The sequence below is a fragment of the Pelodiscus sinensis genome, chromosome 13 (assembly GCF_049634645.1).
Source record: "Pelodiscus sinensis isolate JC-2024 chromosome 13, ASM4963464v1, whole genome shotgun sequence".
NCBI classification, from domain to species: Eukaryota; Metazoa; Chordata; order Testudines; family Trionychidae; genus Pelodiscus; species Pelodiscus sinensis.
In genome coordinates, this window is record NC_134723.1 from 22,433,770 (window position 1) to 22,549,894 (window position 116,125).

The 116,125-nt window shown below is 44.4% G+C and overlaps 3 protein-coding genes and 1 long non-coding RNA gene across 10 annotated transcripts; 3 read left to right on the plus strand and 1 right to left on the minus strand.

Moving 5' to 3' along the window:
* Positions 1-2,653: 2,653 nt before the first annotated feature.
* On the minus strand, positions 2,654-40,469 carry HEPH (hephaestin). Its single transcript, XM_006136134.4, has 21 exons — positions 40,396-40,469; positions 36,525-36,730; positions 32,362-32,606; positions 31,360-31,572; positions 30,583-30,762; positions 29,888-30,142; positions 28,563-28,731; positions 26,364-26,503; positions 24,279-24,410; positions 23,479-23,690; positions 21,260-21,410; positions 18,931-19,143; positions 17,798-18,011; positions 16,570-16,709; positions 15,681-15,812; positions 14,136-14,242; positions 12,747-12,972; positions 11,864-12,003; positions 11,339-11,501; positions 8,906-8,938; positions 2,654-4,750 (listed from the first exon to the last, which is right to left on the minus strand). The coding sequence occupies exons 2-21, from the start codon at positions 36,689-36,691 to the stop codon at positions 4,512-4,514; spliced, it is 3,471 nt and encodes a 1,156-aa protein (XP_006136196.2). The 5' UTR covers positions 36,692-36,730; positions 40,396-40,469; the 3' UTR covers positions 2,654-4,511.
* LOC102460308 (uncharacterized) lies at positions 8,364-28,585 on the plus strand. 4 transcript variants are annotated; one of them, XR_012906883.1, is made up of 4 exons: positions 8,364-8,536; positions 14,144-14,225; positions 23,378-23,507; positions 28,321-28,585. It is a non-coding gene; the product is annotated as an uncharacterized LOC102460308 (long non-coding RNA). The 4 variants fall into 4 exon arrangements; XR_012906885.1 differs by having other exon boundaries at positions 23,430-23,507; XR_332908.3 differs by lacking the exon at positions 8,364-8,536 and adding an exon at positions 8,648-8,744.
* A 7,623-nt stretch (positions 40,470-48,092) lies between the features above and the next one.
* On the plus strand, positions 48,093-75,914 carry LOC102460788 (heat shock factor protein 3-like). Its single transcript, XM_075940823.1, has 13 exons — positions 48,093-48,308; positions 50,406-50,514; positions 56,091-56,218; positions 59,073-59,197; positions 60,106-60,181; positions 65,193-65,254; positions 66,025-66,106; positions 66,538-66,665; positions 67,354-67,602; positions 70,577-70,682; positions 72,007-72,072; positions 73,270-73,336; positions 75,125-75,914. Exons 1-13 carry the CDS (start codon positions 48,189-48,191, stop codon positions 75,454-75,456), a joined length of 1,650 nt encoding a protein of 549 aa, XP_075796938.1. The 5' UTR covers positions 48,093-48,188; the 3' UTR covers positions 75,457-75,914.
* A 13,917-nt stretch (positions 75,915-89,831) lies between these two features.
* LOC102461035 (V-set and immunoglobulin domain-containing protein 4-like) lies at positions 89,832-106,765 on the plus strand. Of its 4 annotated transcripts, XM_006136136.4 has the most exons (6): positions 89,832-89,990; positions 93,724-94,080; positions 94,967-95,248; positions 96,247-96,360; positions 102,705-102,726; positions 103,905-106,765. In XM_006136136.4, exons 1-6 carry the CDS (start codon positions 89,936-89,938, stop codon positions 104,116-104,118), a joined length of 1,044 nt encoding a protein of 347 aa, XP_006136198.2. In that variant the 5' UTR covers positions 89,832-89,935; the 3' UTR covers positions 104,119-106,765. The 4 variants fall into 4 exon arrangements, with proteins under 4 accessions (XP_006136198.2, XP_014435631.2, XP_075796939.1 ...); XM_014580145.3 differs by lacking the exon at positions 102,705-102,726 and having other exon boundaries at positions 103,905-104,119; XM_075940824.1 differs by lacking the exons at positions 102,705-102,726; positions 103,905-106,765 and adding an exon at positions 98,931-99,658.
* The last annotated feature ends 9,360 nt before the right edge of the window (positions 106,766-116,125 follow it).

Genomic DNA, 116,125 nt, shown 5'->3' on the forward strand with positions numbered 1-116,125 from the left:
AAATATCTGTACTTAGTTTTGTAAGTTTTGTAAGTTTCTCATTGCAGTAAATCAACTCACAGGGTTCCTCTGAAGGATGAACATTGTTATCCAGGCACACAAAATTGCTTTGAGTGCCAACACACACTCCATGCTCAATGCTTGCTGCCATATAGAGTTAATGAGATGACTGCTGAATTCATATAGCTATTTCTGTTTTTCAAAGTGCTGGGCGAGCATTAAGGGTTAGGCTGAGTCTGACCCACGTGAGTGTGCAGAGAAGTGAGGGAAGATAAAGAGTTGTTCCCCCTCCCCCCGCCCATATCTCCCTGTGCACTATGTACCATTGTAGTCTCTTTAGACAATGCATCCCATAACATGTGTACGTGTGATGGGAATACAAAGGTACCTACCTGCCTAAATCCTTAATGTATGTAGAGTGCTTTAACATCATCAGAGATAAAATCACCATCAAAGCAGAGTTCGGGTATGTCTATACTGCATTCCTCTTCAAGAGAGGAATGCAAATGTAACCGAGAGAAATTGCAAATGAAGCACGGATTTGAATTTCCCGTGCTTCATTTGCATAATCGCGTCTAGCTGCTATTTCAAAATACCCTATTTCAAAAAAAAAAAAAAACATCGTGTAGACACGGTTATTTCAAGAAAAAAACCCTTCTTTCAAAATAACCCTTACTCCTTATAAAATGAGGTTTAAGAGTTATTTCAAAATAAGGGTTGTTTTTTCAAAATAACCGCATCTACAGAGCGTTTTTAATCTCGAAATAGGGTATTTCAGAAAAGTGGCCGGACACAATTATGCAAATGAAGACCAGGAAATTCAAATCCACTCTCCATTTGCAATTTTACTTGGCTGCATTTGCATTCCTTTCTCAAAAGAGGAATGTAGTGTAGCCATACCCTAGAGAACAGCAGGGATTTCACATGTGCTAACCCATTTTATTGATAATTATTGCTCTGAATAAAACAGAACTTGATCGAAAGAACCTGGCATTCGATCTGTTTCACTGTTTCTGCCTCTTGACACTGGCTCATCAGAAAGGATTCCCTTCCCAACCCCCTGCCATTTAAACATGTGCAGTCAATGGGGTCCCCTCTGGAAGCAATTTCACTGCCAGGTTATGGAAGTGACAATAGGAGCCACTTGAGGTCTGAGCGATCAGGGCACTGGTAATGGAAGAGAGGTTAGTAGCTTAAATGCACAGCCAGATAGTACAGGTTGAACCCCCCAAATCTGGAACTCTCTGGTCCAGCAACATCTGTGGTGTGGCAGGGCCACGGATGCTGCTAGATCAAAGACCCCGGAGGAGGCAGGAGCAATGCAGGGACTGGGGAGCTCTGGCTGGGCCAAGCAGCATCTGGGGAGCCCCTGCCCTGGCCGGGGAACCCTGGCGTCAGCAGGGACAGACAGCAGCCGGGGAGCTCCTGCCCCAGCCAGGGAACCCCCAGCATTAACATAGCCAGGTGACCAGGGAGTCCTGGCCCCAACTAGGGAACCTCTGACTGCAGGAGTCCTGGCAACCCCCCAGTGGCACAGGGTTGGGATGAGTGGGGCGGGTGGAGACAGGTGGCTGGAAGCCCCAGCAGCAGCAGGGTCAGCCGTGGAGTGAGGTGGGCGATCTGGCTGGGGAATTCCCAGCATCAGCAGAGCCCGCGGCACTAAGTGACCCCAACCAAGAACCCTGGGAAACACCCTGCAGTAGTGGGGCCAGCAGTGGCAAAGCAGTCCCCGTTGGGAACCCCGGGAGATCCTGGGACAGTGGGCAGGCAGCAGGGGCGGGAGCCATGCTGGGCCAGTGTTAGGGGGACCAGTGACAGGGCAGGGAGCTCCAAGGAAGGGAGCCCAGGAGCAGGGCAGCCAGCAGGGGACCACTGGCTTCTGCTGGTCGGGCACACTCCCTGGTCCAGGACAGCTCAGGTCCCGAGGGTGCTGGACCAGGGAGGTCAACCTGTACACAATTGCAGTTTGTGACCACTGTCTCTAAGCAGAGAGGCTGAAAGTGCTGTGAGACTCACCCGAACAGCAGCCCCTCTGGTCAGACCTGAGGCACACAGGTGGATGGCCACGTGGGGGAAATTTGCTGGGCTAGTGCCCATGTTTTATTTCTCCTGTGTCAGAACAGAGGATGCGAATCTCCCAGGCTGTCAACCTAACGCTTTATTACCCACCCTTCAACACACAGAAACCACACAGTTGTGCTAACAGCAGTATGTCCAGTAGAAAATAACTCTCTGTGCGTATTCAGTGACCTAGATGGCCCTTTTCATCTCTTAATACCTTTGCCTCCATGTAGTTGATAAGTGAGATGTACTGGAGGTAAAGTAAAGTAAGCGCCGCCCACTTTACTTGCAATTGCCACTCTCTGCTATGGGAGTTTCCTTAATCTTAAGACCCACAAGCAGTTTCAAACCTCATTATCCATAAGGAGGGTGAAGGATAAACTTGCAAACTCTGGTGGCACTTTAGCATGTGAAAACCTGTCTCTCTCTTCATGGTGTTCATGCTTCATTTGTGCTTCAATCCAATTGTATGGCACAGGATGAGATCTAGGATCCATGTCTTTGTCTGACAACCCAACTGGGCTCAAACATAAACCTCACCTCAGGGATGCTCCTTCAGTGTCCCCAAGATCTTTCCCAAGGCTGGCTCACAGCAATAACTCTAACAGTCAAAAACGCAGGGGTAACTTACATAAAATGTATTTTGATATGGAGATTGAAAAGCGAGAGACCTGAAAATAAATCACAAAACTTTGTAGCGGATCAGCTCCAGACTCTATTAGGAGTTACACAAACAGTTAAATACTGCACCTTTATTTACATGGACAGATTAACAGAGTTTTAATGCATGGAACTGTCAAAGCATTCTGCAGCAGGATGCAGCCCCTGACTTGCCTGGATCCATCCCCCCAAGCTCAGGGGACTCCAACATTGGGGAGCCCGTGCTGGCACTCCAGCCCCCCACCACCACTGTCCCCCCACAGGGCTGAACACACATCTACTACGCTGGGCCCCCCTAGGCTCTGATATGGGAGGAGAATGTGGGGGAGTGTCTTTCTCCTTCTCAGATGGGGGCCACATCAGTGAGGATTTTTGTTTTGTTTGGTGTTTTTTTTAACTTATCACTTGTGTGTGTCCCCGACTGATTTTTCTGAGGGTCAGTGGCCCCCGACCCAAAAAGGGTTCCCCACCTCTGTTCTAGATGGATCCCCTTAGACATTGTGACACAGTCACTGTTGTATTCCTCCAGCTACAGATTGAACCTCTCTGGTCCAGGGCTCTCTGGTCCAGCAACATCCATGGTCCAGCAGAACCATGGATGTTGCAGGACCAGAGAGCCCCAGCTGCTGAGGTTGCCAATGACTGGAAGTGGAGCTGGTCTGGCAATTGGAAGCACACAAAGCCAGTGGCTTGAGGGCCACAGAGCACTGGTGGCAGACCAGAACCTGTGGGCAGGAAGCCTGGCCAGCAGCTGGTGATGGCGGAGCCCTGGCAGCTGGAGGTGGTAAAGCCCCAGCGGCTGGAGGCAATGGAGCCCCGGTGGCCAAAGCAGGGCCAACTGCCAGGGTATGAAGCCCCATCAGCCAAAGAAGGGCAAGCAACCACAGCACTGCCAGCCAGACCCTGGGCAATGAAGCCCCAGTAAGCAGGCCAGGGGCAGCCCACCAGCTGGAGCCAGAAGCCAGGAGGGAAGCCTCAGAGAGCCTGGAGGCCTGACCTCTCCTGGTCCAGCAAACTCCTTTGTTGGGACTTCTCAGGTCTGGAGGTGCTGGATGAGGGAGGTCCAACATGTCCTCATAAAAAGCACAGAAATCAGATCTAAGTCAAGTGCTTTCTCCTGTGTATTCTCATCTTTATCCACAATAAAAGTAATATAATATATGGAGATATACCTATCTCATAGAGCTGGAAGGGACCTTGAGAGGGCATCGAATCCAGTCCCCTGCCCTCACAGCAGGACCAAGTACCATCCCTAATAGATTTTCTCCAGATCCCTAAATGCCCCCACCAAAGATTGAACTCACAATCCTGGGTTTAGCGGGCCAATGCTCAAACCACTGAAATATCCCAACAATCTCCAATGATTATTTTTTTCCTTAGATTACTTGGGTTCAGTGTAGAGTCATGGCTCATAGTTATTTGGAGAGACAATGTCCAACCCAACTTTGGCAGCTGAACAAAGATAGAACTCAGCTGGAGAGCTCTCGTCTCCTCCTTCTCTCCGTCATTAGAAAGAGATGACCCAGCCAAATGAAGTTGCTTCAGTGGAGAGAACTTGCTGTGAGAAAACTCTTCTCTTCCTTTGAGAAAAGAAAGACCCTTCGAGATCCTTTTCACTCCCGCTGCTTCTCTTCAGCTAGCTGAAAGGGTCCTGAGGAATCTTGTGGGAGGAATTTTTATTGACAAAGCACTGAGATGTCTGTTGGGGGAAGTGAGCTCCAGGGCCCCTTGCTTATCTTTATGAAGTGGGTTGTGCTCCGTGCTTGTCGGTAAAAGGCCTGATATAGTTCCTAAATGACTTGATTTTTTTTAGACATGAGTTTGAATCCATCATCCAGTATGGACCTCCTGTTGCGTCTTAACTTCCTTTGCCTCTCGAGGTGGATGATCTTACCCAGCAGGAAGCTGGCAACGATGAACAGCACAATCCCTGTAACAGCCAGGATGATGACTGTGGTCTCCACTTGCTCCTGAGCCATCTTTGCGCCAAACACAATGACCGTATGGGACTCATCCTCAGGAGAGGTCTCTGAGAGCACAAAAGGAGAAGGTGACTGCTGAGGAGTGGAAATGAGGTGATTTAAGGAATCATGAAGAGAGGGGAATGGAGGAGAAGGAGAGATTTATATGTACATGGGAAGGGCCTATCAATTGTTGCTCAATACCATGGGTCCCACACCCTTCAAGTTGTAAGGAATTTGCAGAGTAAACAACAATTTGCCCTTCTGTAACCTGATCCATTCAAGGGTCTCAATGTACTTCACAAACATTCACTCATTAAAACTCACTCACTCCTATCAGTAAGTATCACATATCTCTCCTACAAATAAGGAAATTGAGGCACAGAAAGGCAAAGTGACTTGCCCGAATCACATAAGTCAGAATCAGAGATGAGAGGGATGCCTTGATCACTGTGCAATAAGCTTTAGAAAACACTTCACAGCTATGGCTGCTGCCAGCTCATGAGTCCCATCTCTAATTCTGATATCACTGCGGTACACAAAGCTCCTCCTGCATCTTTTTTGCTGCTGTACCAAGTCATTGGTCCCTGGGAGCGAAATGACCATGGTAAGCCATTACAAATCTTACACTTCCTAATATTGCTGTTGCAGATTTTGTTTTGCAAGGACGTGGAAAGTTTTTGAGAAGGAAGACTTGCTTGGCTATTTGTGTGAAGAACAACTTGTAAGTGAGGGCTTTTGGTGAACAGGTAGCTGCTTGAGACTGGTATAAACTTCACTGCTTACTCCTAAAATTCCTGACAGATTTTTTATTTCTCTTCCTCTTAGTGCTTATTTTGAGAAAGGAAAATATTCTTTGTAAATTGATAGTTCTGACATGATGGCAGAGACTAGAAGGAGGAGTTGGAGATATTGGGCCAGATCCACAGCTGGCCTAAATTACTTCTGCTGATCTGGCTCATAAGGGTGTAGTCATTCAAAGGCAGTACAAAAAGGGAGATGGAGAACAGCCAAGAGTCAATTTTCAATGTGCCATTCTAAAAGATGCTCATCCACAAGATGATTCTGAACCTTTAAATATTTCTTTTCCCCTACTAGCTCTCTTGACTCACTTCTGCAATCATTGACTCAAGCAATTAATTTCCCTGAGATAATGTTAAAAATGGATGGATGTTTAAGCTCCTCTTTGGAAGGAATGGACAAAAATATACATACTGTACACATCTAATGGAGAAATAAAGCTAGTGTTTGATGCTAACAGTGTCCCTTAGTTAGAGGGCTCTGATGGCCAGTTATTCAATGATGATAACACCTTACACCATAAGAAGAGTGAGACTTTTTTACAAATGTGTCTGCGACAGCAGATGAGTTCAGATGACTGGGCAAGGGCATTTATCCTTATCTCAGTTTCTCATTTTATTTTATCCTGGTCCAAAGCTTGAAATCCCTATGCAATATTGTGGGAGATTCTTCTATTCTTTGCTCAGTGGGTTGGCCTCAGAGGCAAATTTATCTAGTGTGCAACCTTGCTGAAGGCAGTTCTATGCTACATATGACTTTGGTGAGGCCAAACAAGGTCAAAAGAAGGTGAGGAGAGATGGTTGATCTCTATAAATACATCAGAGGAATAAATACCAGGGACAGGGATCAGTGTGGACATAAGAATAAATGGATAGAAACCAGCCATCAACATGTTTAGGCTTGAAATTAGATGGTTTCTCTCTGACCATCAGAAGAGTGAACATTTTTCCATGGGGAATAGTGGGAGCAAAAAATCTAACTGGCTGCAAGCCTGAGGTTGATAAATTCGTGTTTATGGAGGTGATGGTTTGATGGGAGTGCTGAATGGTGTGCATGCTGGTTAGGAATTGCTAGCAGCAAATATCCACAACAGCTGGTGATGGGACACTAAAGGGGACGGCGCTGAGTTACTATGGGGATGGCTATTAAGTTACCACAGAGTCTACCCAGTAGATAAAGTAAGAAGTTCTAAATGTACCAGAAGCAGGAAAAACACCCTTTTAAGAAACAAAGAAATCTCTCAAGCTTTCTTAATACATTAGCATTGAGAAGCAAAAAGGATACAAATCCTTTTTTGCAGGTCACCTTTACCTGCTAGATTGTGTCTTAACTAAGCACAGACATTCTGAGGATAGAGAGAATATGGAGGAAGGACAATTCTACTGATGAAGACTATGAAGCAGGCAGACTGCAGCTCCCCTTCCCCCACCCACACACACCATTCACATTGCTAATGGTCGTACTCCACACTTACACAGCTCCCCCATACTTAGGGCCCTACTAAATTCACAGTCATGGAAAACGTGTCACGGATGGTGAAATTTGATCTTTTGTGTGTTTTTACCCTCTTCCAAACTGATGTCATAGAAGAGACCAGTGTTTATAAAATTGGGGGTCCTGACCAAAAAGGGAGTTTCTGGGGAGTCACAAGGTTTTTTAGTGGGTCGTATTGCCACCCTTACTTTTGTGTTGCTTTCAGAGCTGCACGGTGGCTGTTGGCAAGATGCCCAGCTCTGAAGGCGACATCCCACTAGCAGCAGGACAGAAATAAGTGTGTATGACAAATACCATACCATGCCGTGCTTACTGCTGCCTTCAGAGCTGGGCAGCAGGTGAGGGGTGGCTGCTGACTGAGGGTCCAGCTCTGCAGGCGGCAGCGCAGAAGAAAGGGTAGCAACACCATACATGCTATTCTTACTTCTGTGCTGCTACTGGCTATGAGCAGAGCTGGACTCTTGCTCTGCAGCCACTGCCCTCCATTGCCCAGATCTGAAGGGCAGCACTACTGCCTTTAGCAAAGTAGAACATAGGGTAGCAGTACCACAGCCCTCCCTTCAATAAGCTTGCAAGTCCCCCACTCCCCCTTTTCGGGGTCAGGACTCCTACACAATGACATTTCAGATTTAAATAACTGAAATCATGACATTTATTATTTTTTAAAATCATATGACCATGAAATTGACCAAAATGGACTGTGAATTTGGTAGGGTCCTCCCCGTATTTATACTTGGGGAACAAAGAGACTGGGATGTGGCTACGCCGAGCCCAGAGGGACATAGAAGGGGTGTGAGAAGAAGTTTCTTGTCCTCCTCATCCCCTGACTAAGCTAGCCACAACCTGATCCAAATCTTCTGTCTGTAGGGTAAGTTCAACCGGCATACAGGCAGTCCCCGGGTTACGTACAAGATAGGGACTGTAGGTTTGTTCTTAAGTTGAATTTGTATGTAAGTCGGAACTGGTACATATTGTAGGGGAAACTCTAGCCAAACATTTTTTTTAGTTTTGGATAGCATAGGGAAAGGTTAACTCCCCTCTAATGTTTGTTTTGCTGTCTGTTCCCCTGTTCAGAAGATTTCACATCTATTTCTGTCCCTGTGACAAACTCAGGACTAAAGGAGTAACTCATCAAATACCAAACAGCTCTGCACCATGCTTTGAGCTAATAGCTTTATTTCCACACACCACCCAGGGTTCTAGGAGGAGGGTCCTTTTTTTGCTAACACAATGAGGCCAGCACTTTGTTTGTTTTGGTGGAGTCTTTGTTTGCCCAGGGAGCCCAGCATGTATAGGGGGAGGAGGGGCGGAGAGGCTGCTTTTGTCTGCTGTTCGGCAGCCTGTTGCTCAGGGGAGGGGGCAGCCTGTTGCTGGCAGGGGGGGAGGGGGGAGGCGTGCAGGATGCGAGGCCGCGGGGGGGGGGGGGGCAGCGGGCGTGGGGAGGCACTTTTCCTCTGCCCGGCAGCTCTGCGGGATCCCTGTCCCTGTGGCCAGCTGCTGCAGGCAGAGGCCAGTTGGAGCCGGCCGAAGAGGAGGAGGAGGTGGATTCTAGGACCCAGGTGAGCGAGCCCCGGGGACGCTGCTGGGCTCCGGGAGCCCGGCATGTATAGAGGGGAGGAGGGGCAGAGAGGCTGCTTTTGTCTGTTCGGCAGCCTGTTGCTCAGGGGAGGGGGCAGCGGGTGTGGGGAGGCACTTTTCCTCTGCCCGGCAGCTCTGCGGGACCCCAGTCGGAGCCGGCCCGAGGAGGAGGAGGATCCTAGGACCCAGGTGAGTGAGCCCCGGGAATGCTGCTGCGCATGTGCGGGAGTTGCCTCACCCCGTTCCTATCTAGGAATCCGACGTAAGTCGGATCCACGTAAGTCGGGGACTGCCTGTATTCCCAACACACAATGTATGAGTTTTTTTCAGCAGTGTAATGCAAATCATACCTCCTTTTGGCTCTAAGCTCATGGGCACTGGCTCTGAAAGAGAATGAAAATTTAATGATAAATTGTTATGCTCCACATGAGAAAAGCAATCCATGCAGAGTTTATAGCTAAACTATCTATCCTAGGTACAATTTTCAATAGCATCTAGGGACTACCATGAATTAGCGTATATAACCCGCTCTCATGTATAACCTGTGGCTTTTCCTGATTGTGTAAAAAAAGTCTTAGATAACTCACTGACGAGTATAACCCGCAGGTTCTATATGCTAATTCATGGTGATTGCACATACCAGCTGCCAGCAGGGGGAATGGAGAATACAGTGCAGGCTTGTGAGTAAAAATAAACGTGTATACCCCGCGGACATGTATATCCCGCGGGGGGGGGAGTTGTAAAAACATGTATAACCTGCAGGTTATATCAGCTAATTTACGTTAAATCCCAATGACTTTCAACGAGAGTTAAATTCTTAAATCAGTTAAGTGCTTTTGAAGAAGTAACTCTCTTTATATACTCTGTTATATAACCCTGTAGAATGCCAGGCACGCTAATAAGTTAGCCCTACAGCACAAAGGCTAGTAGAAGAGAGTGGAAACCAGCATCTACCCAGCTTCACCCCACTTGGACAATTAGAGCAAGAACTTAGCTAACAAGAACAAATATTAATTGTAAGAATGTAAGGATCGTCATACTGGGTCAGACCAATGGTCCATCTAACCCATTATCCTGTCTTCTAACAGTGGCCAATGAAAAGTATTTTTCAGCACTTGCTAGACATCCATCCATCCATCTGAGCATTCTTGCACTCTGAAGTCTCATTTAATTTCAGGCATTAGAGCCAGCCAAATAGAGCTCATGAGACTACTATGGGATACACTGTCCTTCCTGTGGAAGGGAAGGGCATGACAAGATTTCAGCAAGAAAATGGCAAATGAAATGTAATGTTGATAAATGTAAAGTAATGCACTTTGGAAAAAATAATCCCAACTATACATACAATATAATGGGGGCTAATTAAGCTACAACTAATCAAGAGAGCGATTTTGGAGTCATTGTGGATAGTTCTCTGAAAACATCCACTCAATGTGCGCAGTGGCACTCAAAAAAGCAAACAGAATGTTAGGAATCATTAAAATGGGATAGAGAATAAGACAGAAAATATCTTAATGCCTCTATATAAAACCATGGTACGCCCACATCCTGAATACTGTGTACAGATGTGGTCACTTCATCTCAAAAAAGATATATTGGCATTGGAAAGGGTTCAGAAAAGGTCAACAAAAATGATTAGGGGTTTGGAATGGGTCCCACATGAAGAAAGATTTTAAAGACTTTGCCTTTTCAGTTTAGAAAAGAGGAGACTAAGAGGGGAATATGATAGAGATCTATAAAATCATGAATGGTGTGGGAAAAGTGAATAAGGAAAAGTTATTTACATATTTCCACAATATAAGAACTAGGGGTCACCAAATGAAATTAATAGGCAGCAAGTTTAAAACAAACAAAAGTAAGTTTTTCTTCACTCAGCGCACAGTCAACCTGTGGAACTCCTTGCCAGAGGAGTGGTGAAGGCTAGGACTTTAAGAGGGTTAAAAAAAGAGCTAGATAGATTCATGGAGGTTAGGTCTATTAATGGCTATTAGCCAGGATGGGTAGGAATGGTGTCTCTAGCCTCTGTTTCTCCAAAGGTGGGTGAGAGGGGAGGGATCAACAGAGGATTATCTGTTGTGTCCCCTCCTTTTGGGGCATCTGGTATTGGCCACTGTTGGCAGACAGGATAATGGGCTGGATGGACCTTTGGTCTGACCCCGTATGGCCGTTCTTATATTCTTAAGATGCCCTTACGCACTGTTCATCACAAAATAGTTTCTCATATTTTGTGATCAGATCAGAACATTTTCAATGTCTAGAGCCCTGCATGGATACAAAAATGTGAATCCGCATCCGATCCACTTCCGCCAGGCTCAACTCATCATCCGATCTGCAATCAGTGATCCGGATTTTACTTGCATCTGTACAACAAACCATCTGGTGGGGAGGGGGAAGAGAACACTGATGAGCGAGAAGGGGGCAGGGTCATGGCGGGAAGAGACAGGCAGCACAAAAGCAGGGACTGGGAGTAAGGGGCAGCAGGGACCCGGAGCCAGGGCTCCATAGGTCAGTGCTCACCAGGTGGAGGGGGGCAAGGTTGCACAAGGTTGGCACTCAACCTCCTCCTGCAGGGGGATTTAGGACAGAGCTTGTTGTGTCCTTTCTGAGCAGAGGCCTGCCCTGGTGGGAGGTGTTAACAAGGAGCATTTTATTTCTTTAGTTAGTTAATTACTGTGTGTAGAGCACTTTGAAGCATGATAAGTACTAAGTGTTATCATTATCTGGATGTACACGTAAGTTATTTACGAAGATAGGTGCATAGAAATGGCTGCTGCTCTCCCTACCTGGTTTGGGTAAGACTCTGTAGAGTGCTTCCATGCCACCGTGAATATGATCTGACACGTGGCAATGAAGCAACCACGTCCCAGGGTTCCCAACTAGCATCTCCACCATTTCGAAGGTCCCGGGGAAAAGATCCATAACGTCTGCCCTGTAACTCTTGCCATTCTGTCAAAAAGGGAGAGGAGATGTTAGCATGCAATGGTTCATGTATCTTTAGAGTAGCAGTGGGGGGCCTTTTTTAGCTTGGAGGCCACTCACCCACAGGAAATTCAGTTGGGGGCCACACAAAAGTGAGCGGCCCCCGACTGAGAAGAAAGACACTTTCCACATTCCCCTAACACAACAAAGTCTAGGATGGCCTGAACTGAACATCCAACTGCCTGAAGTTAGTGGAGGAGCCAAACAAATATCATTGACTCATAGAATCATAGACTCCGAGGGCTGGAATAGACCTCTGGAGGTCATGTAACGATATCCAGCCCCAACCTTCTCTTGCAGCTGGGTTCTGCAATCAGCAGGAGTCTCACCTTGTATGTGAAGGTCTCGGCATGAAAATGAACAGTATGAACATCAAACTCCTGGCCCATTCCAAGCAGGTACCAGTTCACCCACTCTCCTTGGAGCATAGTCAGCCCAGGCAAGTTTGCATAGATCTTCCCATTGATGGCTGTGGAATAGAGAACATGTTGAGAAAGCAGACGTGCCTGTTCTGCCGGTGATAAGCCCCTCACACCATGTCAGCACCAAAACAGTTTCCTTCAAGGCAAGTTCAATATTTCAAAGCTCAATCAGGCTTGCAAGTGGCTACTTGGTGGGATTTCATTGCACAATTAGCACAACAACGAGAGCTGCACCCTATCTACAAGCGAAATAAAGATCCAAAACTATGAAAGAGCAAAAAAATAAAGCAAGGTAGTACACAAAGAAATCTCTACTGAGGGCAATAGGAAATGGTAAATGCTGGAGAGACACAGGGTATGAAGCCAGGAACCTCTGTAGCTGAACTTTTCTGTTCTGTCTCTTTTGCTTGGACAATAGTAATGACTAGTTGTCAGCTAGCTACAACTGTGACCGGGGCCTTATAAATGCCAGAGTAATAACAGCAACACAGGGCCGGATGTCTGTGGTGCTGAGCAGCACTAACGCTAAAGGAAGCACCTCCCAGGAATCAGGCCTTTGTATACTACGCCTCTGTCAGCCAAAGCTCAGTGTGCCTTACTCAATCAGCAATCTAAATCATGCCTAAAAATCTAAAAGCAAATGGCTCCTGGCTGGATTTCTAATTCTGATCGTGAGGCCAAAAGATGCACATTAAGGACTGACTCTCCTTGTCTCTGCACCTTTGTCGATTAAGACCCTGCAAATGGCAAGGACAGCGCCAGTCAAATATGTGAAGTGAAGGCCGCGCACCATGCATTTTGTTGCTTTCCACAAATTCTTCATCCTGCAGGTTGATTTTGCTCTGATTCCCTTGTGCGTACGTTTTCACATTTTCCTCCAGGTACCAGGACAGATTTTCATCAAAAACCAGGAAGAGGAGAGCAAACTCCCTGTTGATGCCCTTCCTCCTTCCATCAGAACCCAGTGCCCCTTTACGGCAGACCTTTAGGGGGCCAATCAGGCCACTGTACATATCCTAATAGGAAAGAGAAGAAAGTCTGAGATGTTCAGAAATGGGGACTCGCCTCCCCTCCCTCCTGCACGCAGCTCCACTACCATTCAGCACCTTGGTTTGCTGCTCCCTGCAGTACTCTCCATAAAGTACATTGCGAGCCAATGAATAATCAGCATTGTCTGTGAAATACAGCCTGTTGGAACTAGCTAACAGAAACTCCAAGTGCAGGGCCAGATGTTAGTAGTTAATTACTGTCGTGCATTGGGTGCAACCTGAAGCTGCACTCTCCTGCTGACAGTAAAAGGGGATGTTAAGCCAGCCCTTAAGAAATACATGCATCTGTTCCATAGCTGTTCTGCCACATAGTACAGAGCAGCCTTATCTCCTCCCTGCCCTATTATTTGTCTTGGGAGGACCGAGCACGCTAGTAAAAAGTGAAACTGCAGCTGACCTCTGCACAGATAATGAAAGGTATTTGAAGAGGGCTTCCTGAACTCCCAAACAAAGGCCAGGATAGGTGCTTTAAGGTTTGCAAATCAACAGACACAATATTAGTGAAATAATACAATATTTTCCATTTAATTGACTGCACAAATACTGAGGTTTGGGAATAAAACACAAATGGTTTCTGTGGCTAAATGAGATACTTTATAGGCAGGATTCTCAGTTAATGTTATCTGAAGTTTAGGGGGCGTTGCTTTTTCTTTGTTAAATAAATCCATATGCCATAACAAGGTATAAATGTCCAAAGCTTCCTGAATTATCGAGGTTGCCCAATTCTGAATGAATTCTGCCTTTCCAAATTAAGCTCTGAGCTGTCTGTCTAGGCAAAGCCATAACTGGGGGTGGGAGGAATGTGATAACACTATATAAATATCTGAAGGGTGTTAATGCCTAGGAGAGGGAGGAATGATTTTATGAGGAACAAGATAAGAAAGTGAAAATTTAGGCTTAATGTCAAAGATAAAATTCTCACTAGTAAGATCTATTCACCTGTTGAATTGTCTCCCAAAAGGAAATGGTAGAAGTTCCAGCACATGGACTATTACGTTCTAAACTGGATCAAATTCTAAATATATCTTACAGGGAACACTGTAAATTATTTCCTGGCAGACTGTCTAGACAAGCTCTGGAGCTTTTCCATTTCTAACTTGTTTTAGTCTAAGATACCAACCAAGTTTTACCTTCACAGGGTCCACCATGGAGTAGTAAACCCAAGAAACACAGGCAGAATCATTTGGTGCTGGACCAGATCTTTCAGGAACATCCCAGCGGTAAGTTACAATGTCACCTGAGAGACAAAGAAAAGTGATGGTAGTAATATTCATTGTTGTTTGTGCTGTAGAAGCAATGAGCAGTGGGGCAGGACTCCTTGGTGGTGTACACTCACAGAGCAAAAAGATGGTACTGGTACTACCTGACCAAAGAGTGACATTATAGGAGTCTCACTGGACATAGCAGCCTTTTTTCCTGATTGTGAACAACAGAATAGAGACTCTTTCATCCTTTTACGAAAGTGTGATGGGGAGTGGGAAAGAATCTGCCCTCCAACTTGTGGGAAAACACCTCCCTCTACCTGCTGGCAGAGCTGGTCACCTCGTTGGCAGTCTCTGTGAGGCCAAGCGCTGACTAGGAGATGGACACTAAACGTCCCTGAGATCGAATGCTGAGAGATGCAGAACCAGCACTCTAGTCACTGTTAGCACCAATCAAGTTCTCCAACAAAGACCTGATTGGTTAGGGCTGTGCCTAATGATTATTAGGCCACACGGGGGCTAGGAAAGGAATGCACTAATTAGCCCATTAACAGACAAGTAGTTTAAAAAGAGCTCAGGAAGGCTGTAATTGAGTTGAAAGAGCAGGAGAGAATGAGAAGGCCAAGTGAGATCGACAAAGGTCAATTGTGGAGTAGAGCTGCCTCACTTTTTTCAGAGAAGAGATTAGAGGGTTGAGATACAGATCAGAGGTTGGAGACCCTACTATGTGCTGATTGAGGGATTAAAACACTGTCAACTATCTGGTGACTTTTTCACGTAAGGAGGTCTCAGTGTGGTCAGTGTTTGTGGACAAGGGGGGAGGGGCGTAGCATTCTGCTCACTTGCAACTGGGGGCCTGCTTGAGATGTACCTATATGCATGTGAATAGCTGGTACAGGGTTCCCTCCATGTGCCAAATCCCTGCAATGGCAAAGAGAGATCCTGAAGACCTTCCAGTGACCTGTCCCATGCAGAGGAACAGCCCTGGCTTACCTGTTGATGGGCTAATTAGCTTTCTAGTCCTAAAGGGGCCTAATAATCAGACTCTCCCCAGACCATTCAGGCCTTACTGATGCTAATAAGTGGCCAGACTGCAGGATCAAGCTCCACGTCTGAGCAGTCTGTCCCTCTGCCTCTCATTTCTAGAGGGGAGCCCTTTAGGCTAGGAGTGCACTGGTGATGAGTAATGTTGGGGGATGGGGCAGGTTGCATTGCCTCTACCCAGGGTGTCTGTCCTCTGTGGATAAAGAGGACGTTACTCTGTAGCGCTGCCAAGCCAGCACATTCAATGAACAATAAAAACACACTGCAAACAAACCGCCAGTTTCTAGTCCGCTCCAATTGCCTATCACATTCACACAAACACACCAGAATAACTTCTACCTCCCTCGCTGAGTCTTTTTATTGGGCTGAGTTGTCTTTGCTTATGTACAAAAGTCACCCCACGCAATGAATAGGTGACCACGGACTCACCAGGCTTTGCCGCTTCCACCTGTCCATTATTCCTTTCCAGTACCCCATGGGCATGAATGGAGTAGGGTTGTGTAGCATTGTTCTTAAACACAATGTTGAGAACATCTCCAACTTCTGCCCAGATAAAAGGACCTTGAGACAGGAAGATCACACTGTGAGTGCAGCTTCTTTCAATGGCCAAAAGAGAGTCTCATTATGGATATCACTTTAATGAGGGGGTGTGTGGTGACTTCTTCGTCTCCATCTCCATCCTCCCCTTCCCCAAAGTAATGAATCACAGTTAAACCCACATTGAAAATGATCCTGAAAACTCTGATTGTGATCTCTTCAGGGCAGGGAATATGACTTGCTATGAGCACAGCAGCCAGCACAATGGGACCCGCTCCTGATAGCTGGGCACTACCATAATGTAGATGATACATCATCATCATCCACCTACAATCCCAAATGTTCTGGTGACCTGACACTGAAATGGTCAGAAACTGACTGCTCACAGGCATAGCCTGATCTTTGGATGGGCTGCCTCGTGTTGCCTGTGCTGTATTGAACTATCCTGGAGTGAGGCAGTGGAGCTGTTGCCTTCTTGGATTCTCATGAGAACCAACAGAGTGCTCCTCTGCGCCAGGGTGCCTAGGGCTTTCTTTTAATGATGCTGCACACAGGGGTTTCTTTCACACTTGGAGATTTCCATCCAGAGCTCTCAACGTGCTTTATGAAGGTAGAGTGGAGGGGGAGATGTGAGAACTGACTTGGCCATAGTCACACATCCATGCGGAGGCAGAGCTGGAGTCAAACTCAGTTCTTCCAAGTCCTAGTTCCTTGGTTCATCCTTAGGACCAAGATCCAGTCCTGTCCGAGTGAAAGATGCACCCCACAAATAATGGCTTACCCAATATCCCTAAATGCTCCTCGTCGCCGGTCCTGTTCTTGGGTATTCTGAATGTCCCATCAGTGTATTCCCTGTAAATTGCCTTCTTGTACTTGGAGCCCAGGAGTCCGTTCTCATTGCTCAGAAATTGGTTGCCATAGCTGAGAAGTGCAAATGCCATGTTACGTTATCACTGCTCTGTTTCATATTAAAGACACAGCATTTCATTCTCAGCAGAGGGTTCATTAACCAAACTGGATTCCTCTCTGAAGAATCCCCAGTTTCCTGTTATGCCAGCTGAGAGAGGTGAATGGCCCTGGAAGCTGGTAAAAGGACACAGAGCCACACACTTCCAAGCCACCCATTAGACTCTGTCTCTGGAATATAGCGATCAAAGTTACCTCACTCCATATGAAGGATGGCTGCTCACTGGCTTACGGATGGGGGTAGGGGAAAGTCAGTCTATTTGGAAGTGGACACAGGTCTGCATCCAAAAAAAAAAAAGCCACCACCTCAGCTGGCACTAGAGGGGGCAGCTAGTATTGAAAATGGGCCACAGAGACTGAGGCAACATCTAGACTGCAGGCTTCTTTCAGAAGAAGCTTTTCCAGAAGAGATCTTCCAAAAAAACTTCTTCCAAAAGAGCGTCCACACTGCCAAAGCGCATCGAAAAATCGATCCGCTTTTTCAAAAGATAGCATCCACACTGAATAGACACTATCTCGCATTTAAATTGTGATTACTATGGACGGAGTGACCACCAGGGCACCTCTGCTTTTTCCTCTTCTTCCGAAAGAACTCCCTCTTCCCCATCCACACACCTTTTTCCAAAAGAGCTCTTTTGCAAAAAGGCTTCTTCCTCGTAGAAAGAGGATTACCAGTGCAGGAAAAACCCCTCTGTTCGTTCGATTTTCTTTCGAAAGAACGCGATTGCAATGTGAATGTAATTGAAGTTTTTTCGGAAAAACGGCTGTTTTTTTTTTAAAAGAAACCCTCTGTACTGTAGACATACCCTGAATTTCCCTCTCACATATAGATTTTCAAGGAGCTACAGCATTCAGGGAGGAAAAACGCTGCCAACATTTGGATTAAAGAGGATAATTTGTCCTGAAACCCCCGATGAGGGCTGCCTGCTATACCATGGCATGGGCAGCCAGTGGCCATCCAATCAGCAGAAGGTTGGCTCGCCACTTCCCTGTTGTAATGTATTCATGGGTTTTACACAGGCTTCCCCAAGATCCATTTTTACCTTTCTTGCTCAGAGCTGCTGTGGCGTTCCAGCTCCCAGCTGCGATCTGGTGAATAGTCCCACTCCACCTCTTGTGCCATGATGTAGTGTGTCCGTACCTCCTTATATTGGGGGTCAGGAGCAGATGCCCCTTTGCCACACTTTGTAACAGAGTAATGCTCCTTCATCCCAGACTGGTAATGGTTGCTAGTCTGACAGTAGATCTCAAAAGTGCCTAAGAGAAGCACAAACAAAAAGATCAGCTCTAAACATCCAAGCAAGTCATTGCCTCACCATGTGAGATGAACTGGGAAATAGCTGCATTATTTCTTATGAATATGGTGCATACCTCTGTCTGTGTTTATAATGTGTTCCTTGCTATGGGAGTGAGCTTAAGAGTTCTTGTTAGAGGATGAAAGCAGGAAAGCAAAACAATAGCCTAGATAAGGAACATCCAAGCAACCACACACCAACCAAATTACTTACACACCAGCCAATAATTGGCTGTAAAAGAGGTACATGTGCCCACAATGTTACACAGCTGTTTTCCCAGGCATGAATCAAGACAGATCAAAAGACACTGGCCAGTTAAATGATTCATCCTGCAGAAAGGGAGGGAGAGGAAGGACTGACAGAGTGAGAAGGTCTCCAAGGATTACAACAAACTCTCAGATTCAGATCGGAGGTCTGGAATAAACAGGACCTACCCATGCTGTGACTAGAGATGCTAACCTTGGTATGACATGATACATACAGGACCTGTTTTTTTTAAAGTCATTGTCCAAAATGCAGTGTTCCCTCGGCAAATCAGTACTCTGTTTTCAAGGTCCTTCTATGTCACTGCAAACTTATTTGTCACAGGCTGCCCAAGTGTCAAAACCACTTGGGTGTCAGGTTAACACAGTTGGGAAAATGAGCGCTACAGCCTACAGTTCTACTTTGTGAGTGGTATAGCTGGGAAGTTCCACCCCAAGTAAAGCACAGGAAGCCAGTGCTGTCCTTTGAGGGATGCACTCAAGAGGAAGTGAAAGGGGTTTTAAAGTGCAGTTCACTCTGCAACTGTGACAACACTTTTAGACAAATCAGCATGAGAAAACACATACCAACATTTGAGAGAACTTCTCTGATGCCCAATCAGCTGGGCAGGCATTTACCTTCATGGTCAGGCTGCATGAGAGCGGTAGCAACAGTGTGAGGGAATAGATTGGTTGCAACTCTCCTCATCCCATTCATCTGAATGGTGTTTCCCTGGAATGCTGCTCCATGCACATCTGTTTCACTGCCCAGACCCAGAAAGTGCCAGGACACAGTGTCCCCTTTACATACTTCCAGCTTGGGCAAGTTATAGAACATAAATCCATTAATCGCTGCAACAGAAAAGAATTAATACCAACTAGTTACACACTAGCCAGGAAGTCATCTCTGTACACATACCTCCAATTCATTTCCTATGGGAATTGCATATTGCTGGGTATTCCTCATTATAGCTCACCAGCAATTCACTCCCGGTATTTACTTGAATCATGGACTGGGTGTGACAGGGTGATGCAACCCCACACTACCTTTGGCCCCCTCCGGGAGCCAGAGGGAGACGAACTGGTGCTCCACGCCACCAGGGAGACCACGGCGGCATCAGGCGCACGCCGCGCGGCCGGTGAGCGGGCAGGGGAGGCTGCGGCGGCAGCAGGAACGCGCCGCACGGTCAGCAGCTTGGCTGGAATCCCAGCTGATTCGCCGGGGGAGGCGCCGGTGAAAGTGAACGCTGACGCCAGTGAGGTTGTCAGGGGTGGAGCCCGCGGGGGCGGGGGAGGAGCAAAGGTAAAAGACGCCAGTGCAGGTGTACTGGGGAGGGGAATGGTTGAGCCCCGGGAGGAGGAGAGTGGCGCCCTTGGCATTATAAGGGTGGCTGGGGCCTTCGGATGGGGAAGGGTGGTGGGGGACCCAGAGGAGGAGGGTCCGGACTCCCAGCAAGAAACGTATGGAACACCGGGGTGAGCGGGATTGAGGAAGTAGCCCAGGGCGGGCGTAATTGGATTGCCTGCGGGCTGATGAGTTGAGGCAGGTAGGCCCATCAGCCAGGTGGGGGGAAAGCAGATATTTTCCCTGACCTTAGGGCCCTGGGCTGGGGCCTGGAGAGAGAGCGGGCCCGGGCCCCCCTCACAGCCCGCTTGGGATAACCATAGGAGCGAATCGGTTAGGAAACACACGCCTGACTAGGAGGGGCAGGTCAGGGTGGTATAGGACCATGGAGGCAGAGAGAGGGGGCTTGAGGACGTGACCAAGTCACCCCGTGACACTGGGGCACAACAGTGCCTCATGTCTCATCACCCATTCTCCAAGACATTTCTATGTAGATAATTTTCAAAAGAGGTACCTTCTGATGAAAATCAGAAATTTAATTCCCAAATCCACCTGACCTTTCTCTCCCTTCCTATGGCACCTGTCCGTGCGACCCCAGCCTCATACATAGGAATTTCTGTTGGGGGAGGTGCTTTTTTTGTAAACGTGGACCACAAGGGTGCAAATGAACCCCCTATAGTCCCCAGTGTAAGCATGCTCTAGCCAGTTGTTTGTGCAGGGCTGCTCCCTGTAGGACTGTGCTACTGGTAGCGGTTCCTGATTCCTACAATTGTAGGAAAATGCTCCTGTAAGATATTGCTACCAACAGTAGCACAACCCTACAGGTAGCAGTTACATACTGTTCTTTGTATAGAACTGCTCCCTGTAGGACTATGCAGCTGGTAGCAGTTACTTTCTGCCCTGTCTGTGCTGGGACTTTGCTTTGTGTGTTGCTCCAGCAGCCGAGCTTACCAGCTCCCGCTCCCTCCACCAGCCCTGATTTTGCCTCCAGCATCAGTTCTAACCCTGCATGCAGCTGCTTCACCCCCTGCCAGTTAATTTTCACCCCCTCCTCTGTTTAGCTCCCTTTTCCCCTTTTTAACGTCCTATAAAATGTAGCTGGCAGAAATGTACACATAGGAAGGGCAGGGGCTTCAGCAGAGCTACTGAGCATGCACAGTATCCCTAAATTCTCTCTTAGTAGCACAGTCCTTTAGGGAGCAGCTCTATACAAACCACCAGCCGGGGGAAGGCAGGAGGGTGTGCTACCCGAGCTTCCTCCTCCATGCTCCAGTCGGCCAGGAGAAGGCTGGGGCTGATTCCCTCTCTCTCTCCAGGAGCGAGGCCCAGCCCTGGACTTGTTCCTGCAGGGGGCAGATCAGCACCAGCCTTCCCCAAGCCTGCTGAACCATGGGGGAGGGAACTTGGGCAACGTGCCACTCCTGCCTTTCCCCAGCCAGCCAGAGCACACTTACTTGTGCATTCACACCCCTTCTGCATACCGGCCTGGACCCTTACATGCCACAGCAGTAATTAGCTATTCCAGAGTTTTTAGGATCAGGTTTGAGTTAAAGATGGATCCACACCTCACAGTTCTAGACCCAAACCTCATAATTCTGCATAAAAGAAAGCACAGCACCATACCATGCATCCTATTGGACGCCTTGAAGCCGTCATCCTTTTTCACAGAAGCCTTTTCCATCCTTAAATAGTATTTTATATTTATAGGTAAATACCAGCTGAGGTTCTCATCAAAAACACTGAACAGGAGGTAAAATTCCTTGTCGATCCCTTTCTACAACAATAATCACAATAATGGTCATTCATTTTTAAAACATGCAGCTCACCCATTCACTGTTAAAGCACAGGCTGCTTGCATGATGGCAAGTTCTGTCTTTTTGTTTCTTAAGCTGGTCACTTCCACCTCTGAGGGGGCCAATTTCTGATCTCAGGGGAGCCATTAGCCTCCATGGGCTCCTCGGCAAGGGGAGGAGGGGGGCAGCTCCACATTCCTGGAAGGGGCAGAGCCTCAGGTGCAAAGGGCAGGGCCAGGGCAGCCAGTCCTCCATGTCACACAGAGCGTGGCATCCTTTCCCTCAGAACTGGTGCTCTAGGGGTGATTTAAAGGGTCCAGGGCTCTGGGTGCAGCAACAGTGATGGCGGCCAGGAGTCCCAGGACACTTTGACTGGCCAGGCCCTGAGGCCTCCTTTGCCTCCCCTCCACCAGTCAGCAGACCTGTCTGATCTCTTCACTCATGCTGAATGTCACTTACTTTACAAGTAGTCCCAGAGCAGCACTGGGACCATATGTGCTGAAGAGTGCTTAAAAGGATCAGATTTTGGCCCAGAATGACAGGTCTTTCTCTCCTTCTCCCAAAATCCATAGGTTCAGGTAGGTGCTGGGCACTCTGTCGGAATCAGAACACTCCCCAGTGTGCTGGGTCTGCAGCTGGGCACCCCCCATGCCCACCTCATACGAGATCTGAATCCAGGATGATTTCCGACCATCAAGCTTTGAAAGCTTTGTTCAGTTTGAACTGACAGAAGCAATGAAACTTCCGCTACTTCCTTTGAAGAACCTGCTCCAGACACTAATATGTTTCCCTGTTGGGAGCACTTTCCTGATATTTAGTCACAATTTCCATTTACTCGGTTTCCTCCCCTTATTAATACTACTTTGGAGCTCTCTTAATTATTTGTCCCTAGGATTTATTTACACCCTCAAATACCTGTAAATCATTTATCATAACCTCTCCTCCACCTGCCTAGTTATACATAGTTTAATCTTTCCTCAAAATCAAACTCTCCTGCCCCTGTCTTATTGCTCTCTTCTGCACTCTTATCTAGTTTATCCACATCATTTTGATCCAGAAAGCAGGATTTTCAAGGAGGCTTTTAAAAGCAGCTGCTTTGCAGAATCACCAGCAGCTCCCCAATCCACATTACAATATATTCATAATCCTGCAGCTAGTTGTGTTGTCTGCTGCCCCCATATGTTCATATGAGGACCTGTTACGTCAATGCTTATTGGCGCTTCCTGTTTCCTTGCGTGCTCATTGTAATACCTTGGCAACATCTGTGCAAAAGTGATGAACATTTCTTCATTAAATTCCAAGGGGAAGTGTTAGTCAGTACTAAGATTTCACTTATCTCCCCATCACAAAAGCCTACAGAACACCATCATTTTTATGTGCTTTTTCTGTGGTAAAATCATCCCTTCATTTGAGTTCTCAATACAGGCTGAGTTTAGAATAGAACCTAGCTATATATGTATCTCAGAATGTTCCGTTTTTGAGCAAAAAATGCAGACACCTGTAGCAAAAACAGGGCTGTCTTCAATTTAGCATTAAAATTAAAATTATTTTCAGTATTTTCAGTTTTGTGGTGAATTTTTTGCACACCTTTCATTAGGAAGAAGGGGGGGGGGAGAATAGGGCAGTGTGCCCTACAAATATTGGGACAGACGTATTCCCAAGTAATCCTATAATTGTCAATATAGTGTCATACCAAGGATGAATCTGGCTCAATATTTTGACAAAATCTACTTAAATGCAAAAGGCTTCCCTTTCCCTTAAATTAAGCTTCCGGACCAGATTAGCCAAAGATTAGTCCAAGATCTCAGAAACCCAGTGTCTTAGGCATCTCCCATAAGATTCTGATGCATGATACTGGCATGGTTGAGGCAGCACCCATACGCTGCCTTGATGCTTTTATTCTAATCTGTGCACGTCCCTCCACCTGTATATTTTAATTACATTCCAGGCACCATGGTTTTATTGGGGTCTCCTTTCTCCATTTCATTCTTTACCACAAGACAACGAGCCTGAACACTGCAGTGGGAGTGCTGAGTCTGCTGTCTGTACCTGCTTGTTGGAGGCGCTCAGAGTCCCAGGTCTGCAGATCACCAGAGGGCCTACTAAGCCGGAATTGGTATCGCGCATGGGATTTACTGCAGATGAATACATCCGGGTCAGGCAAGGAGGGTCATTGGCTGTGGGTCCAACGTACTCTGGTACAGTCCAGTGGTATGTGAAGTTATGGAGAGGCTCAACTGAAGCCCCGTTCCACGACACACCTTTAAAACACAAAATGCTGATCTATATTCATGTATACAGCTCCTTCTGCAAGCTCGGCAGCACTTTGTGTCATCTGCTACAGTCATTCATTTCACTAATATCAAAGGGTAGCCACCTGGGGTAGAATGAGGCAGCCATTATATAGCTCAGAAATAGAGTCAGGTATATTTACATATAATTGGACATATATGTGTAGCCAAATTTTTTATCGGTGTCATGACAGAGGTGGACCTGAGGGCATGAAATATTGAAATATAGCCCATTAAATCCTCCGGAGAAGTTTGGTAGGTTGAATAAAGCTACCCAAAATAGTGTGACCAAGGATATAAATCTCTTTTCTTGAAAAAGCATTGCAGGATTTTTAGTCATTAAAAATGGCCTGCGCTATGATTTCATCTCTCCCCCAACGTACCCCAATGTGGTCAAATGGAAGAGCATCTCCTACTGAATCATCATCCCTACTTCTCACAGTAAGCAAGCCAAGCATCCCCCACCACCCAATGGGGTTAGCTGCAGACTGTGCAACCACACCACAGGGTTGTCACTGCCTCCGTTTAGACAGAAGGGGTGGGCTGAGAGTAACAAACCATCGTGATCCAGCGTTCCTTCCCACTCCTTTCCATAAAGCACACCATGGGGCTGCATACTGAAGGGCCAAGAGGCTTTGTTTGCAAATGTCACCCAGATAGTGTCTCCTACTTCCGCTTTTATCACTGGACCTGGAGAGACAGAGAGAACACAGGTAATGGAGTGATTTCCAAGATAACTGGACAAAGCAGGCCATCAATGGCTATCTTCTACCCAGAGATCATAGCAACAGACAGTTAATAATAATGGGCCTAGAAGAACTGCCAGCTGCCTGGTTTTGGCCATGCTAGCTTCTCAGGCAGACAGGTGGCTAGGTGGGGGAGTGGGAGAAAGAGCATGTTTAAACATAAAATAGCTTGACATTTGACTGATAATATTCAGTGAAGAGATTACTATGGGCCCTAAAGATTGTGATTACATGGGAGAGAGAAGGAAAGCTACCCCTTACTCCTTAGCTGGCGCAGTGAAAACTCCCCTTCCTGATTTCTGTCCTATTCCTACTCACAACTCCTGATCCTACTTTTAAATCAATGATCAAAGCTCCAGTGATTTTAGTGGGACAGTAGGGATCAGGCCCTTTGTCTCCTTGGACCACTCCCTAACAGCTGCTATGAAAACTATCCCCAACCAGCCAGACTAATCGATCTATTAATATGTCTACTCTAATCCACTCTACTGCTCTGTCACATTCCTGTTGTGTCTCTCACCTGAGTATTATTTAGGCATCAAATCCTCAAATTATAGGTGTCACTAAAATTATTCAAAGGAATATATGTTGTGCCCCTCCATGAATGATTCATTTGCTAGTCCCACTCCTTGTGTCTCCTCAGTATCTGACCGCAAAGAGTGCTGCCAGCTCCTCCTTAGAAGAAGTTTCCAAACAGAAAGTGAGGTTTGCATTGTGTCCTGAAGATGCAGTTAGAAGCACAAAATCGGTTAGAACAGGCCTGGACAAAATATGGCCTGTGGGCCACATGCAGCCCACCAAGCCACCAGATCTGGCCAGTGGAGACAGTGGGGAGCCCCAGGCAGTGCTCCCCTGCTTGCCCCACACACCGCTCAGAAACGTGCCTGTGGGGCGCTTTCTCTTTATGAGTCCAGAGAGGAGGGGGGGAAGATTCAGACATTGCTTCCACCCCCAGCACAATCCAATTGGCCGGTTCTGGCTAGAAACTGGCCAGTGGGAGCTGCTTGTTTCAATAACAGGCAGCCAGGAAGCACCACCCCCCTTTCCCCCCTGCTCAGTTACTCACTCAAGCACATGGCTGAGCAGGCAGAAAAGCTTTAAACTCTGCAAGCCACTAGCTCTGCAGGCAGGCAGGCTGGTTTGGCTGCTGGCTAGTAAGACTCTGGCCAAAGCCTGCCCCTGGCATCCCAGGCCCTCCCTTCTCCAACGCTCTGCCCCACACTCCTGTCCTGCTATTCTACATGCACCCATACCCCTCCATGATCTGGCACCCCAATCTCCTGCTTGAGATCAAAATCCCCTCCTAACCTACGTCACATCCCAAAACCCTTCACCCCAGTCCTTTGCCCTAGGTCACAATGGCCTTCTTCACCCCCAGGGATTATAGAATAGTCAAGTAACCAATAAGAATTCATGAGGTTAATCAACTATTCAATTAACCGATATTTAACATACCTATCCCAGACCCCACATCTCCTCCATTAATACCATGGAAGACAGTGGCCCTTGACCTCTTTCCAAAATCTTGGAGTGGTTCCCCATCAAAAATTATTGCCCACCCCTGAGTTAGAAGCTCAATCAGATGAGCTCTTTGCTGTGGTTGGGTCAGACAGAGATACGGGTACAAGATGTTCCTTGCCCCTTAGTAGCTTCCAAAGATTGCTGTGGCAGAACAATACTGGGTCCCCCCGTCACAAGCATCTCCTCCCTTCCACCACAATAAGTCTCCCATGCACACAACAACTGAAGTGTAATGTCATGCAGAAAGCACCTCTACCACAAAAATTGTTATTACTAGGAATTATGGGACAGTGCCAACCAATCAGTATTTCTTGTGCTGGTAGATTAGTCTAGATTAGAAGCTGTAAGAGTATTTATGTCACCAGATAATTCCTACCAAGTATCCCAAGATGCATCTCTTCTTCTGACTGCTGTTTTTCTACCCGGAAAGAGGCATCAGTATATTCCACATACTTGGCCTTCCAGTAGGTTCCCCCGATCCGCCCAGGGCCAGATTTGAAGAACTGCTCCGCAGAACTAAACACAGAGAACAAATTTCATGTCCTTTTATAAAATGTCAAACTCTCCTGCCTCATGAAGACAGTGACAGCAGCAGCTCTCAGCTCTGAAGCCCTTCAAATTCAGTCTGAACCTCTGATTTTGAAAACCCAGCCGTGTCACAAAGAGTAATGTCGTTAAGTAGCACTTTTCATCCAGAAGTGTGACAACGCCCTTTACAAACTCATATGCAGACTATGCAGAGATCACCTGATGCCCCCAGAAATGCAGCCAAGTCTGTGATGGAACTTGGATGCTGTTTAACAGTTAAACAACAGTTCCATACAACAGCTGAGGTGCAAGATGTACAGAATAGTGTATCAAAATGAAACTGCAGTACTGATTCAGAGGGAAGGATGCCCTCTACTGAATCAACACACTTCAATACCACTTTCCCTGGAGGTCTTAGGAAAGCACTATGAGAATTAGGATTCTTTGGATAGTGACAATCCCAATCCTAAAAGAAACAAAAAACAAATTCCTTCTCTCCTGCCCCTTTCCTCCATTCCAAAATGTGCCTCACAGGAGAAGCAGCACAGTCTAGTGGAGAGAGCATAGAGCCAGGGATTCTTGAGTCACTGTGTGATGTGTTGACAAATCACTTAACCTCTGTGAATTTCAAGTTTTCCCCTTAGATAAAATGAGCATAACATTTATCACGTCTGAGGGATGGGTGTGAGATTTCATTAGTTTCTATTTACAGTGTCCTGAAAATTTAAAAAACACCCTTTACATCAGGGTTGAGCAATAATTTTTGATGGGAGGGCCACTCCAAGATTTTGGTAAGTGGTCAAGGGCTGCACTTTTCTAGTGCAGGGTCTGAGACAGAGGTTGTGTGCAGAAGGGAGCTTGGAGTAGAGGACTGGGGACTGAGGTTCAGGAGAGGGTGTGGGGCCTGAGAGGGAGTTTGGGGGAAGGAGGAGGTTGTGACCTGGGGCAAGGGATTGGGGTGCAGGTTCCAGAGGAGGCATGAGTGCACGATTGGATTCTGACATGGGGGAGGGGTGCAGAAGGTTTAGTTGATGACTTGGGGCAAGGGATTGGGATGCAGAAGAGAGTGCAGGGTCAGGGAGGGGGTATGGGTGCAGGAAACGATTCTGGCCTTGGGAAGGGGAATAGGAGGGGATTCAGGGTCTGGGAGAAAGTTATAACCTGGAGCGGGAGGCACAGAGGGTTTGGATGGTGACCTGGCACAGGAGGCAGTGGTGACGTGGGGCAGGGAGTTGGGATGTAGGAGGGGGTGGGGTGTCAGATGCACGCTGGAGGTGCTTACCTAGGCAGTTCCTGACCAGCAGCCCAGCAGGACCCTCAGGCCATTCAAAGTAGCTTGCTGCTGAGGCCACGTGCTGCTCTGCACCATGTCCCCCTCACCCAAACCGGCCAATGGGAGTGGTGCTGATTGTACTTCAGGTAGGGGCAGCACACAAAGTCTCCCTCAGCCCCCACAAGGGGTTCGTGGCATGTAGGGACATAGGGCCCCCGCAACTGGCATTTTGAGTGGCCTGGGGCTGCAGCAAGCAGGGAGCCTCCTTGAGGATCCCAGTGGGCCACAGGCTGGATCCAAAAGCTTGGCAGGCCGGACACAGGCTGCAGGCTGCCGGATGTATTTTGCTTGCCCCTGCTTTACTTGCTAAGTATTATTTAAGCTGTTTCAATTGCTCTGCATTTGCTGCTAGATTTCATGTAGCAAGGCTAGATGGAAGCAAATGCAAATCTGTAGTGCATTTATGCCACCTTGTGCCTGCCACAAGACTTGCTTTTTAAATTGTAACTACATTCTTCTGTCAACCCCGCAGGCTTCTTGCTAAATCACGTACAGTGAGCAGAGATGGAACGGAGGCAACTGATGCATCCCTCAACCATCCAAGATGCCAGGACACCTGGAGTCTTTGTGAACGCATGTTCCATGAATCACATGTTAAATCATTCCATTGAAAAAGGCGTTCCAAATTTCCTTGAGAGTGTTTCTGTCAGCGACCTATTCCTGGCAATGGTTACAGAATTTTGAACAGTGACTTGCATGCAAAAATCTTCTTACCTGCCTGGCTCCTGCAGACTTTTCCCCGTGCTCCGGTCAAACCCTGAGGGTCCATAATTCCACTGTACTTCCTTTGCAGCTATGTAGTATCTCCGGACTCTGCCTTTCAGGGAGGACGCTGGAGTTTTCTGTGAACACTGTCTGACTTCATAGAGCGCCTTCATTCCAGCTGGCCAAGAAATATGGGAAAAGGTATCGCACACTTAACTCCTGTCTGCCAATCTGAATGGAGGATAGACAGGAGACCTATTTCCACACTGCATGACCCATTCTCTTGGCACAAATCCCTGAGCCCAAATTGTGCAGAAATTCTCAAATTGTGCATGGCTGGAAGCAAGTGTTTAGGCAATTTCTTCCCATAGAGTTTCTTTTCCAGCAAGCAGAGGTTCCTACTATAAATACAGGATACTGCATTAGGGTGGTCGGTGGACAAAAAGAGCCCTCAGCCACCCCCATGGGTTAGGGATATGAACAACTAGTCAACTAGTCGACCATCTGATAAGCAAATGCTTATCGGATAGTCGACACAGTAATCAGCTATTTGATCCCCACACTTGCTGCCTCTATCAGAAAGGGGCAGCAAGGGAGGTGGGGGTGGGAAGAGGAGGAGATGCTTCAAAGCGGCAGTGCCGCATGGAGCCTGGGGCCAGACCCTGGGCTCCACATGGCACTGCCACTTTGAAACACCGCATGCAGCCTGAGGTCAGGGGGGAGTCCCCCGCTGACCCCAGGCTCCATGTGGCGCTGCTGCTTTGAAACTCCGCGGGGAGCACGGGGCCAGCAGGGGACTGTTTGAGTCTCCCACTGGCTGTGTGCTTCCCACAACACTTCAAAGGTGGAGGTGCCCTTATCAACTAATCAAATAGTCAATGTAAATTGCATCGACTATTCGATTAGCCAATTAATCTAAATTTAACATCCCTACTATGCATACCATACAGGTACAGTCTGGAGAAACTACAATCTGAAGAGACTGCATGTCCCAGAATGCAGAGCTCCACTTTGATATCAAGTGCCTTCTGCAGCACCATTGGCTGCTCCAGTTCTCTGATATTCTTCTTCAGCGCTAAGCAAGATAGAATGTCACATCTGGCATCTGTAATCTCTGTAAGCTGCACCTGCATATTAAAGGCCAACGTGGCTGTAACTCACCAGATTTATGAAGTATAGGGGGAGCCATCAGATCAAACCTTTGCTTACACTGCAAGGGGAACCCTTTTACCATGGGGCATTGCCCACAAGGCAGTTCTGCTTCATCCCGGGAACACAGTGGGGAAGTGAATGGGGGCCACAGGGTGCAGGACAGATTCCAGGCTCTGCCTTACCTTGCAAGTGATTGTTGTTCTGACAGCTCAGAAGCCACTTCCCAGTGTTACGTGGAATCATGTCAGCTGTCACAAAAGTGGCTGGGAAGAGGCTGGCCACATCAGATCGGTGGCCTCTGATGGTGAGTGTCTGTCCATGGAAGAAGGCTGTGTGAACATCCGTCTCACTGCCCATCCCAAAGAGGTGCCATGCCACGTGATCTCCAGCACACATTGTCAGCTCAGGCAGGTTCCCATACACATAACCATTAATAGCTGTAAAAACAAGTGAATCAGAAGCAGAGATCAGGAAGCAGGTGGAGGAAGGGTTCACAGTCCATTCTGCAGGTCCCATTACAGAAACACAGGACATTCAGAAAACAGGTCTCAACACCACACCTTTCCATTCTGCTTAATCCTGGTGAGCTCACAGCGCTTCCACAAATCATTTTCTAACATGGATCTTATTCTGGAACTCAGATTAATGTCCACATGTGCACTGAAGAGAAAAGCCAAAACCCTAACCAAATGATACTTGTTTTGATTGTGTTGGTGTAGCTGCCCCTGTGATAGGACAGCTTTTAGCACATGGTCTCAGCTTCTCAAACCATCCCTACATACCTCAGATTAGACTGTACTTCAGGGTATCAGGGAAGGAGCTGCCCAGGTCTAGAATGACTAGGAAAAAACAGCAGGTGGTTAAAGGAGGCACCCACCATGCATTCTGTTACTTTCTTGGAACTCCTCATTTTCCTTATCAACAGATTCTGGATCTGTGCAGAACAATGCAATGTTCTCTTCCAGGTGCCAGCTCAGGTTCTCATCAATCACACTGAACATGAGAAAAAAATCAAGGTCCACATCATGACGTCTTTGAGATGTGCCAGTCAGAGCTCCTAGGGCAAGACAGAGGATTAGTGGCTCCCACTGCAAAGCCAAGATCTGTCAATGTATTTAATGAGATGAGTTCTGTTAATTCACCAACAGCCTGAGATTCCTGCTCTCCCTGCTATTCCAACCCAGACTCTCACTGAGTTCTACCAATGCACCTCACCCTAGACCTGCAGTACTCTCTATTAGTCCATTCCTAAATTCCAATGCATCTCACTTCTGATTTATAGCAGTCCTGGATCTGTCAATAGTATTGTCACTGTTGCTAAAATCTTGTGGAGTTTAAAGTATATTTTCTCTCTCTCTCACTCTCTCTCTCTCTTTTTCTCTCTCTCTCTCTCTTTCTCTCTCTCTCTCGAGCGCATTTCGACTGATCCCCAGAAATGAAAAGCTAATGTACTAAACTTCTTAGCCACAAAGAAATAAATACAACTTTAATAATCAGAATAAATCTAGAATACAAGAACTATCTCAGATTACATGTAAATTCCACAGGAACTAGAGAGCATCACTGCTTGCCTTACCATAACTGAGGTCACTGTAAAATCTCCAGTATCTGTGTGAAGCAGTAACTCTAAGCTGTCTTTTCCCTGAGGTTTTACCTTCTTTGCATGTCAGTAAAGGCCCAATCAACCCAGAAGCTATGTCCTTTGGTGCATCAATGTGAGAGTGGTAGACCCAGGTCAAGCAAGTTGGGTCATCAGCCATTGGGCTATGATCTTCAGGGATAGTCCAAGTATATGTATAATTTCCTCCTGGTGGAACAGCATCATCCTTCTTATGATCCTCTGAGGACTCATCGGGGTACAGGGACCCTGTAATAATTGAGCAATCACAGCATCCATTCAAGTTTGGCAGAGAGCATATTATATATAAAGCTGCACTGCATTTCTCACACTAGATAGAGAACATATGGCTACAAGTTACTTTTCCCACTTCAGTAGCACCTTTCAAATTAAGACTCACTCCATGTAAGTGACGTTATATAATCATTATTTTTCCAATGGATAAATTGAAGCACTGAAAAAGTTAATTGACTTTAGTACAGTAGTGGCCAATCCAGAAAGCTCTCCATGTTCTAATCATTGCTTCTTTATATTTTTATTAGAAAACAGAGAACTATGCTAAATTTTCAGTTCAAATATGCAGTAGCCCAGAAATAGTTATTTTCTAAATTCCCAGGGACTATTTTAAACAGTGACTTTTTGTACTAACAGGCTATCATTCCTGTGGCACCTACAAGATTCAGCATATTAAAGACATCTAAATATGTATAACACTATAATATAAATGTTCATTAGCTACTACCTTGCTGGTCCTCAGCACCTGTATTCCAGCAATGATAGGGTTACTAAGATTGTGTTCTTTAATGCATTTAATTAACGTGTTCATATTTGAAACTGTACATCCATGCTTAGGAACCCACTAACCCTGCATCAGGTAGTATTGCTAAAAGCTCAGCTAACTATACCAGTTTTCCAGGTGATATTGCTTTGAACCAACCCAAACATGTCCTTTTCTCAGCTGGTTTTGCTTTCCTACCTGTTCCTAAATTCACAGTGGGCAAACTATGAATCTGAATGCAGGCAGCAGGCACTCTTTACCTTCTGAGTCCTTCGTGTAGAAGACGCCATGAGGATGGACTGTGTATGGCCGGCTGGCAAAATTTTTTAGGTGCAGGGTAATAGTGTCACCCACTTCTCCTCGTATGATGGGCCCAAGAAATCCCAGCCAGGCAGGTTTGGGGATCTCTTTTGTATATGTGGAGTCTGAGTATTGCTTATACACAGATTTTTTGTAAGTGCTTCCCACCCTGTCCTTGCCAGGCTTGAGGAACATAGCGGCTTCTCTGTTAAATGCAAAAAAGGACAACAGTCAGATCATGAATAATATGCTATCTGTGATGGCTACATGCCCTGGGCAGTAGTGAAAAAGGGACACTTAATGTAGCTCTCTCAGCTGACACCTAGAGCCTGTGCTATGCCAGCACTCCACCCCTACTCCTAGTCCAGCATTATGCTTCTTCTTCCAGGACCCTATGGCAGCACTGGGAATGCAATCCGGCTGGACATGAACACTGGCCTATCTACTCTTGTCTGGTTTTTGAGTGTTGTAAAGTATGAGAAGATCTCACACAATGTAAGATCAGCAGACAATCTAGCTAAGACTTGATCTCTGGCTGTGGTCAGTGCTACCTGCTGCAGAGGAAGCCCTGAAACAAGCCCCAAATGTATGTAACTATGGATGCTATACAAAGGAGAAAAGGGGGATAATATATTTCTGATCTGGTGCTCATTTTATGCACTAAGGAATGAAAGTTGAGAACCCTAGTAATTGCTATCCTACCTATTGTGCCGGTTCTTTAAATTCAATTCAAGGTTTTATTCTAGTGCAGCACTGCTGACTGGAGCTACCGGCTGCAAATTGTACCCGGAAAAAAACATTTCAAGAGCTCTCTCACAAAGACTGATACAAGACTATGGCGAGTTTCAAGTCAGGAGCCAATATGAAATATTAATGGAAAAAATAGAAAGCTCAGGCTGATGTGTCCCCAGAAACATATCTAACCTTCAGAGTTTAAACCCTTTACAAGCATCCAAAGGTCAATTCAGTAGTGATTGCTTTTTTTGTAATCATTTCCTACTAGATGATAGGTGACTCTTGGCTCAAGTATGCATTAGTGTGTCATAATGGAAGGTGAAGCTATTTTTTCCCCTAGGAAGCATCAGTGCTTCAGCAATAAAAATGGGCAAACCGTAGTAAAGGAAAACTGTTCTTCATAGACTCAGTGTTGTACTGCTGAAGTCACCCCAGAACCTTGTCATTCTCTGTCCTAGAGAAGGGTGGGTCTATTAATATGCAGCACAGAGCTGCACGAGAGAACCTGGCAGTGACTTGAGTTTTATGAAATCTTATACAAAATTATGTTATGTAGTTTAATAAATAGTAACTTTTATTTAGCACTTTTCATTTCAAAGTACTTTATGAAGGCGGTCAGTTTCATTATCCCTATTTTAGAGGCACTGGAGGGAAAGAGACATGTCCTGGGTCACTCAGGCTATGTCTACACTATGGAGTTTTTCTGGGATACCTATCCCAGAAAAACTCTGTCGCATCCAGAGAACGTGTCTGCTCTTCCAAATTTTTTTTCAGAAGAACAGACGTGCTCTTTCAGAAGTCCTCTATTCCTCATTTTAAAAGGAATAAGGGATCTTCCGAAAGAGGAGGTTTTTCCAGCATTTTGCCTCATGTAGACAGGCCAAATGTCAGAAAAGCCTCTTCTAAAATAAGAATCGGAAAAAGGTATGCAAAGTTTGGTTTGCAATTTATGTACCTTTCTCCCAAAAACCCCGGCTGTGTCTAGACTGGCCAGTTTTTCCACAAAATCATCTGCTTTTGTGGAAAAACTTGCCAGCTGTCTACACTGGCTGCTTGAATTTCCACAAGAACACTGACGATCTCGTGTAAGATCGTCAGTGTTCTTGCGGAAATACTATGCTGCTCCTGTTCGGGCAAAAGCCCTCTTGTGCAAATGATTTGCGCAAGAGGACCAGTGTAGACAGCACAGTACTGTTTTACGCAAAAAAGCCCCGATGGCTAAAATGGCGATCAGGGCTTTTTTGCGCAAAAGCGCATCTAGATTGGCACGGACGCGTTTCCGCAAAAAGTGCTTTTGCGGAAAAGCGTCCATGCCAATCTAGATGCTCTTTTCCGAAAATGCTTTTAACGGAAAACTTTTCCGTTAAAAGCATTTCCGGGAAATCATGCCAGTGTAGACGTAGCCCCCCAGGAGTGTAGACATAGTCTCAGTAAAACACACAGACTCTCTCTCTCTAAACATTGAAGCTATTTCCATTTCAAAATGAATAGCCCGGAATCTCCTTCAATAGCTTTTGTGATTTTTTTTACAAAAAAAATTGTGTCAAAAATATTGACTTTTTGCCAGCATGGTGCATATGCAATCTAAATAGATATAGAAAAATTCTGTTTATTGCAAACCAGTTTCATTTTCAAACCTCAGCCATGTTTTCAACTAAAAAAACTTTTCCTTTAAAATTTTTTACTAGTTCTATTTATATCAATGTCTAATTATTTTCTCTTTGTTACTAAGCTCTTTGTCGCCTTTTGGAAATGAGTTTCACAGACTTATTCTGTTTAATCTCAGTGATTGTCTGTTTGTTCATTCATAATTATGAGTGAGGGGGAACAGAAACATTAGATTTATTCTCTCTATAATAATGTTTATTATTTTGTATGTACTTTATGTGGTGCCCTACTTATTTGTCTTCTTTATACATGAAATAGTCCCAACCTATTCTGTATCTCCATATCTGAAAATCTTTCCAGACCTCTAACCATTTCTGTTGCCTTTCTCGGAACGATTTATATTTCTGCTATATGCTTTTTTGAGATGAAGTGACCCAACCGCACAAAGGATTCATGGTAAGGGGGTAGCACGGAAAAAGCTTGCTCAAGAAGCTGATTTTATTTACCATGAAAATAGTCAACAGGAAACGCACAATTTTCATTTTCAGAGCATATTTTTGCATAAAATTTGTGAGGTTTTCATTTAAAATGTTTGGTTTCATTTTTTGCTGTAAACTAGAATTTTTTTTCTCTTATTATTGAAAATAATTTTTTCTCAGTTTTCAGGCTTTTGTATTTTCATTGAATCCAAAAAGTATTTTTGTAAAAATACATTTTTGACACACTCCAATTGCTAATCTACATAATGGCATAAAATACTCAGGCTTCAGTTAATATAAATAGATCACCAGCTAGGATCAGGAAGAAATAAAGCCCATGATACAGCATTGTGCAATGAAGTGCATTCTAAAGAGTTTGCAATTCGTCAATGAATACTGGACTAGAGAGTCAATTGGCCTGTCTCAGTGTGATGGTTTCTATGTTTCTTTGATAAGAATAGGTTAACCATTAAGCCAATAAAGATATGTTTCTGTGTCACCTGCTTGCTTAACAGGGTTACCAGGTGAGTTTAAAAAAAAATACCGGACAGAGGACGGGCCAGGAGGAGGGCGGGGCTGGCCAGGAGGAGGGGGGGTTGCCAGTAGGAAGTAGGGCTGGCGGGGGGGAAGGGGTTGAGGGCAGCGGGCTGAGGGGAAGTTGGGGGGTTGTCGGGGGCAGCGGGGCTGGCTGAGGGAGATCAGGCGGGTGAACCGGCCGGCGGGAAGCAGGGCTGGTGGTGGGGGGGGACGGGGTGCAGCGGGGCTGGCTGGGGGAGATTGGGAGGAGAAGTGGGGGAGAACAAGCTGGCCAGAAGGAGCGAGGGGGAGCAAATCGTACAGCAGGGAGCACGACTGACCCGGGCATGTGCAGATCCCAGGGCGTTGCCTGTCCCAGTCCTGCACATGATCCCGGCAAAGCACTAGTGAGTCTGGTGCGGCTCTACAGCGTGCTGGAACAGCGCTCAGGAGCACATACAGAGCTTCCCCTCCTCCCCAAGGTGTCACACGCAAGCAGAGGCTCCCAGCGCCGATTGAGCCCTGCCTTCCAGCCACTCTCCCCGCCCTAGCCAGGCTTCTCTCAGGCACCCCGCCGGAAAACCAGAACATTCCGGACATTGCACATGTCCGGTATTTTCTGAATTTTTTTACCGGACAGAGGCCCCAAAAACTGGACTGTCCAGTTGAATACTAGACACTTGGCAACCCTAGCTTAACAGCCTCAGAATACTTGCATAAAACTCCTGAGCCATTTGCTTTTTTAGACCAATACCGACTAAAATACTTAATGCTGTTAAACATACGGGTCATCTTTAATGCTTCGGCCTGTGATTATGTTCTTTCCTGTTGGAGCATAATTCCATTCCACCTCACAGATACCCAGGTAATAGACTCTGGTGGCACCTTCAGCAAAGATGGGCAACAGCAGTAAAACCAGAGACTGAGACTGCAGCAGCCCACGAGATCCCATCCCAGCTCCAAGTGAAGGCTCTTCAGGAGAAAGCAACTGCTTTATTGGAAAAGAAACAAAACAAAACAAAAAGTCTGGAATAATGGGACAACAAAGAGGCTTTGACTCTCATAACCCAGTCCTAGGCAGTGTGGTTTGAAGTACAAGATGTTCTGAGAATATGGGAAGGAATCAACATGTAAAAGCGCCTTGGGTCAGCATTTAATTATACCAGGATGAATGGGAAAATTATACAGATTCTGAACACCCAAGCTTCAGGGTATAAGGTAGTCACCAGCTTCAGGATGAGAAAAAAAATCCACACAACATGTGCCTTCCAAATATTAATATACAACAAAGTATACTGAAGGGCTACGTCTACACTGGCATGATTTTCCGGAAATGCTTTTAACGGAAAAGTTTTCCGTTAAAAGCATTTTTGGAAAAGCCCGTCTAGATTGGCAGGACGCTTTTCCGCAAAAGCACTTTTTGCGGAAAAGCGTCCGTGGCCAATCTAGACGCACTTTTCCGCAAAAAAAGCCCCGATCGCCATTTTCGCGATCGGGGCTTTTTTGCGGAAAACAAATCTCTGCTGTCTACACTGGCCCTTTTGCGCAAAAGTTTTTCGGAAAAAGACTTTTGCCCAAACGGGAGCAGCATAGTATTTCCGCAAAAGCTCTGACAATCTTACATGAGATCGTCAGTGCTTTTGCAGAAATTCATGCGGCCAGTGTAGACAGCTGGCAAGTTTTTCCATAAAAGCAGATGATTTTGCGGAAAAACTTGCCAGTCTAGACACAGCCAAGGAGTTACACCTTTCTCAACAGCATCCGACGCTGGCCACTGAAGGAGATAGGGCAATGGACTACAGACAGTTAGCCTGTCTTACTATACCAATTCTTGTAAGGTGGGAAGAGGCTTGTCATACCTAAAAACCCTGGCTGTCTCTCACAGTGATCTAGCCAACTTTCTCAAGTGGTTCATTGGATGTGATGTTCTCTTAAACTGCTTGTCCTGTAGTTTTGGATCATGTTGTGGTGCACTGTAAAACAGCTGTGGTGCTCTACCACGGGTACTGCTGTGGTAAGTCAAGTGGTCCTTTTAAATCTTTTTCCAATGTGCTTTGAAGTCCTTCTGAATAAAAAGCACTATAAGTTATCATTGCCTTTATTAGCTTCCCGCTATCTCTTGGGCTGAACTACAGACTTAATGGACAGAATCCTCAACCCCGGAAATTAATGGCAACTGGCAGAAGTGATTGTTAATCAATCCCAGATAGTCATTAAATTTACTAGACTGAGCTTTTGACTGCTGGGTACTCAACTTGGAAAATGCTCTTTATGGTATATATCCAGATGTGTGAACTGTTCCCACACACTCCTCTGCTCCAAATGACAGCAGTCTCTGAATTCATGGGAAGTTTCTACTTTACAGTTCAATTATATGCAGTTCTTACAGGCTGCGTCTAGACTGGCAAGTTTTTCTTTTGCGCAAAAACTTGACAGCTGTCTACACTGGCCACTTGATTTTGCGCAAAAGCACTGACGTTCTACTGTCCGAAATCAGTGCTTCTTGCGCAAATGCTTTCACATTCCTGTTCGGGCAAAAGCCCTTTTCTGGAAATGTTTTTGCGCAAGAGGGCCAGCGTAGACAGCTAAAAACTGTTCTGCGCAAAAAAGCCCCAATGGCGAAAATGGCGATCGGGGCTTTCTTGCGCAAAACTGTGTCTAGATTGACACGTATGCTTTTCCGCAAAAAGTGCTTTTGCGGAAAAGCATCCGTGCCAATCTAGATGTTCTTTTCCGCAAATGCTTTTAACGGAAAAACTTTTCCATTAAAAGCATTTGCGGAAAATCATGCCAGTCTAGACGTAGCCACAGTGTTTTTCATTAGTTGTTTTCAAAGCACTTTGTAAAGGCTATAAGTAACATGCCCATTTTACAGATGGAGAAACAAAGGCATAGAGAAGTGAAGTAACTTGCCCCAGATTCCTAGCATACTATAGGGCTGCCAGATGGTTTCAACAAAAATACCGGACACACTTGACATTATATCACAATCTACATTACATCTTATTTAGAAAATACCGGACATTTATATTTTCTCAATTGTTTCCCGAACAGAAAGCTCACCTACTGGACTGTCTGGTTCAAAACTGAACACCTGGCAACCCTAACTACTAGCAGAGCTAAGGCTAGAACCCAGATCACGTGCTACTGCTCCATCCACTAAGCCCCACTTAAAGTAATTACTAGCTACTTGGAAATGAAAGGACTGTGTTCACATACACTCATTCTGTTCTTTATAATAGGTTTCAAACCAATTTGCTAACTAAATTGCACATGTGCTATTCAACACACACACAAATATCATGTTGAATAAAGAGAGGCAGCAGCGACCAGCTATGAGGAATAGATGGTATACGACGCTGGATTATCCTGAAACCTCTTACCCTATTAACATTGATCACTGAGAAGGAATAATCTGTTGATTTATTAAAAAGTGGGTGGCCAGGATATAAATGAGGTGGCAGTGGCTCTCTGGGAAAGAGATTATCTGGAATATGATTCAGCAGTCCTGAAGGAGGATACCTCAGAGCAGCCAAATGGGAGGAGAAAGTTTGTGCTAATCTTTGTCACCTTTATACTGTGTTTTTTGTTCACAAAACCAGATTTCACGAAGGGGCTGAGTTTGGACTTCACATCAAATATGGATAGCAGTTTTTAAAGCAGATGGGTCAGAAGTTCTGCCCTTCTAAAAACTGTTTATGTCCCTTCTTATCGCCCTAGATCTCAATATGACGGCATTCGCCGTTTCCTGAATACTTTTACTTGAATCGATATCCACCTCAGGCCTGTATGCAGGAATTTTTGTGGGGCAGTGGGGTTTTTTTTTTGTAAATGTGGACCGCAAGGGTGTGAATGCACCCCCATGGTTCCCCAAATATGCGGGGAAATCAGCCCCTACCTTCCCTGGGCTGGTCAGAGCATGGGGAAGGGAAGCTCGGACAGTGCACTGCTCCTGCCTTCCACTGGCCAGCTGGAGCATGCTTACTTGGCCCATTGGGGGTGCTTTCACACCCGTTGCACACACCCCTGTGTATGAGCCTGCACCTAAAACTAAATTTCCAGTGAATTGTCCAGGGCTAGTGCAAAAACCTGAAATGGAATCTTAGAGATAGGGGATCTTTTAAAGACCAGGTCAAGAGCACAATAGGGGTTTGATTTAGGGGTGCTACACATTCCAGTGCTCTAGTTCTATGAAATGGTAAAGCAGATAATCTCAACTAAGATTCATAGGGCCTGATTCTGCTATCACTTATACCTATGAAGTAACTCCATTGACTTCTATGGCGTTATTCTCGATTTTACACTTGTGTAAATAAAAATCAGAATTGGGTCCATGAACTGAAGAGATGGCTGGGGTTGGGAGGAATAAAGTTTCAACTCTCTAATTTTAATCATATCTCAAATAGTTAAATATATTTAGACAGCTTCAGGGGGTAGCCGAGTTAAGCCATATATTAAACATCTTAAATGCAAATGCTCTCTGATACTACATGAAAGGCACAAAAAGGAAGACAACTATTTTTCTTTCCTTGTAGCATATGAAACTCCATATCATCACATTAAACCAGTCTTTGCCTTGATTATCATACTTGCACTCCTAAGAAAATTCTACCCAAGAAGAAAGTATTAAATTAACATAACTGCTGTTTTACTTACTCTGTTGAGCTGGGTTAGAAACAGGTAATGTTGAAAGAGTCAATCATTCATAAGACATTCTTCTTGAAATGTCTGGAGCACTGCAGAAATAATGAACCTGGAAATATCCACATATGCTGAGGGAGCAAAGTCCAGGTTATAAAGACGGGAAATTCCTGGACTTTTATTGATAGGTCTGAGCTGTGGTTTTGTTGCAGGCATATACTAGACACTGTCACAATGTGAGCAGCCTGACTGCCTATATTCAGGTCATAAATACTATAGGTAGCCCCTACACAGGGCCCTACCAAATTCACAGTCCAATCTAGTAAATTTCATGGTCATGGGATTTAAAAAATCTGAAATGTCACAGTGTTGTAGTTGTGGGGATCCTGACCAAAAATGGGGCTATGGGAGAAGGGGGTCATGGTATTGCTGTTCTTACTTCTGTGCTGGTGGTGGCAATGCTGCTTTCAGAGCAGGGCAGCCGGACAGTGGAGGCTTCTGGCCAGCCACCTAGCTCTGAAGGGAAGTTGCCATGGTATGGTAGTGCGACCCTTACTTCTGTGCTACAACTGGAGACAGTGGCCCTGAGAATGCCCTGTGCTGGGGAAGAGAAAGTCCTGTCCCTCTGCAGACCAGCTGGGACTAGCAGCTGAAGCCTGGCACATGGGAGTCCTGCCCCACCCTAAAGTTTGTGGGAGGGGCAATATAAAGCAGCCTTGGACTGACTGTGTGTTTGTGGGGGGGGGAGGGGAGTGACTACTCTTCCAACCACAGGACCCTAGGCAGTTTCCCAATTGTCTACCCATAAGGTCAGTCCCTCTCAAAGGTGATGCTGCCCATACCATGCCACACTCATTTCTGCACTGCTATACACAGGACAATGATCTGTGAATAGTCTTTTTTTCCCTGTAAACCTGGAATATGGCTGGTCCTCCCAAGACACGTGGCCAGGTCACCTGATGCTGAAACCCCTTTTGGATGCTGTACTTTTCCACTGGAAATGTGAGGAGTTTAAACTGAACACAAAGGATTCCTGCCTTTGGCAAAAGGGATATAAAGGCAAGAAACCAAACAATAGAGATAGCTGAAAGACAGCAGGACACCCCAGCTTATCACGCAAAATGACTGCTGGAAACAGCTTAGACTGAAGAAGAGGAAGAGATCATGCCCAAGTTGGGAGGCATCTCAGCTTGTGAGAAGATTATTAGAACTATTAAAAAATTGCATGTAACACATTTCTTAGTGTATTAGGCTTAGCTGGCATATTTTATTTTGCTTGGTAGCTTACTTTGATCTGTGTGCTTCCAATTGCAACCACTAATGTCCTACCATTTTTAATAAATGGCTTAATAAAATCATTTTGTTTATTAATAAAATCAGTGTAAGTAATTGTTACCTGGGGGCACAACAGTTGTGCATATCTTACATTGATAAAGGGGGCAAACAATTCATGCTCTTACTCTGGCTAAAGTTTTATAGAGAGCAAGATGGATCTATCGGGGTTCTGGTCCTACTAGGGCTGTGCACCTGTGTGCTGCGACACGTCCCTTTGAGTGAGCTTTCCCAGAGCTGAGATTATCTCAGTGTCTGTCTTACTCTCTTGGGGGCTGTGACCCAAACTCTATGTCAGTGCTGGAAGAGACTGCTGGGTCTGGGTTAGCAGCATAAGGTTGTGAAGTGCCCAAGGGGCAGGTAGGTGGGCTCAGTGGTATTTTCAGTCTGGCAAGTGACAGTCTTAAGAGGATCTCTGTGACTCAACCCGTCACAACAGCGACCCACCTACACTAGTCAGATTTCATGGCGGAGTCTAGATTTCATGGCCTGTGACATGTTTTTCATGGTCGTGAATTAGGTAGGATTCTACCCATAATTTAAAAACAATATCTGCACGTCCATGTTTGTTTCACTTTCACCTTTTAAAAAACACAGCAGCCTCTCCATGTGGATTAATTATGAAACAGGAACCCAGGTTTCCATTTATTTATTTTTTTATGGCAGGGAGAAAACAAATGGCATTTTAGTATTCTTAATTCTATAGGAGAAAATCAATGTAGATAACAAACACAAAGTAAAAACTTCTTTCACTTTCATTCAGAGGCCAGCTGGGGTACTGGGACCTTCTCCACCCTGCTGTTTGTTCTTACTTGCTGCTTTAGCCACAAGTGCCCTTGCACAGCAACTCTCTCTCCAAGGACTGGGCACCACTGCCTGCAGGAGAGCCTGTTAGGCAGCTTTGTACCTAGGCCAGAGGAGAAGTTATCAATGCAGAGTGATAGAAATGCTCTCGTCCAGAGGATAAGCAGGCTGTTCTCTCCACAAGGCTCTGAGCATAGCAACAATGGCCCAGCCAGAAATTCATCCTTCATCTCTACTGGAGCAGCAGGTATATATCCCCTGGAGTCAGCCCATAAGTGGTTTTAATATAAGGATGTTAGATTTAAAAAATATATGAATAGATGTACTTGTTAAAATGCCTTAGTGGGTCCCAGTGTGCTAAATTAATTTGCTGAAAGCAACAAGAACAATTATATTAATAACATACATAAGCGTGGGCAACTGGGACTAAGTAACCTGGTGCTTCAGATGCAAAAACACGGGGTTTTACCATTTGAGCTGACAGAACTCCCTTAGCTAATGCTGATAATAGGTCCCAGAACCTTGTTTTTTAAATTAATTTCCTAGCACAGCCTTGGCTGCAGAACATGTGGAAAATAGTAAATGTCATTAGAGAAACTACACGTGTAGAAAATTAAAGTACGGACAAGGCTGGAAGGTTTTTTTCTTGTCATTTTGTGGCTGCAGATTAGAGCACACTTGTTCTAATGCCATATAAAAACAGATCTATTAGAAAAGAGTTCCTTGTTTCACAGGTGAAGCTCAACAAGACTTATGAGCAGTAGGATAGAAGAGTATTTTTTTGCTTCATCTCTGCCTTGCAGGTAGAGTCAGCCCATACCACAAATAATGTACTGTACCTGTGACATCTGCAGTATTGCTAACCATAAATATTGAAAACAAATTGTAACTTCTTCAGAAATAATAAAACTTAGATGAAAAAAATCATGCAGAATTTTTAAATGAGTTTTCTATGCCTTTTGGGAACATCACTGTGATGGTTCTGGCTCACGTTTTATGAAAACTGGCCTATAAATATGCATAATTTGGAAATGCTTTGGACAGAATATCTAATGTAACCTATCAATTTTACAATCTGCTGGATCTGTATATCTTTTTTTGGTACATGTGTCACTCTTGTATATAAAGTTAGAAATATAGAGTATGGGATTATTTATAGTTCTAAAAGTGCTACTGAGAGCCAGCAATGGTGCTTAGAAGCTTTAAAAACTGGGTGATCAACTTAACGACTTGCAAACAGCCTTGTTTGTCCTGTAGGTCTGAAGGTATTGGACTAGTAAGATATATGACATTCCCCCCCACTCCCACTGGAACTCAGTTTTTGAGGAAGGTACTTTTCCATGGAATAGAGAACAAAAGATTCTCACCCCAGGGGAAAGACTGTTTAAACAATGGGGCTGTGTCTACATTGGCAAAATCTTGCCACCTGTCTACACTGGCCGCGAGTACTTGCGCAAGAACACTGATGTCTAATGTAGGAAATCAGTGCTTCTTGTGCAAATACTCTGATGCTCCCGCTCAGGGATAAGCCTTCTTGTGCAACTGTTCTTGTGCAAGAGGCCAGTGTAGACAGGCAACATTAATTACTTGCACAACAAAGCCCGATGGCTAAAATGGCCATCAGAGCTTTCTTGCGCAAGAGAGCGTCTACACTGGCATGGATGCTTTTGTGCAAAAGCACATCTCTTGCACAAAGGCACATGCTAATGTAGACGCTCTCTTGCGCAAATACTTTAACGCAAAAACTCTTACATTAAAAGTATTTGCGCAAAATCATGCCAGTGTAGACGTAGCCTGGGAAATTATCAGGCCTGGCACATTAGAGCCATGTTTACACTGCAGGTTTCTTGTGCAAGAAGCTTTTTGCTCTCTCAAAAGGAAACTGATTGCTATTTACAGAATAGCCACCAGGGCATCTGTGCTTTTTTCAATTACCTCTTTTTGCGCAAAAAACCCTTCTCCAGCTCCACACACACCTTTTTGTGCAAGAACCCTTGCACAAAAGGATGTTATTTCTTGCAGAAGGAGGCATACCTACACCGCAAAACCCCCTCTGTTCTTTTGTTTTACTTGAGCAAAAACATGCTTGAGGTGTGGCTCTCCAGGAAGTTTAGGCAGGCTAGCTTAGGGGTCTGTTCTTCCCTATTCACTATAAAGGGAGCCTAATCACCTAACTCATACTTTGTGCAGCACAGCATGTGCTGACATGTAGCCATCATGCTGCGCAATGTTGCGCCCAGTAACTCCCTTCATGGCTCCCACCCTCTTCCTTTGTGAAATGAAAGTTGAGCCTCCCCGCTGTACACAAGGGCAGGAGCTGAACATTCAGTAAAATCCAGGGCAGGCAAAAGATGGCCCAGAGACTGGAGCTGGCCCACTGCCCAACAGTAGCCTAATCCAGGCTCCCAGCCTGACCCACCCTTGCACGCCACTGAAAGCAGCTCACTGTGGGGGCTAAGGATGTTAAGTGTAGCGCCCTCTCCACCCGATTACCTTCTTTAATGCCAATTTGCCCACAGGTTTCAGTGGACAGGTCTGGGTTCTTCTGGATCCTGCCACCCAGCAGGGTGTATCTTCTTTATTTTTTCCTATGAATTTATTTGGCGGTGCCTCCATCTCTCTCACACCCTTTCCTGGCAGGGTCACCAGGGCAGTTTGGGAGGAAAATTCTAACCACAGGATAATCCCCACTTACTTGCCAGATAGTTGGCGACTTCAGAAAAATAACACAAACACATACAATATATTCAACACAATAATTATATTAAACAGGAAACAATTATTTATAACATAACAGGGTAAAACACTATTTTTAGGTTCACCGGTGCCCACGCTGCTAATACCTGTGACTTTCCCCAGTCACATGACTTGACATAGCAAATGTAAGATTAGTGCCCCGTTGGTACGCGTACTTTGTTGGGGCCCTTGATGACCTATGACCACAAAATTCTTCTCTGCAGTGGTTTAGCAGTGTGGCTGACTGGGTTCAGGACAGTCCAAAGGACTTACAAGCAGAAGAAAGTGGTAAATCGCTCCACAGGTTTAATATGCAGCAGGTTATAAAATCCCCAAACCCTTACTCCTTGGCTTGAGGACACAGTTCAGGGAGTAGGGGGTCCCCAAAACAAATTCCCTAAGAGATGGTGCACTCACAAACTCCATGAATGATCATTCGGTTCAGAGATGACTCTGGACTCTTCAGTCACTGCAGAAGGGCTGATCTCTGCTAGCAAGGATCCTATTCAGGCAAGAATCAGGCTGCTTCAGTCCCAGGATTTCCCCTCACCACAAAGGGGTGCAGGGCTCAAGGTGCAGATTATGCAACTGTACTAAAATCCAAACTGTAATTTCCTAGCCCAGTGCCCAGACACACACACAGCAGGCAGCAGCCCTGAACTACCAGGCAGAGCAGAGCTGCCCATGTGGTGACTGGTCTCACCTAGGGAGCTGGAGGGCTAACTCAGCCTGGCTGGGGAAGTTTCCCAGCAAACTCCATAAACTGGGAATCATCAGTGGAGAAGGAAAACACAGCTGAGAGATTTTGCTTTCAGGTCCCTAGAGGCCAGTTCTCAGGGAGGGACCCTGCATGCAGGTCTGGGGCTTACCAGCTCCCCACACAGCCAGTCCTGCCCTTGCCCTGGCTGGTTCCAGACTAACTCATAAAAAACAATGGCTTCTTCCCTATCCTGAACGCCATGGGAGGGGCATCTCACTCCCTATTTGTTGCCGGGCAAATTCTGAGTGTGCCTTGGCTCCCCCTCCCTATCAGGGACAGTGTGCCTCTCCCTGAGCTGCCAGCAGACAGAGCCCCAGGAATCTAGGTAATCTCCTTGGGGGTTACATAAGTATTGGGTAATTGACTAATCGAATAGTCAATGCATTTTTGCATCGATAGGGTGCCTCCACCTTTGAAGAGTAACAATAACCCTAGAGCTGTTGCTACACTTCAAAGGTGAAAGCGCCAAAGCCCGTAGTCAGCTGGGGACGCCCCTCTGACTGCGGGCTCCATGCAGCACTGCCACTTTGAAATGCCGCTGCAGCGTTTCAAAGCGGCAGCACTGCACAGAGCCCAGGGTCAGCAGAGAAGTCCCCAGCCAATCCCGGGCTCCATGTGGCGCTGCCACTTTGAAATGCCACTCAGAGCCGTACATTGGGCTCCCCACAGCGTTTTAAAGTGGCAGCGCTGCTTTTAGCCTGGGGCTAGCTGGCAAGTCACATGGGCGCCACACAGCATTTCAAAGCAGCAGTGCTGGATGGAGCAGCTGAACCCGAGCTCCCATGCAGCACTGCCACTTTGAAGTACCCCCTTCTTCTCTCCTCTGATAGAGGCAGCAAGGCGGGCGGACGACAAGTCGACTATCCTGTTGACCTATCCGATAAGCATTTTCTTATGGGATAGTCGACTAATCAACTAGTCCTTCACATCTCTAGCAGGTGCCACATGCATCTCTTAACACTACAAGCCCTGTGGAAAGAAGAAACTTTGTGTACTGCTCCTGCCCCCAGCAGTCTCATGCCTTTATTGGCTGGTTTCCAGCCAATGGGAGCTGCTTGTTTGCAGGCCAGGCAGTGTGTGAAGTACTCCTCCTCCCCCCAATCTCACAGCGTTCAGAGATGCACATGGCCACCACGGCTAGCTCCTCTGAGCATGTGGGAGGGCATGGAAAGCAGGAAACCTGTGCTGACCAGGAGCCACTCTGGTAAACCCCTTTCTAGCCAGAGACTACCTCTGACACTTGAGCTGCTCCCTCTGCCCACTCTTGCATCTCTACTTACTTCCTGACCCTGCACCTCTCTTCCAGATCACAATCCCCCCAATCCTCTACCCCCAGTCACAACCCAGATCCTCACACTCTTGTTTCACTGCCCAACCCCCTCCCAACCCCTGTACTTCCCCTTGCACCCTCCATGTCAGAATCCTCTCCTTCACCCAGATCCTGCACCTCAAGCCCTAATCCCTGGTCACAAGCCCCTCCCAGATCTTGCACCCCAACATACAGCCCTCTTCCACGTCAGAATCCATTCCCCCTCCTGGACCCTGCATCCTCTCCTGCACGCTAGTCTCCTGTGCGAGGTCACAACCCCCTCCTTTCCCAAACTCTCTCCCAGATCCCACACCCTTCCCGCACCCCAGAACTCGCATCCCCTCCATTAATATCATGGAAGCATATGGCCTTTTTTGACCCCTTACCAAATTCTTGCAATACCCTCCCCCATCAAAATTATTGCCCACCACTGATTAACTCCCGACCCTGAGCAATACGGCAACAGCCACCCAAGGCGCCATGGTAGGTCACGTTCCGTTTATGTGCACAGATGTTTGCTGGTGTCTCCCCCTCAGCCCTCTGTGCGCCAGCTGCTGCGGGAGGCTCACGAGCGGGGTAACAGGCTGCGCGAGCCCATTCACAGACCGAACTGCGCCCTTTAAGAGATTCCATCATTCCACTGACGTCACAGCCCCCCCCCCCCGGCTCGTTCGCCTCCGAGCCACAACAACTTCCACGCTCTTCCGGGCGCGTGCAGAAGGGGGCGGGGCCGGACCCGGCAAGGCCCAACCAATGAGGAGGCTCGCGAAGGAAGGCCCCGCCTCTCACGTAGCGTCGGAGGCCTTCGCTGGTGTTTGCGCGCGGCTGTCCGTTGGGTGTTGTGTCGTCTGCGGTCTGTGCGCGAGGATGAAGGAGGTTGGGGTGGCGGCCGGCGGGCCCGGCGCTGCCCCCGTGCCCGGCTTTCTGGCGAAGCTCTGGGCCCTGGTGGACGACTCGGGCAGCGACGACGTGATCAGCTGGGGCCGGGTAAGGGGCCCCCCCAGAGGCGAAGCGCATGCGCGGCAGTACTCGCCTTTAAACGTTCTGGGGCGGGGCGGGGGAAGAGGAGCAGGTTGTGCCCAGGCCGGTCCTACGGGGTGCATGTGCACAAGTGTGTGAGCACACAAGGGTGCCGTGTGCAGGGGTTAGCACCAGTGCACAAGAAGTCCTTGTGTATGCACGTGCGCTATTATTTATGGTTATCGTTGGGTTTTTTTTTTTCTGGCGTCTGGACCTTGACCAGGAAACTTTTATCTCATTAAAAAAACTGATTATCCAGCATGCACACGTAATTCTAGGTAGGCAGCGAACACAGCTGTATTTGGTCCGCCCCCCCCCCCCCCCGCACGTACCTCCTCTTCCCCCTGTGCCCCTTCTTTAGCCAAATCCACTGCTTTATGGTTTTTCTTGAACAGGGGCAAGCAGGGTAGTTGCCTGGGGCAGTATGTGAGACGTGTTCCCTGAAGCTAAGTGATATGTTTCAGTCTCAATTGGTGGGGCTTAGACTTCAGACTCCTCAAAGGGTACAGGCTGTCCTTACTGTAAGTCCAAGATGTGTTCAAAAAAACTTGGACTTACAGTGAAACAACTTAGAGGGGAATTATTTTCCCCATGGCTGATTTCCATTTGTACAAATTGGGGAGGTTTATTGCATGACTTAAGAGAGGGGAATGGGAGGATGCATTAGTTCCTACAAGAGTCAGTGACTTTAGTGCAGAATGGGTGTATATTGGGGCGATTTAGAGCGGAGCCATCCTGTGCTACAGTCTGGAAAGATTGAGAACCACTGTCCTATACTGTGTAAATTAGGGATGCAAAATCCCGTTTAGTTAAGATCTAAATATAGTATTTAACCTGTTAACTGATTGCGGGGGGAGGGGAGCTGCTTCATGCTCCCTCAGGTAACCATAATCTGAAAGCGCCACCTGGCAAGGGTGATACTTACTGGTAAACCAGTTAACCATTAACATAGCTAGTGTGAGTGCCTTTTGTGTTGCTAGTATTAGCACAGTGCAACAAACTGTGGAGGCCACCTAGAGACAGAATTACAAACAGTCTTAATTTAAAAGCATTTGTCACCTTGTAATTAATGCCTTAAACATTAAAATTGAAAGGGTCTAATTTAAATTTCTCTATTTGCTATTACTTCAGACACTGAAACTTGAACAATGAATGCACACTAATGGTTTTCACTTTTGATGCAGAAGTATGATGCTGCAATGTAAGAGCTTGCAGGCACAACAGGATACTTTTTGAAATCCAAAACCTTTTTTACAAATGCAAAAGCTTGCATTGATTGGGGGAGGGGGAGATTTTAAGCGAAATCTAATTTTGTGCCTCATCTGCCTGACAGTAGGGAGGTAGGACTGCCTTGTGATTCTGCCATGCTCAGGATAATATGTGCAAGTGTATATTCATAAAACTAAGGTTAATATAAGCGAGGACTTTGATCCTATGTGATATTTAAATTCCTGCTGAGATAGCACTTAATTGTGTTTGATCCTTGGGATGCAAGGAAAGGCACATGGGTGAGGAGGAGCAGTATCACTTTATGTTCAAATAGCAGGAAGATGGTGAAAGAGCAACCCTGCGCCAGCAAATCTAAACTTGGAAGTAGAACACATCTAAAACTAGTTCAACTACCATAAGATGTCTGTTTTTATAACTGGGTTATGCTTCAGAAGTCTTGGCTTTGGGCCAGATGGAAGCGCACTCTAGTGACAGTGGTCCAGCATACGCCATCAATGCTTATATTTTGTTGGAGAAACTGAGACTTGCCTTTAGAAGACTACATTACTTATCGTATGTTATTCAAGGGTTATTTTAAAATTTAGGCTCAACATTTCATAGACAATTTACAAGACCCCATTGTCAATAGAAATGCCATTCTGGGTGTCTTGGATTTAAACTTTTCCTTCTTGTACTGGGAACTCAACACCCTAAACCTCAAAAAGTCTTTCTGTCTGAACTGGTTTTACTCACTCCTTAAAGATGATGATGATGATTATTATTATTATTAGCCTGGAAGAGGTTTGAGTGTGAACAGTTTGAAAATGTTTACTTGTATTCTTTCTTTTCTTCTAGGATGGCCAGAGCTTTTGCATTCTGAATGAGCAGAGATTTGCTAAAGAGCTACTTCCCAAATACTTCAAACACAACAATATCTGTAGCTTCATACGGCAGCTCAATATGTGTAAGTAATAGCTGGTTTTGTGTGTCAGTGCTGCTAAGTTTGCTGCTAAGTAACATGGAATTTCTTTAAACAAAGAAATGTAGTTGTCTGAGGGTTGAGTAAGCTAACCTTTCTACCCCTGAAGTCATGGGTTCTATTTGAGACTGCAATAATGTGATGAACTAAAAAAAAGAATTTTGATTAAAATATCACCATCACACTATTAAACAATGAATACCAACTGACATTAAATAAGTTGATGTTTTTCTTATATTTTCAAATAATTTATTTGTTATAAAACAGTGTACAAAGTATAGAGTATTCACTTTATATTATTGCACTGAAAAAAGAAATAGCATTTTTAGTTTACTTCATACAAGTCCTGTAGTGCAATCTCTTTATAGTGAAATTGCAACTTACAAAAGTAGATTATTTTATTACATAACTGTACTCAAAAAACAAAACAGTGTAAAACTTTAGAGCCTGTAAGTCCACTCAATTCTTTGGGGAAGAATTGTATGTCTCCTGTTATGTTTTACCCAAATTCTGCCATATATTTCATGTTGTAGCAGTTTTGGATGATAGCCAGTACATATTTGTTTTAAGAACACTTTCACAGTGGATTTGACAAAATGCTGACAGGGTACCAGTGTGAAATTTTTAAAACAAGCTCCAGATTTGATCTGAAGTTGTATCAAAAATCTGCAAGGGATGAGTTGAGGAGCATCCTTTCAGAAGTCTTAATAGAGCAAAACTGATGCGGAAACTACAGAAATTGAACCACCAAAAAAGATCAGTCTGCTGGTGGCATCTGACTCAGGTGGTGAAAATGAATGTGTGTTGATCTATTCTGCTTTGGATTGTTATCGAACAGAACCTGTCATCAGCATGGACACACATCTTCTGGAATGGTGGTTGAAGCATGACCGGACACATGAATCTTTCACACATATGGCATATCAATATCTTGCAATGTCTTGAAACAGTGCCCTGTGAAAGCATGCTCTCATGTTCAGGTGACATTTTAAATGAGATGAAGACAACATTATCTCTTGCAAATTGTAGCTGAACTTGTTTGTGTGATTGACTGAAGGATAAGTAAGACTTAAGTGGACTTGAAGGCTCTAAAAGTTTTACATTGTTTTGTTTTTAAATGCAATTGTTTGTATTCTAGATTTGTAAATTCAACTTTTTTTATAAAAAGGATTATACTGCATTATGATATTGGGTGATCTGAAAGATTTTTTTGTTTTTTTTATAATGCAAATATTTATAATTAAATATAAAGCGAGCACTGTACAATTTGTACTCTGTTGCAGTTGAAATCAATATTTAAATAAATGGCACTCTATTACTGTTTTAACAGCACAATTAACTGTGATTGTTTTAATTGCTTGACTGCCCTCATGCTAATGTAAGTCCTTATATGGAACTAGTGTAGAGACCTGCAGCAAATGTAAGATCCCAGTGGTATCACAAGACCCACTGCCATAGTAGTAGAGTGAAGTTAAAAATAGTCCCACACAAGGCACTAGTCTTGATCTTGTCTCACAATGGAAGAAGTGATAGTGGTGTTCATCCCAATCCTAGTTTGTATGCATCACAACTGCTGCTTATTTTGATGCTGTTGGTCAGTTTTCCCCAACTGCCAGGCTGCGGACCAGTGCCAGGCCGTGAACCCCCACACTGGGTGTTGCACTAGGACCCAGCAGCAGTGGGCAGGGGCTCCAGAGCTGGGGCCAGGCAGGGGCTGCAGCACAGCGGGTGTCCTGCTAGGACCCAGCAACAGGAGCTGGGTCAGGCCCCGCAGTAGGAAGCAACTCACAGCTGATGCTCACAGGAACTCTGGGGCCAGGCTCCAGGGCGGATCCCTAAGCCCCGGCGGGGGCTGCTGCGGGGCGCCCAGAATCCCACTGCAGCTGGGAGGTACAATCTCCAGCAGGGCCAGTCCGCCTGCTCCCAGGGCAGTGCCCCCAGCCTGTCCAAGGCCCTGTTTTGCCCAACCCCTTTCCCAGGGTGGGCAGAGCTTGTGTCTCTTTTACCTGTCACCACCCCTGCACATGTTAGACTGGAGCTGCAGGGGGAGGGTTTGGCCCCAGGCTGCTCCCAGCCGAGCTGGCTGCGATGCCTGCCTGGGGCCCAAGGAAGCTGCCGCCAGCTCCCAGCATGTTCGGGGGGTGGGGGAGGACAGCCAGTTCTGCGGAGGGGGTTGGGAAAGGGCTGAAAGGGGTGGGGGCAGATAAGAGGCATGACAGAGAACAGGGATATGTGAGGCAGGGCAGTAGGGGATGCAGGAGGCACTGAAGGAAGGTTGGGGGGATTCAGGGGAGACTTATGGGGTGGATGGAGGGAAACTGGAGGAGGTCACACGGAGGATATAGCGAGGCTGCAGGGAGACTGGGAGCACGAGTAGCCTGTCTGGGGAAGGGGTTGTACAGAAGGAGACGGGGAGATAAAATAGCAGCTCCTCCACCCCATGGGGGAGGGCACAAGTGATAGCCCTTGGGGGCAACATTTCAGTTGCTAAATAGGGTGCCCAATATGCCCCCTGAACTGGTGGGTGTCCTCACTGCACCTTCCCTCTGTAGGTACCAGTTGCCCCTAGGAGAAAGGCTTCCCCACCCAGCAGCCAGAAGAGAATTCTTTCTGTAATTTTTTTTTAAAGGTAGTATCTGCAAACTCTGATCCATTACGACTTGTATGCGTACAGATGCTTTGTAAAATAACACATGACCTCTTAAAATAAATTACCATGATGAAGATGCAAATAGAATGTTACCAAAATTTGTGAATGGATTTGCTATTCTGCATTATAAAAAAAAGGTTGGGAACCACTGCTGTAGGTGGTCTCTGCTCAAGAAGATTCAGAGCTGAAATAGAAAGTTGTCATGATATGTATTGGCATGGGAAGTCTGCATTCTACCTATATTTGGTTCAAGGTAGTCTATTCATACCTCATTTTTGTGAGTTCTTATCTTATAAATATTTTCAAAGGAACAAAGGCCATATGTACATGCGTGCAGTTCTTTCTTGGAAGACAAAATGTTCTAGTCTGCTACGTGGTTATGTTGAATCAGCATTAGTCACATTGACAACTCGGGCTGTATTAAGGTCCTAGTTCATAAATTACTTTTTAACAGTCTCCTTGCAAATATGGTGTATTATTATTATTATTATGCAGCTTACCAACCCAATCTGAGCTGAGTTTATGCTCTAAAGACACAATACAGTGGTATGCTGCAGAACTACCAGGCAACAAGCTGTTTGTTGCAATGCTTCATGGGACAAATAGAGATGGAAACAAGATAGAAAAAGAACCTTTAGTTACACACCCAATATTTATCACTTAAAATTTTCAGTCAGAATATGGTGTGAGTGTGTGAGTGAATGAGAGAGAGACCCAAGAAAAAAAGAGCAGGTTGCCTTGGAAGTCCCAGACTTATGAAGTTCTGGATGACATTATTTGGCAGAAAATGGAAATTTGGGTCAACTGAAAATTTTCCTTAATGTTGAATTCGCTATTCTGTTTCGATTGGAAATAATAAATTCCAAAAAAATCCAAATGTTTTGTTTCATGGCTTTTGGAACATTATCATTTCTTTCCATTGAAAACTGGTTCATTTAGAAATTTCTTCAACTTTATTTAACGATTTACCCCCCCCCCCCCCCCCCAAAAAAAATCCCTCCAACAAAATTGTCATTTGACCCAAGAAGAAATTATTTTTGTCTGGGTGGGAGTTTGTTTGTGTTTTCCTTCCACCTCTGTTCACCCAGTGAGCCAAAGATCAGTTACATAGCTCTGCTTACCAGTGACCCTTCCTTCATGTACAGTATATAAAATTCTTTAGGAATCATGTAAGTGAACTGGTGGAGTCAGCTGCTGATTGTTCCTGATCACTGCAAACAAGTTCTCATTTACCTTGGATAGCCTCCCTTGTCACTAACCAGGGGAGGCTATTTCACATCCCTTTTTGTGGGGGGAAAAGAGGATTAAAAAGTGGGTTCAGCATACAGACTTGCAGAAGAAATAGATTTTCAGTGGCTTGACAGAGTGATACTGGAACTTAGTGATTCACAGTATTCCCTTATGGGTGTGGTGTGAAGTGGCTAAGGAACTCTGTTCTTGGCTGAATAGATTTGTACGTACTCGTCCACATCTGGATATTGGAGATGAGGGGATCTGTTAATCTGTGGACACTCAGGAAGAAGTTGATGACCTCTGAGGTTGATGATCATCGAAGGACTGAATAAACAGTTCTCGTGGCACGACTGGATTTAAAAATGTAAAAGCTTTCTGTCCCACAGTTGTATGGGGCTTGTTATTCCTGCTGGGCCTATTGAGTCTTTAAGTCGCAGGTGGGCAAAAGGGTCTCTGTGGGCTGGATCTGGCCCACCAAGCGGGTTGATCCAGCCTGCTGAGGCCCTGCTGCTCCCACGTTCCCAGGCCAATTAGGACCTGGGGGCAGGGGAGTGCATGAAACTTCCTCCCACCCTGCAAGGAGCTCATGCACTTTGGGGTGCTACGCACTCCTCGTAGGGTGGGAGGAAACATCACGCGCTCCCCCGCCCCAAACCCTGATTGGCTTGGGGGTGGGGAAGCATGGGAAGTCTCTTCCCGCCCTGCCAGGGGCATAGGTGCCTAGTGGGAAGGGGGGGGACGGACAAAGGGGCTCCCCAACCCCAGACCAATCATCAAGATTTTTGAAGTGGCTCCCGCCCCCGCCCAAAGTTATTGTCCACCCCTGCTTTAAGTGCAGTCTTGAAACTTGTTGTTACACAGAGAGCTGTATCCTGGTAACCAGAAGATGTTATTTACATTGTAAACTTTGACTGGGAGTAATAAGGACTCTCATTAACCTTTAAGAGTGCACTCTGCATCCTCATGATAGTATTTATGGCACTGATGGAAATGGAACACAATGCCACTAGGCTGTTTTTAAAGCAGACTTGCTATTTAATGCTTCTGTATGATGTGAGGAGAGGGGCAAGTGTGTTTGTGCATACATAAACTGAGCTATAGTCTCCCCTTCTCTTGTGGGGGGTGCTCTCATCTCCCTTCCCTATGCTATTTTACTAATATAGGGTAGTACATAGAGAGAGTTTTGGGTGTATTCAGTTCCTGTGGAAAGGTAAAAGCAAAAGATGACCAAAGGGCAAAAGCATGGCCCCATTGAAGTCAATGGCAAAACTCCATATGCTTTGATTGGATCAGGTATTTACCCAAGATAGCTTAATATGTCACATCTTTCTCTAACTTCCACAACTCTTTAGAAGTTGATGTTCAATTCTTTTCCTTCCAGTCCGGTCCCATACCTGCTTTCCAATCAACATCGACATTCATTCCCTGGGAATGAAATCTTAGTCCATGCCAGTTACACATAGTACTGCAGGTGCATTCTCTGGCTGTGAAGTTCAATACCAGTGAAGTGGCTGAGAACTATGGAAAGTTTATGTGGTCTCACTTTCAGGTTCTGCTTTCAGTAATTTTATTCTTATGTGCTACTGATATTAGCCTTATTTCATTTTGGTTTAACTGCATGTCTCAAACTTTCTTTTGGCTACTGGGAGAAATGAGCGCACTAATCTTTTCTCAACAGATGGATTCAGGAAAGTGATTGCATTGGAGAATGGTATGATAACAGCAGAGAAGAGCGCAGCCATTGAATTCCAACACCCTTTCTTTAAACAAGGGAAAGCAGACTTATTGGAAAACATCAAACGAAAGGTATAGTGCCCTGAGCATATTAATTGATAAAAGGCAGTTTATATGAAATATATTGTTGGCTCTTATTCCATTTCCAAGCTAACAAATTCTTCATGATCAAAAAAACACTATCTAATTTATGCACACGTGTTCAATGCACAAGCTGAGGATTGGTGGCCCATGTAGACAGAATTCCATATGCAGCATCTTCCAGGTTATCCTGGTGTAATGTTGTACTACAGGAGTTTCTGTGGTCACTGCTGAGGAGGTCAATTCAGGGCAAATTGCTTAGAGACAGGGCTACTTACAGCTCAAGACTGGAGGTCCTCCACTATAAGGCACACCAAACCAGTCATAAAGAGTGTTTCCATTCACCACACTGGCCAGAAAGAAGTCACACAAGGAGTTCCCTTAGATGCTCCTGTTCTTCTGGGCTGCCACCACTTATACAGATGAGACCTTATGAAAACCAGTCTCGCCAAATGAAAAGATTCTTCTTATCCCAGAGAACCAGCCATATTCGAGTCAGTTTATAACTTAAGACCTTACCCAAAAAAGCACAGTTAACCAGTTCTTTAGAACCTAAAGGCTTATTTATAAAAAGGAAGAGTGAGAGTTAAAATTATTAAAGGAATCAAATACATGCACCAATTGCAAAATTATTGGTGTAGGCTTGTGGTAGAGATGGAATAATCTGCCATCTTAAATCAAGTCTCTAGAATGCATCCACTCTTGGTATGAGTCATCGGTTGTCTCAGGCTTCAGTTCATAACAAAGATCCTCCAGAGATGAGAAGCTGGATTGAAGACAAAATGGAGGAACTTCCAGGGCCCTTTATATATAGACTCATAGACTTTAAAGTCAGAAGGGACCATTATGATCATCTAGTCTGACCCCCTACACCAGTGGTCCCCAACCTTTTCAGGTTGCCGGGCGCCAGGGGGCGTGGCCGTTAGCCCGCCGGGTGCTCTCCCCCCCCCCCCGCAAGCGCCGCGCGCCCGGGGCCGGCGCTCCCCCCCTCCCCCCCCCCTCCCCCCCCCCCGCAAGCGCCGCGCGCCATGTGCCCGGGGCCAGGCCAGCCCCGAGCACCTGGCGGGCGCATGCAAGTGCCCCCGCGGGCGCCATGGCGCCCGCGGGCACCGTGTTGGGGACCACGGCCCTACACAGTGCAGGCCACAGAATCTCACCTACCCCCTCCTAGAATAATCCTCTCACCTATATCTCAGATATTGAAGCCTTCAAATACTTTGAAGATCCCAAGATGTAGAGAATCCTCCAGCTGTGATCTGTACCCCATGCTACAGAGGAAGGCGAAAAACCTCCAGGGCCTCTGCCAATCTACCCTGGAGGAAAATTCCTTCCCGACCCCAAATATGGCGATCAGCTAAACCCTGAGCATGTGGGCAAGACTCACCAGCCAGACACCCAGAAAGTTCTCTATAGTAACTCCTATCATGCCTCCATTGACCTATTTACCACTGATAATGAACGGTCAATTAGTTACCAAGATCATGTTATCTCATCAAACCATCCCCTTCATAAACCCATCTAGTTTAATCTTGAAGCCAGATAGATCTTTTGCCCCCACTACTTCCCTTTGAAGGCTGTTCCAGAACCTCACTCCTCTAATGGTTAGAAACCTTCGTCTAATCTCAAGTCTAAACTTCCTACTAGCCACATGGAGGGACTTCCATTGTTCTCTGTGGAAAAATACGGCTACAAAATGGAGTTTGTCACATGAGCAAGTTGCTTGTAAGCTTTATACTGCAGAGCCTGCAGCATGGGTAACTGTAACCACTGAAAATCTCAGAGGTTACACAGTAAGCCTACTACACAATTTTTAATATCCCTAGTTGCGACAATGATTTGTAACGACATATCACAATCTAATAATGTCTCAAATCCAGAAGGTGCTTATTTTGCCCCATCTATGTTGTATCTCTCCTGAAGACAGGTAGATGACCTCAGTCTCCTGGGCCATCAGTCTAGAGCACTTCTCAAAATACTAAACTCACACATTGAGTCTGTTTTGTAACAGTGGCTTTTTAAAAACAGTATTTGATCATTTGATGCCATAACTTGCCTAGTAAGTAGTGTCCACCCAGAACATTGTCGTTCTGAGTGCAGAGCAGATGTTCAGTAGCAGTAAGTGTGCACTGAGCTCTGTGGAAGACCATTTTGGCTATTATGTTGCTCAAGTTGTTAAAGACCAGAATGCTTTTACTTGATGTCCTACTTCGATTTTGAATTCATGCAGCTTTAGTAGACCACACTTAGCTTCAGTTTTTATGCTGCCATTTCTCTCTTTTCCCCCTTCCCAATTCCTACAGTTAGCTTGTTTTGGCTTAAACACTAGTTTCTGGTTCTACAGTGTAATATTGGAACATCTGGCTCACATTATTTCCTAAGACCAAGGCTAAGCAGGTTTTTTCTAGCTTTCTGGTTACAGCAGGTTTGTGCTGTGGCAGGAGAGGCAAATCTTCCTGTCAGTCATACAGAGGAATACAGAGTCCTTGAGGAAAGAAGATTGAATCTGTGATAAACTTTCAGCATGGTGTTAAATACCCACCCTACCGTAATATCCAAGTTGCTTTTGGCTCCCTAGCTTCCGCACATTTCAGGCTAAAAAAGGATTAAAGATTGTGGAGCATTTTCTTTGGGGAACAAGTATAAATGATTGGTAATAGATTGAGTCTGCGTTGATGTGATGGCCAGTGCACCAAATTACAAGTGTATTTTTTCAATCTTTTAATTTATTGAGGCAATTCAGACACTGTTCTGAAAAATCAATAATCAAATGATACTGTTCGTTATACAAATTTGTGAAATGCACAAAGTATTGACTTAAAGCACCTTCAACATCATCCCATTTTAGGTATCTGCAGTGAGAACCGAGGACCTCCGAGTCTGTTCAGAAGATTTACACAAAGTGCTTTCTGAAGTTCAGGAAATGAGGGAGCAACAAAACAACATGGATGTCAGACTGGCTAGTATGAGAAGGTAGATGGTATTTGTTTCAGATGAATTTATATTTTGGACATTGATTGTATCTAATGGAATCAGATTTTAGTTTCCTGGCTTATGAGTTCCATTTTAATCAAAAACATTTAGCTTCATTATTGTCCCTTACTTTCCTCTGAATAATCCATATTTTTTGTTTTGTTTACTTGTGTGGCTTAGTGTAACTCCAATATACAGAGTCTGAGACTGAATCTATTAACACTGATGCTATTTCAGTTTGATTACCAGCATCAGAATCCAGGCTAGTAGTTGAGTTGTAGTTGATTGCAGCAGGAAATCTGAGCTTTCCTAAGTACAAAACAGGGTTAGTTGTGGTTGTGAGAGAAGAGGTCAGCTGTAAGTTGAATTTGCGTGTCCTAGTCTCTCTGTTCCTGCAGATTCATTCCTATGGACACTGGGTTATCCCGTTCTGACCTCCGACAAGCAAGCAGCACCAACCAAAGCTCAGTAAGTATTTTCATCCCCTGCTAAACATTCTTTTTTGTTTCTTTGAAGTAGCCATTCAGATTGCTCTGACATGGTCCTTGCTACATTGAGCCTCTCTTTCTCTGAGCATCACATGGTGATAGCCAGTTAGAAGAAAGCTATTGGCATAGATGCCTCAGGAGGCTTTGGCTGGACACCTCAGACCAAGATGAGTGGCTGAGCAGCAGAGGATGTGAAAATCCCCAGTACCAATTGGTTGGTCCAGCCTGATGGAGGATGGAGCGAGTTTAACCCAGAGTCTGGATTGGTGGGTCTGAGACACTCATTCCAAGTTCCCCAGGGAAGGAATGTTGTCTTCAATCCTTCAGGCTAGTACGAAAGTTTAAAAACTGTGGAATTAGAGCATAAAAAGTAAACTCTGTTAATCCCTACATCGTGATTTTTTTTTTTCTGTGTTGCAGGGAAAATAAAGCCTTGTGGAAAGAAGTAGCTGTTCTAAGACAGAAGCACAGCCAACAACAGAAGTTGCTGTCTAAGGTACCAGTGCAGCCTCTTCAGTGCAACTGTCCTTATCCCTGCCTGCCAGTGACATTCCATGGCATTCTTTCATTGTGTAGAATCACAGATGATACATTTCTATATGCAGTGTTGTAGCTAGGTTGGTCCCAGAATATTAGAGAAACAAAGTGTGTGAATTAGTATAGTTCATTGGACTACCTTCTGTTGGTGAGAGACAAACTTCCACACATATGCAGAGCTCTTCTTCAGACTTCTGTATACTTGAGCTGCTCTCTCGTCAACAGAAGGTGGTCCAATAAAAGAGCTTCACTCCCCTTCCCCTTTGTAGAACTCTGCTAGAGACAGGCCATGTTAATGCACTTTAGAGAAAGCAATCACAATTCTTCAAAGTGTCCCTTTTAGATCCATCTCTTTAGGTGTCTTGATGCCTGATGCCTTGCACTTCCAGTGAGAGGTTTGTGGTAGCAGTGCTCTGGTTGGTTGTGCACACATAGAGGCCACCTTACTAAACTGAGGGGCTATCTGCGTGCATAGCCAACCAGCTTTCAATTCCTCCTCTACCACCTTTGGCTTGGCTTGAGTCAGTTAAACTTTGCAGCACCTCAACTTTCTAATTACTAGTTACCTTTTCTCTTATTTTCTCCTTAACAGGGACACTCTCTTTTCATCTTCCCTCATTTAAAACAAAAATGCGTTCTGTTTTTCCTGATCCACTACTGGCTGTTGCCAGCTGTTTATGTTGTCAGCTCTTGACAACAGGTCATCCCATTATTCCTCCTCAGTCCACCAGAACGGCTCAGAGGATTCTCACTACCATCCGATGGACATCCGTGTATGGCCACAGCACTCCTGACTACCAACTCCTATGGCCCCTCCATGTAATTGGCCATCTTGGGACCCTTGGGCCATGTATAGAGCCCAGAGCACTAGGCCTCCTCATCCACGGCTCTCCAGAACAGAAAGCTTTCCACCACATTCCAAGGTGCTGGAGGAGGAAGTGACGATCAGGAGTTTCCAGATGGAGAACCCTTTCCACCCATGCATATCTCCTCATCTTCTGAGGATACAATCGTGCCATCACCCCTTATGTCGGATGATGATTTCATGTCATTTCAGTGCCTTTTAAGAGGATTATGGACACCCTTGACATTTCCTTATCTGAGCTTTCTGAAACCCAACACAAGCTCACAGACATTCTGCATGCGTCCCCGTCGGCTAAAATAGAGTTGCGAATTGACTCCAGCATAATGGACCCCACTAAGGTTATTTGGCAGGCATCTGCCATAGTGTAGTCCCCGCCCCCAATACTAGAAATGCTCAGATAAAAATGACTGTCCTGGCCAAAGGGACTGAATTTCTTTTCACTTATGCCTTCCCCAATTCAACTCATTTTGGAGGTGGTAAATCAGAGGGGCATACAACAACAGTCCAGGTTTACACCCTATGACAAGGACTGGAAGAAGTTTGATCTCTTCAGGTTCAAAGCCTGTTTTTCTGCTGCCTTCCAATTACATGAAATACACACACATAACCTCTTCATGTAAATGTTGTTTTATTGAACACTTCCCTGAAGACAAGAAGAAAGCATACAGATCCAGCATCTCTGAGGGCTCCTTCATTGCCAGATGACCCTCCAAGGCTTCTCTTGACTTAGCTGATACAGCAGCATGCTCCATTGTGACCTCAGTTGTCATGCATTGGGTATCCTGGCTCCACCTATCTGGGGTTATTAAGATGATCAGGTGCCAGTTGAGGATTTGCCCTTTGAGGACCAAAAGCTGTTTAGCAAGGCTACGGATGTGCCCTTACAAACGCTTAAGGACTTCTGAGCCACCTTGAAAACTCTCAACATCTATGTACCTGGCAACATTAACAAAATGAGTTATAACAATTTCGAAGTTCTGGGCAGAACCCTATTCTCAGCCTCAACGACACACTACTCCCAGCTATAAACAGCAGCAGGCCAGACAGAGGCAAACTCCAGACCATCTTTCCACATCTTGGTCCTCTAGTCTTCGCAAATCATTTTGAAAATTTGGTTGAGGATATGAGATCTCACCATTTGACAACTTAAACACCTTTTGGAGACCACCTGGAATGACATCACAGACAAATCATCCAGCAGAGTTATTCTATCCCTTTCATATCCCTCCCAGCTTTCCATCATCCCCGTCCCTTTTGAGGGACTCCTCTCACAAACTCCTCCTACAATAGGAAATAAACCAGCTCCTGGAATTAGATGTAGAACCTGTGCCACCTCTACACAGGTGAATGAGGTTCTATTCCTGTTATTTTCTTACCCAGAAAAAATGGGTTTGGTGATCCATTCTGGATCTACTTCAATTCAAGTTTTTATGGATGCAAGACTTCAAAATAGTAACCCTCACAACCAGAATTCTGGCACTAGAAAAAAGAGATTCACTTATATTCCTCTACACTCAGTTTGAAAGCTGGGTCTTATCCACCGTCCATAGAGCTGCTCCGAAACCCTTCCTCCTTCAAGGAGCACTCCATAGTCAAGTAAGGTGGAGCCATCCATAGGGAGAGTCCTCAAAGAAGAGAAGTTACTCACCTTGTACAGTAATAGATTCTTGTTGTTGTCCCTGTGAATGCTCTACTTCCTTCTCCCTGCCTCACCTGTGCTTTTGGAGCTTATGTTGATCCTCTCTGGCAGAGAAGGAACTTGGGATCAGTTGGCTGTGCATGCAGAGTGGCCTCACAGAGCTGTGTGAGGTGGCCTTTGCATGTGTGCAGCCAGCCAGGGCACTGCACTTCCAATCAGAGATTTTTGGTAGCAAAGCGTCAAGACACCTAAGGTAGAACACCAACAGGGATGACCATCTCAAAGAACCTCAGTTACTGCCCCAAGTGAACAAGTTCTCTTTTCCCCTCCCCCCCATCTTTGTGTGGAATGAATTTTGTTATGCACACTGCAGCATGTGTGTATGTGCACCATCAATAGAAACACATGCTGCTGGCTGTGGGTGCTCTGCTAATCAACTGAGTGGCATTGGAATCGCACCTGGGCAGCCACCTCAGTGCTCAACTTACAAGGAACACTGCATCTGAGTAATCTTCTCTTACTAGTTTTGGGGAGTTAGCCATATTGGTCTGTTCTAGCAAAACCGAGAAGTACTGTGACACCTTAAATTTTGTCTTTATTAAAGCGTAAGCTTTCATGGGTTCATCAGATGCATGAAGTGGAAGTTTGAGTTCGGCAGGCATTTTTACATGTATACAGAGATGTAGCACTAATGTGTTACATCAATGCTAATGATGCTAATTCAGTCAGGGTGGATGTGGCCCACTTCCAACAGTTGGTAAGAAGGTGAGAATACTTGAAGGAAAAAATTACCTTTTGTAATGAGCGAGCCATTCCCAGTTGATATTCAGACCAATTCTGATGATGTCATGTTTCCATATGAATTCCAGCTCAGCAGTTTCATAATGCAGTCTGGTTTTTTAAGCTTTTTTGCTCAAGTATGACAACTTTCAAGTCTGTTACTATGTGTCCGGGGAGGTTAAAATATTCTGCTACTGGTTTTTGTATGTTAACATTCTTGTTGTCTGATTTGTGTCCATTTATTCTTTTGTGTAGAGTCAGTCTCATTTGGCCAATGTATGTAGCAGAGGAGCATTGCTGGCACGTGATCGCATATATCACATTAGTAGATGTGCAGGTGAACAAGCCCTGGATTGTGTGGTTGATGTGGTTATCAACCTATAATGGTATCACTGGGGTAGACCTGTAGAGAGTATTGGCAGTGTGGTTTGTTGTAGTGATTGGTTCCTGGGTTAGTGTTTCTGTTGTATGGTGGTTGTATAGCTGGTGAAGAGTATTTGTTAGAAGTTGGAGAGCTGTTTGGAAGTGAGGACTGACTTGCCTCCCACATAGGGATGTAAAAGAGTAGTCGAGTTGACCACTTGCTTCCCCTATAGCAGAGGCAGCAAGGGGCGGGAAGCAGGAGCTGATGCAAGGAGGAACTGGCTTTTAAGCTTAGCGCGGTGCAAGGGTGGGAGCATGGGAGGCAGACAAGCAGCAGTCAAGGATCCGGGGCTGCTGAGTCCCAGCTCACGCTAGCTCCTGGACTCTAGCTAGCCCTGCTGCGGTTCTGTCTTTTAAATGTAATAAGAGCTGCAGCAGGGCCCCTTATTGAAATTGTGTACTTGATACAAATTGTATTCAGTACGTGATTAGTCAGTTACCTGCTTCTTAACATCTTTACTCCCAAGGTCTGTGGGAGTAAGGGATTATATAGGATAGGTTGTAGATCCTTGATGACGTGTTAGGTTTTAACTGGGGGAGTGGACTGTAGGTAATGTCCAGTGATGTTCTGTTGCTATTTTTTTTTGGAGGGGGGGCGGTCTGTCCTGTAGTTGGTTACTTCTGGGTACCCACCTGGTTCTATCGATCTGTTGGGTTTTTTTTCCACTTCCCTAGGTGGGTATTGTAGTTTTAAGAAAACTTGGACACCATGGACCTACAGGGTCTCTATCAACGCTCTGGCCACTAGCCACATGTGGCTATTCGGCCAGTTGAGTGTGGCTAGCTGGCTATAGCAATAGGCACTATAGTGGCTACTGCTTCAGAGCTGATTGGACACCACGGCTATAGGTGTTTGTCTTGTCTTAAAGCTTGTCTGTAAACAATGGATCGTGTGGTGTGTTCTGGATGAAAGCTAGAGGCATGCAAGTAAGCATAGTGGTCTATACCATCCAGTGTAGGGTGGTGTTTATATGACCATCATTTATTTGACTGTAATGTCCTGGAAGTGGATTTCTTGTGTGGACTGGTTCAGGCTGAGATTGATGGCGGGGTGAAAATTGTTGAAATCCCAGGTGAATTCTTTAAAGGCCTCCTTCACGTGGGTCCAGATGCGATGATGTCATCAATGTAGCTCATAATCTAAAAACAGTAACACTAATTTGTATCTAACACATCAATCCTCATTTTGTAGCAAAGCCTATACATTGATGCTTCAAAGCTGAGTCAATTCTTGGTATCTGATCACATCTTTTGTTTTCTCAGATCCTTCAATTTATACTAAGTTTGATGAGAGGAAACTATATTGTGGGAGTCAAGAGAAAAAGGTAATTAACTTTTTGGTAGCCTAAAGCTTTTGTTAAAGTCCCTAAAACGTTGCTGTTTTTCCCTCCTTTCCTAGGTCATTCTCTTTTTAACCAAGTCTTCCAATTCCCTCAATGGAGACTTTGAAAGATTTTATTGTTTTAGACCAGAACACCACTGCTCTCTAACGGAAAGGCGTGGTACATGTCTGTCTGGCTCTGCATGTGAGAGAGAAACAGAGGAAGTCTGACTTCCTGTGTTGCCATTGCAAGCTTCTCAATTTTACATATGCTTTTTTATGTTAAAATTATAGCTCTAACTGAAGTGTTGCTTTTATTTTTATGTTGTGGGGCTACTAAGAACTTGTAATAAAAATTGCTGTGCAAATTTTGCTGTCCAGCAAAGCAAAATGAGCAAACCAAATGCCCTCCTTGTTGTTATATATTATTACTTGTGTTGCATTACTGCCTAGTTGACCCAGCCAGCATCAGAACCCTGTCGTTTTGGGCAACGCACATGAAGAAATTCTCTGCCCCTAAGACCTTTCCTTTTTATTCAATAATAAAAGGAGGAGTTGTGACAAAAAATAGAAGGATGAGGATAAAAGTAATGAGATCATGCATTTTACACCAACTACTTGATGGTTTAAAATTGCTTAAGAATTAGTCACTTAAGTGGCTTTAGCAGCAGCAGCTGGTGCTATTGCATGTAAGCAAGTGTGTGAAACTGGAGGTTAGTATGACTTGTGGTCTTGTCTTCTAACCATTCATTACAGCTATATATTTTTCTTTAGATCTCTAACAGATGCGTCTGGTGCCTCCCCTTCCAAATTCAGCCGGCAGTATATTCACCTACCCGTGGAGCATGGTGATACGGTAAATTTTGAGGGGGGAACCTGGGATAATGGATGTGTTGGTCATTGTATGGTTTGTTGAGCAATCATGGAACCATAACATCCTCAGCTTTGGATGAAGCATTTCAGATTCTGGTCTAGAAAATGTTAAACTACTAGGACTCATATAGTCTACATGGAACAGTCGAAAGAGGATATGCAAATTCCGCACTTTCAAAAGTGTGATCGGAAGAAGATATGCAAATTCACGCGGAATTTGCGTATCCTCTTTTGACTGTTCCACATAGTCTAGATGAGCCCCTATTGTCCCTTCAAAAAGGGACTACACCAAGTTTAATGCATTTAAAAAAAAACCCTTAAATGCAGAACTAATTTTCGCCAACAATTAGGGACTGAGACCTTAATATGCCAGATTGATATTTTTTTTTCTTTGTTGTTTCCTGTGGTTTGCAGGTTGCTATTTCTGAACATGATCCAGACAGTGAAAATGGTACAGGCATTATTATTCAAGATATTACCAACACTGTGGATGATGCCCCTGGTGTGTGTGCTACAGCAAGTAGCCCAAGTGGAAGTCATGGGTATGAATGAGAAAATGAAAATATTTGTACTTGTAATAATATTGGTGGTACTACTTGAATCTAAAAAATTAACAACTACCTATACAAATCTTTAAATATATTCAATATATTACAGGTTGGGGTTTTTTAAACTATTAGAAAACATGCAGGTCACTTGGACCTAAGTCAGCAAAACACTGAAGTAGATTTTTTCCTCTTTGGACATATAAATGGTCCAATTTGAATCAAAGTAAACACCTTGAGTTGAATTCTGTGGAACTGTTTACATGCTTAAATATAAGCACATGCTCAGGTGTTTATATGCTAAGGTTCTGGTATCTCACAAGTTTTGTGATAACAATTCTGCAGCTTGCTTTAAATATTACCAAACTATGGGCAGTCACCTTGGACTTTCAGAAAACTTTTGACGAAATCCCACACCAAAGATTCTTTGGGTTCAAAAAGAATTAGGTAAGTCTGTGTAGGATAGGAGTGGTTGTTAGCCAAGATGGGGAGGGATATGTCTCTAAGCCTCTGACTGCCAGAAATTGAGACTGGACAACGTGATCAGTTACTCATATTTGCCTTGTTCTTTTCATTCCTCTGAAGCATGTGAAGGTAAGATACTGGATTATGGTCGTTCTTATGAAGTAGTATAGTAGCTGAGTTCTCTTGAGTCTTGTTTCATTCTGTGTCTTGTATTTCTTAGAGAGATCCAGACTTCTCAAGAACAGGATCTGCCTGTGTGTGAAGCATCACAGCCCATTGAGTTAAGTGATACAGAACCAGACTGTCTAGTTCAACTTGCTGATGGTTCCCTCATGTCCAGTGTAGTAGGCAGTGAAGCAGTAGAGATGCATTCTGCCCAAGTTAATGCTCCAGAAGATCCTGCATCAGTGATTGACTCCATCTTGAATGAGAGTAACTCCACAACTCAAAGTGATGCTTTACTGGAGAGGTACAGAGTATGTTTATACTAATATGATTCTGGTGACTAAGTTATATACTAGTATTCCTGCAACATTACATTGTGCTCATTTTATAATACTTTTAATTAAAGAGGTGCATACATGTTGGCACACAAAGACCTTAGAAAAACCTAGAACTCCCTTTTGTTCCCTCCATATTCATAGTGCCTCACTGCTCATTCAGAAGCTTTGGAAAGAGATGGGTGTTGCACCATGTGTTTGAAGATCAGCACAATCTGTAGTAGGTCAGGATGAGCAAATTTTAGAGCTGCAGGTCATTCAAGAAAATGCATGCCCTGCAAATATTAAGTATCTTAAGATTGTCCCCTCAAATGACCCAGCTATCAACTACCAGGGCAGTTTGTGAAGAGAGAGGCAGATTTTCTGCTAGTCAGGAGCCATGCTATATATGGTAGGTCTCTTCAAGTTGCTAACTCCAAATTTTTAATGCACCAAAAAACAACTGGAAAGCCAATGAAAATTGTTCAAGTTTTTTTGTAATATTTCCAATAACTGGTGCTGTTAGCCAGGCAGCTGCAGTTTCAAAGGGACATTCTAAGGTAGTCCCCTGGGGAGTATTTGCAGTTATCCAGTCTGCAAGACACAAAGGCACAGCTTTAGTGAAGTCCACATCAAAGACCTATGGATCTGAATACTTGAAAGTGGATGTTTTCATTTGTCAAGGCCACCAATAATTGGAAATATGCAAGTACACTCCAGCTCAAACCCCTTGAGCAAAGTAGCTGTGGTAAGAACCAGCCATTTCTAATCTCTGCCTGGAACTCACTATCATCTGCTACATCTTGCCCAGAGTTAGTTTTAGCCAGTTTGTTTTCCCAAATGCCATTTTCAGCAAACCACTAGGAAAGCAAAAAATATGCCAGACCCTCTAGATCTGATGAGAACTAAATAGATGTGTGTCTGTTAAACCAGCCCAGATCAATCTCACAATCTCTTCTGCTTGCTTCTTATACACACTGAACAGGACTGAATGGAATCCTGTATGAAAGAGCTCTCTGAGAAAAGGAATTACTGTCCATAACACATTCATATCCCATAGCCTTTGATACATGGGATCAAAACATTCAGAGCCAGCTAACAGCTCAGGCAAAAAAAAAAAAGCATGAGACAGTTGTGAGGAAAATCCTGTGGTAAGTTGTGTTCCGTAAACCCTGCAAGGCAGAATAGCAATTTTAGGTCTCTTGTTAAATTAAAAAAAAAAGAAACCCTTTTCAAAGAACACAATTCAATAACCACTCCGATTTTTCTATTATTTCACAAACTATTCAAGGTTTTATAGGAAAAAATAGGTGGTGCCTCTGAAGTAATTTTTTTTTCTTCTGTATCACACAGAAAGCTGTTAAGCATGTGAGGCTAATGGAAAGCAGGTAACATCTGTTCCCTATCCAAGCCAGCATTCTCATGCATGAGAGTGATGCATATTATTTGGCAGGTCCCAGTGGCAATAGATCTCATTTCCTGAACCTGAGTATTGTATATGCTCAGTAGAAACTCTTAACTTAATTGTCTCTGTCAATATCATAACATGGCAAATACCTACTATTAAAAAGTGATTGTTGGCTTAGAAGGCAACAATAAACATATATATGGATTTCTTCCAACTACCCTCTGAAAATCATTTAGAAAGGGTTTGAGACTGTCAGCATTGAGTTTATATACTGCTGGGAAAAGAGGTTAGTCTGATTAGCTCCACATACTCAGGAGGTTTCTTATACTACAAAATCGGTATTTCAGTGATGATTGAAAGTTTACGCATTCAGGTTCTGAAGCAGGCGGGGAATTAACTCCCTCTAGAACAGATGGAGAGTTAATTCTCAGTGGGTCATTCTGCCTTAGCTGGGATTGCTGATAAAGTGACCAAATAGTGCCATTTTTGTGAGGGGGTTTTATTTAATGTTGACTCCTATTCAATAAAGGCTAGAAACCAACTCTTTCCATATAAGCTGCATGGAAAACCATTTGTGATTATTGGTCGCTACTGACGCAAGCTAAATTTGGATCAGTGATTTAAAAGTGATGGTCTTTCTGCCATCCAGCCCTGTAGCAGCAGCAGCACATAATCTTATAATTGTCTCTTGCTTTAGGTTGAATGTTCCTTTCTTGGGTTGCATCAGAACACAGTCATATTGTCAAAATTGGTTACAAAAAAAGGCATCCAATAACTTCTATTGCAACCCTGGTGCTGTGATGCCCCTCATGAATGAATAGCTTCAATAATTTACAGCTGTTGGGTGCAAATCCCCAATACCCAGTGGTACATCACCTTACTGAGAACTCAAGACCTGGGGAATTGCATTACAATTATTTGATTAGCTGTATGTTTCTTTCCAATGTGAAAGATACTTCAGCCTACTAGGAGGGGTTGCAATCTCCCCCACTTGGCTCACATGCCAGTTAGTATTCTTTGCATATTTTCTTTCCATTTGAGGCCAGACCATTTGTGTTTTGCCAGCCATCATAGGAGGAGGTACAACTTGGCAAAAATCTGACTGCTCATGTTACAAGGTAAGCAGTGTCCATAAGAGCTGGTTTCCTGAAAACTGCAGTCAACAAGACAAGACCTGCTCACCCTGAACCTGAACAAAATCCATAGCAGGATTCTGAGAGTTATTTGAAAGATATTTAAAATTAGAGGAAGATGGAAGCAGGAAGGGGAGAATCCAAGATAGCTTTCCTGCTTCTTTTTTATGATAGTCTTTTCCTCCTTATACCAGTACCTCTCTGACAAGTAAATGGTGTTGTACATGTCAGCACTGCTATGGAATGGGGTTTGTGGAATGGGAATGAGACATGCCTTGAGCTTTCAGTGACCCACTGTGGGTCTTGACCATTTCTTGTTGCTCTCTAGCTACAATGGTCACTTGACTGCCAGCGCTCTTCCCAGTCCATGTGTCTGATTTTTCTGATGCATCTTGCTTTACATAGTCATTTTATTTCTTTCAGGGAAGAGATTCAGGATTTTCTGAATTGTATTGATGCTAGTCTTGAGGAGCTCCAGGCGATGCTGCCTGGGAAGAAATTTAACTTTGGCTCTGAAGCCTTTAGTGATGTGAGTGTCTCTTTATTTGCACACTTTGATTTCTCATGTGCATTGATTAAAGCATTTACATTATTTCTCCTCATGTCGGCTTTTATTCCATAGAAGTGTGTTGAGGAGAAGATCCTCACAAATGCAGATGTCAGTGAATGAAATAGTACAAAGTTATAAATAATCACTGTAGGGATTCCTCTCAGAAGGTTTGTTACCCTCATGTACACTTTCTTATGTTACATGGAACAAGAAACATAACATGCTCTGCCTGTCGGCATCAGACTCATAACCAAGCATGTTCTCCCTTCATGCCATGCTTTCATTGCATGTGTACCCACTAGGGCTACGTCTAGACTGCAAGCCTCTTTCGAAAGAGAGCACCCAGGCAGTCTGGATGCTCTGTTTCAAAAAAGCCCTGTTTGCATTCAAGAACACCTTTTTTTCAAAAGAACACTTTCAAAAAAAGACGTTATTCCTCGTGAGGATTACCGCCATCAAAAGAAAAGCTGCGTTTTCGATTTAATTTTGAAAGAACATGGCTGTAGTCTAGACACAGGTGAAGTTTTTTCGAAAAAAGGCTACTTTTTTCGAAAAAACCCTGCAGTCTTGACACAGCCTCGGTGTTTGCTGCCCTAACTCTTGAGGAATTTGAGATGATGCAATGTTAGACATTTGATTGTTGTTTGCTGCCTTAATAGGCATGTATATGAAGAGTTCATAGTGAGGTGTGTCTTTGTTAAACTGTGTTGAGACTTTCCAATGTGTCGTTGTTATGATTTGTTTCACATACATTTCATTGGAAAATCCTGAGGGGCTACAGTGAATGCAAGATGCAAGAAACTAGCAGCTTGATTTTTAAGGCAGCTTGTTAATTCCCTTGTAAACCATGAGAACTATGACTACTCGGCTCCTTTGAAATAAAGACTACAAGTATTTGGGGCCTTTTGGCTGAGATTATCTTCTAGCAACAGTACCGTCCTAAGACATAGGAGATCAGAATTCTTTTTGGTTCTTACTGTCGTCGTGTTCTGTGATACTAGACAAGGCACTATGCCTTTGGCCTCAGTTTTAAAATATGAAGAATACTAATCTTATTTTGCAGGCATCTTCTGAAGCTTGCAAAGTGCTCTTAGCTTCTCAAATGGAAGGCCCTACATACTGTCAAATGTAACACGTCCTCTGTTGAAGGTGGTGTCCTTCCATTGCAGAGGGGAGGAATGAACTCCTGAATCTGACTGGTTTCCTTTTCCCTCTTTCCTCTGTGAACCTGCATATAGTATATATGTCACTGATTTTTCCATAAACACCTATTAAACAATATGTTCTTTCTCTTTACCTTTAGACTTTCAATCCTGAGCGCCCAGCCCTGGACATAAACTTGACAAATGCTTCATCCAATATGGAAAATGTAAGTGTTAGGGATTTTTTTCTTATGGAAAGGATTGGAAAAGTGTTGTAGGAGCTGAATTGACCTTAGTCAAGTTGCCTATGTGATAAGTGAAATTGATTGGAGTTTAAAACATGAAAACTGTCATTCTTATTTGATTCACTGTCCAAAGGGAGTGTAAGAGCAGAAATAGGGAAAAGCTTGAACATTAGATGTAGTTGTATTATGTTAGGTGGTGCTGTATGCAGCAAGTAGGAAAAAGTTCCTTGTGTGTTCTCTTAAATTTTTTCACATTTCTGCCTATTTTGAATTTTTTTCCACCCATTATCATTTTGCATTTGGTAAAACATTCTTTGGTTTGTAAATAGAGCTGGGGAATAACAGGGTATCCTAGTCATACTGTCTGTTCATATATTCATTAATTATGCACTCAACTCTGCAAATAGGATACAAGGAAGACCAATTCATCCAAGAATTGGCACTAGTTTTTCACAGTGATGTAAAAACTTGAATGAAATACATTTCTCCCAAGCACAGCTTCACAGAAGCTTCCTGAACTGACATGAGAGTATAAGTATTAATTGCTAATAGCTGTTCTTTCATCCAGTTCTTAAATTCTACTCTTGAAACAAAATACTTGTGCAAAACAGTTTCTGATTTTACAAATCCTGAAACTGTGCCTTTATTTAAATAAGCTTTTCTGTCAGCCTGGTTTGGATCATGTTAATCAGAGGAAAATGCTAGCAGCTTTGATTTAATTTTTGATGTGACTTAATTTGTAAGCATTACTTGAAACAGATATCATGGTCTGCCTTGCTGGAATAAAAGAGCTAGTAGACAGGGTGAGATCAAAATTATCAAGAGAACATCTGCCAAAAACCAACTGCAGCAAATCTGCACAGGGAATGTTAGTTATCTGAATTACAAGAAGCATCTCTGAAATCTATTTCCTGCATTGCCAGCTTTAATCCTCATGAGCAGCAACAAGTCCTTAAGGCCTTGCTATGCAGATTATCAGTAGACCTCAGGAAGGGATGAGTGAGAGAGAGCATGCACACAAGCACACATTCCATTTTTGCCTTTTATGAGGGGACTACCTTCACCCGCAGTCTCTGTGACTTATCAGCAGAAAGCTGGCAGTGTCAGTAATATGTTTTACTCCAAAAATTCTCTTTTGGTAAATGTGCTGCCTTTATTTTTTGTTCACTTCCCCTCTAGATTGAGGACCTGCCGGACAGCATTGAAGAGCTGGGAACAAGTGAGCAGGAAACAACTGAAAACAAAGGTGGGCAGGAGGGAAAACTGGGAGTTGTCACAGAGTATTTAGACCACCCTAAAAATACCAAGTTCTGGGTTGAATTTAGCTTTCCCAGCCTATGTTGGTATAACTTCACTTCCATAGATAAGAGCCCAGACCAATTCCTGTTTCACCTTGAATTTCCATTGGCTTTCATAGGAGCTGAGTCAAGCCATTAATTATTTAATATAGCTGCTGGATTTAATATTTCCTTTTTTCCTTGTCTCTTTTGGCTGTGTGTCTAGGGCTACCACGGAGACTTTACATTTTAAATAATTGGTGAGGTGGAAGCAAGTATAATTCAGAGAACCTCAAAATTGGGTTCATGGCTGTATTCTCTTTACTGTAGCAGTGTGGCCCACATAGATTGCATCTCTTGCAATATAACATTCTGCCTACTTTATTTATGGAACATGATAAGTGTACAGTCAGCTTCATCTAATGCAAGAGTGGGCAAAAGAGCCTCCGCAGGCCGGATGTGACCGGCCAAGTGGGTTGATTTGGCCCGCAGAGGCCCTGCTGCGCCTGTGTCTCCAGGCTAATCAGGGCCTAGGGATCGGGGAGTGTACGGCACTTTGTCAACCTTCATTGTTGATTCTAAGTGCCGTGTGCCCGAAGGCAGGGAGTGAGAGACTTCATGTACTCCCCTTCCCCCCGCCGCCTCTAGGTCAGTGAGGAATAGGGCAGGATGGGAAGAGACTTTGTGTGTGTCCCTGCCCCTACACCCTGAAGGGGTGGGGTGGGGAGCACGCGAAGTCTCCTCCCACTACCAGGGGCAGGGCCACCTAGAGGGAACCACCAGATGTTGAGAACAGTTGATGGTTCTCTCTGGGGGGATAGAGAGCAAAGACTTCACATGCCCCTCCTACCCTCCGATCAATCAGGGTCTGTGGATGGGGAAGCACAAAAGTGTCCTGTCCCTGGCCCTTCCGCCTGAGGCCCCATCTCTTCCAGGGCCACTTCAAAAATTTCTGAAGTAGTCCCCAGTCAAAAATTATTGCCCACCCTGAACTAATGTATGTGATCCCAACTCTGAAGAGTTAGCACGCTACTTCAGGCATGAATATGAAATGCAGGGGAGCCTCAAACACAAGATGATTAAGGGGAAAGCAAGGGAAGGCTTCATGAAAGGAGGAATAAATATTGAGAAGTGAGAGGCTGCACCAAACAGAGGATGCAGCCTGGCAAAAGGTGCAAACTGGGAGGTGGCAGATGGGTGAGATTGGAGCACTTGTAAAGACAAATCCAAGTGCATGGATCTAGAAGCAGAATATGAGGAAGTACAGGAAAGAGTCAGTAGTGCCTTCTGGGCACTGTGCGATAAGGAAGGGCTAACCATTAAATCTGAAGTATAAAAGCAGGAAGCCATTGAAAGGATTTGAGGGAGAGGGAATGATATTTGGAGTAACAAGTGGGCAACTTTTAACTGCAAAATGAGGAGAGAGTTGTTGAGATGCTGATGTATGATCACAGTAATGTCATACAGATTCATGGCTGGTCATTTTAGACAAAGTTAGTTGTGTGCATTTGTGATAAGTAGTATCCACAAACTCTCTTCTGCCGAAAGATAAAGGCAACCAAGTCTGCTCCATTTCACACAAGTTTTAAGTGCAGTCCTCAGGATCCTCTTGGCTTTGGTTCACAGCTGACCAACGGTGGTTTCTCTGATATCTGAAGTGAAATAATTCTCCCCACCCCTTCATTTCCCTTTTTGAATAAGACCTTGCTCTTACATCTGTCATGAATCTCAGTTTAGGATGCTTTGTTTCATTACAGACATGCAGTTGATACAATACAGAGGCAACCCTCTGCTTTCGTTATTCGAAGAACTGCCCTCTGTTGAAGGTGCTGGGAAGACAGAGGATCCTAAAGATCTTCTCCTGTCCTCATTGGAGGAGAAACCTGCTATTTCTCTTTCCTCAAGTAGCGAAGCAGTTTCACCACTGGCAGCTCCAGCAATCCAGGCTGAATCCCTTGATACGCTGGAACTCTGTGATCAGTCTCTGCTCCCAGAAGATGGCAATGGAGAGTATAAACTATTTCCCCTCCTGCTTCTCAGCCCTGTGGCTAATTTTATAGAAGAGGCCTCCGAGATAGAAACTGCTTGAGAACTTGCACAACATCTCTGTAAGATCAGCTTCCTGATCTGAAATACAGAGATGGTACAGGGCTCAGTGAGGTTTTCTTCCCTTCCTTTCACTTCCTTGTCCCATCTGCCCCATCCTGGGACTAATATGCAAAGATAATGGAAGGCTTCTTAAAAATGCAAGACAGTTCATGCAAGAAGCTGAAAGCACTATCGAGACAAGAATTGCACCGCACTGAAGGCGCTCAGAGAAACAAATGCCACACACACATATTGTATTGTAATATGTAATTTTTTTATATTGTTACTAAAAGGAAATCTATATCCTATTGTAAAGCTGGGTTGTATTTTTTAGCTGTCTTATCACATCTTATTGAATATTGCAACATGGAATTTACTTGTTCTGAATTTTTCATTAGGTTGCTTGTTTCCTGTTAGAAAATCATTTGCAAAAATGGAATATATTTTGTTTGCCTGCTACTAGGATTGTTTGCATCTGCCTGTCAATTTTTTTTTCTAATCTTAGATTTGCCCCTACTAATGTAGGCGAGATTGTTAACTTGATAAAAAGCAATATTCCATGTTAAAAATACTGTTCTCCATAGGAAAACAATCATCCCTTGACCAGAGTCTTAAGTGTTCTAATAGTTAACTTGTTTCCTATGCATCATAATGTACGGAGGCTCCTGTGGCATAACTTGCACATAGCATACGCATGGGGCACTTGTTTTCGTTAGCTGGGGATCACAGAAGTCCAGAAGGTAACAGAAGTCCAGAAATTTACCTTGCCTGAGCATTTTTCCTGTGCTTGTAGTTACAAAGTTTGAACTTCGTTTTGCCTCAAGTGAGCCAACACTGAGTCAAAGGGTGATTTTTAGAGTCTTTGGAAATCCATGAATATGTGCTTTATATCCATGAATGTGGATATCTGTAGCTCATTTTTGTGGATAAACATGCAAATGTTGTATCTGTGCAGGCTCTAGAAATTTTCACGAACTTAAAACAATTCCTAAACATGCTCTCTTCCACCCATGGTATCTTCCTGTTCATGTAGCTGTTTGTAGGCTGGGCCAGATTCTGCCCTCAGTTATAGCTAAGCACAGGGTGCTGGGAAATTTGCATATCTTTGACAGAAATTTGTCTTGAGCCAATATTCTTTATTCTCAAATCTCTGCCTAATGATTATATTAGATTCTTATATTTTCTCCTGTAAAAAATGTGTTCAGTGCCTTTAAACCAATTCACATGTTGGATATTATAAAACAAGTGTGATGTCACGTATCTTTTTCCCTGAGCACTGAAATCACCATCCTGTACTGTCCTGCTGGCCACTGCCTGAGATCAGCTATGATACAGAGCAGGGCTGGGAAAATATGTTCTGCGGGCCAGATCCGGCCTGCAAAGCCACTGGATCTGGCCTGTTGATGCAGCAGGGAGCCTCAAGGAGACTCCTTGCTTGCAGTCCCTTCTCCCTTCCCCCCCCCCCCCCAAAAAAAAAATGCTGCTCAAAAAAGCAATTGCTGGCTGTTTTGTCTGTATTTCATAGTTGTAAAGGGGTGGGGGGGGGGGCGGGAGATAGAGGCTTCATACACTGCATCTGCACTCAGCAGAATCCCATTGGCTGGTTTCTAACCAATTGGAGCTTCCTGTTTGAAGAACAGGCAACATGTGAAGCATGACTCCCCTGTCTCCTCAGGCGTTTATTTACCCATGCACATGCCCCCTGCAGTCTGTGTTGAGAAGGGGCAGGCAAAGGAGGCTGCCTGAGAAACCTGTGTTCCTGCCAGGTAAGTGTCCTGGCCAGAGCCTGCCTCTGGCATCCCAGCCCCTTCCATCCCCAACCCACTGCCCCCTACTCCATATAAGCAAAACCCTCTGCCCCTCTTCTGAACCCATACCCTCTCCCCATCCCTGCATCCCAATCCTTGCCCCAGGTCACAACTGTCTCCACCCAAACTCACTCCCAGACCCCACACTCCCTCCAGCACCCCAGTCTCTTACCCCAAGCTCCCTTCTGCGCCCAACCTCCATCCCAGACCCCACACCTCCACTGGTGTCAAGGAAGAGAGTGGCCCTTGACCGTTTTCCAAAGCCTTGGAGTGGCCTCCCCCATCAAAAATTATCACCCACCCCGCTGTAGAGCCACATTTAGTCACTGGTATAACTTAATGCTTGTCCACTACTATCAAACTTGTAACCTGCTTGTGTGTAGGCTGGATATGGCCTGTAGTCTTTAAACAGATTATATCCTGAATCAGCAAAACAACTGTGAAGGCTCTCTGGAGACAAAGGAACCACTTTGGTAATCTGATGTAATTGCCATTCTTCCTAATGGACTTGCTGTGAAGTAACTTTACTTTATATTTGTAAATAACTTGAAAGCCTGATAGTTTAAAATATCCTGAATCACAATAGTATTTTCCCGATAAAGAAGCCAAGCTGTTTTAATGATAGGCCTAAGCAGAACAGTTTCACACTTATTTGGATAGTGACTAATGACACCAAATACCATATTTTTCAAGTAGAGTTGTATGCAACTCTAGCCTATCAGAAGCTGGTTTAGTGCACCTTCTGTTCTCAAAGTCTTGAATTAAGGGAAGAGGTGGCTGTTTTTAGGGGTGTGCCTTTCCAAAAGAGCAGCTTAAGCCAACTTTTTCAGCTGTCCTGTACCTGGGTGATTTTTCATGTTTATATCTTTAACTGCTGGTTGTTAGGTGTGTAGAGTCCATAGCTCTTGTTCAAGGATGGGCAAAATATGGCCCATGGAATCAGCCAGTGGGAGCTGCAGTGATTATGCTAGTGACGGGCATAATGCACAGTCTCCCCATGCTGCCTCAAGAAGCTTGTGGCCCCAGCAGCCTACTGCTTTGAGTGGCCTGGGGAAGATCCCACTGGGTTGCTGGGTGGGGAGCCACCTAGGTAAGCACCTAATCCTGCATCTGGCACCCCCCTTCCCCCCACACACCCAAATTCCCTGCCCCAAGGTCCCAAATCCTCTGTATCCTCTTCTTCCCCAGGTCACAACTCCTTCCCAGATCCAACATCTCTCTCCCAAGCCAGAATCCTTTCCTGCGCCCGTACTCCCTTCCTGACCCTGCACCCACTGTTGTATCCCAATCCCCTACCCCAGGTCCAAACCCAAAGTACTGTACCTCCTGCACACTTTCCCCCAGGTCAGCATCTTCTGCACCTATACCCCCTCCAGAAACTTGCACCCCTGTCTTAGGTCACAACCCTCTCCTTTCTCCTAACTGCCTTTCAGACCCTCCCGCCTCCCACCCCCATCCTCTGCTGTACTCCAGTCCGCTACCTGGAGCTCCCTTCTGCACCCAATCTCCAGACCCTGAACCTCCTCCATAGAAAAGTGAAGCACTTAATCACTTACCCATCAAACATTATTGCCAACCCCTGCATTTGTTAGGTTTTGGCCCATTGGGCTCTTTTATTTGAAAAAGTTTAATTGGTTGGTTTTGGTTTTCTTTGGTTTGTTCCATTTTTACAGACTTTTGCAATCTCTAGATTTGGCTGGAAGTGGCAAAACCACATTGTTCTAGTACAGTTTCAAACCACACAGTTCAGGAAGTGTGGATATTCTTGTATCATTTTGATTTGAAAATCTTCACTTACTGCTACTGATCTTTCCTGGAGCTCATCCATTGTTAAGTGTACCTTCCATTAACAGGGTGACCAAGTATTTATCCAATAACGGGGTTGAGATCAAGTTTGCTTTTTTTTTTTCTCTCCACATTTTTCTTGAGGCTGTGTTTACAAAGCCAGAGCCAAAAATCCTAGGTTTAAAAATGAAAACAGAAAATATTGACCATTCTTGCTGGTGATGAGGTCTTGGAGATGTATAAACTTGTGCAAGTTTCCAGGCACCAGCATATGCCGGAAGTGGGTGTTGAGTAGCAAGGGAGGAACATGAGCTGAAGCAATTTAATTCTGGGATTGTAAAATTAGTACAGAGTTTGTCATGCCTTTTTTTTTTTTTAACTCTGCATGTAAAAGTATGTGTTTAGGAGATAAAAAGGATTGCAACAGAGTTGGTCTGGTATGGGAACTGACTGATATGTTGAAAAGATGTTTTGATGAGGGGAAAATGGATCTTAGTGTTGAAACCGCAAAAATAAAGTGAGTCCTATCAATTTCTAGCAGATGCAGGATAGTAGCTTTCTGTTTTTAAGTAATGAGGGTTAACTTTGAATATTTGTTTCTGTATGAGGTAGTGGGTAAGGGACAAAATAGCACATTATAGTAAAATTGCAAAACACCACTACACTGGGAAGTTTTCCAGAGAGCTGCTGAAAATTCTCTCTGAACATTGCATTGTCAAATGATAATTCTGAAGTTTTGAAAGCTTATGGGAACTGTTGCATCGTCCTATGTTTGCAGTTCCACTGAAAGTCTCAGTTTCTGGAGTCCCTTTTGGGGTAGGCTCCTGATCCTTTTGCTTAGCCCCCCCTTCCCAAAAAGAGTAAATATGTTAAGAAGGTCTGTTGGACCTCTGAAAATGCTCCATCACTGCAAAATGGCCACCATTTCAGGAATGGGAAGGGATTACAAAGACATGGAGATGTCTGTGGGACAAATGATGGGGAGTGAGCTCAAAGGTACAATGACAGAGAATAAGGTGGAGTGACACAGAATATAATCCCACACAACACCCTGTGCTCTGAAAAAGTGTGGTAAGGTGCTAGTCTATTCAATTATTGGTATTGGTGAGCTGCGAGTATTGGAATAGAAGGCTCTCTTCCGCAAGGGATTGTGGGGCCTAGTGTAGTAGCCTGGAGAATAGGCAAAAGTGCTTCCCCAGATCTCAGTTCCCATTAAGCCTGGAATGACTGTGTCCCAAAGGTGAAAGACTCCATTTCCTGGTTTATATGAAACAATTCTACCATCCTTTCTTCCCCCTTTAAGCAGCAGTCACCATGTTTACAGTCCCTTTCACCATCTAGTCCCCTTGTTTTTTCTTAGGATTTTCTTAAGACAAGGTTTCTGTACTAAATCTCGGGAGAAATGAAATGTCACAGCTAGTTACATGGGCATTTCCTTCTATTTCAATACCAACTTTATGGTGGTTTATTTCCTAGTAACAAGGAACGACCATACTGACCCACTGAGTTGTATACAATGTGATAACAGACTACATAATTGTACTCTGTCTGTGCCTCTCTGCCCAGCACACATGGCATTAGAACTGTTGGGTAACTGGAATTTCTGTTTAATTAAAAATACTGAGATTTAAAAGTTTGTTCTAAATCTGAAGGGGAAGGAACCTGGAACTTCCTATGAAGTAGAATTTTGGGGTTGATCAAGACATGATGTTGAGAATCATTATTTAAAAAATTTAAAAATGAAAAGTTATTTTGAAAAGGAACATTGAAATGTTCTGTTCCAATAACAGACTCTTCATTCTGAAGCACTAGCAATATGTTCCTTTTCATTTGGGTGTATCTTCTTCCCATTGGGGATTGCAGTCTTGATGTGATAATGTCTGTGGGAAACATACCCCAATACCAAGCTCTGTTTCACTGTCATCACATTGTTGGTTTCTCTTTGTTCACATCACAGTATGCCAGGACAGGACAACTGGTCACCAATTCTTTGTGTGTTGTGGCAGCATCATTATAAGGTAACCATGTCCACACTGAATCTTTGTCCAATACTTGCCTCTGTGGTTTGACCTCTTGGGAAGTCAGCCAGGGTCCCCTGTATGATATTGCAGTCAATTACAGTACAACTTGTTTTTAATTCCATTTTAGATTGCCCTCCTTAGCTCTTTCTAGGGCTATGTCTAGACTGTAGGTTTTTTTTTTTTCAAAAAAAAGTAGCCTTTTTTCAAAAAAACTTCACCTGTATCTAGACTACAGCCACGTTCTTTCGAAATTAAATCAAAAGATTGCGGCTTTTCTTTCGACGGCGGTACTCCACATTTCACTAGGAAGAACGCCTTTTTCGACTGAGATCCGTCGAAAATAAGTGTGTGTGGACGCGGGGAGCACATTTTTTTGAAAATAAGGCCTCCAGGAAGACACCCTGGTGGACAATCTGGGGTATTCCTTTCATGTCTCTGGTTCCTGTCTGCAGCCATCTTTTAAAGGGACAGTCACCCTCACAGCCAGAGCACATGGCTGTTCCAGTGTAGCCATGTCCCAGTCCCAAGACCCTCCTGGCCCTTCCAGACAGCCTTCTGGGGATCCAACCAGGGGCTCCAAACGCCGGGCACCGGCATGGTCTGGGCCAGAGCTCAAGACCCTTCTGAAGCTCTGGTCAGAGGAGGAGGCCTTACAAGCCCTGAACACCAGGCGGCGAAATGCGGACATTTTTGGCCGCATGGCAGAGGCCCTGGCTAAGAGAGGGCACCAATCCCACACCCAGGACCAGGTGCACTCTAAAGTGAAGGAGCTGCACCAAGGCTACGTAAAAGCCAGGGAGGAGAGCTCCCATTCTGGGGCAGCCCCCCGCTCCTGCCCCTATTATTCGGAGCTGGCCCAGATCCTTGGTGGTGGGGAAGCACGCACACCACTGCGTCTCGTCCAGTCTGGCTTGGGGGACCCTGTGGTAGACGAGCCAGAGCAGGATCTAGAGCAGTCCAGGGAGTCTGGAGACGGGGAGATGTTGCCGGAGGAGGAGGACAGCAAGGAGACCATGACCCTCACTCTGGAGCCAATCACCCAGACCCCAGAGGCCTCCCAGGTGTCATCTGATGCTGGAGATGAAGCAGCAGGTGAGTGCAGTGAGGTCGTGTAACACATAGGGTGGGGAAGGTGGGTGCACAGTGGGTGATGCACAAGGGAAACCTGTAATGATCACCCTGGACATCATGCAGCTGGCTGTGCATGTGCCAACATATTCAGGGGTAAAGTGTGACACATGGGGGTGTGCCACAGGGTGGCATAAACCATGTCCAGAACATACCCAGGTGGATTGTCAGTGTGAGGTCCCATTGGCACTTCGGGACCTCTGTGATGCTCAGGCTGATGCCCAGGTCACACATGGTGTTACCTTCAGAATGTCTGAGTTCTCTGTCTGAAGGAGAGGGCATGCCCTTTTGGACAGCTGTTGCACACATGACCGATTGTGTCTTCCTCACTTCCTCCAGTCAGACCAGCTGTGCAAGAGGGCCACAGCATCCCAGCCCCATCTCCAACCCCGGGGACATGGGAGCCGTAGACACAGGCGTGTCTGTGCAGACATCCAGAGGCAGCATGTGGCGGCCGTGCAGGAGCTCAACACCATCCTGCGAGAGAGGGTGGAGGCAGAGGCTCGGTGGCATGCCCGGCTGATGGAGGAACTTGTCCAGCAGCGCACGTCCCTGTGTGCCACTCTCAGGGAGGTCTGTGCTTGCCTGCTCCTGTGCCTGGTCCTGCTCCTCCAGCACCCCATGAGCCTGCCCTACCAAACCCCTCTTCCACAGCACCATCCCTTTCCCCCCTTGTACTTCCCTCTCCCCCAGCCCCCCCTCCCCCAGTTCCCCAGCCCCTCTTTTCCCCCAGGCCTCCCAGACCCAAGTGCACCTACCCTCTGTCGTCCAGCCAACACAGTCGCTCCACCCGATCCCGAGGCCATGGTGGATCCCGAACATGAGGCACCAGCAGGAGACTGCAAGCACTGTGCAACCTGATCCCCTTCCCCTCTCCAGGTTTCAAGCACCCCCATCACCCCAGTTAAATACCAAACATTGTGTTTAAGAAAATGTTTATTGTACATAGTTTGTCATGAAAGTACACTTTCTCCATCAAAAATAAACAAAACCTTTTTTATGTTTGCAACAGTTATACATTCTTTCAGTTATGGATATTTATAACAATAAAACAGAAGTTATTCTTTTCAGACAAACCCTGATATTTATTATTTCTACAAACAGGGTCAAGATAAGGGTTGAGAAAGGAAGCTTGTATTGGGCCAGGGCCAAGCCCCCAGACAGGAGCCCCTCAGGAGAGTCAGTGGCCTCCATTTGAGAATTGCTCCCGTAGGGCCTCCCGGATGCGAACAGCAGACTGGCGAGCCTGGCAGATGGCAGTTGTCTGGGGCTGGTCAAAGTGCCTCTCCTGACCATCAGCACCTGTACTCCACCCTGGTAGGAAGGCCTCCCCTTTCCTCTCCACCAGGTTATGGAGAACGCAACACGTGGCCACCACCTCAGGGATGTTGCGTTCCCCCATGTCCAGCCGTGTGAGCAAGCACCAGAATCTCCCTTTTAAAAGCCTGAATGCATATTCCACCTGGTTGCGAGCCAAGTTAAGATGAGCATTAAACTGCTCCTTGCTCGCATCCAGGTGGCCGGTGTAGGGTTTCATCAGCCATGGCATCAGGGGGTAGGTGGTATCAGCCACTATGCACACTAATTTTTAAGAGAAATACTGATGCATCACAGCTGTATGAAGCAGACTAAAAAGCCTTGAAACCATGGCCAGAGTTGAGTGATTTGCATTAGGTTTTTGTTTCACTAGCTGGAATGAAGGCCATGGTTTTGTGAGTTATTGTCCTGATTTGGTAAACATGGGAGAGACTGATAGTTCATAGTATTATACATTGAGAAACTGATGTCTCTAGTTAACAGCCAAAATCTATTACTAAAACTGACTGGTTCATGGAAGCTCTTTGTGAAATCGGCTGTGACTGGAGCCAGTAGAGTTGGTGTGAATGTTTGCTGTAGAACTTCCCCTTTCCTCTACATGCAGACAGTTGGACAATAGTTTTCTAGAAACTTCCTCCTGATTTGTCATCCCCTTGTGGTGGCCTCTCTGAAACAACTGCAGGGTCTTAGCTCCATTCCAAAGCAAAACCTGCATAACAAAAACAATTGGTGATATGGATAATTATTGAGCCCTTTGTTGACTGACCTTAGCTGTGACAATTAAGACTATAGGGTACTGGGGACTAAACAGCTCTCTAGGGATTCTGATGACTTAGGTACAGTCATGGTCCCTGGCTGTACTAGAACAAAATATGATGATTCCTTTTGGGGAAAGGACCATAAGACCATATGGCTGTGTGCTACTCAGCACTGAGAAGGCAAAGAACACTACGCTGCCATTGAGTGGTTGCTTCTTGTGTGCCCTTTCAGGGCATCCCTGTGAGCAGCCACGTGCCTCAGCTTCTCTTGTCAAGGGGCTTCGTCAATAACTCACTAACCCTTTGGTTCATGCCCTTCTCAGGTTCAGTTTTATTAAATTAACATTCAAACTGAATTTCTCAAGCCCCTTCATTTCCCCTCTTATCAGGTCACTCCACATCTTTCTCTGCCTGTACTTTTGTTTGCTTGCTGTCCCACTCCTAAATTGCAGGATTCGGTTTCAGAGCTTACTCTATCCCACCACTGTGTGTACTTCATTCTGGTCTCCCTGATCATCCCCTTCTCTGAAACCTGGTGCTCCCTACAGAGAGAATAGTTGATCCTTTTTCAGGTTTTTCTCCTTACTAACTCAATTGATCAATTCCAAGGCCAGTTGGGACCATGTGATCATGTTGTGTCTGGCCTTCTGCACAATACAGATTATAGAACTTCCAAAAGAACAAATCTTTAAAATCAAGATTAGATATTTTTTTAAATGCCAGTGACAGAGACTCTACCATGACTCTTGGAAAATTGTCCCAACTGTTAATTATCTTTATTTTTCAAAAATAAAATTGTTCATTTCATTTCTAGTCTGTCTAGCTTCAATTTCCAGCCATGAGATCTTGTTGTGATGGGTTTGGTCACAGAGATCTCTTTGATGCTATCATGTGCTGTGCTGAAAAACCACTGAGTCTGCCTATTTGTCTTCTGGGGTGCTCATCACTCAGTCCTGCTGATCTAGAACATCTCATCTACTCCAGAGCTAGCACAGAATTGGGATCACAGCCCACAGCAGAGCAACAAAGACACTGAGATCATCTAAACTCTTGAAAGGCTCAGCGACCTTTGTCACAACACCCAGATGCACAGAACCCCAGGTAAATCCATCTGATTCAGTATACAGTTTTATACAGAGCAAGCTCAAATTGTTTGTCTCCTTTTATTAATGAAATATAGAGATACACAGCTGTGGTTCCCCTCCATCCAGGTAACAATTTTTACACTGGGTTTCTAAAGAGATTTCATTAAGTATAAAAAGTAGGATTTCAATGGTTACAAGTGATAGCAGACAGATCAAAGTAAGTTATTAAGCAAACTAAAAAAAAAATGAAGCCTAACATTCTAAGAAATGTATTACATGTAATTTCTAATCCTAATATTAGTTCTAATAATCTTTTCTCAGAAGCTGGAAAGCCTCCCACCTTGCGTCTGATCCTTTTCCCTATTCAGACTTAGATGTTTCCAGCATTCATGTTTCTGTGCATCTGGGTGGTAAGCCCCAAGCTTCCCCGCTGAATCCAGCTTGCAGGGAAAAAGTGGAGCCAAGAAGCAGCTCCACCTCCCCCAACTGCAGGCGCAGAGGTATACAGACATGCTGCCTGGAGACTTTCCCCGCTGCTCCCATTGGCTGGAATCCAGCCAATGGGAGCAGTGGGAAGCTGTGCCTGGGACATGTGCTTACAAGCTGAGAGGCATGCAAAGGCATGTAAGTGCCCCCCTTCTCCTCATGCCCAGATCTTGCACCCCACCTCCTCATCTACCCACCCCATTGACTCCCCTACACCACTAGCCTGCTCCTGCAATGATACATGCACACGAATCATCCCCCTGTCGGGGCACCCAACTCCCATCCTGTTTCTGCACCCTCCCTCCTGGCCAGACTCTACTCTCAGCCAGTTCCTGCACCATTCTTCCTGGCAAGACCTTGCACCGTCCACCTCCTGCTCAGACCCTACATGCCCATCCCTATCCCACTTGCTGGCAGCACCATCCCAGACACTGAATCACTCATTATTGGCCACCCCAAAGCCTAGGGGGTTGCAGGTTAGTGGATTTTGTGGACCCCCTGAAGAGTTAATATGGCCTTTGGGAAGCCGTGAACCTCAGTTCTCCCTGTTCCTCACCTGCCTCACCCGCCCCAGGGCTGGAAAACCACAGGAGTGAGAGATGTCAGTTGTGGGCCATATAAGTGAGGGGTTGTTCTCACTTGTGTGGTCCCTGACTGTTTCCCCCCCCCCCAATGGTCAGTGGCCCCTGACCCAAAAAAGGTTTCCCATCCCTACCATAAATAAATACAATGTTGAAACCTTTTGTATTGGACATAAATTAATATTTGACTTCATTTTAAATAAAGTTTGCTTTAACTTTCTCATGTTGGTTTACCACTTAACCTGTTTAATAGTTTTGATTAATATTTTCTTTCTTAGTGGTTAAATTAAATTAAATTAAAATTCTCCTTATTGCAGCATAGGAAAATGGCTCAAGAGAAATTATATAATTAATGACGAGTTTCCATTAGCATCTGCTAGACCATGGAAAGGTTTGCATTGTCCATGGCCCATCCTGCTCCAAAAAGTTTGAGAACTGCTCTAGATTTACTGGAAGAACAACACTATTCATAGATCATTGACCGGTGTTCTAGGCCATTAAGCACCTTGAGTCTACTAATGGCCCTCACTTAGCATATCTAAAGAGGTTTGTACTTCCTATTTCTAACTTGTAATACAAGAATGATGCATGCACACAAATCATTCAGCAGATTACAAACTTTCCAACGGTACCTTAAAAGAATTAATTTGCATAAAGCATTTCAGTTAAGCATATTCATAAGCATATTTCCATAAAGAATATGAAATATTCTGTCACATTTGTTTTACTTTTGTCTGCTATATTGAAGAGCCCATTATCAAATACTGTTGTGTAGGTACTTCATCAAGTCACCCCTTAACTTTCTCTTTCTTAAGTTAACTTTCTCTTTCTTAAGTGAATTCCTTGACTCTGTCACTAAGGCAGTTCCTAAAACTTGAAATATTCTTTTGGCTCTTCTTTGAATCCTTTCTAATTTATTAACATCCTTCCTGAAGTCTGGACACAGAAGTGAACGCAATATTCCAGAAACGGTTGCCCCAGTACCAAACTGTAGTAAATTAACCTTTCTGTGCCAAGCTGAGATTCCCATGCTTGTGCACCCATGGCCCTTTAGTGGCACAGAATCACTATAGGGGAGCTCTTGTTCATCTGATTTCCCACCCACCACAAACCCCAAATCTTTTTTCAGAATCACTGCTTCCCAGGATCTAGTCCTCCATCTCATAATTATGGCCAACATCTGTGTTTCTACATGTACTGTATACATTTTATGGCTAGTCACATTAAAACCCATATTGTTTGCTTGCCTCCAGTTTACTAACCAATCCTGATAGCTGTGCATGGGTGACCTCTCCTCTTACTTATTGACCTTTCCCCTTAATTTTTGTATTGTCTGCAAATTTTATCAGTGGTTTATCAGGTCATGGATTATAAGTTAAATAGCACAGGGCCAAGGACCAATCCCTGCAAAATCATATTGGAAACATATGCTTGATGAGGAGTCCCTGTTTAGATACATTTTGAAATCTGTCAGACAGCTTTAATCCATTTATGTGCCATATTAATTTTATATAATTCTAGGCTTTTGTCATGTACTATGTCAAATGCCTTGAAGGTGTCTGATATACTAAGCCAATGCTAGTGCTTTTAAGAACCAAAATTATAATCTCATTAAAAAAACTATCAAGTTCATTTGACCAGGTTCTACTTTCCATAAACCAATGTTGATTTGCATTAGTTACAATATCCTCCTTTACAGCTTTATTAATAAAGTCCCATATTAGTTACTCCCACTTGCCCCATCACTTGTCTTTGCAATGTTAATGTTCTTTTGACAGAACGTACATGTGTGCAATAGATAATATAAAAATATGGCCCTTGAGAGAGTAATGGAAAACCTGAAAAAGAAGGTTAAAGTGTCCAATTAAAAAGATAGAGAAAGCAGTTGGAAAACAAAATGAATGGCAAGCAAAGTGTCAAGGCTGTTCCCCATTCTGAGTGCAGAAGGTGGGGACCCACAAGGGACCTTTACAAATATCTTGTTGCTATAGGCTTTTTCTTAAAAACTTCCCAAGTCACAGATTCCCTGACTTGGGAGGTATGCTACTACCACCCAACTGGGAAAAAACCCTGTCTTCCTGAACCTAGGAAGAAATCATTTGGGAACTTCTTCCAGAGGGGTACCCCAAGCTCTTTTACCACAAGAGAGATTAAAAAAAGAAACCAAACTGTAATCTCGGATAGCTGACCTCTCCTTCTTAAGCATGTATACAAAAGTTGTCCTATTACTTTTCAATACACAAGAATCAGATCGTAGTCTTAAAAAGGTGAACAGAACAAAAAAGATATACTTGGTAAAACATAGTTGGTTGCTAGGTGTGTTAGAGCGACTGAGAAAAACAGATTAAAACAAAGAACTGCTTCCCTGGGGTTCAGCTTTAGTTAGTGGGGGAGAGAGGAAGAGGCACATGGACTCAGCACAGAGGAGTTTAACCAAATAAAGAAAATAACCTGATCTCATTTAACTAAAAACATTCCCTATCTATTCACATATCCATACTTGCAAAGTCCAGTCCAATTCTAAATACAGTATTATTTTCTGGGCATGGTATTCCTGCCGGGTTCAATTCATCTGGTTCCTCCAGCTCCTGGTTTGAACTCCCCAAAAGAAAAAAAACAGCAGGCAGATTCCCTTTCGATTCAAATAGTAACACTTTCTTCCCATTGGTTCTACTGGCTCCCTGCCAACACATCCTAGCTACCTGGGTTTAACCCTTTAGTCAATGAGGCTTTGTCTACACTGCAGGGTTTTTGCGCAAGAAGTTTTTTGTGGAAGAGATATTCCACAAAAACTTCTTGTGCAAAAGTGTGTCCACACCTCAAAAGCACATCGCAAAAGTGATGCGCTTTTGCACAAGAGAGCGTCCACACTGCATGGACACTCTTGCACAAGAAAGTTCTGATTGCCATTCACAGAATGGCCATCAGAGCACCTGGGCTTTTTCCGACAGGCTCTTTTTGCACAAGAAACCCCTGTTGAGTGTCCACTCGCACCTTTTTGCACAAGAAGTCTTGCGCAAAAAGGATTTATTCCTTGCAGAAAGAGAGATACCTACACCAGAAAATGCCCTTTGTTCTGCTGCTCTACTGTAAATTTTCTTGTGCAAAAATGTGCTTGAGGTGTGGATGCTCCACGGGTTTTTGCGCAAAAACCCTGTAATGTAGACATAGCTTGAATGGTGGGATGTTTAGAGAAAGAAAGCACTTCTCCCATCCATCACACAAGGTAAACTCAAAATAAGAGCAATATGGAATGGAAAAGAAAAAAAATGGGCTTTTTTTCTTAACTCCAGCCTTCCTTAGGATCCATCCTATTTGTAGAACTCCAACATCTTCAGCCACACTAGTAAAACATACTTGTGGTTTTTGTGAAAAAAAGGAAGGAAAAGAGAGCTACAGAGTTGCTGCTGTTTACCAGTGGATGAGATTATGAAATTAAGCATGGCTGACTTGGCTTCCGATGGTAGGGGAGAGGTGCAGGGTAAGAGAAGCAGTCGCAGTTCTGTGAAGAATGAAAAAGTTAATGTGGTTAGTGGTGTTTGTGAGTTCCTTCACCTTCTGCAATGGTGAGTAAATGAAAACATTTTCCATATTGCAGAGAAAGTTAATCTAAGTACATGTAGGGATGAATTTGATAAAAGAATTAATTTTAAAATGCTGAGGAAACAAGTATCTTTTCTGTTATACCAGCATGGCTTTGAATCACTTCAAATTCAAACCATGTAGAAAGTAGCAGCATATTATCGCTAGATAAAAAGGCAGCTTGTATATTTTCAGTTCAGTCATTTTGCATCACATACAAGGGGAATGTAACAAGCAGTGCAGTATTGAGCAATTTGTCAGATTTACTATATTCAGTGTTGGAAGAAAATAAGGTTATTTAGGTTACTGGGAGAGTGTTCTCTGGAATATTAGCTCCTTCAAAATGCATTTTGTGATTGGAACATATTCATTCTTTTTTAACTTAACAACTAGGTGTCCTAATAATAATAGTGCCAGCCATAGTTTTACACCCAACTCTCCACCAGACAGATTCTGGATTTTCATACTTTAAACTTTAAAGTTTAGATATTCTATTTACACTTGTGTATTTGAGATCAGACTCTCGGCTTGTCTTACATCTTGCTACAGTTTCAAATGAAACGTGCTTGTACTTCATCAGTAAATCTTCACTGAATTACAAAGAACTAAGAAACAGCAAACAGGATAAAGGGAAAATGTTGAAATATACTTTGAAAAATGTGTGTGGAACCCCAGAGTTAAACCCCTGTTTTAGGAAAAGTGATGCAAAAGTAGAAGTTGAGATGCAATTGAAGTTCATACACTTATTTGGAGTTCTGTTTTAAACTGAGTTAAAAGAAACAGGAGGATTTTGGAAAAAAGAGCTGGGGTTGTGGGAGAATAGAGCTGGATTCTGAGGAAAACATGGTAACATGTTACTAATGAGATGCAGCAGTTCCCAGACAACATATGAAGCTGAAATCTGGACAGCCAGCTGATAAATTGGAAGAGTGAGCCTAGATTCACAGAACTTATACATGAGATAAGAAGTGTGGCTCCAAATGCAACGTTGTCCAAAGTTCTGCCTGAGTGCTCTGGTTGGGAATTGTTTTATAAAGATGGCTATGAACCAAGAAGACTAGATGCAGATTTAGACTGTCCCAAAGTTCAAGGTGCTTGAAATTTATTGTTATTGCCTCTCAGGCCTTATCATAATTTCATGTGACTTGTAAAGTTTCCTCCCCAACCCCTTCCTTCAAATGCCGCACGTAGCAGAAAGTGACTGCAGGAATAGGAGATGCTCAGAGGTTGATGTACATAAAGCCTATTGCTCTATTTTCTTAAAACACAAGTCATTTGCGTCCTTACAGTGTAACTGATGTAATATCCCATAATATATACACTAGTTTTGTTATAGCAGCAGTGTTTGCTTTCATCTGAATACAGCCTTCTCCTTTCCTCCTGACCTAATCCACTATGTATTGTTGCTTTGTGCTGTTAAACAGCTGCCATGTTTCGGTCCAGAAGTTGCTGCATTTCGTAGTGATTACTGTATCCAAAGGTGAGACAGCTGGCTGTAATAGGATTAACAAAGCAAAAGAAAACTGAGGCTGAAACATTTCTTACCAGGAAATGTTTCCTACCACTGAGAATAGTTTAACTGTGTATCTTCCCAAGGGAAATTATGAGGTTCCCATTGCTAGAAAGAGTTAAAATTAGACCAGTCAAAAACCTGGAGTGTGTATTTTAGAGAACATTGGTCAGAGAGATGGGCTAGATGCCCTTCTAGAATGGTATATATTTTCAAAACTTTTCAGTTTCTAGACCGTTCCATAAGAGTTGGGCATTCTCTTGTGGACCCACTTACCGCCTCATCTCCTAATATACTGCTTCCCCAGAGTATGCAAGGGCTCCCTGCACCAAAGCTCAGAGAGGTGGTAGGTAAGGTTCCAGGGGAAGCAAGATTAAGAGGGAACAAGGTGTACAGCTAGTTTGGATTAGGAAGCCTAATCCGAAGTAGCTAGTCTGTGCCGCGTGTAGCCGCGCGGCACGGAGTCCGAACTAGCTGGCATTTAAAAATGGCGCTGGCCGGCTTCATGCAAATGAAGCCTGGGAAATTCAAATCCCGGGCTTCATTTGCAACTCCGTATGACTACATTACCCCCGCTAGTTTGAACTAGGGGGGTAGTGTAGACATACCCAAGGAGCTTAGCTTGTTTACCTTAACCAAAAGAAGGCTGAGGGGGGATATGATTGCACTTTTTAAATATATTAGAGGGATAAATACCAGGGAGGGAGAGGAATTATTTAAGCTTAATATCAATGTGGACACAAGAACAAATGGATATAAGCTGGCTGGTAGGAAGTTTAGACTTGAGATTAGACGAAGGTTTCTAACCATTAGAGGAGTGAGGTTCTGGAACGGCCTTCCAAGGGGAGTAGTGGGGGCAAAAGATCTATCTGGTTTCAAGATTAAACTAGATGGGTTTATGAAGGGGATGGTTTGATGAGATAACATGAACTTGGTAACTAATTGTCCATTCATTATCAGTGGGAATAGGTCAATGGAGGGATGATAGGAGTTACTATAGAGAACTTACTGGGTGTCTGGCTGATGAGTCTTGCCCACATGCTCAGGGTTTAGCTGATCGCCATATTTGGGGTCGGGAAGGAATTTTCCTCCAGGGTAGATTGGCAAAGGCCCTGGAGGTTTTTCGCCTTCCTCTGTAGCATGGGGTACAGATCACAGCTAGAGGATTCTCTGCATCTTGGGGTCTTCAAAGTATTTGAAGTCTTCAATATCTGAGATATAAGTGAAAGGAGTATTCTGGGAGGAGTGGGTGAGATTCTGTGGCCTGCACTGTGCAGGGGGTCAGACTAGATGATCATAATGGTCCCTTCTGACCTTAAAATCTATGAGTCTATTAATAACAGGAAACTTGGAAATGGCAGAGGTGCTTAACAATTTCTAGCTTGTTTTTGCCAAGAAGATTGATGGTGAGGGTTTGCCTAATATAGTGAATGCTAGTTAGGCCTCAGTTGGAGTATTGTGTCCAATTCTGGGCACCACATTTCAAGAAAGATGTGGAGAAATTGGAGAAGGTCCAGAGAAGAGCAACAAAAATGATTAAAGTCTAGTAAACATGAGCTATGAGGGAAGGCTGAAGGAATTGGGCTTGTTTAGTTTGGAAAAGAGAAGACTGAGAGGGGACATGATAGTGATTTTCAGGTATCTAAAAGGGTGTTGCAGGTGGGCGGGGGGGAGGGGAATTGTTCTCCTTGGTCTCTGAGGATAGGACAAAATGCAATGGGCTTAAACTGCAGCAAGGTAGGTTTAGGTTGCACATTAGGAAAAACTTCCTGATTGACAGGATGGTTAAATATTGGAATAAATTGCCTAGGGAGGTTTTGGAATCTCCATCACTGGAGATATTTAAGAGCAAGTTAGACAGACATCTATCAGGGATGATCTAGATGGTGCTTGGTTCTGCAGTGAGGGCAGGGGACTAGACTCGATCCCTTGAGGTCCCTTCCAGTTCTAGTAACCTATGATTCTAAGTTCACAAGAAGTCCATGGTGGAGCAGGGAACTGTGGTCAGGTCTTCCACTGTCTAAGCAAATTCCTTTGTCACTCCTAGTGGGAAAGGCAATGGAACAGTAGTGTTTGTCAAGAATAATGGCCTGTGTTTGCAGCTCAGTGGACTCCATTTGCATGTGCCTCTAACACTCTCTAGATCGTGCTGACATTCTCTCCTCTGTTTTTATTCCTACCCCTCTTCTCCTGTTCTCTCCCTCCAGCTATCCTGGAACTGTCTGGCACCTATGACATTAAAGGCACATGGAAGAGTTCTATCACCTTGCCATGCGTCTACACGCCTTCCCAGGACTTTGTACAGCAAACAGTCATTTGGACCCTGGAGCGAGATCAAAGCCCTGCCACTGTTTTCCGAAGGGATAGCTCTGGGGATCACATCCTGTTGTCACAGTATAGAGATAGGGTCAGCGTCCCAAATAGCACCCCAGGGGATGTCTCTCTTGAAATTGAGATGCTTGAAGTCACAGACAGTGGACACTACACTTGCAAAGTCACCTGGAAAGCCCCGAACAAGAGCCTGCTAACAAAGGAGAGAACCATGATGGTCCGTGTCATTAAAGGTAAAGCCAATAGTAAAATGTGCATTACCTTGGCATTTCTCACTCATAAAGACTCCTGGTGGGGGGATGGGACTGTGCAGAGGGGCTTCCATGTCACACTGACTCTCCACAGCCACATGGTTGAAGCCGGCATTTCCCATAGATTCTCAAGCACCGTGGCTCTTTCTCCCTACACTGGCACTATCCAACCCTGAAGGAAGGGGATAGGAGCCTGCAACATTGATGTGGGGTTGTGGTTTGTACCTCGCTTGGCCACTAGTGCTATTTCAAGGCAGTCCTAAAGGCTGCCCGTTGCTGAACATCTCTGTGCACCTTGCAGGGGTGTTAGAAGAGTTGGAGTACAGAGCTGCCCCAGCTACACCCTCCCACTTCAGAACGTCCCTAGCGCACCTCAGAACCATATGCCTCAGTGTGGAAGGCTTATGAAGGGGTAGAAAGATGCTCAGCCTCTAACAAGGGAAACCCGCTGTGTGTGCATATTCCTTGTATGTAGCTGGTGCAAAGCAGTCAGGAAGAAACCATGAATGGAGTTCAGAAACTGCATGCAAGGGGGTTATGAGAGCAGGTAATGAATGAATTCATTCTGGAGAAGCCTGCACAGGCATGGGATTCAGGGAAGTGTGAATCCTGCACCTTTCTTTATAACAATCAAATTCTCAGATCAAATTCTCTGCAACTTTGGGACAAGTGAGCGTCAAATCCCTTTCCTTTTGCCTTTCCGTTTCAGTGACTAAACTCATCATCAGACCAGGCATGACTGCTCCAAAAATGTATAGGCATGAAACATAAGCCAAAGAAGCGTGCATTGAACCTTGTCAAAATTGTGTGGTGATGAATGCTGTGAAGTTCTTAACTACTGACCCAAATCCCTTTCCTTTTCCTTCAGTTGCAGTGACTAAACCCATCATCAAACCGGGCAATCTGGGCTTCACCGTACCGAAAGGGGCTAGAACCAGCCTGACTTGCTCTGCCAATGGGTCCCCACCTATCATCTACCGCTGGTTCAAGGGAGAGCCTGGAGGAAAGGTGGTGCACATGAGCAATCACGCCGTACTCATGTTTGATTCTCTGCAGATGTCTGACACGGGGAAATATTACTGCAAGGCAGAAAACAGAGCAACCTCCCAAGTCATGGAGCAGAGTGATTCAGTGCAACTGACTGTGATGGGTAAGTGCCCCAAACTAGTGCTTGCTCTCTGAGATGCTCCTAACTGCAGAATGATAGTGAGGCAAATGGCTCATAGGGTTCAATAAAAGTATAGACTTTTAGAGTGAATGAATGTGAACAACATCTGTAGTGACATTTGCTAGGGTAAAAGAACAAGAGCTCTTATTCTCAGCTCTCACAGTATAAGGCACAGCTGATCATTGGCTAGGGTCAGAACAATGTTTTCCATCCTCCAGCTCTGCACTTGCCAGCTTGCTGACCTTGGACAAGTCCCCTTTCTGTGCCTCAGTTTACCCCTGGAGATCAATGGCATTCCCTTTGTAATACCCTTTGAGAGCTACTGGTGAAAAGTGCTCTGTAGGAGTTAGGAGGTTTACGACTTCGCCCTGCAGTTTTTGTATTTATCCAATTCGTAAATTAGCAATTGAAGGGGTGGAAGAGTCTGCCACATTTGTCACTTTTCTCAATAGACCTCACAAAACCAGTAACTATGGTACCCTGCTCTGGGTCTGGGGCGTACCCCATAGTCTCAGAAGGAGGTGAGGCCTGCTCAGTGTTGAATTAAAAGCACTTAGGGAGGGGAAGTGAAGGGGCATTTTCATTGCTGTGTTGTGTGAATAGTGAGAGGGTGGGCTGGATGTGACATGTCCACTTGCTTCCATTTTTAGAATTTAGTCCTCAGGCCGACAGGGTTTGCTAGAGTTGACTTCTGCTGCCCTATGTGGTTCTAACTGCTACTCCCCTTTCCTCTGCTCTCCAGTGAGCCATGACCTCATGCTGTTGGCCTACTTGGTTACAGGCTCCCTGGGATGGCAGCCATTCTAACACTTGGAAGGACAAGCCTAGAGGAGTCATGGATTTCTTTAGCTCTGTGTGGTGTGACATGAAGTCATCAGAAGCAAAATTCCTATCTCAATAACTCCCATGGTTTGGGAAGACTCAGTGTGCTGGGGATTGCTTCCTTGTTTGAATCCTCACTTTGTGCTGTTTTGATCCAGAGTACCAAGGGGCCAGCCTGCCCCTCTATGTCATCATCCTGATTGGTGTGCTCTGCATGGCTGTGGTGTTAGTTGTCATTGCTGTCATCTTGTGCAGGAGAAAGATCAAGAAGGGTGAGTATGTTGTACTGGGGAAGTTATGGTGAACTACTGAGGATTTGGGGGTGGGAGGACAAATAAAAACACTGCTATAGCACACTGAAAGAAAATGAGTTAGTTGAGGTTGCTTCTTGCAATTGAATGCTTAGAGATAGGCACATTGTATCAAGAACAGGAACTGACAGAGTAATCACAATCCCCTGTGCTAATCTCATTTTCTGTGAGCAGTAAACCTGTAGTTCTTTGTCTTTCCTTTCCAGTAGTTCAATTGCACTTCTTGTAGCTTTGTGCCCCAGAGATGTTTGCCAGAAAGTCAACATGGTTTCATTCTGTAAAAGTTGCTTCCAGTTGCCATCTTGGCACAGTCTCTATTGACTGTAGAAAGAGTAGGTGACTGAAGGGACTATTTGTGATCAATAGTCTTGACCCTCCTGCAGAACACAAGCCATAGAACTTCCTTGAATTAATTCCTGCTTCAAGTCTCCTCCTAGTCCACACGTGGCTTCCTGTTTTCCATGCAGCCTGCTCTGTACATAGTCCCTGGCCATTTCCATCAGCCTCAGGCTTCCCTGCTGCTATTGATCGTGCCACTTCTTCTTCCTCAGAGAGGCCAGATAACTTCCTTGGTCAGTTCTTTCAATAGAATTACTGCCCCCTCCTGCTATCTGGCATGGAGGACAAAGTGTGGTGGGTAGGTGGTTGATAGGAATGGGTAGTTTGCTGCTTAGCAGATTCTTCACAACTCCGTCCATTGGAGGTAAGCAAATATGAAATGTCAGAGAGATGACTCAGCATCTGCCAAAGAAAGCCTTCTGTGCTGTGGTATTCCAGGCAGCTATGTTGCACTAGCATTGCTGGTGCAAAGCAGTAACCACACAACCATGAAATAAGTGGGATGTACAGGCAATGAATTACATCAGCCTAGAGAAAGGTCTGAAGTCCATATCTGAACAGATATGAAATTCAGATCTGGCCCAGTACTGTCCCCTGAATGTACAATAAGATCCAGACCAACTATTACCCCAGTGTTGGGACAAGTCAGATGTATATTGTTAAGAACTCAGTCATGGGGTGCAGTCACAGAAGACCCCTTGGGATTGTTCTTGATTATGCCACTGACACCCACCTTCTTGTTCTCTGTGGCTCTATACCACTCTGTCCTTTTGGGACAAATCCTTTGGTCTTCCCCATACAAGGCACAGATTTGGGGTTACCACCTCCCTGAAGAGCAATGCAGGCACTGAATGACTTCAACTCTGGGAGGACGTAGTTCTAGGGTATAATAATTATTTACACTGGGCCTGATAGTAAACAAAATTGTTTTTATTAAATACAAACAATAGAATTTAAGTCGCTGCAAATGAAAATAGACAGATCAAAGGAAGTTACTATGTTAAAATGAAAAGAAAACACATAGCTAGTTCTAATTCATTAAAAAAAATACTGCAGGTAGATTCTTACCCTAAAGAGCTGTTCTTATTTCAGGTAAGTCGTCAAATTTGATCTTTTACTCTGACTTGGGTCTCCCGTTCTCTTTGTTTCCAAGCCAGCCAAAGATAAACACCTGATAGGGTCCAATTATTTAAACAGCCTTCTCCACAGGGTAGGAATCTTTTGTTCTACATTTCCCCTTCCAAGGAAAACTACCTGGCTCAAAATAGAATCCCAGTACCAGGTGCTATGGTCACATGTCTTACTATGGTCATGTATGGATTTACAGAACAAACAAGGCTGTTTACAAGTCATTAAGTTGTTCACCCACTCATTAAGGCTTCTGGAGCACCCGTAATGTCTGCCATTAGCATGTTTAAAACCACGAACAGTCTAATACTACATATTTCTAACTTTAAATACAAAAATTATACATGCACCAAAATGAGATATACAGCTTCAGCAGACTGTAACATTAAAACTGATTGGCTACATGCGGTATTTTGTCCAAGGCATCTCCTAGTTATGCATATTTATATTCGTAAACCAATGTTTATAAAGCATGGGGAGGACCATCACAAAACCTATAGCAATTGTCACCATAGAATTCTGACAAGGTTCCATGCCCTGTTTGGAGGTTATATTCTCTACCCTAGTTATGTTCTATACCCTAGTCTCATAATTGCACATGGCCAGCTGCACCTAAAACAGACATTTTGATTTTTTTTGCCCATGGGGAACTGTAGGGCTGTTTGTGTGTGTTTTACTTATTAAAGTTAGAATAAAGTAGGTAGTCACACACTTTTATAGAAGAATACTTTTACAGGTATCTTTAGATAATTTACAAAATAATATGGATTATGAGAAAGTGGATTATGTCATAATTTGAAAGCTGACAAAAAAAATACAATTCCCTTAACTAGGCAGAGGTCTTCTCAGAAAAAAATATGCATTTTTAAATAATGTATTAAATATTAGTTTTTAGAAAATACTAATTGTGCGTTTAGGTTATTTAAAATAATACTATATCTTTTGAAATAAAGAATAGAACATGTATATTAGAGAAGACACAAAGTGTCTTCACAGGACACAAAGTGAAACAGAACAGCCAAAAAAAAAAAAAAAAACCCCAAAAGCCTCTTCGCCTGTTACAGAAAGAGTGAAAATAAAGTGGGGAGAAAGTTATAAAGCAGCAAGAAAGCTTGTGTCTCATGCTAGAGAGAAGAGGAAAAACACCTAACCCCTGAAGCTGTGCTAATCAAATGCCAACAATTCTCAGGACAAGCTGGTGAGGTAACATTTTTAATGGATCAACTTCTGTTAATGAGAGAGACAAGCTTTTGAGTTGCACAGATCTGGTCCCTTGGAATATGTGTTAACTACTCAACATAATCTGTTCCATGCTACGTAGTATTTAAATGTGATACTCTGGTGCAAAAATTTTCAGTATGGGAAATTAACTCAGTGTCACAACTAAATACAAGGTGGAACAGATTGTTTAGCATAAATTGCGAGGAGTCCTGTGGTACCTTAGCCCTGGTCTACATTAGGGCTGGTTATTTCGAAATAACTTCTGCTTTCCATGAGGAATAATGCTAATTTCAAAATAGTGGTAGTGTGGATGCTCTAGTGCTACTGTTTCAAAATAACTGCTTTCCAGAGTCATTCAAACTAATTACTGCCCAGTGCATCCTGGGGCTTTAAGTTGAGGTAGCATGTGCACATTAACAGAGCCTGCCTCAAACTAATTTCAAGGCTTTTCTGTAGTGTGAACACTCTAGTTCAAAATTATTATTTTGGGAGTTAATATTTTGAAATTTCCTAGCATAGGCACGCCCTTAGACTGAGGGTATGTCTACATTTCATTCCTCTTCCAAGAGAGGAATGCAAATACAGACACCCGAAATTGCAAATGAAGCGGGGATTTAAATATCCTGTGCTTTATTTGCATAATCACGTTATGGCGCTATTTCAAAATAGCGCTATTCCAAGACAAAAAATTGGGTTATTTTGAGATAAAACCCTTCCCTCGAAATAAAGGGAAGGGTTTTATCTCAAAATAAACCCATTCTTTCTCTCAAAATAGTGCTATTTTGAAATAGCGCCATAACGCGATTATGCAAATAAAGCGCGGACTATTTAAATCCCCGGTTCATTTGCAATTTCGGGTGTCTGCATTTGCATTCCTCTCTCAGAAGAGGAATGAAATGTAGACATACCCTAACAGATTTATTATGGCATAAGCTTTTGTGGGTAAAACCCGATTCATGAGATGAATTGGAGTGGAAGTTATAGAGGTGGGAGATATACCCTAATAAATCTGTTAATCTCTAAAGTGCTACAAGACTCCTTGTTGTTTTTGCAGACACAGAGTAACATGGGGTATGTCTACACTACCCCCCTAGTTCGAACTAGGGGGGTAATGTATGCATACCGAACTTGCTAATGAAGCCCGGGATTTGAATTTCCCGGGCTTCATTAGCATAAAGCCGGCACCGCCATTTTTAAAAGCCGGCTAGTGCGAACCCCATGCCGCGCGGCCACACGCGGCACGGACTAGATAGTTCGGATTAGGCTTCCTAATCCGAGGTGTACAGGTGTACGAGGTGTACAGATAGTTTGGATTAGGCTTCCTAATCCGAACTATCTAGTCCGTGCCGCGTGTGGCCGCGCGGCACGGGGTTCGCACTAGCCGGCTTTTAAAAATGGCGGCGCCGGCTTTATGCTAATGAAGCCCGGGAAATTCAAATCCCGGGCTTCATTAGCAAGTTCGGTATGCATACATTACCCCCCTAGTTCGAACTAGGGGGGTAGTGTAGACATACCCTTGGTTACCTCTCTGAGACTGTGCATTAATAAGTTTTTTATGATATTTAGTTATTCTTGGACACTACTCCCTCCCCCGTATTATTGACAACACTACTATACCATTTCTATCTAATAATGAACCAATACTATTTTCTGGATTCTTTTTTGTTCCTGGTGTATTTTTTAAAAATCCTTTTTTTTCTTTTTTTTTTAAGCTCTACTACTCATAGATTTCTTTTGCTTCCTTAATCAATTAGCTGCTTATCTTTATTCATTACTATCTGCTCTCCCCTCCCTTTTTTATTAACCAGTCTGCATTTTTTCTTAATGGTGCAATTGTGGTTTATTGGGCATCTTAAATCATTCCCAATCGGGGGGGGGGGGGGGGAGAATACATGGAGGCAGGGGCAGAAAAGGTCATGTCCCCCATCCAATGTGGGGAGGAGGGGCAAGGGGCTAGCAGCCAGCAGTGCTGTCACATCCATTGCGAGCCACCTCAGGCCCCATGCCTTTAGACCCTTCAGGGCCCAGAGCAGCCAGCAAAGGGTCTGGTGCCAGCAGTAGGGGTCAGTCCTGCCCCCGCTGTCCCCCCCCACTCACCAATGGCAGTGGGAAGTGGAGTGACTCAGCCCCAGCTTGCTTGACTCCCTTGGCTCCCAGCTGCATCACCCAGAGGAGGGGTCTCACGGGAAGGAGTGGGAATGCCCCCTACACTCACTGGCAGCAGGAAGTGGAGTGATGTGATTGGGAGTTGGGGCAGCAGAGTGGGTTTAGGCTGGGTCACTCTGCTCCCTCTCTTCTCCCCCCCCCCCATGCTGGTGAGTGTGGAGGGGCAACCCCTGCTGCTGGCAGCCCCCCCCAAAAATCCACTGGGTTATATCACTTGGGAGAGGGAGCTTGGGAGAAGAGATGGAGTCGGGATGGAGCAATGCAGGGTGGGGGTGGGACGAGGAGAGCCTTTCCCCAGGCTAAGGGTGGTAGAGGAAGGAGTCACATGAGGGTGGCAGTCACATGGCTGGTGCTGCCCTTGTGTCCTTCCTTAGCAGTCGCCACTGTTCCCAATTAGCATTCACATTTCCGTTTAATTACTTCTCCCCCAGCTGATTTGGCTTGTTTTGTAAAACTGACTCCCCCCCCCCCCAAAAAAAAACACAAAGTATCTGCATATTACTAGTTTAGATTTCATTATGTTCACACCTAATTGTAACTGAATCACTTTGTAAACTTGACACTAATTTTGAAATTTAAATGTTTAGTTTTAGCAAGTCAACTTTAATGTCTGTTCACTAGCCAGCAGGCCTAAAACATCGAGTCCTTATAGGAAGAGATTTTCAGTGTTCATTGCAGCAGAGGGCACTTCAGTGACAGATGCCTTTTTGAAAATACCACTATCACAGAACTTAAAAAAAAATAAAAATAAAAAGATTAGCTCACTGGATGATTGCTTTTTCTGTCCTCTGAAGCACCTGGCATTGGTCATTATTGGAAGACAGGATACAGGCTGGAACAGACCATTGGGCTCATCGTGTATGGCCGTTACATAGAACTGTCACCCATGGGGGGATAGTGAGATGTAATGGGCTGAACACAAGGCTGTTTCCAATCCCACTTTTGGCAAGTATCAGAGGGGTAGCCGTGTTAGTCTGAATCTGCAAAAGCAGCGAGGAGTCCTGTGGCACCTTATAGACTAACTGAAGTGTAGGAGCATAAGCTTTCGCGGGCAAAGACCCACTTCGTCAGATCTGACGAAGGGGGTCTTTGCCCACGAAAGCTTATGCTCCTACACTTCAGTTAGTCTATAAGGTGCCACAGGACTCCTCGCCACTTTTGACAAGTCTCTTAACTACTCTGTGTCTTGCTTTATCAGGGGTAAATGGGAACAACGACATTTTCCAATGATTAGATTTAAAAAATAAAAAGAACTGGTTTCCATTAGTATCAGAGGAGTAGCCATGTTAGTCTGCACCTGCAAAAACAAGGAAGAGTCCTGTGGCACCTGAAAGATTAACAGATTTATTTGGACATAAGCTTTTGTGGGCAAAGACCATCTGACGAAGTGGGTTTCTATTAGGAAGAATAAAGTTACCAAATGTTCACATTTCTGTCTTTTTTTTTTCCAGATAATTCAAATGAAATAACACAGTGAGTAAGATTCTTCATCCATCATGCTGAAAGAATGTCTGGGGTTGTAATATTGATATCTGTGGCAGAAAATCTATTTGCCAAGTGAAATATGAATATCCTATTTGGCTATAGGAAGGAGGGGCTTGACTATCTTAATGGTGTGTTTCACTGACAGTGTGAGGGTTTAGATATTCACAGGCATAGCGATACAAATGTTGTTTGTGAGTATCTTATAATCACCAAAATTAGAGTTTCAAAAGACCTATTTGAGCCTCTGTTCCTTCACCAAAGACACCGGTGCGTGATTGTCCTCTAGCATCTAATGAACAGAAATGTCCAGCTCTCCCAGTTGAATGAATATCGCAGTTGAAAACTATTTCCTGAAGTTCATCCAAATCAGTCCTTTGATGAACCTCTCTGGTGTTTCTTTCTGGACCATCCTAATCCTAAATTTGAATCCCTGTGTCCAACTCTTCCATTCACTAACACACAGACACAAGACAAGCTGCAAATATAAAGGTCCTGACAATAAAATAACATCTAACATGGGAGCCACATATCCAGATGCCAGTACAAGTGATTATAAGAGTGTATGTTGGAGTGCAATATTTTGCCAATGAAATTTGTCAAGGTGAGGTTTATACAGCAGTGTGTTAAAATACTGCCTGCTGGGACTTCTCTTCACTGGTTGCACCTTCATTGTAAAGATGTGGCCAAACACAGGCCACTTCGGAGAAATTTATCAGATGCATTTGGTCCATGGGTTCCAATGTGTCCACTCTTTAGTCCAGCCTTTTATTTTCCAAGGGCCAAATCCCCAGCTGGCATAGCCCCATTGAGGTCAATGTTGTAATGTCAGCAGCGAATTTGGTCCTAATGGTAGCAGATTGATTGTGTCTGTTTCTCTTATCATTCTTGCTTTTCCTTTTAATACAACTTTTTCAGCCTCCCATAATGTCTCTGTTTAGTGTCTGGAGCCTTGTTATTCCACAGCTAATGTCCCACAGTCCTTTGGACCAAAGTCTGATCTTTGCCATGTGCTGTAAATCCAATGTCACTCTACTGAAGCTAGCGGAATGACTCCAGATTTATGCTCGTGTAATGCAGACTAAAATCTGGCCCAGGATCTTGAAGCTAGGTGATGTTGAATTCTCCCCTGGCTCTTTCTTCTTATTAATATTAGATTTTTGTTTCAGTCATAACTCCAAGAACCTCACAAGAAGAAAGCCTTGTTCAGAAGTCAATGACAAGTGCACTTACGAGGAAGCCATAACTAGAGCCGAAAACAACTATACATCACAGCCTGTGAAAGAGAATGAATATGAGACAATAAGTCCAATGAAAACCAATGACTATGCAACCCTTGTGAAAGCAACAGAATCTGAATATGAACTGGTGGATGTTCCATAGAAAACTAGCATTTACTCACAAGCAAAGGTGCAGAAGACAGGGTGGTAGAGCTTGAACGGTGATCATTCATTAAGGGAAGCCCTTTGCCCTTTACACCACCTTCTCTGATAAAAATACTAAGCTTATTGTGTGAATTGTTGAAGAGCAAGTGCATCTGGTCTTTCATGGGCTCCAGTTTGCTTTATTGGTGCTTGAGAATTTGTGTGAAACCTACCCAAGATCGGCTTCCTGGGGTAAAATATCCAGGAATTAAACATGTTGAGAAGTTCCTCTCTCCCTCCTAGGCCTAGTGTTCAGCACAGACAATGGAATGGCCTTTAATAGTGTGAGGGCAGTTCAGGAAAAAAAAAAGCTGAAAGCAAGGTCAAATTCAAACCTACACTGCTCTAAAGGTACTAGCACAAAGGAACCAACTCTGCAGCCATATCTTCTCTGCAATTTAGAATAGTTTTTATGCCATGCATATACTGTGAGAGAAAATGTGTGTGTATTCTGTAGTAAAATTTAGCTACTGCTACTTAGCTGCCTAATCATATGGTATCTCTATATAGGTCCTACTCTTTCAGAGAGTCCTTTCTTTGATCTCTTGCTAGAATTACATTTTTAGCATTTGGAAAAGATGGAATATAGTGCCTAGGAGCGTTGGCATCTGCCAACGTTACTTTTATCTGTTCCTTGCTTTGCCCTTAGACACTAAGGGTATGTCTAGACTACAAGCCTCTTTCGAAAGAGAGCATCTAGACAGCAACCAGCCTGGATGCTCTCTTTTGAAAAAGCACTGTTTGCGTTGAAGAACGACTTTTTTCTAAAGAGCTCTTTTGAAAAAAGGCGTATTCCTCATAAAATGAGGTTTACTGTGGTCGAAAAAACTGCCACGTTCTTTCGATTTAATTTTGAAAGAACTCAGCAGCAGTCTAGACGCAGGTGAAGTTTTTTTGAAAAAAGGGCACTTTTTTAAAAAACCCCTGTAGTCTAGACACACCCTAATATAGGCATCATTGTATTCTTATGCAAAACAGTACTTTTAACATGGAATCCTATACTAACAACCATCCCGTGCCACAGCTCTGAAGCGTTGTGCTAATAACTTTCCACCCCATAAAAAGCATTCTCATGCACGTGTGTGCTTTGGTGTAGTGGGCACACAGCATATACCCCCAAAAAACCACAAATGGTCTGATAGTGCTTTATAAACTAACAAAACATGTAAATGATATCAAGAGCTTTCATGGGCACAGCCCACTTCTTCAGATGACCGGAGTTCCTGTTCTCCATAAATGGGGATTTGAGAAGCCCAGTGTCACAAGAATCACAGGTCCGATGATGAATACCCAAGGGGGAAGGACAGAACCAGGTGGACAGTTTTATCAAATAAAAAATATTTATTTATGACAGTGGTGAATTTATAGTATTTATTCTAAGATTTTTAATAGACTGTGTTAATAATGAATTTACAGTATTTATTATATTTATTCTATGATTTCTAGTTAAACGTGTCAGAGATATAAGGATGGGAATGGCAAGGGGAATAGTATCTAATCTTAAAATATCCAGCTACACTAATTAAATAACAGTGATAACTACAAACTCTATGTACTACCCAAAACAACTACAACACTAAGCTTATACAACAAGAAAAAATCAAATCATACATACCAACTTACACAGCACATGGAACATTTCACAGATATCGGTTCGGTTGCGAAGGCCTTGGTTACGCCTGAGAGTCGGGGGAGGTGGCTGGTCGGTTGATCAGGCCGGTAGCCCTTTGAAGTATACAAGAAGGCACACGCACGGTGGTACGTGTGTTGCGAAGACCTCCTCGAGCGAACTGTGCGATGGGTATTTATCCCCAAATCTGCACATTGCTTTCTCGCGCTTGCATATTACCATATATGGCCCAATGGTCACCAAGTGGGGGGTCTGTGTCCCAGGGGTTGGGCTGAAACTGTGCAGGTTTCATGCGACTAGGTAAGCCCCGCAGTTCTCACGCCAAGGTGACGGGTGGGAGAGTCTGAGGCTATTTTCCCCTTTTCACACCTTCCCTTTTTCTAAAGGCAATGGTATGCAGGAAGGGTGCGGCCGGTTTCTCTCAAGGAGTACTGCAGCCCACTATAGCAAGAGCGGCCTGGCCAAACTTTTTTACTGGGATGGGCAGTTTCTTTTCTCTAACACCCAGAAGGTAACAGAAGACATGGAGCACCTGCCCTCACCTAAGAAGAGATCACAGTTTCTTCAATACCTATATTTCACCCCCTGCCCTGCTCCTGTAGTTACAAAGCTTGAGTTCGGCCTTGGCTTGCTTAGAACAGGCATGAAAGAGCCACATGGTGATTTTCATTAACTTAAAATAATTTCCGCAATTGGCTGTCTTCCACCTACGATATCCTCCTGTTCACAAAATCCCACTTATATGTTGGGTCTGGATCTAGCCTCGGAAGTATCCAGGAACTCCCTGGTAGGGATTTTGCATGGCTTTGGGCAGAACTGTGTCCTCAGCTGATGTCATCTATTCCTAACACCTTTCCTAAAGATTATAGTTCCATGTCCACATTTTCTCTCATAAAAATGTGGTCAGTACCTTTCAACCAGTTCGCATGTTGGACATTCAAAAATGTCTTTCCCCTGAATCCTGAAATAACCCTCCTATGTTCTCCTGCTGGCCATTCTCTGTAGTCAGCTGGAGGGAATAATATTTAGCTCCTGGGATAGCCTACTACTATCCTAGGGTATGTCTACACTAGAAAGTTAGTTCGAACTAACGGACGTTAGTTCGAACTAACTTTCCTATGCGCTACACTAGCGCTCCGCTAGTTCGAATTTGAATCGAACTAGCGGAGCGCTTAGTTCGAACTAGGTAAACCTCATTTTACGAGGACTAACGCCTAGTTCGAACTAGCTAGTTCGAACTAAGGGCTGTGTAGCCCTTTAGTTCGAACTAGTGGGAGGCTAGCCCTCCCCAGGTTTCCCTGGTGGCCACTCTGGCCAACACCAGGGAAACTCTATGCCCCCCTCCCGGCCCCGGACCCCTTAAAGGGGCACGGGCTGGCTACGGTGCCCGTGCCAGGTGCAAGCCTGCCAGCACCCAGCTAGCAGACCCTGCACCTGGCACGGCACAGAGCCACCCACCCGATGCCCCCCAGCCCACCCCCTCTTGCCGGGACCAGGCTGGCGGCTCCCGGGAGCTTGCCCTGGACCGCAAGAGGCGGGCACCTTCCTGGGCTAGTGCGGACATCGTGGACCTTGTCCACGATCTCCGCACTAGGCACAGGAAAGTGGCCGTCTAGGGCAGGAGAGCTGCCAGCCTGGCCACCCAGGACCAGGTGTGCATGAAAATCAAGGGGGTCCACTGAGACCCCCGACACTGAGCCCTGAGCTTACAATGGCCGTCCTGGGTCAGACCAAAGGTCCATCTAGCCCAGTAGCCTGTCTGCCCACAGCGGCCAACCCTAGGGACCCTGGAGGGGATGGACCGAAGACAATGACCAAGCCATTTGTCTCGTGTCATCCCTCTCCAGCCTTCCACAAACTTTGGGCAGGGACACCACTCCTACCCTCTGGCTAATAGGACTCCATGGACCCAACCTCCATGACTTGATCTCACTTCCCTTTAAACTCTGTTCTAGTTCTAGCCTTCACAGCCTCCTGCAGCAAGGAGTTCCACAGGTTAACTATTTGCTTTGTCAAGAACCACTTTCTCTTACTAGTTTCAAGCCTGCTACCCATTCCTTTCCTTTGCTGTCCTCTAGTCCTTCTTTATGGGATCTCAGGAAGAACTTTTCTGAATGCACCCTCTCCACCCAACCCCTGCTTTTACAGACTTCTATCCTGTCCCCCCTCCGTCTCCTCTTTTCTAAGCTGAACAGTCCCAGTCTCTGTAGCCTCTCTTCATCTGGGACCTGTTCCCAACCCCTGATCATGTTAGTTGCCCTCCCCTCTCCCAGCCTTTCTCTTCCCCTCTCCCACCTCCTTTTCCCAGTCTCCCCCAGTTTTTTTCAATAAAGACAGAGTCAATGTTGGAAGAAACGTTATCTTTATTTTGTACATCAATAAGAAGGGGGGCTAGGGAAGGGCAAGTGGAAGCAGGTGAGGGAGGAATGGGGTACGAGCCCCCGATGGGGAGGACTGGGCTGGCTCTGCGGGCTTCTGGGGGTGGAAGCTCTCCTGCAGCCCCCCAATTACTCCCTCTCCCCAGATGGCAGCCTGCGGCAAGTGCAGCCGGGCTGATGGCCGAGTGGTGTGATGTGCCCAGTGTGGGCACTCAGGGCACTCCAAGCCAGAACTTCTTTGCAAGCGGGGCACCCCTTAGAACTGTGTGTCCGGGGTGGGGGTCGGGACCCTTTAAGCGCAGCCCTCGGCTAGCCTGAGACAGTATCTCCATGCTCTAAGTCCTCCTTTTATGCCCTGCCGGCACTGCTTCCGGCCATCCTTAAGCCCTGTTCAGAGTCCACTCAATGTGGACTTGCTAGTTCGAACTAGCAAAACGCTAGTTCGAACTAGTTTTTAGTTCTAGATGCGTTAGTTCGAACTAGCTTAGTTCGAATTAACTAATTCGAACTAAGTTAGTTCGAACTAGCGCTGTAGTGTAGACGTACCCCTATTGAATTAAAACATATAACCTGGTTGTGCAAAGAGGGCATGTGGCCCAGCCATAGTCTTTGAACTGACAATATCCTACAGTGGCAGTGCTAGAGACAGGCAAAGAACCAATTCCATGTTTATATAATTAACATTCTTTCTAGGGGAACAACTGTAAAATCACTTCCCAACTTGCCTTCTCAACTCTCAAAATGTCCTGAACCATGAAACTGCTTGTTTAATTAAGAATCCAAGGTACTTTGACAGGTCTAAACTGAACAGTTTCACGCTTAGTCCAATGGTGACTGACTTGACTTTAGATGCATCATTTTCAGATACAGTAATTTGCCAGTTGCAGCTCCAACCTGTTTTAATCTTGCTTGTAGCTCCTCCTGTTGTAAAAACTGTAAGTCGAGTGAGAATACTGCTGTCCCTGGAGGGCGAGTACCTTCAAAATGCTAATTGTTCCAGTACTTTTGTAATTGTCCTTTATCTGAAAGAGTTCTCACATTTGTATCTCTTTAATTGCTACTTCTTGGGTATGCAGTACCCTAGCTGATTACTGGAATTAGCTGAACCACGGGCCAATTTCTTGGTTTTAGAAACAGGTTGATTTTCTTGTTTGTTTTGTTTTTTAATTTTTCACCTATCTGCTATGCCTAGGTTTTGCTGGAAGCAGCAAAATAGTGCAACTTCCAACCAGTCATGTCGCTCTAGAAATGTGGTTGTTGTATCATTTCTAGTTGGAATAGCTTTGATTTTCAATATCTGCGCTTCCAGCTATTCATCTCTTTGGAAGCGTCAGCATATCTGTCTGTAGCAGCAAGGCTAAGCATTGTTTACCATCCCATTTTAGATCAGGTTCCTTTGCTTTAGTTTTCCCTCCAAGGTTAGTTTCTTTTCTTGAATGTTCTTAAACAGCCAAAGCAACGAAACCTAGGCTTTAAAATAGAAATAGAAACTGCTGACAGTGTTTTTTATTGGGGATGAGGTTTTGGAAATGTGCTGTGCAGGCTTACTGGTGCCATCATCCGGATGTGGGGAGGTTGGGTCACAAAGGAGGAACATGGTCTGAACTAATTAAAGTCTAAGATGGTAAAATCAGCACAATGTTTATCATGCCTTTCCTTTTTCTGCATGAAAAAGGATGCACGTGTAGACAGCTCAGTTTGAGGGAGTAGACCAAATTACCTAAGAGTAAAGAGGGCTAATGTCCCCTGCAGAGTATTATTATGGATGTCCTGCATTTTTAGGTATATAACCCACATGCTGTGAGTGTTGTTATTCACACTGGGATACCCTGACAGTTAATATTGTTTAAAGTGGTCAGTAAATAGCCAGGTAAAAGGAGATGTTAGACCTGCCCCTATTGAGGGAATGTAGCAGAGCATCAAAAACCTGTTGCAACAGACTTGACTGGTGTGATGGAACCCGTGTGTGGTTGGGAGCTGGAGCACTAACAAGACACTTGCAGCTGATAGAAGAAGGAATCTTGTGGAAATTAAAGGACCCACTTCATTTTTGCAAATTCCAGCAGATACAAAACATTAGCTATCTAGTTTCAAAGCTATAAAGAAGATTAAAAAGATAATTAATTATATAATCAGGGTTCCATTTCAGATGTTGGAGGGTGAGGCCACTTCAACCATGGTTCCATTCTAGAGTCTATTTAGAAACTTGAAAACTCCTGTTTTTTTTTTTTTTTTGCCTGTAACAACTTAGAAATTAACTGATAAGAACAGTGTTCCTAATTCTTACATAAAGAAAAAATACAACATATTAATTAAAGCCATGGTTAAAGTTTATTTGTACATTTAAAACAATCACCAGCAAGAAATTTCCAATCCCAAATCTTGAGGTGTCAGTTTTGGAGCCTTAACACAAGTTCGATACTTTGTACACTACACTGTCTTTAGTAGAGATAAATAACATCTGCTTAGCCTTGCAATTATTATTTTTAAAATATCTTCTCTTCCAAATTGTGAAGAGGAGAATGAGAGAGTTAAATTCTTCCCGGAATGTTTAAAAGTTAATAAATTACTGAAAAACAACACTCCAGATATGAGCTAAAGCAATGGATAACGCTGTTGTTTCATGTTGTCTGGGAAAAATAAGCAAATATAGAATTGCCAGATTTTTACTGAATCAATAGTCCACAGTCACTTACACAAAAATCTGAAGTCCAAGAGTAGCCCAATCTGTTTGTTTATTTAAACAGTTTCTTTATTACTGTTGCAAGGGGATGTGGATTGCAACTGCTTTAAACACTAAAGAGGGGGAATCACCACATAGGAGTGTAAAGGGTTCGTTTATTCAGTTAAAACTGGGAAGAGAAGGGAATCTCATTTATACACTCAACCACACTTACAGTCCCAGGCAGGATGATAAGACGAGCAGAAGGCAGTTCATCTTATTTGATCTTCCCAAGTTGACTCCTAAGCTGGTCCGCTGACCAGGCGATCCGAGCAGAGGGTGTTCTGGGAGGATCCACTTGATGGTCAACCAACTGTGTCTCTGTCCCTCTCGCCTTTTAGAATCAGCCACATGCAGCTTCTGTGTCTCTGGGCCTCTTGGGGCCGTGTGCGCTCCCTGCAGGGGGCTGTGTGCACTGTTGTTTACTCCTGCTGTTTACCTCAGAGTTTTCCCACCTCTTGTGTCCACCTCAGACATTCTTCTGCACTCACTCAGGGAAGGGATGGGGAGTTAACAGATAACACTTTAGGGCTATGTCTACATTGGCAAGATTTTGCACAAATACTCTTTAATGCAAGAGTTTTTGCGTTAGATTATTTGAGTAAGAGAGCGTCTACACTGGCATGTGCCTTTGCGCAAAAGATGTGCCTTTGCGCAAGAGCATCCATGCCAGTGTAGACGCTCTCTTGCGCAAGAAAGCTCCGATGGCCATTTTAACCATGGGGCTTTCTTGCGCAAGAAATTGATGTTGCCTGTCTACACTGGCCTCTTGAGCAAGAACAGTTGCGCACATGGGCTTATCCCTGAGTGGGAGCATCAGAGTATTTGTGCAAGAAGCACTGATTTTATACATTAGAACGTCAGTGTTCTTGTGCAAGTACTCGCAGCCAGCGTAGACAGGTGGCAAGATTTTGCGCAAAAGCGGCTGCTTCTGTGCAAAATCTTGCCAATGTAGATGTAGCCTAAAAGTTTAGGGAACCAAATAACATCATTAACAGGTGAGAAAGAGAACAACATCCATTTTAACTCTCCCCTTACTCCTCCTTTGCCTCCAACAATTACCACATTGGTCTATACTTTTAAAAAGATCCACTATCAAGAGTATAATTAAATGATGGATGTTAGCAACATAGATCTATAGCAAACAAATTTTGGCAGCCAAATCGTGGCTTAGGTTTATTTATGAGCGCTGAATGATTTATGCAAATAGTTATGTTTCAATGAGTTTAAAAAAGAGTACTGCAGAAGCTCCCAGCCCTGCTACTGGATCTGCCAGATCCACCTCTGCATTCCTGTTGGTAGAACAAGGAATAGCCAGGTGGAGGTGGGGGAGAAGTGTAACTCAAGGGAGGTGACTCATCACCTTTCTGTTTTGCATTTGCTGCTGCAGTTCTGTCCATGCTAAAATGAACCAGAATCTCAGGAGCTCCAATTCTAATCCAACCACTCCTGATTTCATCCAGGAGCCAAGTATCAGTTTGCATTGATTGGGCCTTTTGATGTGCCTGCATTCCTTTCACTCCTATGAGCATGAAGGGGAGGAGGAGAGGAGTAAACCAAGAAAGCTGCCTGCATTTCTCTCTCCTGGCTAAAGGAGAGGCAAGAGACAGTGTGCTGCTATGGTAGGAATGTTGGTTGGGGGCAGAGGGCTGTAGCCCCCCTTTCCCTGCCTAAATGGTGCCTTTGTACATAATTAATGCTAGTCAGCATGGTTTCATGCACGGTAGGACTGGTTGCTCAACTGTGCTGCACACTTACTACTCCAAAACATGAACACTGAAAAACAGATTACATGGAATTGAGAGATCACAATTAGATGGATGAAAATTCTGAGTCGCTGATGGATCTGAAAGTATAGTTGTTAAGGGGGAGCTATCAATGAGTGGAAATGTTAATACACCTTGGGCTCGTCTACATTGGCCCCTTTTCCGAAGGGGCATGTTAATTTCAGTGATCGTAATAGGGAAATCCGCGGGGGATTTAAATATCCCCCACGGCATTTAAATAAAAATGTCCGCCGCTTTTTTCCGGCTTTTAGAAAAGCCGGAAAAGAGCGTCTACACTGGCCCCGATCCTCCGGAAAAAGCGCCCTTTTCCGGAGGATCTTATTCCTACTTCAAAAAAATAACACACTTCAAAGTAGGAATAAGATCCTCCGGAAAAGGGCGCTTTTTCCGGAGGATCGGGGCCAGTGTAGACGCTCTTTTCCGGCTTTTCTAAAAGCCGGAAAAAAGCGACGGACATTTTTATTTAAATGCCGCGGGGGATATTTAAATCCCCCGCGGATTTCCCTATTACGATCACTGAAATTAACATGCCCCTTCCGGAAAAGGGGCCAATGTAGACGTAGCCCCTGAGGATTAGTTCTTATATGGTGTAATGCTATTTTTTTGTTTCCATGATTTAAATTATGATGTAAAAATCTTTTCTGGTGACATATGCAGAGGACACAGATTGAAGAGGTAGTGAATAAAGAGGATTCAGAATGCTCTGAATCCCCTAGTTAAATGGTCACAATCCAATGCAAAGAGTTGGAATATAGTTAAATGGCTAGGTAATACATTTGGATTCCAAAGATGCAGGTGGTTATACCTCCTCAAGGAAAGATTATCTTGGAAAAAAGTACAATTCCTTACTCTAACAGTATTTCTAATCACCTTTCCTCACAAGGTACGCAGCCACATAGCTTGGGCCCAGTCCTTCCCCCATTCAGTCTTACTTGTTTCCAAGAGCCATCTGCATGGTAGAGGAGGGTGTCTTGGTATCTAGCAACAGCATATTATTTGATTTTCTGCCTATAAATAGATTTTGCCCAAGGTGGGGATCTTTTATGTTCGATTTCAACCCTTTCACATTTCTAAGGAAAAATAACACATTCAAAATGAGTTCTAGCATCAGGTGACCTGGCCACATGTCTAAGCAGGACCTACAGGTATACAGGAGAAATAAGACTATTCACAGATCGTTGTCATAAGTACCAGGCCATTAAGTTCCTGAAGTACTACGCATGGGCTTCATTAGCACTTGATATATAAACAGATTTATATTTCTAACTTCAAATTCAGGAATGACACATAAACAGAAATAGAGTGTACACTTTCAGCAACTTATGAATTTTACAATGATAAGTTACATGCCACATTTTGCATTAAGGATATTCAAGTTATGCATATTCATATTCAAAAGAATATTTCCACAAAGAATACAGGTGCACAACAACAAACATATCATGTTAAAGAAATCATGTGGTAAAGCTGTCCCAGACCAAAACACATAAACGGACTTAAAGCTTATTGCAGCTGGAAGACAGATAAACATCTGCAGGACAGAAGGGAAAATGGGGGCACACTCTCTCTTTTTGATCTGATGGCTGAACACCAAACTGGCTCAGCCCTGGAAAGCATTGATATCTTCAGTGCCTTAACACTTGTTGAAAGGGTGGAGGTGTTGTCAGTACTGCAAGAATACAGAGGTGTTTTATAACAAGCCAGGGAATACACGCTTGCTGACTCAAAATCATTGCAGAAGGACCACACCTGTCTCCCGGCAAATGCTACTGAGTCATCGGTAAGGTGCAGAACCAAATTCATATAGAAACATAAAGTATGTTGTTAGACCTCTGAGTAATTTAAAGAATCTGACAGCTCTTGGGTGTCTTCTGTAGTCTTGATCCCTAAGAAAGAGAACATGACAAGGTTTTGGGCTGAGTACAGAAAACTCAGTGCTGCCAATCACTGTACCAGCTGTGTCTCGTCTGCCTCAAACTGATGATCTACTAGGCATTTTAAACAAAGCAAAATAGTCAAATTCGCAATGTTACAATCTGGGTAAATTAATACAAGAGCCACTTTTCAAAAGCTGATGTACCAAGTGTTCAATGGTTTGCAGAGCTTTGCAAAGGCGTATGTCAACAACATTGGAGTGTTTAGCAACATCTGATCTGATCACAAAAATACTTAAAACTATACTGTCAAAGTTCAAAGAGGCAGGCAGCCTCTGATCAGAGCAGCCAGAATTCTTTATTTGGGACATGGGGTAGGAGAAGATCAAATAGCCCTGAATCCTCTGTAAACTGAAGCCAATGTAAATTGGCCTATATATATGATCTGCCACCAAGTGCTTTCTCCCTTTAAATACACAATTTCCATATTAAACTCCTCTAAGCCCCTAGTGTCTGATGCATCTTTCAACACGGTTGAAACACCTTTTCAAAGTCTGAACTGGCTTTTTAGACAAGATTTTCTTTACCTTACTAAAACTCTCTTGACGTGCCTTTATCCATGCAACTTTGGTAGGGTTGGTGTTTTTACATAGATCTGTGAATGCAGATACAATGTAATTGAATCAACACACAAACCTTCTGTACTAGTTTACCAGAACTCTGAAAGATTGGACTGGGGGGGAGGGGAGTGAACAAGGGGGAGACTCTCCACGAAAGAGGGTCCTTACCTGTTGCCTTCAATAAGCCAGTGGTGAACATTAATGCAGCTTTTTAAAGGGGGAGGTGTGGCAGCATATGTCTCTTTGTTCACAACATACACGCTATTGTAATAATGTTTGTATGAGGTATGCCTTGTGAAATATCCCTTATATACCTCATAATTTGAAGATCTGTAATAACATGGAAAATGTGCATAGCAGTATTATCTATCCAGTTACATACAAGCTACATATACAGGGCTAAAAGTATGTTTTCCAAATTGATCTGGGGAGTGATCAAACCAGTTCCTCAGGCTATGTCTAGACTACAGGCTTCTTTCGGAAGAATTTTTTTCGGAAGAGATCTTCCAAAATAAATCTTCCAAAAGAGAGTGTCCACACACAAAAGTGCATCAAAGAACGATCTGCTTTTTTGAAAGATAGTGTCCACACTGAATGGACACTATCTCGTATGTAAGCTGTGATTACTATGGACAGAATGGCCACCAGTGCACCTATGCTTTTTTCTCTATCCTCGTCTTCGAAAGAACTCCTTCTTCCCTGTCCACACATGCCTTTTTTTGAAAGAGCTCTTTCGGAAAATGGCTTCTTCCTCGTAGAAAGAGGATTACCAGTGCTGGAAAACCCCTTCTGTTCTCTCGATTTACTTTCGGAAATACGCGATTGCAGTGTGGACATAACTCACCTTTCGTCAGAAAACCTTGCCTTGTTGCCTGGCTCTAGGTCGAAATGCTTTTCAAAGGGCAGACAGGATTCATTCTCTCTCTCTCTCTCTCTCTCTCTCTCTCACACACAC

Bases quoted from the DNA above. Each gene is read 5' to 3' on its own strand.
- HEPH (XM_006136134.4), bottom strand. From the start codon at position 36,691: ATGGGATCTCGTGGGCTGCTGCAGTCTCAGTCTCTGGTTTTACTGCTG. The intron at 30,763-31,359 runs GTAAAACCTCAG...GTCTTGCCCTAG, and splicing joins TTTACTGACATGCAAAGAAG to GAGCTCTGACTGGCACATCT. The intron at 21,411-23,478 runs GTACAGACAGCA...TTATTGTTGTAG, and splicing joins TGAGCGCCTCCAACAAGCAG to AAAGGGATCGACAAGGAATT.
- LOC102461035 (XM_006136136.4), top strand. From the start codon at position 89,936: ATGAAAAAGTTAATGTGGTTAGTGGTGTTTGTGAGTTCCTTCACCTTC. The intron at 94,081-94,966 runs GTAAAGCCAATA...CTTTTCCTTCAG, and splicing joins GATGGTCCGTGTCATTAAAG to TTGCAGTGACTAAACCCATC. The intron at 95,249-96,246 runs GTAAGTGCCCCA...GTTTTGATCCAG, and splicing joins AGTGCAACTGACTGTGATGG to AGTACCAAGGGGCCAGCCTG.
- LOC102460788 (XM_075940823.1), top strand. From the start codon at position 48,189: ATGAAGGAGGTTGGGGTGGCGGCCGGCGGGCCCGGCGCTGCCCCCGTG. The intron at 60,182-65,192 runs GTACCAGTGCAG...TTGTTTTCTCAG, and splicing joins AACAGAAGTTGCTGTCTAAG to ATCCTTCAATTTATACTAAG. The intron at 66,666-67,353 runs GTATGAATGAGA...TGTATTTCTTAG, and splicing joins AGCCCAAGTGGAAGTCATGG to AGAGATCCAGACTTCTCAAG.